General features: G+C 36.4%; 1 protein-coding gene across 1 annotated transcript; it reads right to left on the reverse strand.

Moving 5' to 3' along the window:
* Positions 1 to 23,371: 23,371 nt before the first annotated feature.
* Positions 23,372 to 84,417, reverse strand: TACR3 (tachykinin receptor 3). The gene is made up of 5 exons (XM_004269618.2): positions 83,685 to 84,417; positions 60,454 to 60,642; positions 58,553 to 58,703; positions 25,531 to 25,727; positions 23,372 to 24,108 (listed from the first exon to the last, which is right to left on the reverse strand). The coding sequence occupies exons 1-5, from the start codon at positions 84,227 to 84,229 to the stop codon at positions 23,796 to 23,798; spliced, it is 1,395 nt and encodes a 464-aa protein (XP_004269666.2). The 5' UTR covers positions 84,230 to 84,417; the 3' UTR covers positions 23,372 to 23,795.
* Positions 84,418 to 144,179: the final 59,762 nt, after the last annotated feature.

Here is a 144,179-nt window from a genome sequence, read left to right on the forward strand (position 1 = left end):
AAAAAAAGGGAGAAGACTCAGATCAATAGAAGTAGAAATGAAAAAGGGGAAGTAACAACTGACACTGCAGAAATAAAAGCATCCTAAGAGACTACTACAAGCAACTATATGCCAATAAAATGGACAATCTGGAAGAAATGGACAAATCCTTAGAAAAGCACAACCTTCCAAGACTGAACCAGGAAGAAATAGAAAATATAAACAGACCAATCACAAGCACTGAAATTGAAACTGTGATTAAAAATGTTACAACAGGGGCTTCCCTGGTGGTGCAGTGGTTGAGAGTCCGCCTGCCGATGCAGGAGACACGGGTTCGTGCCCCGGTCCAGGAGGATCCCACATGCCGCAGAGCGGCTGGGCCCGTGAGCCATGGCCGCTGAGCCTGCGCATCCGGAGCCTATGCTCCGCAACGGGAGAGGCTACAGTAGTGAGAGGCCCGCATACCGCAAAAAAACAAAAAACAAAAATGTTACAACAAACAAAATCCCATGACCAGATGGCTTCACAGGTGAATTCTATCAAACATTTAGAGAAGAGCTAACACCTATCCTTCTCAAACTCTTCCAAAACATAGCAGAGGGAGGAACACTCCTGAACTGATTCTACAAGGCCACCATCACCCTGATACCAAAACCAGGCAAAGATGTCACCAAAAAAGAAAACTACAGGCCAATATCACTGATGAACATAGATGCAAAAATCCTCAACAAAATACTAGCAAACAGAATCCAACAGCACATTAAAAGGATCATACACCATGATCAAGTGGGGTTTATCCCAGTAATGCAAGGATTCTTCAGTATAGGCAAATCAATCAATGTGATACACCATATTAACAAATTGAAGGAGAAAAACCATATCATCATCTCAATAGAAGCAGAGAAAGCTTTTGAAATATTCAACACCCATTTATGATAAAAACCCTCCAGAAAGTAGGCATAGAGGGAACTTACCTCAACATAATAAAGGCCATATATGACAAACCCACAGCCAACATCGTCCTCAATGGTGAAAAACTGAAACCATTTCCACTAAGAGTAGGAACAAGACAAGGTTGCCCACTCTTACCACTATTATTCAACATAGTTTTGGAAGTTTTAACCACAGCAACCAGAGAAGAAAAAGAAATAAAAGGAATCCAAATCAGAAAAGAAGAAGTAAAGCTGTCACTGTTTGCACTTGACATGATACTATACATAGAGAATCCTAAAGATACTACCAGAAAACTACTAGAGCTAATTAATGAATTTGGTAAAGTAGCAGGATACAAAATTAATGCACAGAAATCTCTGGCATTCCTATACACTAATGATGAAAAATCTGAAAATGAAATTAAGAAAACACTCCCATTTACCATTGCAACAAAAGAACAAAATACCTAGGAATAGACCTACCTAAGGAGAGTAAAGACCTGTATGCAGAAAACTATAAGATACTGATGAAAGAAATTAAAGGTGATACAAATAGTTGGAGAGATATACCATGTTCTTGGATTGGAAGAATCAACGTTGTGAAAATGACTATACTACCCAAAGCAATCCACAGATTCAATGCAATCCCTATCAAACTACCACTGGCATTTTTCACAGAACTAGGAAAAAAATTGCACAATTTGTATGGAAACACAAAAGACCCTGAGACACAAAATACTAGCCAAAGCAATCTTGAGAAAGAAAAACGGAGCTGGAGGAATCAGGCTGGAGGACTTCAGACTATACTACAAAGTTACAGTAATCAAGACAGTGTGGTACTGGCACAAAAAGAGAAATATAGATCAATGGAACAGGATAGAAAGCCCGGAGATAAACCCACGCACATATGGTCACCTTATCTTGATGAAGGAGGTGAAAATATACAGTGGAGAGAACAGCCTCTTCAATAAGTGGTGTGGGAAAACTGGACTGCTACATGTAAAAGAATGAAATTAGAACACTCCCTAACACCATACACAAGAATAAACTCAAAGTGGATTAAAGACCTAAATGTAAGACCAGACACTATAAAACTCTTAGAGGAAAACATAGGCAGAGCACTCTATGACATAAATCACAGCAAGATCCTTTTTGACCCACCTTCTAGAAGAATAGAAATAAAAACAAAAATAAACACATCGGACCTAATGAAACTTCAAAGCTTTTGCACAGCAAAGGAAACCATAAACAAGATGAAAAGACAACCCTCAGAATGGGAGAAAATATTTGCAAGTGAAGCAACTGACAAAGGATTTATCTCCAAAATTTACAAGCAGCTCATGCAGCTCAATATCAAAAAAACAAACAACCCAATCCAAAAATGGGCAGAAGACCTAAACAGACATTTCTCCAAAGAAGATATACAGACTGCCAACAAACACATGAAAGAATGCTCAACATCATTAATCATTAGAGAAATGCAAATCAAAACTACAGTGTGATATCATCTCACACCAGTCAGAATGGCCATCATCAAAAAATCTACAAACAGTAAATGCTGGAGAGGGTGTGGAGAAAAGGGAACTCTCATACACTGTTGGTGGGAATGTAAATTGATACAGCCACTATGGAGAACAGTATGGAGGTTCCTTAAAAAACTAGAAATAGAACTGCCATACGACCCAGCAATCCCACTACTTGGCACATACCCTGAGAAAACCATAATTCAAAGAGTCACGTACCACAATGTTCATTCCACCACATATATACCATGGAATATTACTCAGCTCTAAAACGAAACTAAATTGAGTTATTTGTAGTGAGGTGGATGGACCTAGAGTCTGTCATACAGAGTGAAGTAAGTCAGAAAGAGAAAAACAAATACTGTATGCTAGCTCATATATATGGAATCTAAAAAAAAATAATAATGTTTTTGAAGAACTTAGGGGTGTGACCGGAGTAAAGACTCAGATGTAGAGAATGGACTTGAGGACATGGGAAGGGGTAAGGGTAAGCTGGGACAAAGTAATAGAATGGCATTTACATATATACACTACCAAATGTAAAATAGATAGCTAGTGGGAAGCAACTGCATAGCACAGGGAGACCAGCTAGGTGCTTCGTGACCACCTAGAGGGGTGGGATAGGGAGGGTGGGAGGGAGATGAAAGAGGGAGGGGATATGGGGATATATGTATACGGATAACTGATTCACTTTGTTATACATAAGAAACTAACACAACAATGTAAAGCAATTACACTCCAATAAAGATGTTAAAAAAAAAAGAAAAAAAAACCCTCTTTGAGAACATTAGCTGCTTTCTGAGTCTCTTAAGACAAACAAACTAGAAAAGCCACATTTATTTTCCCTTTAACTGCCAATAAGCTTATGATATTTCTATTCTGGTCTTTCCAGTGTCCTGTGAGCTTGACAGCTCTGGGCAATGGACCCCAATTAGGACTTCATGAAACTGATTTCTGCATCCATTTAGGATGAGATTTTGACCTGTGTGGGTGTGTGTGTGAACATAAGTTTATTTCTCTTGCATAAAGAGCCAGGAGAGGAATTTTTGAGTCATACAGTGTGTTTTAACTTTATAAGAAACTCCCAACTTTTCCAGAGTGACTGTGCTTCATGCATATTCTCCTTTACTTGGATTTTTTTCTCTATACCAATCATATGCTGATAACGAGGACCTCACAAGAATAAGAGAATTATGATAATGAGGACAATGCTGTCTGCAGGATAGGATTAGAAGGGATAGCCGCTTTCCAGAGGTGGGTTCCTTGAGCTGCAAGCAGTATAGCAGTGGAAAATATATGCCCCTCATTTCCAGGTTAGTTCAGACTTCAAGCACGGACATAGCCACTGGTTTTTGGCATCCAAAAGAACTCTGCTAAATTTTCTTTTATAATAATAAGTAGCACAAGAATTATTATCAAGTTATGTACATTGGATTTTTTGTGGTGGAAGACTATATTATCTTTTAACTTAACGTCTTGAGGCCTGGTTCAAGATCCTGCAATACGCATTTAGCCATAATGAGGGTTTATCTTGGGACTTATTAACTCAAAGTACTCAAAATTCGTAATTATATATGTATGCTTCATCTATACTAGAGTTCCATTGCATGGAGCTCCTTTAACTCGAATTAATGAACATTTACATAATGCTTAACAGTTTCACCCTTCAAAATAGTCATTTTTGTTATCTCTTCTTGTAGGAAAAGTAAAATTTTGGCTCAAGGTAACTTCTGCTTGGAAGTCTAGCTGCAGGGGCCTAAGGAGGGCTAAAAGGAGGCCCTGACAAATGAGAGCTAAAGTGTCAGTTCACATTGTGCTCACATTTATTTGATCTTTAAGGGGAAAAGGATGATAATGATTTCTGCTAGATCCAACCAAGGTCATCCATGTAAGACATCAGATTATGGTCTAAGGCACAAAATCAAGGCCATCCCCATGCTTAAACACTTTACTCAAAGAAAGCAAGATTTTATGCAATTTTCTTAAAATTCTCCATGTTCATTTGGGGGTTAAACCACTTTGTTCTTGCTGTGGTGCTGCCTTCCCCTCTTCTCTCTGGCTAATTCCTTATTTACCATGTTTGATGGCAGAGCCCAAGTTAAGCTTCACGATGAAGACTTAGCTCCTCTGCAACCTGACCATGTGCTGATTCATATTGTGGTCTAACTTTGATTTCTACTTGGTGAGATTAAGATTCTATGTAGTATTGAGTACAAAATAGCTAGTCATTACATGTACGTTGAGTTCAAGAAAAAAATACCACTTCCAAGACAGTCTTCAGCCCTTCCTCCTTTGCTGAATAACATCAACTTCAAGTTGCAAGAAAACAAACAAACAAACAACAAAACAAAAGAAAAGGTTGGGGATAGGGTCTATGTCATTTCTACTTTCAAGCTTTGGTGAATGATAAGGGTATTTAAGTTTAATACCTTTCTATAATTTGACTCATTATACTTCATAAATATCCCTATTGTATCTTTGAATATCTATGATTAGTCTAGAAAAAGAACTGACTAGAAATGAGATAGTATTTGAATCTTTATTCCAACTTCAGGTTTACTATGGCCCCCTTTGGCTGCCTAGTTTTTCTCTCTGCCAAAGACTGCTGGTAAACTATTGAATACATCTTTCCCTCAATCTCTTTAGATTTACACTAAGTTAAAAAATGACAAAAAGTTATTTTCCTTAGCAATTATCTTCTCATCTTAAAATTACAACTTTTGCAGAATGAAATTATCCAGGGAAGCACAAAGTAATATGTATCAGCTCAGATCAATATGTAGGCTTATTAGTAATTTTACTAAAAGTTTTAATTTCCTAAATTAAAGTAATAACTTTTAGCTTTCTGTGAAGGAAATAATTATTGAATTAAATTCATTAAATACAAAGAAATAATTGTGTCTGCAGTTACTAAAATTTTAATTTTAAAATGTTAATCTCCATGTAGTAAAACTATAATTGACCAAATCTGCTTAAGAGGCTGTCATATAATTCTTTCTCTTTTAGTAGAAATTGCTTTAGTATATATTTAGTATAATACTGATCCTAGTGAAATGCAATAAATTAATCTGCAAAGATCATAAAGTCTTAATTCAGTTTGGAGGCATCCTCAGTTAGATGACTGATTAATTAGTATCAGCTCATTGGAGTGAGGAGTTCTGGAATTTAATGCTCTGAATTTTACATGCCTATAATTTTGTGAATTTTGAAACACCTATTTTCTCTGAAACTACTTACTCTGACTTTTATTTCAGATGTTTTTCTGGAGGATAAATTAATTGATATGTTGATAATCTTTGAATATTATTTTCTCCAATAAAACCATTCCCTTGCACTGAAGTGTGAGATTGATATTATCATTTTTCCTATTTTAGACATAGATTTCTATCAGAGTTTTCAAAATTTAATGCCCAGATCTCTCAGGAAAGAAAAATAGGAATGGTTGTATATCAGTTATGATACATTTGGCTTCAAATAACAGAGAACCTGATTAGTAGTGTCTTAAAACATAAGGATCATTTTAAGTCTCTTTAATCAGAAGCTCATACATAGATGGTCCTAAGGTTGGTTCAAAGGTGTATTTGTCTTTCTCTGTGTGACTTATTTTCACTAAGCATAATACCCTTTAGCTCCATCCACATTGTTAATGGCAGAATTTCATTCTTTTTTAAAGACTGAGTAATATTTCATTGTATAGATATATACCACATCTTCTTTATCCATCAGTGCTCAACCTGCTGATGAGCCCTCAGGTTGCTTCCATGTCTTGGCTATTGTAAATAATGCTGCTATGAACATTGGGATTCATGTATCTTTTTGAATTAGTGTTTTTGTTTTCTTTGGATATATTCCCAGGAGTAGAATTACTGGATCATATGGTAGTTCTATTTTTAGTTTTTGAGGACCCTCCATACTGTTTTCCATTGCAGCTGCACCAATTTACGTTGCCACCAACAGTATACAAGGGTTCCCTTTTCTCTACATCCTCACCAGCATTTGTTATTTGTGTTCTTTTTGATGATAGCCATTCTGACAGGTGGGAGGAGATATCTCATTGTGGGTTTGATTTGCACTTCTCTGATGATTAGTGATGTTGAGCATCTTTTCATGTGCCTGTCGGCCATCTGTATGTCTTCCTCGAAAAAATGTCTATTCAGGTCTTCTGACCACTTTTTAATGATTTGTTTTTGATATTGAGATGTATGAGCTGTTCACATATTAACCCCTTATCAGTCATATCATTTGCAAAGATTTTCTCCCTTTCCCTAGGTTGTCTTTTCATTTTGTCGGGTTTCCTTTGTGGTGCAAGAGCTTTTAAGTTTAATTAGGTTTCACTTGTTTATTTTTGCTTTTGTTTCCTTTTGTCTTAGGAGACAGATCCAAAAGAATATTGCCGTGATTTATGTTAAAGAGTGTTCTGCCTATGTTTTCCTTTAGGGGTTTTGAACAAAAGACTCAAGCCAGCATTTCATAAAAGAACAGACCTGTATGAACAATACATTTTTTAAAAGGTACTCAACTTCATTGGTCATTACTAAAATACAAATTAAAACAATAAAGGAGGGCTTCCCTGGTGGTGCAGTGGTTGAGAGTCCACCTGCCGATGCAGGGGACATGGGTTCGTGCCCTGGTCTGGGAAGATCCCACATGCTACGGAGCGGCTGGGCCCGTGAGCCATGGCCGCTGAGCCTGCACGTCCGGAGCCTGTGCTCCGCAACGGGAGAGGCCACAACAGTGATAGGCCCGCGTACCGCAAACAAACAAACAAACAAACAAACAAAAAAAACAATAAAGGACAGCTAATGTGAAAAACAGACAATCCCAAAGTGGTTGAGGACGTGGAGCGAATGGGACTTTTGTAGACTGCCAGTGAGAATATAAATGACTGCAACCACTTTTGAAAACCGTTTGGCAGTACCTACTAAAGCTGAACTTACATATGTCCTACAACTTTATGATCAAGGTACCTAGAGACAAATATAAGAATATTTCTTACATTCTTACTCTTTGTAATTACTCTTTGTAATGTCTCAACACTGGAAATACCCCAATGTTCAACCGTAGAGCAATGGAGTACTACATATACAGCATTAACCAATTTCAAATCTCATGCAGCAAAAGAAGGTCAGTGGTTGCTTTCAAATGTTACTTAAAGTCTTGAATCCACTGTTGGGTTTTATTTTTGGTGGTGAGCTATTGGACTTGAGATAGTCTTATAACATAAAATAGAACACCTTCTGTCATCATATAGTACATCATATGTTATATGTTGGAGATGGTGTGAAGGAGAATAATTTTGGGGAAAATGCTCAACATCTGACACATGTTTGGTTTAAGTGTTATATATAAAACCATAGAGACAACCATGTTTCATGATAAAATTAATTTCCTTATTAACAAATTTTGTTAAATACATATTATGATCATTTCTCAGTAATGTGAAATGCATAGCATTTGCAGCTCAGAAGAGTGAGGCAAGTTAAATTGTCTTTCAGCTTTTTAAAACTGTGTGTTAATTTGCTTCACTCTTGTGATCCCAAGCATCTATATAAATTTTCAGTGTGACACTACAGCACTATGACTTTTGTATATTTCTACACAGTTGCACTGAGGCTTAAACATAGTTTGAGAGACATGATTTAAAATAAACAAGATTACAATTCAGTCACATAAAGTGTAAAGGGAGCACTGACTCTCTTACATGCTTCTTATTTATAACTTACTTATTTTGCTATAATTTGAAGAATAGATTTTAACTAGGAGCTAAGGAAGTTATACAGTTTCTATTCAATCCTCTTTAAAAAAAACTGTCTAAAAACAACTGTCTAGTAATTGAGTAATCTGAGTGAATTAGAATTTTGTAATTCTGATTTTACTTCCTTCTTCTGTGTGTTGTCTCAAGATTTGTTAGAAGCTGACTGAAGCAGACCATGTCTGTTTCATAATGGTTTTTATTATTATGTAGGTCCTACATTAATAGGAATTGTTTAGAAACATAAAACTCCTGATATCTAATTTAATTCCCAGGAAACCCCTGGGAAACGGTTATTATTCACATTCTACAGAAGAAAACTAAGATTCAGAAGGATCACACAGCTAGTGGGATTGGAACAATGGCCTGTATTAAGCCAAACTTTATGCTTTAACAACTGCTTTCCTTTGCTTCATTTATTTGTTCTTTTAACCATTATCTATTAATTTCCCATTATGTATCAGGCAAGGCCCTGGATACTGAGATTATGGTGGCAAATAAGCCAGTCAAGGTACTTGCTCTCATCAGCTTCCAATCTGGTTCAGGAGACAGATATCAAGTAAATGAGCAAATAAATAAACAAGAAAGATATCAGATAGTAGATGTATGAAGAAAATTAAAATAAAGTGATATGGTGGAGACTGAGAGATCAGGGAATATAAGAAGAAATGTTTTAACTGAAATCTGATTGACAATAATTAGCCAGCCATGACAAGATCAGAAGGAAACTCTTTCCAGGCAGAAAGAACAACTAATTTTATTTATTTATTTATTTAGGCTGCGTTCGGTCTTCGTTGCTGCACGAAGCAGCAACGAATGGGCTTTCTCTAGTTGCGGCGAGCGGGGACTACTCTTCATTGTGGTGTGCAGGCTTCTCATTGTGGTGACTTCTATTGTTGTGGAGCAGGGGCTGTAGGCGCACTGGCTTCAGTAGTTGTGGCATCTGGGCTCAGTAGTTGTGGCTCACAAGTTCTAGGGCACAGGCTCAGTAGTTGTGGCGCACGGGCTTAGTTGCACCATGGCATGTGGGATCTTCCTGGACCAGGGCTGGAACCCGTGTCCCCTGCATTGGCAGGCGGATTCTTAACCACTGTGCCACCAGGGGAGCCCAGAATAACTAATTTAAAAGCCCCAAAGCAAGAATTCTAGGGAGAGATGAAGAATTTAGTTCTGTGGTTGAAAGAGAGTGGGTGATGCATAGTATAAGACAAGATGAATCAAGGAGGCGAGCAGAATCAAATAATTTAAGACTTTGTTAAGCCAGGAAAGAATTTATATTTTGTTTTAAGTGTGATGGAAAACTACTAGAACTTTTTTAAACTGGCTATTGTGTGAATAATGAATTTTTCATAGTAAGAGTAAAGGCTAGGAGTCCAGATAGGGGGTCACTGTGGTGATATAGGTGAGAGATAATATTAGCTAAATATAGGAGGTAATGCAGATGGAAAGAAACAGACAGTTTTGGGTTACATTTTTGAGGCAGAGTTGACAGGACTTTCAAACTGATTAAATGTGGGTAAGAGGGAAAGAAAAGAGTAGAAGATAGCTTACTGACTTAAGCAACTTGCTAGATGGTAGCACTATGTATTGAAATGTAGATCAGAAGGGGTTAGTTTCGGGGGTATTATGATGACAGCCTATTCATCCCGTGGCTGAAGGAGAGATCCTATGCCCTAAATCATAGAAGGTGGTCAAATACACAACACTGACACTAGACAGATGAGAGCGACAATTTCTTAGTCATATAGTCTCACAGCCCAGGGGAAGAGGATAGCACATGCCATGCCAGGCCTAACAGGTGTTTCAGTCGGGCACAGTGAACCAGAAGGGGCTGTGGAAGGCAGGTCTTGTAGTAACAGGAGGGTCAATTGCCCCCTGGTTCCTGCAGGAGGATATGGTTGCTTGCTTAAATAATTTCATGGGTTGGCAGCCAGGTGAATTTGTTAGCTTGAGGACCAGGTTGTGGCAGCTAGTTCAGCTGATAGGGAACTAGTCAGGTGGGTAACATTTTCCACTGGGTAGGAGCATTTCTGGCAAGAGCAGGGAGCTCACAGCTAGACCTTTTGGCCCTGTGAAACTCAAAAATGTCAAGGCAGCACTTGAAATGTTAGATCTTATAATACAGCAGGGAAGTCAAGTTCCCTTTCGTCATATTTATTTTTTTTGCGGTACGCGGGCCTCTCACTGTTGTGGCCTCTCCCGTTGTGGAGCACAGGCTCTGGACGCACAGGTTCAGTGGCCATGGCTCACGGGCCCAGCTGCTCCACAGCACGTGGGATCTTCCCGGACCGGGGCACGAACCCATGTCCCCTGCATCGGCAGGCGGACTCTCAACCAATGCGCCACCAGGGAAGCCCGTGGTCATATTATTTTTAAGATGCTTGTGTGAAGATTCCGTCAAAGTGTAGATGTCAAATTGTATATACACATCTAGAACTATGAGAGGTCAAAGTTGGAAGTAATGATTTAGGAGATACGGGTATTTAAAGTGATGGTTCTGGATGGGAGAGTATATTGATGGGGAAGAGAAGGGGGCCCAGGACTTAGTTTTGGATACATTTCCACACTGAGGGAAGGAGCGTCAAGTAGACTGGGAAGAGTAGCTGGTGAGATAGAAAGAAAACCAGGAGGCTGCAGTTTCTTGATCCAAGAGAAGCATCCCAAGAAGGAAGAGATCTCTGTGACAAACGCTCCTGAGTTGTCTTGTTTGTAGTGAGGTTATCATGTTTTAAATCCAGTGATTACTTATCGTACAAGACAACTCAGGAGCGTTTGTCACAGAGATCCGTTCCTTCTTGGAATATGACGAGGGTCTCTGTGGAGTTGTGGGAAATGGAGAGGACATTGGATATTCTTTGTTGGTCCTCATTTAGAGTTTAGTGAAACTGGTAGTGTCTACTGTTCTCTAGCCTCTAGTTATTGTTTAATGTTGACAACAGCAACAAATTCCCTGTGGAATCTAAGGCACACAGATACAGTAAATAAGCATGGAGTTTCCTTCCATAGGAAGTTAGTCTCATCTCTCTTTCAGAGATCGATGTACGAATTTGTGGGTTGGGTCTTATCTTATAAGGTAAGTATTTATCACCTGAGAAGTCACAACAGGCAGAGGTATAGCAGCCAGCACATGGTCTTGCTTTCCTTTCATGTCATACTCTCTCAATGTTTACTCTGGAGCCTTGATACCCTTCTTTTAGTTTCACAAGCAAGACAAGTTCCTGCTTCAGAGTGTTTGTATACACTTTTTTCTCTGCTTGAAAAAAGAATCTCCCATTTCTTCTGGATAATCTCAACAGGATCACCTTAGGTTTCTGTTTAAATGTCTCCTTTTCGGGAATCCTCCCGCCCCTCTCAAATGAGGTTTCTCTGCTATGCATTCTCACTGTGAATTTTTCCTTCACAACTCTTCCATGGTAATAATTAAATTGCATATCCATGTAATTATTTGAGTACTATCTCCTCCACTTGACTCTAAGTTCTATGATGTCCTAGTTTCTGTTTTGTTCTTAATGATATTTCAAGTGCTTGGCACAAGTGCTGGTATAATGTGAATGAAAAATAAGTATTTTGATTATTATCTTCTCAGTCTTAAGTGGAAATGGAAGAGATTCATTCAACAGTAAGGATAAGGACAAAACCCATTCTAAATATTTTTTTCATTTCACCCTATGCCTAGAATAGCTTTTTAAAAAATTGAAGTATAATTTACAACGTTGTGTTAGTTTCAAGTATACAGCAAAGTGACTCAGTTATCTGTATACGTCTATTCTTTTTCAAATTCTATTCCATTATATGTTATTACAAGACATTGAGTATAGTTCCCTGTGCTATGCAGTAGGTCCTTGTTGTTTATCTACTTTATATATAGTAATGTATATATGTTAATCCCAAACTCCTAATTTTAGGATAGTTTACTGGAATAATTTTATTGAAAATATTAATATGTACTGCTGAACTTCCGTGTTGAACTTCACCCTTTAAAAAATCTATTTAAAGTTTGAACTGTAATATTGAATTAAAAAATAATAATTCCAAGGAAGACTACCCTAGTTAATATAGTCCTTTATCACAGTTATTTTATCTATCTATCTCCCATCTCTCTATCTTTGTAGCTATTTTTATATTGCATCTATCTGCTAAATATTAATAACTGACAAATATAGGGAAATTTTATTGGTGATGGAATAGTGTCTCAGAATTATTTTTTTTGTTATTCCATGGACATGAGTATTAGTAATCTACTCTTGAGCAGTAGAAAAGGTTCTGAGGAAAGGCACTTTGACCCTGGGTCCATTACCTTTACTCCATACATGGTCCTTACTCCAAATTTAACTCATTCTGAGCTTGATGTCATTCCATTCTTGATCTCTGTACCTTTATTGCCTCCACCTTAAGCCCTTTATCTCTTTATTCATACCTGACTCTCATCTTTTCCTTCATTTCATCCCTGACCTTAAGTAGTTAGTCTCAGACATGGAGTAAGCACATCTGTTTTAGATATTAAATGGCAATAAAAAGAAAGCTGAATATTTTATATTAAAGTCTTCCTGAAACAAAAATGATTGTGTTAATGTTGTTGGGTTAAAATAAAATGTTATGTATCCAATAGCTCCAACAACTTGTACAAATAGTGTAAAATAATTAAAACTTTTTTCATTACTTGTATTGATTTAGGAAATACACTGTACACTGAGTTTGATCTGAAACGTTACAGACAGGAAATGCCTTGATCATTTGTAATCAGATTAGTGTCCGTTCTTATGACTTTGATGCATGGTTGGAAGAACCTAAGGAGGATGTGAGGAGGGTGCTTTGTGTGAATCTAAATTGTTGTTATAAAAGGTAACTGGCTCTGCCTGGCAGAAGTAATTTATTATTTGACATTGTCAAGCCTCAAGATAATTTTAGTGTTGCCTAATGATGTACCATTAGCTTGTTTTACTTTTAACTTTGAAAATAATTTAGCAGTTAGTGGGGAAAAATGTGGATTTTTTAGTCTCCTTGGCCCTTACACTCTGTTCTCTATGCATGACTTTTTCTTCTCTTTGGAAAAGAGATTTATCCTTTGGGATTCAGTTCAAGCCCCACTTCTCCTGTGAAAGTTATTCTCTATACATTTCTTTTTTCCTCCCAATTTTCCCTGGCAGACAGAGGTGCTCTCCCCAGTCTGTTCCCAAGGCACCTTATACATATATTCTTTAATCATTTGCTATATTGTAGTGAAATTATTTGTTCACAAATGTAACTGGGGCTCAGCATTTTGAGGGATTCAACAAGGGATTCAAACAAGGGATTCAAACAAGATAGATTCAAAGGAATAGATGCTATATTCATCAACAGTGCCTTAGTCATAGATGAGAATTGTCCAAGGAAAAACATATAGAGAAAAACTAGTAAAAGAAAATGACTATATTATAACCCTTGTCCAGATTCCATGCTCAATCAATTTCCTGAATAATTGTTTCTCCATGTAGGAAGCTAATATGCTAGTTAGCCAATATTATGATATCTTCTCCAGTTGCCTGTGAGATTTACTAATATTACTTAACTAATCTGATTTAGAGTCAACTCTGGGATACCACAGGCTTAGAATAAGAACCAGGACTGACATTTATTCCTTGGAATAACTAGACCTCAGAAGATGTCTCTCCGTCTAACTGGTGATGATCTTCTCTGAAAATACTACATGTTTTGGTGTTTGGTGGTAGTAGTTCATCTACTTCGAAACCACCAAATGCAATGTATACTACCCACACTTTAAAGATTACAATATCAGAATGTGTCAGGATTTTTTGTTTCCTAAGATTGTATCAGCATCAGAGACAGACATACATAGCCTTTACTGTACCAGGTTTATGTGGCTGGATCTCACAAACTACTAGTCAAAGGTGTAGGTAGCTTCTGGAGTCAGATTCCGTGGGCTCAAAGCTTACTTTCACCAACAACAAGCTGCGTAATTTGGGGAAGATTGCTTAAATATCTGTGTTTTAATTTCTTTACTAAATTAATAAATAAATATGGGGATAATATTCTACTTCATAAGGCTGTGTAAAAAATTAATAAGCTATGCATGATTTAAAAATACAGTCTAAGTATTTAGTAATAGAGGGTAAAGCTGATTGAAGATGATGATGACTATTATCTGCTGAAATAAATGTTAACTTTAAAACATTTTTTACTAAATTGAACACGATTTTCTCTTGCCTTCACACAAATGTTTTCTGTTGAAAACAGACAAAATAAACTACATGGCAAGGAAATCCTTATGTCCTTGGTATAATATTATGGGCTATTGTGAATGTTCTATGCCCTAATAGTCTGTATACACTCACATTTTCTGAGGGTGATCAAAATGATAAAATGAAAGATTACGGTTGTCTCAACTCTAATCTGAACAATGAAATTTCATATGATCACTGAGGGAGGGGTATTAGCAAAGCAATTATATAATGTTTAGATAATTTTTAGCTGCTTTCACCTCTATCCATACAGGGCTATCCTTAATAGTCTGCTCTTCTGTTATCATATGAGGTAGGTGGACTACATTTTATACTTGACCATGATCTTCATGGACTCTGACAGGCATAAAAGTGAAATGGTTGATTCATGTTTGCTGGAGTTCCTTTGATTCCTGAGAGAAACCACGAGGTGAAATCTAAGAGAAGTTAAGCCATAGAGAGGAAGCAGCTATCTCTTTGAACTTGAGATGGGGTGAGAGGTTTTTCAGCCTGAAGAGAACAGCTAGCATGTGTACTTTAGTTGTCATACTCAGGGTCAAAAGAACTTTCAAAGCTGTTGCTTGATTTTGGCTCACTATGAATCTGGAGCTCCAAGTCTGAAAGGAGGTTTCCCATAATCCAAGGACAAAGAAGGATACTTCCTATAAAATCCTTCTTGTATTCATACTTACAAAACCTAAAAACAAAACTTTCTGAAATATTTAAATCTTCTATATTAAAAGTTTTGTTCTTCAACAGTTAGACAAGATGTTAAAACATTTGTTAATAACCTAAGAAAGTACAGTACCTTTCAGTATGTAAGTGATTGAATTGCAGAACAGAATATTAAAGGAAAACTTCTGCATAGTTGGTGAAAAATAAGTATAATTATTAATTATTTCATATGCTTATACTCTTTTTTTTTTTTTTTTTTTTTTTTCCTGTACGCGGGCCCCTCACTGTTGTGGCCTCCCCCGTTGCGGAGCACAGGCTCCGGACGCGCAGGCTCAGCGGCCATGGCTCACGGGCCCAGCCGCTCCGCGGCATGTGGGATCTTCCCGCACCGGGGCACGAACCCGCGTCCCCCACATCGGCGGGCGGACTCTCAACCACTGCGCCACCAGGGAAGCCCTATGCTTATACTCTTAAGGAGTATTTTTACTTATTTTGTGTTTTAACATCCATAGTCAATAGTAAAGGAAGCTAACACTATCTCATTTTTCCATTTGATTCTATACATATGTTTGTGATGCATGTGTTTTCAGATGACAGCCATTAAAATCAGATACTGAAATACTCCACTGCCAGGAACACACAATACTTTTCCTCTAGAAATCCATCATTGCAAGAACCAGTGCCTGCTGTGTGCTTCTATTCTTCCCTTTTTTGAATTTAAGTTTGTAGTTATATTTATTCTGTCCCTTCTCCACCACTGTGTGTTGGATGTGGGGTGGGACAAATGGCTTGTCATTTTAGATTGTAGATCACAGTACCAGGAATAACCCCATGCAGGTCAGATGAAGAGGGCTACACACCACCTGGATATCCTGATCTTTGAGCTGGATGCAGTAACTGGGTGCCACTTCGTGAGGTCTGCAATGGGGTGTGTGGGGAGTACATTCTGTGTTGAGCACAAATAGTGCTCATAGACATTTAGTGGTCAGATGGGTCATCTGTGTCTGCCCACTATCCATATTCTATACATATCTTTCTATACATATATATTTATCTCTTTTGACAGTGCACATTCTTTCTAGTGAAAGGCCACAGGTCCTCTGGGGAAAGCCTTGAAGGGATACTTATAATGTATACTTGTGGTTGCGTTGCAAGGTTCTTCCTCAAGGGAAACTGTCTTCCTCTTTCAATGAACTATGAACATAACCGATGTTGTAATTCTGCAACCCACACAGTTAAATTTTAGGAGTAATTTTTAGTCATATCTGCTCTGTGGTTGCCTAAAATAAGAGGTTATTTTAGGGCCCTCTTATAAAACTGATGGTCTTCCAATAATTACTTGTGATAAAAGTTTAAAGGCCTAAGCTCATCATTTTCTCTGTGTATGTTTTCTAGTATATATATTATTAGAAATACTACTACCTCCCCTCCTCAGTCATTGTAGTTAATAATCCCACAATAAATAAGTACAGCTGCCATTCAACTTCCCAAAGTCTTGCCTTCAGTAGGCCTTTCATCCCAAGTAACCAAAGGTGATAATTTAATCACAATGACATTGCATGCCATTGATTATTAATGCCCAATTTTCCATTGATTGGGGGTTCAGATGGTATTCGAGATCAAAGACATAATTAAACTAAGCCAGAATCCAAGAAGCCCAGTAAGGAAAAGGTAAATCACATTAGGTATTTCAAGCAGAGGTTTTAGTTCCATAGATGTTAGAAGTCTGAAAGAGCAAAAATTAGGTCTTGATACAATGCAGAAATACATACTTGCTGTGGAATCTTGGGATACAAAAAAGTAAGGAGAGATATTGCTAGACTCTGAGAACTCAGAAGAGTGACCTCAGTGGGCTGGTGCTTGGGACTCTGTGAAAATGTCATAGACCTTCTGGTGAGGGAATGTGGTGTGGTTGGTATCTGATCATTAAAGGGGCACAGTACAGTTGCTACTGTTATCTTGGAGGGTGCATGGAAAGCTAGTGCTGGGGGTGTTGAAGAAGGTAGAGGTTTGCTGCTGCTGGAATACCACTGACCAGAATTTCTCTCCTTCTACACTCTGAGTTCCTTCTAATGACTCCCATTACAGAACCTAACAGAAAATCAGGCAATAAGGGAGTCTGGAGAGTGTATTTTACAAAATACCAGCCCTGGCATCACAGTGAAGAGTGTACACAGGGGGCGTGATGGTATGAGACAGTAGGAAAATGTCATCTGACATACTCTGGCATTGAGAAATGATGGCTTTATGAAGAACTTCAATCTCCACTATACCTTGCATCAAAACTTTTTTATTCACTCATTCATTTAATGATTATTTAATGAGCCCATTCCCTAGTAGAACTTGTACATCTATTCAGGGGAGTAGATACTAAATATAATGAATAAGTTATATGGTATTCTAAAAAATGATTAATGCTGTGAAAAAATAAAGGGCAAGATGGAAAATTGGGAGGAATAGTTTGGGGTGGGGGTAAGGATTTGCTATTTTAAATAAAGTAATCAGTATTAGCCTCACTGGGCAAAGATTTGAAGAAAATGATGGAGTTTGTCATGCAGTTATCTCGGTGGACAACATTCTAGACAAAAGAGATAGCCAGTTCCAGAGTCCTGAGGTTGTAGCATGCTTGGCATATGCTAAGAAAGAAGTCGATGTAGATGGATCCATGGATCTCAGTGAGCATGGAAGAGAAAAGCAGAAAAACTAAGAAGGGCCACATCACTAGGCCGTTGTAAGGATTTTGGCTTTTATTCTGAGTGAAATGGGAAGCCATGAGAGGGTTTTAAGCAGAGGTGAGAGATGATGTGATGTAGTTTTAAAAGAATCTCTCTGGTTGCTTTCTTGAGAATAAACTTTAAGGAGAGCATGGGGTGGAGGCTATTGCAATAATCCAGGCAGGAAATGATGGCAACTTGGACCATGTTTGTAGCAGTTGATACAGTGTGAGTCAGTAGAACATTGGATATCTTTTAAGAGCTTAGAGGATTTCCCAGTGCTTTAGATGGGTGGTGAGCTGGTGAAGATCCCTTGCTCTTTTCTCTCCTTCCTGCTTCTTCAATGAGTTGGTAGGTTAGGTTAGGGAATGATTGTATCTAAATGGGGTTGAGGGACTGAATCAAATAAGATGTCCTTGCAGCTGGTGGAAATGGAGAGTCAGTGTGGGTCATTGCTGCCACCTGACCTGGAATTGTCCCTGAGCACTCTTCCTCAGAGCATGGGGGAGGAGGCCCTGAGAGAGCAGTCAGTGATGCTGCCAAGGAAACCAGAAAGAAAAATTTCTGCTTTTCCTCCGTCATCTATTATCTTCTGAAGTTCAACATTTTTATTCTTCAACCTAAAATGGCTGCACCTTTCCTGAGAAGTGAGTTTAGTTTCACATGTCTGAAGCTACTCCTTCTCTTAATTGGCCATTTCTAACCCTTCACCCGTAAAGCTTTCCCTGCTCAGGGCCCATGGCCAGATGGCAAATTTCCAGAACATTTATGTAATCCCTGAGATCTTGTGGGGACTCTGAAAACAGCCCAGGGCTCAGGGATAGGAGACTATAGGCTCCTTATGCCCCTCAAAGAGCTTTGGATGGGGGCAGAATCATATGGGCAACAAGGGTTTCTTTAATCCCCCCATGCACACAATGATACTAATGATGTTTTTGAACATTTATGTAATGTTTGCCTCTGCCTTATTCATGCAGTAGTTTATTCAATCCTCACATTAGCACTTTGAAGAAATTATTATTTTCTCTTTTTTTATTGATGAGTTAAATGAAGCTCAGTGCAGAGAATCACTTGCCCCAGGTCCCCCAGCTAGCAGATGGTGGGGCTTGGATTTAAACTGGAGTCTGTCAGTTGTTATAGCTCTGATGCCATGGCTCTAAGATGCTCTGCTCTATACTCAGCTACATGCACTTTTCAGTCTGTGTTCCAATTAACCTGCTGCTGCTAACTACTCAGAATATTCTTCTGCAGTTTGCTACCTTTGCTCCCCATAGATGCTTTTTCCAAATAAAGGTAATTTAGGAAAGCTAGACATTTTTATGAAGAAAAATAAAGGAGGAAGCACAATATAGTTTTGAGGGATGGTTAGGTGAGTGTGTTTAGACAAGGTAGGATGTTCCATAACATATGTTTTGGAACATATGTTCCAGTAGGAAAATATTGACTGCTTTTATTTTTAATATTATTTTTAATGCTTTTAAAGGAAAATAAAAAAGAAATCAAATCTGTTACATATTACCACATATACAAAGGGTAATGAATGTATTAAATCTACTCAGTATAATTATCACAACTTGAAAATACTTTATTCACTAGCTACAAACATTATATACATTTATTTCTTATGTACACAGAATTTTTGCCAAGCTGTTTTACAACACACAGTTACTGAACTTGTTCAGAACTATTGGACATTATTCTCCATTCCTGCTTGGCCCGAAGGAAAATATTACAACCTGGCCAGTGTCATGCTTGAATTTTCTTAACTTTTGGCACACGGACAAAAATAAGTGGGAACTCAAATTGTTACTGGTAAATGTGAGAAATTGTTACAATTTTCCTGCCTTTGTATTTGATGGAGTAAATTACCAGACACTAATCAGAAGTTTTCTGATGAAATTCTGCACTAACAAAAATCAAATTCAAATTCTGAGCTAGGCAGCATTGATTTTTCACATTTATTTTGTTCTTCTGAGGTATGATACTAAGCTTCTTGGCATTCTTCTGTGTGCATTGTAGGGGTGGAGTTCACTTTGAAATGCATAGGATCTCTGTTTATAAGAGACTGGCAGGATCTGGAAAAGAACATGAATTTGGCTGCTGGGTCAGAAATGTCATTGTCATGAAGTTGGGAGATAAAAAAAATGCAGCAGCATACTGAGCTTGCTAAAAAAAATAAAAGATGTTTGATTGGATTCTATAGTAATCATGTTTGCTTTAATTTTTTTCCCATGCAGGGAATTTCAAAAACACTTTGTCCAGATGCAAAATAATGAAAATACAATGTTTATTATTTTTGTATTTAAAAACAGTATTTAAAATGATGCAAGGTTTTTTGAGTCTTTTAGAATTCTCTCAAAATAGTTTGTATTTTTCTGCTGTTGATCTAAGTACAAAAACACCTAGGATGTTTTGACCATCTGCCTGGTATTTCCAGCCACTGTTTGCCTACAAACAGTGAAAAAGATTCACAGTGAACTTGAACATCAGAGGGTAGAGTGAATTTTGGAGGCAAATTCTTCCACACCCTGACAAATATGAAAATACTGGCATAGCTTTATTTAACATGACTCCTACTAAAGCTGGTTTCCATGTGTATTATTCTACAGTTCTCAGGGTCAAAATTCAGACAAAAGGACTAAAATCTTATCTCTTTCATTTTTTCATATTGTATTCATTCATTTTATTATTATTACTTTTCAAATTTTTGAACCTAAAATATTCTGCTTCATAAGGTCTTGGTTTAAGAGTCATGAGTATTAACTAAATGATGTCAGTTTTCCCTAAAAAGTATTAAAGATACTCTCTGGAACTCAGGTATTTGCATCATGCCAGAAGGATGATACTTGGCAAGCAAAGCAACAACAACAAAAAGAATACAAACAAAACAGCTGATTGGAGCAATATTTTTCCTTAGATGTCCTGCTAAATTATACTGAGTTTCCGTAATGTGTGAAGGCAGGAGTTATGTTTTTCAGGTGTATTAAAGTATTTTTTTTAACATCGTTATTGGAGTATAATTGCTTTACAATGGTGTGTTAGTTTCTGCTGTATAACAAAGTGAATCGGCTATATGCATACATATATCCCCATATCTCCTCCCTCTTGCGTCTCCCTCCCACCCTCCCTATCCCACCCCTCTAGGTGGTCACAAACCACCGAGCTGATCTCCCTGTGCTATGCAGCTGCTTCCCACTAGCTATCTGTTTTACATTTGGTAGTGTATATATGTCAATGCTACTCTCTCACTTCATCCCAGCTTACCCTTCCGCCTGCCTGTGTCCTCAAGTCCATTCTCGACATCTGCGTCTTTATTCCTGTCCTAAAAGACAACCCTCAGAATGGGAGAAAATATTTACAAATGAAGCAACTGACAAAGGATTAATCTCCAAATTTTACAAGCAGCTCATGCAGCTCAATATCAAAAAAACCAAACAACCCAATCCAAAAATGGGCAGAAGACCTAAATAGACATTTCTCCAACGAAGATATACAGATTGCCAACAAACACATGTGAGAATGCTCAACATCACTAATCATTAGAGAAATGCAAATCAAAACTACAATGAGGTTATAACCTCACACCAATCAGAATGGCCATGTCAAAAAATCTACAAACAATAAATGCTGGAGAGGGTGTAGAGAAAAGGGAACCCTCTTGCACTGTTGGTAGGAATGTAAATTGATACAGCCACTATGGAGAACAGTATGGAGGTTCCTTAAAAAACTAAAAATAGAACTACCATACGACCCAGTATTAATGTATTTTGGTGAGGGATGATTACATTGATTTTAGGGGCCAGACTTCACATTCCTATTCTACAGCTGAATATGGTCCCATGTATCTAGAACGTTCATTAATGCTAGTCCCACAATCATTTATAAATTTAAGAAGAAGAAATGTTTGCTTTAAAATATTAGGCTTTTTCTTGACACTTTCACATTATATGATAAGCATTTACATATTTTGGAATGAACACTTGAAAACATATTCACCGATTAGGTAGTAAATGATAATACATTTGCTTATCTAAAGCATGCATACAAGCTTCACAGGCTTTATTGCACTGTTCGTGGCAACTCTGTAAAGGCCGCTACTATTTCAGCATTCCATTTTGAATTTAATTCTCTGAAGTTCTTACATACATTAAACAGACTGTATGTGTCTGCACACTTGCATGTGTGTGTATGTATGTATGTGCATCTACTTGTTTGTTGGTGTAATCAGAAGAAATTCAGCTTAAACACATAGGATGAGGGGTGTGTAGACTTTTTTAACACCTTGTAACAATTTAAATATTTCTGACTTCAGGTCCAAAACAGGGGGTAGGATTGGAAAATTTGATGTTGTTGGAGCAATAGACCGTGATATTCTCTTGAAATAATTGCTTTTATCTTGTACTTAAAAAAAAATAGGAGGTTCTGTATTGATGGAGGCATAAAAATCCAGGAAAGTGTTATAGGTAATTATTCTAGCTGGATAGCTTTAAAAATCTGACTATTTTAAAGGAGAAGTCTGTACTATACAACCACATTCTCAGGAGGTTTCTGCTTTTTTGAGCAGGAGTGACAGTATCCCTAATTCAAGAAAAGATGGTTTATAAGCACTGAGGTCTGGAAGATAAATTCTATGCTTAATGGTGTACTTTGTTTTGTTATGGATTTCAGAAATGTGTCAGTATATTTTTGCTTGTAGTAAAACAGATGCTTCTTTAGGACCATTAGCTCATTTCTTTCTGGAGGAATTTCTGAATTATATAAGCAGACAAAAGGCAGGCTCTCTCTGTGGAAAGGTGTATATGATTCTCATTCACCTGGTACTATTTCACATTTATCCAAGTCTTATCCAGCTTTCTACTCTAACAGTTGATTCAGCTTTCTACATCTTACTTGATTTACCTATAGGCACTAATATACATATAGGCAGTACATAAACTTTTTGTCCTAAGGCTTTGCATCTGAATATATTTTCTGATACTTTCCCCTAGTCCTTACTCTTTTTTCAGTGGGGGAAGGGGAGAGGATAAGGGCACTGTACAAGTATTAAGTTGACATCCATCTTAAACTTTTTCCTGGGGTTATGGAGGAGAAACACGTTTCCCTTTGGAGCTAGTAGATGTTCTTGTCCGCTGTCATAACTATGAATTACTATCTTTAATTCTTGCCTAAAAATTGGTAGTCAGGGGCTTCCCTGGTGGCGCAGTGGTTAAGAGTCCGCCTGCCAATGCAGGGGACACATGTTCGTGCCCCGGTCCGTGAAGACCCCACATGCCGCGGAGCGGCTGGGCCCGTGATCCATGGCCGCTGAACCTGCGCGTCCGGAGCCTGTGCTCCGCAATGGGAGAGGCCGCAACAGTGAGAGGCCCGCGTACCACAAAAAAAAAAAAAAAAAAAAAATTGGTAGTCAGAGATTCTTCTCTTCTCCATTAGAAAGCATCTTTAGTGTTTTGTAATCTACCTATCTTTTTTTTTTTTTTTATTTGCAAAGATTTTCATTAACTTTTACTCCTGGAGGTTAATTTTCCATCATTCTAGTGGTAAAATTAATCATATAACTTTTTTTCTGTTTTAGAGCTATAGATGAAAACATATCATTTTATATAGGTTTTGTTTTAATTCACTCACATAATTATATTTTAAAGGTTCTTTAATCTTTTGGGAAAATCATATGTCACCTTAGGGTCACAAATGTATATTGCAGTTTTTCAGTGAGAAAAATGGAACATTCTACAAGTATTTCTCAGTATATTTTTCTGTTACATATAATAATTCAGTTTTCAAAGAATAAATTTAAAGGCCATTTTACTTTTGAGGGGGCAAATATCTGAATAGTGTCTGTTACACTTATATGCTATCTTTCTCAGTTGAAACATAGTTGCCTAAAAATTGCCCTTCTATATTCAGAGAGTATGTAGGACAGGGCTGACCGACAATCAGGAGGGTGTGGGCCTATGGTGGCACCATGATGGCCTCACCCTACTCTTTCAGCTGAGGAAATGGATTTAGGAATATTCATCCACAGAAGTATAGGGTGAGCTTATGAAACTTGAAGTGGTGGAGGCAGATTTGGAATTCTGGCGGGAGCAGCCGTTGAAGCTTGGGTCTCTTGGAGGCACTCTCTTCTTCCGACTGGATTTGGTCTTATCCACATCATTGGGGTCAAACACCACTGTCATGGACTCCATCCTGGTAACAGTGTACAGGCTGCTTTGCCGAGTCGGGTGAAACCTGGTGGTCTTGAGCTCCAGCTCATCATAGCTAGAAACTTTGATGAAAGGACACCAGCGGAATGCTCTCTTGAAGCCAGCTCGAAATCTGAGGAGAAGCAGGCCATGGGAAGAAAAAGTCATGTTTTCAAGTGGAAATTTCCTTCAACTGGTGCAGAAAGCCCTACTTAATGCAGTTAAGCCAACTCAGTTTTTAAATTTAATTTTCTAGTCAAACTCTTAGAATTTATGCCACAGTACTGGTACTAGTCTTCTACGTTCTTCTTGTTTGAATTGAATCTTAATTTTCCACCAGTGAGAAGCAAGTCATCATATAGTAAAAGCACAGTATCACTAATCAATATGCCAAAGAAAGAGTGTATGTTTCTTCAATAATTTTATACATTTACATAAGTGAATTAAGTTTGCTGGGTAAGGCACTTAAAAATGACATATTTCAAAATAGCTTCTTACAGAAATAATTACACATTTATAAAGTCTCATTTAATATTAAAATTAATTGCTTATCTGGATGGTTTTTATCTAATCATATATGAAAGTGCAAAATCCTTGGCTTTGTAAACCATTACATGAAGTTGATTAAAAACAGATGTACTGCTTATGGGGAGGTTTGAATTGATATATGGCTTATGCACTTACTGAAAAAAAGTAAGAATTTAGTAGTTTTTAAGGAACTTGAGGAACAGTGTGGTAGAGGTCCAACTGGAAAGCGAGCTTAGGATTTAGGTCATGTAGTTACTTCCATGAAATTCAGTTTCTGCTTGTGCTAAACCATATAGGTTTATTAAGGAAATTATTGACCCTATGAAACTTAACCCTTCTCCTACATGTGCTGACCTTACAACTAAGGTGTTTTTTATCTGGAAACCACAGTTTACCTTTTTTTTCCAGTCTTAAATTGAACTGTGAATATTTCTACTTTTCTTTCCAACTTCACTTTAAAAAATAGTGCCCCCTCCACCAGAGGCTGCACCCTAACTCGCTGACCTCATTATGCTGGAAGGAGGATTGTCATTCTTTTCCTTAGTGTTGCTTCTGTTGCTCTCACAACACCTTCTATTTTGAAGTCTATTTACAAGACATCCTTTTTAATAGAGTCCACTCACATATGCCATCATCTCTCCGTCTGTGCATTTCTACGATGTGCCTTCATTTCTTCGAGGACTTGAGCACATTTTCAACTCTCCTCCTTTAATTAATAACAGGGCATTTCTTTTTCTTTGGCAAGTATAATTCTAAAGGGTTTGGAGAGAGAATTTGGCCTATATAAAACCCACCCAGTTAGAATCCCTAAAAGCATTGTTTTGAGGAGGTAATTGTTAAGGTGAGCTATTTCATTAAATAGGGAGGAGTCTAGAAAAATATCTAGCTCTGTGCTCCTCTCAGTGAATTTTTCAATTTTCCCTTCCTTTTGAATTTTAAATGTGTATCAGGGAGCTGGAACAGCATTATATGCTTTCACTGAAGTCAGAAGTGAAAAGGAGCTTGCATTTGGTAATCTTGTGTTTACCTCTTATTCAGACAGCAGTAGATGATGGGGTTGTACATGGTTGAGCTCATTGCCAGCCAAAAGCTAGCCAGGTAGACCTGCTGAATATATTTCCACCTATTTAGTTGTTGATAGATTGCAGTGAGGATGAAGTAAATATGATAGGGCAGCCAGCAGATGGCAAATGTCACCACGACAATAATCATCATTTTTACAACCTGGGAAGACAGAAAGAGGTCATTTTTGGCAAATATAAAAGTCATTGTATCTATTAGTTCTAATAGCCTACTGCAAATCATATTTTTCTGCCAGTACAGTTAAATACATAGCATGCCTAAGAAATAGTCAATGTATTAAAAAATGGCAAGATAATATAAGGATAGTTACCTAAGGTAAGTTTCAAGAAAGCGTGCTTGTGTCACCTAGTGAATGGGTGGCAATCACTCAAACAGAACCAAATATATTTTAATTGGCTTGAAGAAAATACGTGTTTATAAAACATCAAAAAGCCTGGGGGAGAAAGAAGCAAGAGCTAGGATTTGGCTGTGCTCGCCTGAACTGTAAAATAGTGAAGACATTATACCTAGAGCACTGACTGTTGAGTCACAGTGGAGGTACATCAGGCTGTAGTGGCTGAGTGTGTTCTGCAGTATTTATTACAGCCTGAGTATAGGTTATGACTATTTAGATTTCTTTACTCTAATACCATTCTCACTGGGAAACCGTCTGAATGTTACCTTGGTTTCTTTTCTAATCTGATATTGGCAAAGGCTTCTCTGGATAGTGAAAAAGGATATTCACATTAGTTTGAGAAAATATCACTACTTTTAAATTTGTAAGTAGGCAATTGGCTTATACAACTGGTTTATATACCAATTTCTTTGAGTTTGGTAAGCATGGGTCATTTCCTCTGTTCTAACTTTTGAACCACAATATGCTGGAAAGCTCTAGTCAAAGTAGAATGTCAATCTCTATTTCTCCTCCACTAGTCTGTAAATTCCTAAAAGACATAGAGAATGTCTTAATTATATTAACGTCCCCAGCATCTAGCACAGTCTCTAGTGTATTGCTGGAGATAGATAATTAGATATAAAATGAATGAATAATGAACGACAATGTACAATTCGTAACAGGAAGTTGAATGGGAGGATGTTTTGTGTGTCTGTAAATAAGATAAAATCTGTTCCATTGGGTCTGTAAGAAAGGTAGACTGAAAGTTATTGAACACCGTGAGCAGCTTCGCTTTCTATGTGAAAGGAAATAATAATAACAATATCCTAGGATAACCTCATTTAATATTTCTCATTACCAATCTGTCGAGTAAATTTGTTCATACTTCTTTCGGGAATTTGTAAAAAGTTTAGAATAATAAATAAAATAATTTTGAGGCTTAACCACAGTCGCAGAACACCAATCAGAGAAAGTCCTGATGTAAACAGCCTATGTAGCATCTTGAAACTATGAAAGTACATTATTTAAGTACTGGACTCATTATATGATTGCAAGTTGGGATTCAGATGAAAGTTGACAAGATTAAAAATCATGAGAGACATGATTCTAGAAATAGACAAGGCATGAAATGGATCAATGTGGAAGGCAAAGCTTTCCCAAGGGCCTAATCGCGGTTAGCATCCAGGTATTTAGTATTAGCTGATGGTAATTGGCCATCAGAGCTGAAAATCCAGGTCAGTAGCTCACAGAATGTCATCACTGGCCCCACCATGCAGTGTTTTGATTTTCTCAATGTTCTGTCAATTGCATTTTTTTCTGAATAACTGTGTTCAGAATTCTGCGTTTTATCTCTCCTATTTTTTATTCATATATTTGTAGAATACAAGTAAGGAGTCTCTTTGATTATAATTTTACATTTATACAATGTTTCACACATCTAACAACTTATTAATTGGTTTTCAATTGCACTTTAGGAAGCTGAGGCAAAGACCAAAAGATTTGATGACTGTGATTCATGGAATCTAAGTTAAAATTTTTAAAACTCAGCCGCTTAAGTCTGTTTTTTCTGCTTACAATTAATAAGATTTATTGAATGTCTATTGGGTCTAAAAAACATAATAGAGAAAAATAATGAGTAGAGAACCAATTCCTTATCCTGAAGAAGATTATAATATAATGAAAAATGCAAAAATGTAAATTAAAACTGCATAAGAATGGGGATGCAAACGTGTAAATAAATTGAAAATATTTATGAGAACTTACTAGTTTATTATAAGCAGGAATGAAACTTACTAGTTTATTATAAACAGGAATGACTCAATGCATGTTACCTGTAGACTCAGGGAAGTTTAGACTGAATGACATGGATTTGGTTGATTTTTTTCATTCTTGAATATGTGAACATCCTGTTGTTCCTTGAACATCGTACACAAGCTCCTGTCCAAGATTATTTTCCCTGGCTTCTCCCTCTCCTTCTTCCCCCAGTTATTCTCACTGGCTAGCAACCTCATCTCATTCAAACCTTTGCACAGTTGTCACTTTTTCTGTGAATCATTTTCTGACCAGCCTATTTAAAATCGCAATCTGTCTTTCCAGCACCCCAAACCCCTTAGCTTGCTCTTTACTTTCAGTTGGTTGTGTTTATTCTTTACTTTGTGTCTCCTTATGCTAGAACACAAAAAAAGCAAGAATGTTCTGGTTGTTTTCTTTACTTATGTATTTCAGGCATGTAGACTGGATTTCACACATAATTGGTGTTCAGAGTTTTGAAAAATAAGTAAATGAAACTGAATACAAAAGCTAAAAGACTTTTAGTTGGCTAAGTGATGTTCACAGTTTTACTGTGTCATGAATCACTGGTATCATTTGTCCTCCCATTTTAAAATGAACATGTGTATATAAAGCTATTTCCCTTTTCTAGGCAAACAAATTCAGGTAAAGCATATTAGTGCACAAACAGTATTACCGATATATTATTTTGAATGCGTGAAAGCATTGCATTTCGTTCTGAATAAATGTTAAGGGTAAGAAAAATATTTATGACAATGTGAACATGGTACAAGCTACTGTGTTAAATACAGAATCAGCAAATGTACATAAAAGCTTATTTAATTGCTTTTATACAGACTAACCAGTTTCCCTTTGCATGAAACTGTTTTTCAACAATAGCTGAAGAGCTGCAAAGGCTATCAGAGTCTTGTAATGTGACTTCCTACCATCAATGTGGAAGAAGTCTGGAATATGGGAAAATTAAAGTGCATGTGTAGAAACAGAGTATCAGATAACTTATAATTCACATATATATGGCCTTAAGGACCCTGTTGCAAAACATATAGAAACCTATTTGAAGATTTTTAGGAAAAATCTAAAAGAACCTAAAAGAAAGGATCTTTTATCGTGAAACAACAGCTATATTTTATTGATTTATTGCTCTCAAATACATTTTAACCATTACCTTGGGTCTCTGCTCATAAAATCTTCTGGAATGATTTCATATATCAAACTTTTAGGCCCCCAGGTTTGATGTAAATGCAAAAGTAGGCTCCTGGGTGGACAAAATTGCCTTGCTTTGTGAAATGCTGAAATCAAGAAATTGTAATCATCTTCCTCATAAAAAGGCAAGGGAAAGAGCACTTTGAAGCACAAACCTTGAGCAATGATAGATGTGCAACTGCTCAGTTCCCCTGTGTCTCATGGCTGGACAATGGTACTAGCTCAGACAGGCTACATATGCTAAGCAGGAAAGTTGGTGGACTTTCTGAAACTCCTGATATGTTTTAGGCAAGATAAGAGACTGGAATAGAGATGACTCAAATCTTTCACCATGGCTTAACAAATTTTATTGTAACTTGATACAAAGATTGATCGATGTTGGGTATTTCTTGAAGCTGAAAGACATATCCAGCTTCTGAGGCGATTGGATTTACTCTCCATGGCAACATGGATAGCTGTGGCCATCCATTGTCCTTGGCACAGGGACTTACCAGTTGAGAAAGAAGGGAGGTGGGACAAGGGAGGTAGCTCTTATAGCAACATTGCCTCTTCTTAATAGTTTAGAATCCACTTTACTCGTACATAGGCAGGATGGAAATGCACGTCATAAGTTAGTGAGAATAAGCTTTGGGCACCTTTTCTTCAGGTATCAGGGAAAAAAAATCTTTGACTTTCTATCCTGTACAGGTTAGACTGGAATGCCTGCAGCTGTTCTTATCTATCATATTAAATTAATGCAGGATGGATGATTTTGAGGTTTTAAGTTGTAAGAGAAAAAAGAATCAGTCTAGGAAATTAATTTGCCAGTCTAGGAAATATTGCCAACCTTAAAAAAATCTAGGAATTATATTCTTCAAGGGGGAAGTTATTCTTTTTAAATGTCTGAATTGGAAATGGTCAACTGTATGTGAGAAGGAACTTCTTGTTTTGATTAAAACCTCAGAGCATGTTTTGAAGAACCATCCCATGGACTATATACCCTACCACTTCTCTGTACCTTTTATCTGCACAAATGTTCTTAAATAATGATTATATCTCCTTAGGTCAAAATTACAGGCCTGCTTATTCTAACATCATACTAGCAAATTAAAATAATATCCTCAAGAGTAAGATATGGAAAAAAATTAATGACAAGCATCAAAATCTAAAGTACTACTTCTTGGACTATTTAGGTTGGGCTTTTGCTGCTTCAGTTTAAAAGAACATGCTTAAAAATTTCAGTCCCAAGGGAGAAAAAGAGAACTAAGTAGTAACACTTGTGAAAAAAGTTCAGGATAGTCCAGAAGACGAGTTGAATTTTGCCAGTAATTTCAGAATTAGATGTGATTATAGGTGTACTTTGTTAGTGTCATCCAAGAAATTTGACACTGTTGCCAACTCCAACTAGCATGACTATTCAATTAACATTAGCTTAGAGCAATGCCTGTAAGGAATTATGTCAAGGTGAAACAAATGAGAAAACCCTATGTGTATATACATGGAATGTGGAAAATATTTCGTGTGAGTGTGTGTGTGTGTGTGTGTGTGTGTGTGTGTGTGTGTGTGTGTGCAGTATTGTTTGGATTCTACTTCTTTACACTTCATTGGTCATGCTTCATTTTTAATGTAATTTCACTTTTCCACTGGAAACTTAGAATTTTAAAGTATTGTAAGATTTCAGGTTTATGATGATCTGAAGACATAAAAAGGAATGCAGCCAGCAGCCACAAAAAGGAAGACAGGAGGGCATTAGAATAAGAAGTCCATTAAGGCAAGAGGAAATAAAGTTTGATGTTATGGGATCATGGTTAAAGATAAAAACTTATGGAGGCTTGTTATGGACTCAATTATGTCCTCACCACCACATTCTTTAAAGTTTACATGCCTTTTTATTTATTAGACGTTTTTTCTAGATTTATTGAGATATAATTGGCATGTAACATTGTGCAAGTTTAAAGTGTACAAAATAATGATTTGATACATGTATCTATTGTGAGATGATTATCCCAGGTGGGTTAGTTAACACCTTCATTACATCACATAATTACCCTTTGTGTGTGTGTGTGTTGAGAACATTTAAGATCTACTCTCTTAACATCTGTGAGGCATCCCCAGTGGCTTGTGAGCTGGCTTCCTGATGGAGTCCATGATGGGTTAGTAGGATCCAAGTCCCTTTGATACGCTCAGTTTGGAGCCCTGCCTGCCGTTCTCCCAGCTGCTCTCTGTCCCCTAGTTGTGCAGATCTCCACAGTCCTCTGGATGGAGGGAGACAGAGATGGGTATCTTTGGCAGGGCCGCACACATCCGAGGAAGCCTGGCACTCCCCCGTCACATGCTCTTATTGCCCCCCCAGGGAGAAATCACAGCTGAGAAGGCCCTCTTGGCACTGAGCTGTGTCACCTTGGGGAAGAGGTGATGTGTGTAAAGTCAGTTTGTTCCTCTTACTCTTTCCACTGCATCCAATCTCAGACTTTTTTGTGCTGGAACTTCTCTGCTGGACTCCTGGACTTCCACAAAGGCTCTCTGATCCATGGGTGACTGTCTAAATCACTTTTTTCAAGGGACTCCTGGTTCACAGCTAAGCGGGGGCAGAGCTGGTTCATGGGCCACTCAGGGGTTCACAGCCAAACAGAGGTCTGTACGTCTATTATCTGTCTTCCTGTGGGCAAGACTCTCCCAGCTATGGTGCTTGTGACGGACCAAAGCCAGACGGGGCTGTAGCCAAGTCCTCAGAGGTATGAAGCTGTTTCTGGATCTGTAGCTGAGACCGTGGTAGGTGAGTCAGCCGCCAGGGTGCAGGCCATTCTTCAAAGTGACTCTCCTCATTCTTGGACTGCACTGCGGTTTCACAGTCTCCTACCTGTATCTCTCAGTTTCTACAAAGGCACTCTTCCCGTGGATAGATGCCAAATTGTTGTTGTTGAGTGGGGCTATGATGAAGGACATCTTATTTGGCCATCTTGCTGATGTCACTCCCCCAGATTAATAGATTGAAGTCCTAACCCTCAGTACCTCAGCACCTCAGCATGTGACTGTATGTGGAGACAGGGTCTTTAAAGAAGTAATTAAGTTAAAATAAGGTCATTAGTGTGGGACCTAAACCAATATGACTGGTGTTCTCAAAAGAAGAGGTGGGGCTTCCCTGGTGGCGCAGTGGTTGAGAGTCCACCTGCCGATGCAGGGGACATGGGTTCGTGCCCCGGTTCGGGAAGATCCCACATGCCACGGAGTGTCTAGGCCCGTGAGCCATGGCCGTTGAGCCTGCGCGTCCGGAGCCTGTGCTCCGCAACGGGAGAGGCCACAACAGTGAGAGGCCCACATACCGCAAAAAAAAAAAAAAAAAAAAAAAAAAAGAAGAAGTGATTAGAATACAGATACACAGAAGGAAGACCATGTGAAGATAGAGGGTTACAGCCATCTGCAACATAGCAGAGTGATCTTAGAAGAACCCAACCCTTGATGACACCTTGAACTCAGACTTCTAGCTTCCAGAATTGTGAGAAAATATTTCTGTTGTTTAAACTACAAGTCTATGGTATTTTGTTATGCAGCCTGAATAGATTAATACAGTGTTTGAAATGCTAAGGAGAGTATATTACATATGGCTTAATTCCAGCAAAGTAGGAGGTAAAATACTATACAAGTTCCCAGTGAAAATGGAGACTTCCAGAGAGGTTTTGATTGCCTGGAAATTGCTTTCAGGGAAGTAAAGGATAGACCAGGATCTCTATTTCCATCACTTGAGCCTCTCTTAGGTTATATATGGCCTTCCTCACAAGCACTGTTTTCCATGATAATTCCTTTGTAACAGAAATGACAAGCACAGAGAAAGCTTACTTGCTGGGCAAGGTGATAGATTCTTTGTGGTTGTTATACAAGTCAAAAATCCAATTGAATCTGTCACTTGAGCTTAGACTGAAGAGTGGTTCCTTTGATTAAGGCAAAAGGCCTCTTTGTTATCAAACTTAGGTATTCACTTCTGAAGGAGCAGATCTGGCTTGTTAGTATTTAGAGGAAGATAGTTAAAATAGAAAATAGCCAGAAAAAATTTCTATGGTTTATAAAACAATAGAAGCAAATTTATCTACCAGTATTTCAGCTATTCAAATAAATAAGACCAACTTCAACAAGAATCAACAAAAAACAAATTGTCACATATTATGAATATTGGGGCCAAGTCATGTTTTTGAGGCTTCTTTTATAGTAGAATAAGGAAGAATGTCAAAATATGGTTTAAAAATGTGGTTTACTTTAAAGGTATACATCTAGCTAATAACACAAAAATGTAATAAAATTATAGTACTCAGAACATATGGACAAAATATATAAATGTATCATTCATAATGAACTACAAGGTGATAGTTTGGTAATGGGACTGGAATTTGAAATTGTTTGATCAATATCTTCTGATCTTACTTATTGAGATGGCCTGGGTTGTTACACTGTAACTGGACAGCAATAGAGAGCCCACTCCTGACTTTACATTTCAAATTTCTCTCTCTTAAATTCTGGAAGGTATAGCAGTGTTTTACAATTTCTCATTCTGTGCTCTTAAGGACTTTCTTATCTTGTCCTTCAAAACTTCTATTTCCTTATCTTTCCCTTTACTACCTTTCTGAGCTAGTTTGTGATGACACAGTTTCTGTGCTACAGAAACAATGCTCAGCTTGCTGGAGTGACGCACTCAGCCAGGTAGTTCTAACAGTCATTTTGAGAATCACGAAAGGAAAGTCAAGCTGATAGTTACATTGTCGTTTGAGAGACGTATGGCCAGTGGATACATTTGAGGGCAGAAGTGGTGTATGAGTCAGTGGAGTTGTGTCCCTCTTTGATTTTAGTAAAAGGCTTAGTGCTTTTTATATTCATTTTAAAACTTTCAAATATATGAATTTATTTAAACTCCATGAAAAACCTTTGACCATATAGTTTCTCCATTTTATGGATGAGGGACTTAAAACCAAGGAGGGAGATGATTTCTTAAGATCCCAAAGGCAAGTTCAGAGCTAGGATTACTGGGCCTCTTCCTTCTTCATTAGCTAGGGATCATTTTGTATACATTCTGCTTCTCAAGACCCTGAAAAATAGCCTTTGCTTCTTTCCTCACGTAGCATTCTCAGGGGATGCTTAAGTGAAGCGTAGTCAAAGAATCTTACTCCACTAAGGGACAGCTCAAATGAGATTTATGTGATATGAGATATTTTTCTAAATCTGGAAGGGGAAAGAGTGAGAAAATAAGTTGGAATGATGGAGTGGGCCTGAGAATTTGAGGTTGGAACTTGGCTGATCTAATACTACATGAATAAGGACAGATTTATCTGTACTAAAACTATGAAATAGGGACTCAATACTTCAAATATTTGATGTGCTCATATGGTACCACTTAATTCCACGTTGTTTATTTATGTCAAACACAGTTAAAGACAAATGGAAAAAAAGCATAAATCTTTGACAATATCATATATTCATTATACCTGGTAACCATAAAGCAAGTCTGCTGAAAGGACTGTTTTAGTCTCAAATAAATAGTTACTGTTAGGGTTTAGGATCTTTTGACAGACTGAAGTGGGGGAGAGAGTCAAGAAGATTTCTGTCTTGGTTACCCTTCTGGGGAAGAGGGTGTAAAAGAGGAAAGAGCTGCAATCAACTGCCAGGTCATCTCATCCTTCTCTGTTCTAGAAGTTGCAAGGAGGAATCTGGTATCTTGAGAATGCGCCTGGCCAGGTGAAGGGCTAGGCTGACATCATTTGCCAGAACAGCAGATTTTATGCCTTGATATGTGTTTATATATCTTGTCCTTTTAGAAACACAGTGTTGTTAATAAATTGTGGTCTGAAAGGTTGAGCCAGCCAGTGTCTTTTACAATTGGCTTTTATCTTAAAGGTGTGCATACTTTAATTGTTTTTTGAAACAGCATAAATCTAGAATATTTAAGATTACTCTTTTCTATATTTCTATAGAAAATAAGATCAGTCACTGAAAATTAATTTTTTTCTCTATAGTATATGACAAACTAAGAAAACATGGTTTATAAATAAATGTTGTCCTTATTTGTAGTTACCTTGAAATAAATCTACATGATTTGCACAGGTTTACCACTGGAATGCCCTAATCCAATTTCTTTCCCCGTAAAATTTTCTCTCCATCCTTTGGGAGAGTACCTCAAGTTCACCTCTTGGAGTAGCTTCCCTCATTTCTTCATGCAGGTAGGGTTAAATACTTCCTAATTAGACTTAGCATACTATACTTATAACACAGATACATGTTACAGTCGAGCATGTTTCTGTTTTCTTCTGTCTGGATATGGGGACATGCATTATTCATCTTTGTGTCTCCAAAACTTAGCATAGTTCTTGACATTCAATAAATACCTGTTGACTGAGGATATTTTAATTTTACCAACCATTTTATGAACACTTTAATTGCAAAAAATATCATTTATCTTTGTCTTACCAGTTTTTTGCCCTATCATGCACATAATAGGATTTCAAAAATATTATTTCAGTGAATAAAACAAAAACACCTTTATATATTTCAAACCAAAATTAAAATCATTATTATTGCACTTGGCTTTTGTATTTAGCAGGATATTTGGAAAGAATAGCTATATGAACCATGTGAAGGTACAGCTTTAAGAAAGAAGTTCAATTATGTTTGCTTACTTGATCTATTATATCCTTAAATTACAATTGTTCTACAATAATGCCACTTTTCTAAAGAAACCAAGGCCCTAGGCTCTCAAGATACAGTGCTAAATTAAAAAAGAAAAAAAAAGTTGTCTATTTTCACAGAATTTACATCCTATTAAAGATGTAGTCATTATATAATAAATACACAAATACATATGAAATTACAAATTATGATGAATTCTATGGAGAAAAAGAATTATATCTAGGTTTATGGAATGCAATGGAAGTTATATTTGAGGAAGTAATATTTAAGCTGGAACCTAGAGGATGTACAGAGAGAAGAATGAAGGGCACATCATTCTATGTCCTGATAATAATGTGAGTGAAGACTGAGAATTGGGAGAAACTTTGATGTGCTAGAGCAGCTGAGAGCAAGTGTCACTGGAACGTAGTATATGAAGAGTGAAGTTTCATAGAATTAGATTGGCAGAGTAAGTGGTAGCAAGATCCTGCAGGATCTCATAGGTTATTTGGGGGGTTTGCAATTGCTTTGATCTATTTTCTTAACTATATCAGGGAACCACTGAAAAACTAGGCAGATTGCATGAGTTGATTTAGAATTTAAAAACATCATCTTGTACAGCATGGTGACTATTGTTAATAATACTGTACTGTATATTTAAAAGTTGCTAGGAGAGTAGATCTTAAAAGTTCCCATAATAAGAAAAAATTATAACTATGTGTGCTGATGGATGTTAACCAGACTTACTGTGATGATCATATAGCAATATATACAAATATTAAATCATTATGTTGTATACCTAAAACTAATATAATGTTATATTTAAAATTATATCTCAATAAAAAATCTTGGATGCTGAATGGAGAATAAAGTTGAAGAGAACAAGTGTAGATCTGGGGAAATGAGTTGGAGAGGCGGTGGTAGTGGACCTAATGACTGTTGTAATGATAGTATCTTGGAGAATTATTTCAATGGAAGTGGAGGGAAGTACAGAAATGGGAGATATTTTTCGGGAGGGACTCATTAGGGTTTAGTGATGAATTAGATGATAGTGAGAGGGAAAGGGAAGTTTAAAAATGACTCTTTTCAGAATTTAATATCTGGGTGAATGGAAGTGCCAACTACTAATATTTGGATGACTGTAGAAGAGTCTGCTTTTATGACAGACATGGAGACTTAAAGATCAGTTTTGTATATTATAATCTAAAAATACCTCAGAAATAGCCAAAACAAGGACATCAAGTATGCAGCTGATTATTTCATAAACTTAGAGCTCATAGAGGAAGTATTGTTTTGGAATATATATTTCAGAGTCAGAGATCTATAGATGATATTTAATGTCATGGAAATGAATGAATATAAAAATGAATATAGAAGATAGGAATGAATATATTCTGTACTATTGGTTCTGTTTCACTGAAGAACCCTGACTAATACTGCTATGATATCAATTATACTGCACAGCTCCCTATTGCATACTCCATATTTTTGGCCTTCCTAGAAGTAGTCCAATTTCTGAGCACGTTCATTTTTATATAAAAATATATTTGCTCTAGGGGAGAATACATTTTTTCCTGATCATCTAATCTATTCCTCATCAGTTTAGCTAATGGCATTATGGCATTGCTTCATACATTGTTAATTCATTGATTCTGAAAATATTTATTGAGCATTTTGTATATATATGCATATATATGGTACTGGCTCAAACAATTATCGAGGCCAAGAACTTCCACAATTTGCCATCTGCAAGATGGAGACCCAGGAAGGCTGGTGGAGAAAATTTATGTCACAACTTAAGCAGTCAGGCAGAGAGCAAATTCAACCTTCTGCTTTTTTTGTTGTATTTAGGCTCTCAACAGATGTAATGACGTCCACCTACATTGGGGAGAACCATCTGCTTTACTTATTCCACCAATTCAAATGCTAATCTCTTCTGGAAATATCCTCACAGACACACCCAGACATAATATTTAACCAGCTATCTGGGTATCTGATGGCCCAGTCAAGTTGACACATAAAATTAATCATTACAATAGCATAGGCTTCATTATGCCATTGAATTGAATTTTAGTATGTTACTAATAGAGAAAGATAGATACATGTCTGGATTGTTCATTGCATATTCATTGCATTCTATTTCAATGGTGGCTAAAGAAACTACTTTCATATACAAACTTATTTTTATGATGTGTGATATTATGTCAGTGTAGATTTATTTATACCCTAAGGTAAATATAAGTCAAAATACATATTCTAGAAGCTTGTGCTTTCTCCCCTTAATTTCAATAATGGTAAAAAGAAAGAATTTGCTTTTTATTGAAAGGAATAACTCAGAAAAGATAACAATATGTAGGTACATTTAGTTTTATAAGACTGTTTAAGAAAGAGGATAATAAATAGATAAGTAAGTTAATAAATAATAAAATCTCAAAGAGTAAAAGTAAGGGACAAACAGTTGCCTCCTAAGACAGAAGGGAAACTAAAATTTGTTGAGGCCCTGTTATGTGCAAGGTACTGTGCTTGCACTGTATGCATTATATGCTCATTTTAATTAATGCTATTGGTATGTATTGGAGGTGCCCAGCTAACTGTGTTTTAATTAAAGTGAAAGGTCTAGTAGGTAAGAATTTATTTTCTAACAGGGAGTGTTGTCAAGAAGTAGAAGAGGCTGATTCTGGAGGTAAAGGTAAATAGAATATCTCTCTGTACATTAAATTCTATTCAAGTGAATGACTCCATATTACTAAGCTAGACCTCTCCTCTAACCTTCTGTTATTTTTTTCCCTTGTGATCCTTAGGTGTTTTGCATATCTGTTTGTGTTTTGATATATTTCTTCACTTTTCAATGGTGACATCTTCTTTTTCAACAATTGGAGTTTTAAATTTAAAAACGATACATTTAGTCTCATGATTTTCATGCCATAATTAAGAGATCTTATCTTTTGTGTTTTAGTCCATGAAGTACAGATTATTCTAAGTGCTCTGCTTCTCTGTCTTGTTTCTAGCAGCTGGGTTCCCTAAGGTTTGTTTTTACTTCCTTTTGCCAAGTCTAGGCCCTGTCTGTCTTTGCCTGTAAAGATCAACTGAGTATTCTTTTCAGGACTGCAAATCTGACATGACAGAGAGAGCACAGTCTTCTCTCCTATTAGTCAGCTGTGTCCTCGGAAGATGGAGAAAGACAGTCTAGTCTGCCCCGTGTGGCCGTAGTGGGCGTATTAGCACTTTCACAGTCTCCGGAATAATGAGGTTGATGCATAAAACCCTGTGCTTTTCTCTCCTTGATTGTACCACCTTCTGGCTTCACACACCCTGCTGAGCTCTGCCTGCTTTCCTATCACAGTTACTGCTTCTCTCAGAAGACTTAGCATGTGGCAGATGAGAAGGTAGAACTCAGGCCACCATCTTCCCCAGATAGGTAACCTGTGTGAATATCTCAAAGACATCTCAAAATTTATGTATTAAAAAATTTCCCTCCATTCTCCACTCCCCCTCTCCACACCCCCTTCCAAGGCTGTTCTTTCTGTGAATTTCCCTATCTCTGTAAGTGGCACCACCACCCATCTAGACATTTAGAAGTCATGCTTATTTCTTTGCATCCCCTCATTTTCACTGCCCCATTCAATACCTAGGCAAATCCTGTTGGCCAAGTCACCAAAATATGTCTAAATCTTTTTGTATTGTCATCTCTATTACTATAATCTCTGAGAAAGCATCATTATCTTTCTCCTGGACTAATGCAATAACCACCTAATTGGACTTTGCTATCAAAGCTATTGTTATATTTTAATAGCTAATAATAAAATAATAATTGTCTTAATTAGCTCAGGCTGCTATAACAAAATGCCATTGACTGAGTGGCTTCAATAACACACATGCATTTTCTCACAGTTCTGGAGACTGGAAGTTTGAGTTCAGGGTACTGGCATGATTGATTTCTGGTGAAGTTCTGCTTCCTGGTGTGTAGGTGGCCACCATATGTATTTAAGGAGAGAGGGAGAGTGAGTGACCTCTCTGTTGTGTCCTCTTACAAGAACACTAATCCTATTGGATCAGGGCCCCATCCTGATGACCACATTTAACTGTAATTATCACTGTATAGACCCTATCTTCAAATACAGTCATATTAGAGGTTAGAGCTTCAACATATGAATTTAGCAGAGACACAATTCAGTCTTTAGTAATACTAAATGTAAGACATTATAATATCAAGTTCTTATTTGTCAATGTGTTTAGGTCTATTATTTTCTAGAGTTTCCCTTTGAGTTGGTAATTACCTATTGATATTTTCCAGAAAGTAACATTTTTCTTTTGATATTAGTTTTAATATTTCTATTAATATACCATAATTCATTGTTTGGCCTGGGAAGAATAATTCCCAAATTGGAAGAGGCACACAACTTATTTATGGAGTTGTTGAGAGAAATTCTTTCTCTGATATTTTAAAGTATAAGTTTTAAACTTGTTTCTATTTAGTATTGAGGCAAAGAATTTAAATGGCTTATCAAGTAGCTGATCAGTGGTGTACATTTAAGCACATAACTTTATGGAATAGTTAGAAGCGAACTTTGAAGTTCATTACACAGTAGTGTACAGCAGTGTCAAGAGCACTGGACTCAAAGACTTTGATTTAAATCTAGGCCCTGACTGTAAATAGCTATGTAACATTGGGTAAATTAAATCTTTCTGAACATCAATAGCCTTATTAGTAGAGATAAGAACACTCATCATACAAGGGATTGTGAGGATTAAATGGAAATGAGAATGCCAGGCTCATAAAATACTCAGGGCACACTGAGATATTCATTTTTACTTCATTCCCAAGATCTGACTAACTTATAAGCATATTTTAAATTATTGGTACTGAGGCCTAAGTTGGTTATGAATGTGCTTTTATAAAGTCAATGGAGGGCTACGGTGGTGGGCTTGGGGACAGTGGGTAAAATGAAAATTGGGTACTGGAGAGCCAAGGTCTTCTATCAAATTTTGTGGGAGAAGGTATGCAAACAATAGGAGTTTTAAGAACAGCTCTTTTAAAATCATAATTCCTGCTAATCTGAGTTTGTGTGTTTGTGTGATTGTGAACAGAAATAGCGATAGAGATAGAGAGATATGGCATCACTCCATGTTTTCCATTACAGCTTAAAACATAACAAGCCCAATCATTTTATAGTCACAATGGCTTTGTCACGTCTTCAACACAGCATATTTCTATAAGATAACAACATAACAGATGTTCCTTGAAAATCTTTCCTATAGGAAAAAATGAATAAGATCATTACCAGAGGAAGAAAAAGAATAAATGTTTTGTTCTTAATTTATATTTTAGTTTTATAACTGGAGAATTAAGAACTTGAAATGTATTTAATAAAATATTAATTGAACAATAAAAAGACCATAAATATTTTTACAAAGTTAAAAACTACCTAGACTCTAATGCCCATTTAACTGTTAACTATAATATTTAGAGCATAAAATTAATCCAAGGCATATAATCTCAGTATCTTTTTTTATTGGTATTTAAGATCTCAATTTGTTTGCAAAGTTCATCTGAGAAAAATAAAAATAACCTGTCTATATATTTACTCCTTTAGATGCATGAATAATTTCTGGGAAAGAGAAATATCCTTTACTCTAACAATTCCAGAAATATATTTTAAAACATCAAATTTAAGTCCTCCTCATGATATGTCAGGAAAATTGGTGGTGTTCCAGAAAATTAAGTTTTATGGGTTCATTTAGACCAGTAATGTCAGAAATTAGTGACTTGTGCTAGAGGAAACTCCTAGAGAGGTTATTGGGAGACTACTGAATTTTAAGTGAAACATTAGTATAAATTTGTGGGTCACTACAACACATGAAAGACACAACCAAAGAAAAAAGACAGGATATATTATAAAGATCTTTGTAATATCAGAAACATCAACATATTGTATAGTTTGTATATACTGTATAGAGTATATAGAGTGTATATTGTGTATAATATATACAGAGTAACTTGAGTGTGTATATGTATATCTATATCTATATCTATCTATCTATCTATCTATCTATCTATCTATCTATCTATCTATCTGTCTGTCTGTCTTTTTCCCTAAGAACAACTATAAGCTCTGGAAAAAGTATAAATTACAATAACAACTACAAAACTGTTTTATGGCACTGGAGAGTGGTCAAAATTATGCTGAAACTGGAGACTACATAACCTGGGTGAGATTCATACATATATAACTTCTCCAAATTCCTTGGCTTCCCCTGCAATGCACAAGACAAGGCTACTAGCATCTTAGGAGGTGAAAAACAGCTGAAAGGCTGTAAGAGGGGAGAGATTTTAGCAGCTACTCCTCATATAAGAGAGACAGAGTTTAAAGTTTGAGTCTCTTCAAACTAGAGTCTCAGTAGACAACTTGGGTTTTCCCACAAGGTCTAGGCCTTAAGATTAAATACTATGCCTAGGATTAAGAAATTAACCTTAAAACCAAGGGCAAAACTAAAATAGATTCATCCTAACGAAGTACCAAACCTCTGCAAATTTGAATGATCTACCAGCAACTTAACTGCCTGCTCAGAGAAAGCACAGCATTTTTCAGATGAATGGCACCCTGAGTCTTAACATCATATCTCACAGTACCCAGTATACAACTCCAAATTGTCGTACATGCAAAGAAATATAAAAATGTGACCCATAATCAAGAAAAAATGAGTCAGTAGGTTTTGCAATTAATAGGTAAGGTTTTTTATATAACTATGAAAAATATGTTAAAGTATTTACAGAAACAGATGGCTTAAAAGATGGAGAATTTCAGGAGGTATATGAAAATTGTAAAACTGTAAAATATTCAGATGGAAATCTTAGAATAATATCTGAAGTAATTTAATAAAGTATTAGATGTTTCATTTCAATTCTGACTATGTAAATATTTGATAAGTACTTGATAATGCTTGATTCATTTTGTCAGTATCTCTTATCACTTTCCAAGATTATACTCCTAGAGTAAGACATTTCTTTTGTTTCTATTACTACTAAAAGAGAAAAATACTTTTTAGGACCATTAAACTAGCAAAATCATTGAAGTGCTGAGTCCACATTAATTGCTTCTGTTTCTGGCTAGAGTCTATTTTTGCTAGCAACTCACAAAACATGAGAATTGGTGTACAATGCCTTATCAAAAATGAAAACCAGATTTGGAGAGCCAAAATGACTCATGATCTTTTAATATTAATATTTTATTTGAGTCATAAATATTAGAAGACTGTGAGTCATTTGAGTCATGGTTTAAGACAAATAAGCAAACAAAGAAATAGAAAACTTTCATTCATTTTGAAATATTCTGCCTTTCATAATAAGTATAAGCTTTCATGTGTAATAATAATTATTTTTAAAGTAACGATTCACTTGAGCCCTTCAGCTTTGCAAAGTTTGTTGGAAGAGATAGTTAAGCAAATGGATGTTTCTTATGTAAAGTTGTAAGTTGCTTGCTAGAGTTTGCTGTGTGATGTAATGGGAGCACATGGACAAACACTGAATGCAGATTGGGGGTGGAAGTTTCAAAGAGACTTTCTAGAGGAAGAAGTGCCTGTGATACAGCTTTGAAGACAAATAGGAAATATCCAGGTGAGAGGAGCAGAAAAGGAGTGGGAGAGTTGGGGGAAGAGTGTCCTAGTCACATAAATAAAATATGCAAAGTTCATACCTCACTCTAGTACTACAAATAGTTTGACTGACTGGGGATGTAGTGCATAATATAAGATATGCTGATGAAGAAAGTAAGAGAGATGGATTGAAGTGAGATTAGGGAGGGCCAGAGAAACCATTAAAGGATTTTAAGGAGAGTATTAATAAATTTAGATTTTAGAGAGATTACTTTGAAAGCAGTGTAGAATCGATTTTACTTGAATTAGATTTAATGGAGGCAGGAGGATCATTAGTTGATGAGTATATTAATCTAGGTAAGAAATTATGTAGTCTAAACAAAAGTAGAGCAGGAGCTTAGGAAAGAAAAATATATATTTATATTTGAGTGCTTTTAGAGTTAATTTGAAGGACTTTCTCATTGACTGAGTTTCAGTTGAGGAAAGAGAGATGTTACAGATTATTTCCAGTTTCTTTTGTCTGGTCACTCTGTGGATATTAGTAATATTCTATGAAATGGAAAGAAGACTTTCAAAGTCTCGACAAAGACCGTTATTTCATTTTGACACGCTTATTTTGAACTGTCTGTTATACATAGGGTTGGGACGAGAGATGATTAATAGAATTTTAATCTGGAGCTCAGAGCCTGAACCTCAGAAGAGGAGTCTAGATACGGGCATAATGTTAATGTCGATTTGGGAGTAATTTTCAAAGATGTTGATGTCAGAGTGGATGAAATTATCCAAATAAGACAGTATATGAAAGCTATAAAGATATGAAGAATGGGCCTGCAGGGTAAAGAGTAGCATTGAAGTGCTATAGGAAGAAAAGCCAGAAAAGGATACTAAAGAGGAATATCCTGCAGAGAGAAAGGAGGCAAATTCCATGGAAGGAGAGGCTTTTCAAGTGGTGAGTGATGAAAAGGTATCTACTGTGTCAATCTGATCAAGGATTGAATATATCCAATGAATTTACAACAAAGAAGGCACAGGTATCTTTGTCAAGGGTAGTTTCAGCAGAATGGTACGTTGGAAGTCACAAAGCATTAACAAGAGGAGCAAAAGATTGGTAAACAAGAGGAGAAAGCAAATGTAAACAACACAAGATGGAAGAGATGTGAATGTGCTTATATTTTGGAAGAGAATTATAGTGAAGTGAAAGAGGTCATGGTTCAGAAGAGAGATGGTTTAATTGAGGGATGACTACTTTTGAGAAGGAGGTGCCCAGGATCTAGAACACAGGTAATGTATTGATGAAAAACATAAGAAGACAGTGATCAGAGGAAGATAGCAGTAGCTGGATGAGGTGTGCAGACAGTGAGCCTAGTCAGCAGTCTGTGGCCACTTGAACCCCCATCCCCGCATTGAAGTGAATCCAAATATAATACTGCAGAAGAGCTGTGTTGTTGTGAAAACATGGAGCTCAGTTGTAAGGAACAATCAGACCTGGAAGAGACCAGTATCAACGTGACTGGGGAAGGATATTCATCAGCTTTAGGGAATCACACTTACAAAAATAAAATGAAGTGCATACTAAAGTTTTAATCAAAATGAATCGTAGGGAAAAATGATCGTTGGGAATGTTGTGAGGTCATTTGCTAGATCTACCTGCTCTCAAATTGGAATATACCTACAATTTTCTTGGATAAAGGATTCAAAATGAATAGATTAATTCTCTCTCCTACTACTTAAAGTTAATATAAATAAAGCTATAAGCTTTTTCCCGCTCAACTAATATAACTTGGTACTTTAGTTGTATGAAAAAACTGATCCATTTCAGAGAAATGAGAATCTGATCTGTACTGTTAAATCACCCAAAGACAGAGATTCTGTGACTTTCCTCTAAAATTTTAAAATACCATTAATAAATTCATGTCTGGAAAATAGTCCCTTTTGCTTATAACAAAATTTTTTGGTTTGTTATCACAGAATATAACAGAGTAGCCATTGATATGCCTTATATACATTAAGAAATTAGATCATTACAGCAAAATGTCCCTGAACTATGCCTCCCATCTCAGGCTATGAGACTTGAAGAAGGTATGGGTATACACCTTTACCTTTGAATCATGTGCTCAAAGCTGCCTAAATTCTCAGATATCTTATAGGAAAAAGATAAGAGAGCAATAGAAATGGAATTGTAAGGCCTAGGATCTCCCATTCATTGTATTACCGATGATCCTTAAGTAAATGTAAGCTGATTTATTTATTGCCTCAAAACACTGGAGTTCGTGCTCACTGTACTGAATACTTCCTAGTGAAAATATGTGGTCTGATAATGAAATGTTCCAGGAGATGCCTCATGAAATCTTATGTCCAGAAGTTAGATTGTAATGTTCCAGGTATTGTAATGATGGAGATCTGGCTTGTATTCTCAGTCAAGTGAAAGAAAAAGTGTCTTCTAGTTCTCCATGAAGCCTTGTCTAAAATTGAACACTCTCTCTTGTTCAAACTGGATTAAATGTGGCATACAAACTTATTGTCACCAGTCATTAGTTTTCAATTTCCTTGAGGCACTGTGTATGAAGGGAACTATTATCTAATACTTGATCTTCTGCTTTTTAATCAGCATGGGTAGCATTTGAAGGACCTGTTGTTTATTCTAATTATTACTGGAGTTCCTATTCCCTTGGTTTTGCAACTACTATTCTGTCCATTGTTTTCAGTTCTTTTAGGATGCTTTTTTCCTTTACAGATTTAATATGTAAGGCATGTATGTGTTCCTTTAAGGTGTCAGTGAAAATCATTCTTTTCATCTGGGCTTAGGTGGCCGTGGAAAAAGGCTTTAGGAATTTCTATTTCAGAGACTTTTTATAATTTTCATTTCAGATCATGTTGGAGAATGATGAAATAATAAGGCAGAAATAATCTGACGCTAATATCTGAGAGTCCAAAGGTAAGAACTATTTACAGTATATTATTTCACTGATCTAAATATTTCCAAATAAAAACAGGTTAAAAACAGATTTGGGAGAAATACAAATAATTTTAAAAATCCATAAGTTTGGAAATACACTGCATGAAGCACATAGAAGTACAGAGAATCATAGTCCTTTGGGGAATCTACTACTTAAGCAAAGTAGTAGAGGTGAAGGTCTCTCTGAAATCTTTTCAGAAGTGAAATAAAAATGAAAACAGTAGCAGAAAGACATCTGAAAAGACTTGGAGCAAGTAATTAGAATCACATGCATAAAGAGTTCATGTGCAACCTGGTGTGACAGAAACAACAATAACAACAACAACAACATTAGTTTTCTATTTATAATCCTCTCCTGACTTGAAGGAGAGTGAAATTGGGTCTATGGAGAATATTGTGTTTGCTGAGAAGGGTAACGGATGTAGGTGGGGATTGCAAGTTTGGAATTATTTGAATCATAGGATCTTTGCTACAGTTTGGATAATAGGAACTGTGCTGAATTTGTCTTGAAAAATAATGGGTGAATAGGCTTTCTGAGGCAGAGAAATGGATCAAGTAGAGGCTGCAAGAAGGAAAGGTGAAGAGGGAGAGAGAGACACATACAATTGCCTGGGAGCTGACTTGTAAAGAAATGCCAAAAGAGATTTATGTTCTGAGAGGCAAATTCTCCCTTTGGGCTAATGTACAAAATCCTCAGCAAAATTTACATTTGTCATTCAGGATACATGAAAATGAAAAAAAGTGATATATATGAAGTTACTTAAAATCTGGGTCATATGAATAATGGTAAATGAAAACAGTAGGCTATCGGGAACTAGCTATCATACAAAATCAAGAGTCAGAATCACTTATAGAGCACTATGTGGGGGGCAGACAGGTGTCATTCTAGGCACTTTTAAGGACTGCACTGTCCCTTGTTGCAAAGACTGTGTAAAGATGGAACAGCAAAATAATTTCAAAAGGAACTGTCTCCTTTAAGGCAGGAATGAAGAAAGAGGAGTAAAGGGGAAAGGGGAAATAGAAGGGCTCTCAAAAGCAAACAGCCAACTGGGGATGAGATAAAGGAGTAAAATGTTCAAGACGAACAAACAGAAAAACAGTTTCCTCGGTTTTCTTTCTGTTTAAGGTTAAGCCTGTTAGAATAAAGTGGAGAGGAACACTACCCTCATTAAAGAGCTGTCTCACTTGCCAGGAAACTTGCGTCTTTATAGCAGAGCAGAAATCCTCCTTGGTGCCAGGAAGCCCTTGACTGTATCAACCCCTGTGTCCTAGCTGTCAAGAAAGAGATTATTCATGTATTCTTTGCATTTTAGAAAGGATTTTTGTTTTTAGGAAAAATATTTTCAGCTGATGTTACCAGCTGAGGGCCTGGGGTAGAATGGGAGGCTCGTGGAAATATTTGCTGGGCTAGTAAATCGGTTTTGGAGATATGCACCACTTAAGCCTAAGAGTATACTCCCTGCTATCCATCATTCTCTTAACTTAACCTCTCTATTAATTATTTTCTTGACCAGGCAGTTTATATTTGATGTTGATAAAGTTAGTTTTGCAAAACACTGAAGTGTTATTTTCCTCCATGAAAGAAAGGAGGCATTTTTTTTCAGCACAGATTGATGTTAAGGGAATTTGGAATTTTACAATGAGAAGTATATACATCGAGGGGCTGTACAACTAAGGAAGAAGAGCTGAAATCTCTCTTCATGGCTATGCAAACCGCAGTTACACCTCCACTGGTGACTTCCTAAATTCAGTGCCTGTGGAACATCTGAATAGACAACAAGTGTTCCTGCAACTGAGACAGGTCTGGCTTTAGTAGCTGTGGGCTTTGTGGGCATGTACATGCAGGTGTTGTGCCAGGCCAGAGTCTGAGCTGCCTCAATAGCTCCCACAGCAGGTCCAGGTGCATGACTACTGCAGTCCTGGAACCTGACCTCAGTAGATCTGCACTGGTGGCCTGGTGAAAACAACACCTGTGAGTCACCAGGACCATCTGCCAGCATACCCAAGGTTAAGGTGGGACTGACAGCAGTGCCAACAACAGTGTACTTTATGAGCCTGCACAAAGCATGAAAAGGGGACACAACAGAGCACACTCACAGCTGAACAACCCCAGAGGAGGAATACTCAGAGGATTCTCTCCCAGTGGGAGTACTTCAATCCTGCCTACCTTGCATCACAGATCAGAAACACAGCTAAGAAGCATATCTCAGGGCCTCTACTTCAACAACTAGGGAGCACACCATACCCCTGACAGGGCAGTGACAACCACAGAGCAAAGGGGAGGCCCAGTTCAATATCCAGCTTACCCACCAGGGGGCAGAAACCAGAAGCAAGAGGAACTGTGATCCTGCAGGCTGTGGAAAAGATACCATAAACACAAAAAGTTAGACAAAATGAGTTGACAGAGAAATCAGTTGCAGATGAAGGAGCAAGATAAAAACCTACAGAACAACTAAACGAAGAGGAGATAGTCAATCAACCTGAAAAAGAATTCAGAATAATGATAGTAAAGATGATCCAAGATCTCGGAAAAAGAATGGAGGCATGGATTGAGAAGATGCAACAAATGTTTAATGAAGACCTAGAAGAACTAAAGAACAAACAAACAGAGATGAACAATGCAATAACTGAAATGAAAAATACTCTAGAAAGAATCAATAGCAGAATAACTGAAGCAGAAGAATGGATAAGTGAGCTGGAAGACAAAATGGTGGAAATCACTGCCATGGAGCAGAATAAAGAAAACAGGACAGTCTCAGAGACCTATGCGACAACATCAAACACAAGAACATTTGAATTACAGCAGTCCCAGAAGAAGAAGAGAAAGAGAAAGGGCCTGGGAAAATATTTGAAGAGATTATAGTCAAAAACTTCCCTAATGTGGAAAAGGAAATAGTCACCCAAGTCCAGGAGGCACAGAGTCCCATACAGGATAAACCCAAGAAGGAACATGCCAAGATACATATTCATCAAACTAACAAAAATTAAATGCAAAGAAAAAATATTAAAAACAACAAGGGAAAGCAACAAATCACATACAAGGGAATCCCCATAAGGTTATCAGATGACTTTTCGGCACAGACTCTGCAAGCCGGGAGGGAGTGTCATGATATGTTTAATGTAATGAAAGGGAAAAACATACAACCAAGAACACTCTACACAGCAAGGCTGTCATTCAGATTCAATGGAGAAATCAAAAGCTTTACAGACGAGCAAAAGCTAAGAGAATTCAGCACCACCAAACCAGCCCTACAACAAATGCCAAAGGAAGTTCTCTAGGCAGGGAAAAAAAAAATTCAAAGAGACCACAACTAGAAACAAGAAAATCACAAATGGGAAGGCTAACTGGTAAAGGCAAACATAGAGTAAAGGCAGGAAATCATCCATAAAAAATATAATATTAAAATCAGCAACAGTGAGAAGAGAAGTTGGAAATGGGAATTGCATTTGAAACGAAGAGACCAGCAACTTAAAACAACCTTGTATATATATAGACTGCTTTATCAAAACCTCATGGAAAACACAAACCAAAAAACTACAATAGATACACACACAAAAAAGAAAAAGCAGCCTAAACACAACACTAAAGATGGTCATCAGATCACAAGCGAAGAGAACAAAAGAGGAAAGGAAGAAAAAACACCTACAAAAACAAACCCAAAACAATTAAGAAATTAGCAATAGAACTACATATCAATAATTACCTTAAATGTAAATGGATTAAATGCTCAAACCAAAAGACTTAGACTGACTGAATGGATACAAAAACAAGGCCCTATATAGGCTGTCTACAAGAAACCCACTTCAGACCTAGGGATACATACAGACTGAAAGTGAAGAGATGGAAAAAGATATTCCATGCAAATGGAAATCAAAAGAAAGCCAGAGTAGCAATATTCATATCAGACAAAATAGACTTGAAAATAAAGACTGATACAAGAGACAAGGAAGGTCACTACATAATGATCAAGGGATCAATCCAAGAAGAAGATATGAAATTGTAAATATTTATGTATGCAGCATAGGAGCACCTCAATATATAAGGCAAATGGTAACAGCTGTAAAAGGGGAAATCAACAGTAACACAATAATAGTGGGGGACTTTAACACCCCGCTTACACCAATGGACAGATCATCCAGACAGAAAATTAATAAGGAAACATAGCCTTAAATGACACATTAGACCAAATAGACTTAAATGATATTTACAGGGCATTCCATTTGAAAGCAGCAGAATACACTTTCTTCTCAAGTGCACATGGAATATTCTCCAGGATATATCACATCTTGGGTCACAGATGAAGCCTTGATAAATTTAAGAAAATTGAAATCATATCAAGCACTTTGTCTGACCACAATGCTCTGAGTGAGGTTAGAACTCAATTACAGGAAATAATCTATAAAAAACACAAATACATGAAGGCTAACCAATATGTTATTAAATAACCAATGGGTAACTGAGGAAATCAAAGAGGAAATAAAAAAATACCTAGAGACAAATGACAATGAAAACATCGATCCTAGATCTATGCAACACAGCAAAAACCGTTCTAAGAGGGAAGTTTATAGCAATACAATCTTACCTTAAGAAACAAGAAGAATCTCAAACAAACGACCTAACCTTATACCTAAAGCTACTAGAAAAAGAAGAATGGAGAGAACCCAAAGTTAGTAGAAGGAAAGAAATCATAAAGATCAGAGCAGAAATAAATGAAATACAGACAAATAAAACAGTAGCAAAGATCAGTGAAACTGAAAGCTGGTTTTTTGAGAAGATAAACAAAATTGATAAATCTTTAGCCAGGCTCATCAAGAAAAAAAGGGAGTGGTCTCAAATCAAAATTAGAAATGAAAAAGGAGAAATTACAATGGATACCACAGAAATACAAAGATCATAAGAGACTATTATAAGCAACTATACACCGATAAATGGAGAAATGGACAAATTCCTAGAAAGGCACAACCTTCCAAGACTGAACCAGAAAGAAATAGAAAATATGAACAGACCAGTCACAAGTACTCAAATTGAAAGTGTGATTTAAAAACGTCTAACAAACAAAAGCCCAGAACCAGACGGCTGCACAGGCAAATTCTATCAAACATTTAGAGAAGAGTTAACACCTACCCTTCTGAAACTCTTCCAAATATTGCAGAGGCAGGAACACTCCCAAGCTCATTCTACAAGGCCACCATCACCCTGATACCAAAAACAGACAAAGATATCACAAAAAAAGAAAATAACAGGCTGATATCACGGATGAACATAGATGCAAAAATCCTCAACAAAATACTAGCAAACAGAATCCAACAACACAATTAAAGGATCATACACCATGATCAAGTGGGATTTATCCCAGGGATGCAAGGATTCTTCAATATACGCAAATCAATGTGATACACCACATTAACAAACTGAAGAATAAAAACCATATAATCATCTTAATAAGTGCAGAAAAAGCTTTTGACAACTTTTAACACCAATTTATGATTAAAACTCTCCAGAAAGTGGGCATAGAGGGAACCTGCATCAACATAATAAAGGCCATATGTGACAACCCTACAGTTAACATCATACCCAATGGTGAAAAGCTGAAAGATTTCCTCTAAGATCAGGAACAAGACAAGGATGTCCACTCACCACTTTTATTTGGCATAGTTTTGTAAGTCCTAGCCATGGCTATCAGAGAAGAGAAAGAAATAAAAGGAATCCAAACTAGAAAATAAGAACTAAAACTGTCACTGTTTGCAAATGACATGATACTATACATAGAAAATCTTAAAGATGCTACCAGAAAAATACTATAGCTCATCAAGGAATTTGGTAAAGTTGTAGGATACAAAATTTATACACAGAAATCTCTTGTATTACTATTACTATATACTAACAACAAAAGATCAGAAAGAGAAATTAAGGAAACAATCCCATTTACCCTCACATCAATAAGAATAAAATACCTAGAAATAAACCTACCTAAGGGGCAAAAGAACTGTACTCAGAAAACTATTAGATACTGATGAAAGAAATCAAAGATGATACAAACAGATGGAGAGATATGCCATGTTCTTGGATTGGAAGAATCAATAATGTGGAAATGACTATATTACCCAAAGCAATCTACAGATTCCACACAATCCGTATCAAATTACCAATGGCATTTTTCACAGAATTAGAACAAAAAAATTACAATTTGTTTGGAAACACAAAAGACCCTGAATAGCCAAAGCAATCTTGAAAAAGAAGAATGGAGCTGGAGGAATCAGGCTCCCTGACTTCAGACTACACTACAAAGCTACAGTAATTAAAACAGTATGATACTTGCACAAAAACAGAAATATAGATCAATGGAACAGGATAGAAAGTCCAGAGATAAACCCACACACCTATGAATACCTAATCCACGACAAAGGAGGCAAGAATATACAATTGAGAAAAGACAGTCTCTTCAATAAGTGGTGCTGGGAAAACAGGACAGCTAGGTGCAAAAAATGAAATTAGAACACTCCCTAACACCATATGCAAAAATAAACTAAAAATGGATTAAAAACCTAAATGTAAGGCTGGATACTATAAAACGCTTAGAGGAAAACATAGCCAGAACACTCCTTTACATAAATCACAGCAAGATCTTTTTTGATCCACCTCCTAAGTAGTGAAACTAAAAACAAAAATAAAATATGGGGCCTAATTAAACTTCAAATTTTTACACAACAAAGGAAACCATAAACAAGAAAGGAAACCATAAACAAGATGAAAAGACAACCCTCAGAATGGGAGAAAATATTTGCAAATGAAGTAACTGACAAGGGATTAATCTCCAAAATATACAAACAGCTCATGAAGCTCAATATCACAAAAACAAACAACCCAATCAAACAATGGGCAGAAAATCTAAGTAGACATTTCTCCAAAGAAGACATACAGATGGTCAAAAAATGTATGAAAAGATGCTCAAGATCACTCATTACTAGAGAAATACAAATCACAACTACGATGAGGTATCACCTCACACCTGTCAGAATGGCCTTCATCAAAAAATCTACAAATAATGAATGATGGAGAGGGTGTAGAGAAAAGGGAACCCTCTTGCACTGTTGGTGGGAATGTAAATTGGTACCGCCACTATGGAGAATAGTATGGAGGTTCCTCAAAAAAACTAAAAATAGAACCACCATATGACCTAGCAATCCCACTCCTGGGCATATACCCAGAGAAAACCATAATTCAAAAAGAAACATGCACCCCAATGTTTACTGTAGCACTATTTACAATAGCCATGATATGGAACAACCTGAATGTCCATCAACAGAGGAATGGATAAAGAAGATGTGGTACATATATACAATGGAATATTACTCAGCCATAAAAAGGAATGAAATAATGCCATTTGCAGTGACATGGATTGACCTAGAGATTGTCATACAGAGTGAAATAAGTCAGAAAGAGAAAGACAAATATCACATAATATGGCTTATATGTGGAATCTAAAAAAATGGTACAGATAAACTTATTTGCAAAGCAGAAATAGAGTCACAGATGTAGAAATCAAACTTATGGTTACCAAGGGGGGTGAGGGGAGTGGGATGAATTGTGAGATTGGGATTGACATACACTACTATATATAAAATGGACAACCTGCTGTAATGATAACCTACTGTATAGCACAGGAAACTCTACTCAGTGCTCTGTGGTGACCTAAATGGGAAGGGAATCTGAAAAAGAGTAGATATATGTATATATATATAACTGATTCACTTTGCTGTACAGCAGAAACTAACACAACATTGTAAAGCAGCTATACTCCAATAAAAATTTTTTTAATTAATATAATCATTATCACCAATAATTAACACCCATTTATTGATCACAAAATACATGTGTTGACATCTAGCAAACTGATATAGAAAACCCTTGTAAAAACAAAAGTATATGCATGGTGTAAATTCTTTTTACTAACATGAAATTTTTGTTTACTGGAATACTATATCAATAATCTATAATGGGGAGAGTCCTATATTATTTTACTAATGGCAGGGCTAAGAAATATTTTTATTTAACAAAATATGGAAAACTTTCAAGAACAGTTTCATTTATTCAGCAATAGATAAGTAGACCTCATTTTTGGTCCTGAGGATATAATATAATTCTGAAGACATGAACTTTGTCCTGAAGATTCAGACTAAAATCTTTCTTCTCTGTACTGGGTCTAGGGGCAGAGTATCAGGTTGGAACTCAGGAAGCCTAATTTCCAGAACTAGTTCTCCGTTTAAAGATTTTTGACCTTTAGCAAGTCATATCACATGACTGCATTTTCTTATGTATAAAATGAGAATGCAGCTGATTCACAAAACTTTATTCTTTCAATTATTTATTAATTCACCATCCAGAAATCATTATGCTACGCACTGAGGAGACAATAGTGAGTACAGCACTTCTCTTGTTCAGTAGTCTACAACAGATTTGGGAATTTACCTGTGATAAAATGCCCCACATTTCTTAGGGACATTACCAGCCATCATTTTAATTTAACCTAACCTAATTTTAAAGTACCTTATTCATTCCTCCTCTATTATTTTGTATACTCTAACAGTACTTGAACTTATTTTTAAATGAGGTTTAATTATAAACTGAAGAATTGTAAATGGATATTAAATGATATATTGTTGTTGAGATAAGTGAAATTTCAATTATTCAAACAGTCTAGTTAAGACTATTTAAGTCTACATTAAGAACTACTTAAGCAAGGTAAAAGAGCTTGAGTTTCCTGATTTGTTAAAAATGGAAGAAAATAGTTTCCACTAGGTTTACCTCCTGGGGATATTGTGAAGATTAGTACAGTCTATGTATGAGAATATACATATATATATATATATATATATATACACATACATATATATGTATACATGTATATACATGTATATACATATACATGTATATGTATATATACATATATATATATATTATATAAATACTCAGACGTAACGTATCCTTCTGAAAACTGGTCCTTTGAGCAAGTTCTCTAAAAGAACTCAACTCTAAAAACTTTTGTCCAGGATTCAAGTCCAAGTTCTGGTACATATTAATTTTGTGAGTTTGAGATTCAATTTCATTTTTATGTAAAACAAGAAAAAATCACGTAGATACTGTGAGAATTAAATAATATTCATGTGAGAGTTATTTAGAAACTGTGACTCACTGTAAAATGTAGGTCAATATTATGTTTAAAAAGATAAATGGCCAGTTTTATACCTCTTTACTATTCTACCACATGATGTTTTCTTATCTTCACAGTACTGGCATATATATTCACAGTAAAGTGCCTAAAGTAATGGGTACAATTTACTGAGAACAGTTCTATGTGCCAGGCACTTTTTGAAGTACTTAACAAGTATTGCCTCATTTAATCCCTATACAACCACATAGTATATGCATTATTATTATTTTCATTTCAGCTTATAGGGATTGTAACCTCTCTGAGGCTCAGATAGGCTATATTCCCCAAGGTATGTGCCAGAGTCAGCATTTGAACTTGGCACACTGAATAAGAGTCTCTGTTCCCAGTCATTACATTAAATTGTCTAAGAGTAACATAAAAGAATGCCATTTGTTTATCCATTCATCAACCCATTCTATATTTCTCTGAATATGTATTTTCCAATTCTCTCAAAGTTTAAATATAATCTAATTCCATAAACAAAAAATCATTTTTAACTAAACAAAATGATTTTATGAATTTTTATATGTAAAAATAAACAAGAATCACTGAGAAAATTCTGGGAAAAAAAGAGTAAATAGAGGTGAAGAGTTGCCCTATCAGATATTAAAGTACATATAAAGCTTCATTAATTTAACCAGTATGGTGATAATGCATGAACAGCCAGATAAAACAGAGTAGGAAGGAGACTGAGTCTCAAACACATTGGAGAACTTAGAATATGATAATTGTATCATTTTAAGTTAGTGTTGAAAAAGATGGGTTACTCAATAAGTGGAGGTAGATATAACAGGAAAACATCTAGAAAATAATACTGGAGTCTCATTCCACAACTTACATAAATAAACTTCAGCTACATCTAAATTTTACACAACAAACATATTATGAAACCACTAGAAGAGTTTGATTTAATCTAATCTATCCATATAAAGAGGGATTTTATAAAATCGACAATAATTGATTCTATTCTCACAAGAGTATGTTCTGAAGTATTGAGAATTGTAAGATAGTGGTCCAGGTTCATTCTTTTATATGTTGCTGTCCAGTTTTCCCAACACCATTTATTGAAGAGACTGTCCTTTCCCCATTGTATATTCTTGGCTCCTTTGTTGTAAATTTCTTGAGCATATATGTGTGGGTTCTATTCTGTTCCATTGATAAATGTGTTTGTTTTTATGCCAATACCATACTGTTTTAATTACTATAGCTCTGTAATATAGTTTGAAATCAGGAAGCATTCTGACTTCAGCTTGGTTTTTCTTTCTCAAGATTGGTTTGGCTATTCAGTGTTTGTATGTGGTTCCATACAAATTTTATAATTATTTGTTCTATTTCTGTGAAAAATACTATTAGAATTTTGATAGGAATTGCATTGAATCTATAGATGTCTTTAGATACTATGAGCATTTTAACAATATTAATTCTTCCAATCCATGAACACAAAACATCTTTCCATTTATTTGTGTCTTCTTCAATTTCTTTCATCACTGTCTCATTGTCTTCAGTGTACGGGTGTTTCACCTCCTTGGTTAAGCTTATTCCTAGATATTTTATTCTTTTTGATGCAATTGTAAGTGTTATTGTTTTCTTAATTTCTCTTTCTGATAGTTTGCTATTAGTGTATAGAAATGCAACAAATTTCTCTATGTTGATGGTGTAGCACTTGTTATTGATTTCATATGCTAAACTTAATTTTCCTTTGAGAAATCCACATTGTGTAAACTTGGTTGCAATCTTCCCTGCACCTGTAATTGCAGCATGAGAAATATTAATGGGTAATCCATAGAGGAATCTTTTCAAGTGATTGCCACGCACTAAAGGGCTGCAGATATTTCCTCCTAAAGTGCTATCTTTTCTTATTTTTCGAAAGGAATAAACACTTCCACTTCTCAAGTACTGTAGCAAACTAGAAAGGAATACACAGAAACTTTTCTAGGCTTTTCAAAATAATTCCTATCCACTGCCACTTAGGAAGAAGATTTAATCAAAGCAAGTGACATTTGCGATCAATGCAAAGCTTAGAGGTAGGCGGTACACCTGATTGCAAGTTGTATCCCCAGTGGGGTAGAAGTTAGAGAGAGGGAACGGACAGCTATTAGTCTTCTTTACACTTCACTGCTTCAATTAGAAGTATTTCATGATAATATTATTCATATCTTTTATAAATTTTAGGTGTTTTTTGACTTTGTTTTGATTTTAGTTATTTTCCTTTAAGACAATGGGGTTTTGAAATACCCAGTTGGATAAATTTTCATTATATCCTGATGAATTAAACTATTTATATAATTTCAGAAGTATAAAAAGCATGTGTGTTCTAATGGTGTTCTTTGATTTATCAGCCAAAATACAAACTTTTCTCAAAATATCTTAATGAAAAATACTTGGTAAAAAATTAGGAACTTCTATATAAAAGTGCTTACAATATTTATTTTTCTTTGTTGGGGAAATATTGTGTTATACATGACAGAAACTTAAAAAGATAATTTCATGGTTTTTGACTTTAATTTCCCTAGAAAATCTACTACTAAAATGTTGGTTTTATACCTGGATGATAATATACATTTTTTTAAACACATTTATTTATTTATTTTTGGCTGTGTTGAGTCTTCATTGCCATGTGCAGGCTTTCTATAGTTGCGACGAGTGGGGGCTACTCTTTATTGTGGTGTGCGGGCTTCTCATTGCGGTGGCTTCTCTTGTTGTGGGGCACAGGCTCAAGGTGCACGGGCTTCAGTAGTTGTGGCACACGGGCTCAGTAGCTGTGGCTCACGGGCTCTAGAGCACAGGCTCAGTAGTTGTGGCACACAGACTTAGTTGCTCCACGGCATGTGGGAGAAATGAAACTTCTGAAAGACTATATAGTACATCAGAGGCATTCTGTTCAATAAAGGACAAAGATAGCTAGAGCTGCAGAAATACAATCCACTGGGACTCCTACAGTGAAATTTCAGAAGTTTCACGTGGTATGATTAAGAATACTCTGCAAAAGGTAATAAAAAGTCTTTCTGTAAGGAAGTAACAATATCCCAGACTGATATTGTACATGGCCAGTGGCTTATAGAAGATAAAAGGAAAGTAAAATTAAAAGTTGATTAAAAAAAACAGGAAAAAAGTAGGAGTCAAGCATCAAATCATATTATATTAAAATGCCGTAACTAGGTTTTTTCCCTTCTCTTCACACAAATGCTGGATAAATTATATGAAACAGTACCTTCCTTTTAGCCTTTAGCTGCTCATGATACTTGTCACAGGTGTCCCCTGGGATCTCTCCTCCCCAGAGAGTGATTCCAACAATGGTGTATGTGATACCCATGATGAGCAAAGGGAAACAGTACACCAGTATAATAACAATAATATGGTAACTGTAAGAAATAAGAAAAATATATGCTGAAGAGTGTATTGGAATGAAATAGTAAGACTTTGAATTCATTCCATTTTAAGTCATAATTGAACATGCCAAAGATTATTCCCACATTTTCTCTAAGTCCTCATTTCACAAACCCATCACAATACTATGCTATTGTCACTTACAGTCATCCAGATGCTACCAGTTGATCTTTGTCAATCTTTACTTCGTGTATGAAAACTATAGCTGAACTGTAGTGCTCATTTAAACTACACACGTTCTCCCTTGCATAGAAGCTCAAGATGAATGCCTTTTCTCTGCTTGGTAGTCATTGAGCTAACCTAATTAAATGTATAATCGAGGAAAAGAGATGGGACATATTAAACTGATGAATTGACATATTTTCTCCTATGTAAAACTATTACATATATCCTACAACATCAGTCATATTTGAAATAAATCATTCTTCAACTAAATGAAGAAAATGTGACTAGATGCTCTGAGTCACACTGGCATTTTTCCAAAGTCATGGTACATTTGATTGCATCATTAAATTTGGTAAATAATATACAGGTGTGTTAGTCACATCAAAATTATTATACTATAAATTATAACTAAATTTTGGGATTTCATAGCTTTCAATAAAAATTATCAGGATGCAATTAGGGAGGACTAGAAGGGCAACCAATAACATAATAGCCAAATTAGAATTTGTATAAACTTTTGGGTGGCTTCTACTATCTTATGAAGGCTTTAAAGTAATTAAAGAGCTTGGCATGCTAGTCTTCTCAATCCCAGGGTTTTTTTGTTTTTTGTTTTGGTAAAGGGAATCTTAAATCTTCTTGATTTCTGTACCCTGATAGCTTATTAAGTATTAACTAAGTCAATGGGGAATTAAGTCAACAAATAATTTAATTTTATTATTTTGATTAAATTAATTTTGTTATCATACAACCTAAGAATTACTAATAGTATATAATGGATAGATGCAGTCCTCAGTTTAATAACTGCTGCCTGCTTTTCCTTTAATGAGTACTTCTTAATGTTTTTCTTTAAAAATCTGCACTCTGAGTAGAGCAGAGTTTGATAAAATGGCTGCTTTAAAAGATGATCACTGTATTTGCATCATTTGTTATTTTTAAAGGAAAAAATAGTTCACTAAATAAGAATTTTTTGAAATAAAATTTAAATGGTCAGCATAAAAACCAAAATGCAAACAATTGAACAATTATGTTTTTTTCATTTGCTTTTCTTAAGGTGGGTTCAAATTATGAAATACCAGATTCTATCATATAGCACTCCTATTTCCTTTCTAACCTAGTGCTTAAGTTTCTTTAATGCTAAAACAAAGGAACACAACCTAGAACCTACTAAGACTTCCTTTCCCTTCAGCCAGGCTTCTTAAAAGAGCAATCTGCACCTTTGGGTTTCAGTTCCTCCCTTCTGGCTCATTTCTCAGTGGATAACAACCTGGCTTTCCTTTGCACTTTCATTTCCAGTGATCTTATCAGTTCCTCCAGAAACTCTCCAGAGCTACCCCACATAGAGGTCTTCACATTTTTCCAGTTAGAAACCTTTGTAACTTATACAAACGAATTGACTATATCATATTGTAGTATAGTATTTTTACGTGTCTCTTTCCCAAGTAATGTGTGAGCCCTTGAGGGAAATGTCTATGGCTTATCTATGTAATAGTTGCTCCCAACCTGTAGTTCATTACGTGTTCAACACATTTAGTTGAAAATTGTAATAGAGTGTTAACTTACGTGAAATGTTGTTTGGGACCTTCTGGCCATTGCACATAGCAAAGAGTACGGCCCGGCATGACTTTGGTTTTGGAGTAAAGACACTGAGGGAAGGCAAGTAGAAATGCTACAATCCAAATGCCTCCAATGACAATCTTGGTTGCAGTGGCAGACAGTCTGGGCTTCAAGGGATCAATAATGGCCATATACCTATATGAAAACAAGCAAAACCATTTTGTTGGCTATCTTGTTAATGGAGTTTAAAATGAGTTTCAGAGGAGTTTCCAGGGCCAGGGTTATCTCTCTTCTGGTAAACAAACTGAAAAAGACTTTGCTTGTATAAAGGCAGCATAGAATAATTATGGCATAGTATTAGGAATCAGGGAGATCAAGGTTCAAACCCTATCCTGTCACTTATTTAACTTTTTGAACTCCATTATTTTTAAAATAGAAACAAGAACCCCCCTCTCTTGTGGTGAAGTAACGATCAATAGAAATAATGTAAGTGAAAGGTATTGATTATCTGCTGCTGTGCCTAACACATTATCAGAACTCATATGTCTGCTGGATGGAATTGGAAAGCTGCGTATTAAGTGCTTAAAAATATGAATTCTGTACCCCAAGACCTCCATTTTTCTTATGTATGTTTAACTTTTTAAAAAGAAAATTCAAGACAACTAATATGGATAATGTCTACATGATTGACAAAATGAGGAATCCCTCAGAAGGATATTGTCAACATAGCCATTTAAAAGCATCCAGAGGCAAGTTCAGGGTTTAGATAAGGATGAATAAATCAAGTTTGACTGAGGCTATGCTTTCCTATTACCGCTAAAATTGAATTCATACTGTATCATATAAATCTCCATAGTATTTATCTATGTAACTATATATAACATAATTGTTATAGGAAAATATATTTAAGGCTCTAAAAATATTTACATATGATTTTTAGAGTGCAACTTTTTTTTTTTTTTTTTTGCGGTACGCGGGCCTCTCACTGTTGGGGCCTCTCCCGTTGCGGAGCACAGGCTCCGGACGCGCAGGCTCAGCGGCCATGGCTCACGGGCCCAGCTGCTGTGGGATCCTCCCGGATCGCGGCACGAACCCGTGTCCCCTGCATCGGAAGGTGGACTCTCAACCACTGCGCCACCAGGGAAGCCCTAGAGTGCAACTTTTTGAGAAATTAGAAACTGTTTGAATATGGTAACAGAAGTCAAGCTTTATGCACTTGGTAAAATAGTAAGAATATGTCTGGGAGAATTAAATTCCAGTTTTAAATTGGATAAAATGGCTAATTGCCAAATTATGCCTAATACTCAGAGTAGAAAATAACATACACCAAATGAATTATATTTTGGCATTTCTATCAATAAAACACATTCTTATTTAATTGTATTATTTTTACTATCGGCCATTTTGTGTTTCTCAAATATATTTTTATGTATGAAAAATTTTCAAAGGTAATATTTTTATCAAAGAATGAGTATTACTTAAACCAAAAACATTTAATCTTATGAATGTAACTATTTCAAAATAAGGGTAATTCATTAACTTGTTTACTGCTCTTTGCTTTTGTAACTATTAGGCAGAATTAGATCTTCAGTAGATATATTGGAACTTATCTACCTACTATTCATAACGTTAACTTTAGTTGTAATTTACTTAAAGAAAGTACTCTTGATTTATTATGTATGACAGCTATTAGGCAAAAGTGAATGTTAGATATGAAAAAAGTAATCATGAAATGGTACCTTGGTTTAGGGAAATAAAGTGAATCATACAAAGAAAATAAAATACACATGTTTGAAACTGAAAACTGTTTAAAATTCACCTCTCATGCTTATGTTGGTAATAGCAACATATATTGATTGCTAAGCATGACCAGACAACTTATTGCACACAATATATATACATATATATACATTTAGTATTCAGAAAAATTCAATAAATCAACTAATATTATCCTATTTTACAGAAAAGAAAGCTGAGGCTTAAAGATTAAGTAAAGTATTTAAAAATGTCCCAAATGGTAGGAATTGGAATTCTAAACCAGTTCTGCCAATCCTCAAAGTCTACGTAGGTACAGATTATGGCTTTGAATATAACCACTCGTTTAAGGAATTGTGGGAGAGAAAGAAAAATATATAAGGTAGATGACTTGAAGAGAATCAGAAGTCACATCTTGTCTCTAAATTCAAAAGCATTTATGTGCAATATTAAAGATGAAAGTCAAATATATAAAGGCAATAATTGTGATTGGTCATTTCTGTTCCCATTGCGATGGACTATAAATCACCATAGCATTTCTCTCATTACATTGAACTGTTGCTTTATGGTGTTTCCAGAGTCAGACACAGTACTTATCAATAAATTTTGTTGTACTGAACTGACTATTTCTCAATCTTATCATAATCTTTGCTTTTTCGCTTGCCTGGAAATTTATGAATGCTATTTGAATATTTTGACAGCTGATTTTTTGAGACTGTAATGAGAAGTTGAGTGATGTGAGCAAGTTTAGAGTCTTGTACAGCTACTACAGCATGGACAATTCAAAATAAACTACAAATTTCTTATTGATTTTTTTGTCAATTAGTTTAATGTTAGAGAAATTATTTCCTGACAGGTAGAATATTGTTTTAGTTGGACTGTATGGAAACAGTCAATTTATGTTCTCACTAACTAACACTTTAGTGAAAGTAGACATTTTGAAACTTCAAGCTGACATTTTTGTCATTTCTGGTCTGATCTATTATTCATTCATTCAGCCAACATTTCTTGGATGTCTACTGTAGTATCCCAGATACTGTAGTAATACAACAATGAGAAAAAATGACCTTCACAGAACTCACAGTCTAGTGAAGTAGATAGATACTAATCAAATAATCTCACCAATAAACATAAAATTACAAATATAATAAGTGTTACAAAGGCAATGTTTATGGCTGTGTGAGTGCATTTACTGGGGAAAACATTTAGATTGTGAATCAGTCTTCCCTAAGAAAAGCATTCTGGGTTGAAACTTGAAAGGGTGACTAGGCAAGGTAGCAGAAGGGTGAGCGTTGCAAAGATTTCTGGGGGAACAAACAACATGTGAAAAACTCCTATGTTAATGGTGGGTTTTTATGGGTTGAATTGTGTCCCCCTAAAAAAGGTACATTGAAGTCCTAACACCCAATATCACAGAAGGTGACCTTATGTGGAAATAGAGTTTTATATAGGTAATCAAGTTAAAATGAGGTCATTATGATGGGCCCTAATTCAATATAAGGTGTAAAGGAGAACTTTGGAAACAGAGAACCACACAGAGATTGCCACATGAAGATGGAGGATTGAGTGATGTATCTACAAGCCATGGAATGTCAAAGACAGCCAGCAATCCACGAGAAGTTAGGAAGGGGCAAGGCAGAATTTCCTCATAGGTTTCAGAGGGAGCATGGCCCTTGCCAACACCTTGATTTCAGACTTCTAGCTTCTAGAAATGTGAGACATAAATTTCTGTTGTTACTCAGTTTGTGCCAGTTTGTTACAGTAGCCCTAGGAAACCAATTTGATGGGTAAGCGTGGGTGCATTGTGCACTTGAGGAACTAAGGGCTAATGTAATTGAAATGCTGAAAGTGAAGGGGGAAAGTGATTTGAAACGAAGTTGTAGTTCAGGTTATAGAATTTTGTCCTCTGGAAAGTAATTGAGGTGATTCAATCAGGAGGGGAGAGTAATCAGATTTTAGTCTGGAGAATGGATTGAAGGAGGGAAAGAATGGAAGGAAGAAGATAAGTTACCTCATTATTGTTTTGGTTTGGATGAGAAATGATTGCTGCTTGGAATAGAGTATTACCACTGGAAATTGAACTACATTAATGATTGAGGAAAATAAAGAAATGTTGAAATATTGTAGAAAGGGAGAGCCAGTTGACCAAAGAGGTAGGTAGAACTTCCAGGCACTGCTGAAGACCAATTTGAAATTGGTGATTAGGAATTCACTGTGGCATCAACGTTTCCTATTCTGTGACTCTCTCCTGGAATAATAATTTTCTCAACAGTAAGCATGAAGAAAATGGATCCTTAGGGTCAAATAAATACCCTCTGGACCTTGAGAAGAAATTATCAAACCCAGGATACAATCTCTCTCAAATGAGTGTCAGTACTTTATTCTTCCTTTAAAGAAATATATACCTTTGATATGATCACACTCGATTTTCCTAGGTGTTTGTCTGAGCTTCTCATTACCATTTTTCCCCACCAAATAGATTCTCAAATACGTTAGAGTCTCCTTACTCTGACTGTTTCACAAAGAATAGCTAAGATTGGATTCTTTACTCTTCCAATTAGCATAACACCTAAACAAGTTTTAAAGTCACTTTTTGTTGTCTTTCATAGAGGAAGAAATTCGCAGAAATATCCATCAGAAGCTCACATTATAATGCCATCTTTTATTAGTTTTCCTTTTCACTCTAATACAGGACCAATGTCCTTTACCATGTACTTCTTTTCCTGACATAATTGAAGGTGTCTTTTTTATCAAAAAGATGATGTCTTTTGCAAAACAGAATTTTTTGACATAACTTTACTGCTCTCAGTAACTAAGCCTTTCCATTTTGTAATCGTTCTTGGTATATGGTATAATTTTTCCTTTTGGCAGAATTTTTATTAAGCTCTGTTTCTGGATCTTTACATGCTTATATACATTTAAAATTTTTGGTATGAAGAGAGAGTACAGTCTTCAGATGTTTATTTGATTATATTAAGTAATATTTGCCTGAAATAATATAGATTTTACTGTTTTCCAGTTTGCTTCTGGCCATAGTAGACATTGTTTTAGTCTGTAAATTCAGGATCCTATAATCTGAAGTGAGGAGATGAAGCCCTAGGAAGGAGCACTTGGTAAGAGATATGTATACAGCTGGAGACTTAGCCAATTTGCAGCAATCCTGAAAGGCAAGAGTGGTAGATATATCCCAAAGGCACTCTCCTTCTTCCCATCCCCTCCAGAGGTCTCACATTAGAAAAAGCCAAGAAGAGACCCAAGAGTGAGGGACCCTATTGATACAGTCAGTCTACAGAAGTAGTCAGCCTGGTGGGGAGGGGCAGAAAAAAGAGTGGAATAGATAGTGAGTAGATATGAATTGAAAAATGGACATTATCTAGCTCAGATAATAATTTCATGTTTTTCACATGCTAGTTTCCTTGCTGAAGTGATTTTTCTTTTGCTTCATATGTTATTCTAAAGTTGTATGACTGGAAAACTTCTAACCATCCTTTAATTTCCACTCAGATTACAGACTGATCACTGTAGATTCTTTCCCTCTCTCTGTGCAGAGTTAGTTTTTACCTCCTCAGTGCTGCAACAGCATTATGCTCATAATGATTTTAGCTCATTGGAGGTATGATTTATTCTTCTCTGTGTTCTGTAGTACCTAACAAAGTATCTATAGTAGTCAACATCATTGTTGAATAGTGACTGCAAATAGTTGTTGAATATTTGGACAGATGGATGGGTGAATAATTGTTTACAAATAAAAACTTAAGCGTGTACACAATTTTTAAAAGGAATAGTTTTCTTAACTTTGCTAAATGGGAATAAACATGGCATAGAGTATGATTATGAGGTTAAAATGACATTACATAACACAATGTATTCAAGGAGACTTAGGTAATATCAGGCACAGTAGACACTCAACCTAAATCACTCTAAAACTATATTGAATAAAATGAAATTAACACTTGAGAATTTAAAAAATGTTGCTGTGGTAAGCTCGAGACAAAAATAAACAAAGATAACTTATTTAATGTGGTTCTTAGCTAGTTGTGATCAGAGTAGAAAGAAAAATAAGTTCACACCAAAATTCTGATCTAAGGATTAAAAAATAACAAAACTTTTTAAAATATTGTTATAACTTTTCAACAGAAACTGTTCCATCAGGGTAGTGCATTATAGGTTATTTCTCTTTCAAATCTCTCCTTTTAGAAGAATTTCTTGTATGGAGAGTACTAAGGTCTTCTATGTAACATCAGTCAGGGCAACTAGTGCTCAGTGGTTCAATGATTAAATAGAAATGTTGCATGTTATACTTGGAGACTCTGTAAGTTCTTTGGGTGCACTAGGAATTAATTTCCTTCAATTTTGTTTAATATGGCCTATACCATATTAAACTCCTTTTTGAAGTGGCCTGTGGCAGTTCCACTCTGTTATCCTTAAACTCAGAAAGATGATGTTGTCCATCAAGGAAAAGGAGTACCCAATCTGCAGGTATTTAAGTTGTGATGATGTAAATGCTTATTTAACTGTGCAAATGGAAGAAAGAAGGTATAGATAACCTCTAAACTGGGATAATAATAAATTATTGGATATATACTTAGATAATAAATATATTCATAGCATCTAGGATAATGACTGCACATATTTGGCACCTGATGCATATTTATTGTATGACTAAATTAATGAATGAATGGAGGTGATTTTTAAAATTGTTTTTCTGTCATTTTCTATCATTGAATAATTTGTGCTCAAATTACCTTAATAAGGTATCATAAAAATATAATTAAAGAGAAAAATCAGATATGAAAAAAAACAGCAAACAACAGCAACAATAACAACTACAAAAAAAAGAAAGAAAGAAAAGAAAGAAAAGGCATCCAGATTCAACAGGAATACTGTCTTTATTACTGACAGAAGTAATACTGTTTTTATTAGCAGATGAAATGATCTTCCTAAGGAATCCACAAAACCCCAAACCCATTAGAATTAGTAAGTTCAGCAAGGTCACAGAATACAAGTTCAATGAATTGTATTTCTATATACTAGTTATGAACAATCTAAAAATGAACTTCAAAAAAGTCTATTCCGTAGCACCAAAAAGAATAATTTAATAAACATAGGAAGAAATTTAATAAAAGAATTGAGACATACATTGAAAGCTACAGCGCATTGTTGAAACAAATTAAAGAAGACCTCAATAAATGGAGAGACAGTCCATGATCATGGATTGGAAGACTCAATATTGTTAAGCTGACAATGCTTTCCAAATTGACTGAAAAATTCAACAGAATCCTTATAAAACTTCCTATTCTAATTCCAGAATTTAAAAAACTGATCTTAAAAATAATTTGGAAGTACAGACCTTCTAGAATAGTCAAAAAATTTGAATAATAAAAACAAAGTTGAAGGACTTATACTTTCCATATTTCAAAATTTATTACAGGGCTACAGTAATCGAGACAGTGTAGTACTGGCATAAAAATAGACATGTAGATCAGTGAAGCAAAAATATCAAGAGTCTGGAAATAAACACTTACATTTATGTTCAATTGATTTTTGACAACTGTGCCAAGGCAATTTAATGGGGGTAAATTGTATTTTTTCAACAAACAGTGCTAGGACAATTAGATATCCACATACAAAAAGATAAATTATATGGTTATCTCACACCACACATAAAAATAATCTCCAAATGTATCACATATAAATGTGAGATCTAAAACTATAAAACTATCATAAAAGAAACATAAAAATGAATTTTCACAACCTTGGGATAGCTAATGAATTTTTAGAACTGACTACAAAAGCACAAACAATAAAAGAGAAAAATGATATGCTGTACTTCATGAAAATTAAAACTTTTTGCTTTTCAAATATGCAAGGAAGAAAGTAAAATGACAAACCACAGACAAGGAGGAAATATTTGCAAATAATATGTCCAGTAAAGGAATTGTGTTCAAAATACACAATAACTCTCACTATTTAATAAGAAGACATATAACCCAATTAAAAACAGAGAAAACAATTTCAAGTCTATGCAAAAGACTATATGTGATATAAAATGATTCCATTTATATCAACTTCCAGAAAAGTCAAATCTGTAGCAGGAGAAAATAGCTTAGTGGTTGTCTAGGGCTGCACATAGAATGGGGAGTGACTACAAAATTGGAAGTGAGGTTTCTTTTTGAGGTAATGGAAATATTCTAAAATTAAATTGTGTTGATGGTTACATAACTAAAAACTTACTAAAAATCATTAAATCATATACCTAAAATGAGTATATTTTATGGTATATAAATTATAACTCAATAAAGCTGTTAAAAATAAAATCTTAATAGTAAGAAAACAAACAATCCAATTTAAAAATGGGCAAATGGCTTGAATAGGCACTTCATCAAAGAAGATGCATTAATGACAAATATGCACATGAAACTTGTCTAATATAAATATCCATTAATGAAATGTGAATTAAAAGCACATCAAAATGCACATTAAAATGGCTAAAATTAAAACAAAAATACTAACAATACCAATTGCTGATGAAGATCTGGAACAAGTAGAACATTCATACACTGTTGGTATGAATACAACATGGTATAGCCACTGTGGAAAGCAGTTCCACAATTTCTTATAAAGTTAAATATACATTTACCAAATGACCCAGTAATCCCACTCCTACTCATTTACTCTACAGAAAGGAAAACTTGTTTTCACACAAAAATCTTTAATGGATGTTTATGATCTATGAATAGATCATAATTGTTCAAAACTAGAAACAACCTAAATACCCTGCAAAGGGTGGATGAACAAATAAACTTTGGTGCCTCCATACAAAGAATACCCTCAGCAATAAAAAACGAGCAAACTTTTGATACACTCAGCAACTTAGATCTCAGAGATGTTATGGTGAGTGAAAATAGCCAGTCTCAAAGTTCACATATTGTATGATTATATTAATATGATATTTTCCCCAAAAGACAAGACTACAGTGGAGCAAGATAAATCAGTGCTTCCCAGGTTTTAGGGCAGAGAGTGGGTATGAATACAAAGGTATAGCATGAGGGAGTTTGTTTGTAGTAATGAAATTGTTTTGTGTCCTGATGGTGGTGACTGTTGCATGAATAGATTCATGCATTAAAAATCCTAAATCTGTACATTAATTAAAGTCAATTTTAGTACATGTTAATTTAAAAATTAAATAAAGTTATGTAATTAAAATTTACATTTCCACACATCATGGGATCAAATTTGTGACTTCTAATCATATTAGACATTCTTGGTGTTAAAATGTTTGTGTGAAAGGGGTTACCATGTAAACACTAACCAAAGAAAAGATTGTCTAGAGACTGTCATATAGAGTGAAGTAAGTCAGAAAGAGAAAAACAACTATTGTATATTAACGCATATATGTGGAATCTAGAAAAATGGTACAGATGAACTGGTTTGCAAGGCAGAAATAGAGACACAGATGTAGAGAACAAATATATGGACACCAAGAGTGGAAAGCTGGGGGTGGGTGATGGGATGAATTGGGAGATTGGGATTGACATATATATATACTAATATGTATAAAATAGATAACTAATAAGAACCTGCTGTATAAAAATAAAATTCAAAAAACATCACAAAAATTAGGCTTTAAGGCATGAGGTGTTACTAAATGTAAAGAGGGACATTTCATAATGACAAAAGGGATAAATTCATAGGAAGGCATAACAGTCCTAGATTTGTATAAATATTGCTTCAAGATATACAAAGCAAAATGGACAAAACTAAAATGAGAGATACATTCCCAATCATAGTTGGGCCATCACACTTTTCTCAATAACTGATAGAAGAAGACAAAACAACAACAAAAACAACTAGTAAAGACAAAAAAAGATTTGAACGTAACAAATGTGATGTAATTATAAAGGATCATTCATTATGTCAACAATTCTTTCCATTTTTTTTGAAACGTATATGTTGCTTGTAGTTTTTCATTCTTTTTTTGTTTTTACTGAATGAACCCTTTAGAATGTTCTCTGCTAAAAATCAGCAAATGGAAAAATTAACAAATTAAACATATCCAAATAGAAGATGAATGGAAATTACTACGCAAAGGTAATGAAACTCAGGATGAGTTGTATGGAACAGGTTACAGCAAAGGCAGAACGATTGTCCAGGTTTCTACAAGTAAATTAATAACAGAATAAAAGAGTAATGAGGAAGCATATGAGCATTTAGATCTTTCTACAAAGTAAAATTGTGGTAGAATAATTTTGTCCTGCTTTATAGAATGTTACATTTTCCCCTTAGATTATTAAATACACATTTTGGAAATATAGCAGAGGCCCCTCACAATCCTGTGAGTTACTTCCAGGAACTGGACCATGATCCCACTAGATATATCAGAGAAACACCCCCTCATGCTTCTAGCAGGATGAAGGGGAAAAGGACTTTTTAAACACATCAGAGACTATTCTTCTTAACACAGATGTTTCTCTCCCTTTAGATGGGACAGATGTTTAGAGTAGGTTAGAGTTGACTATTTCCCTTCTCCCAAGTGGAAGGCTGATGCAGCTGGACTGGAGTATATCCTCCCCTCAGGACAGTTAGACTCCAATAATACCCCAGCAGATTAAACTCTGGCCAACTAGTTTCCTCTGAGGGCAGTCCTTGTTAAGAAGAAGTAAAAAGCAAACTTATGGTTATCAGGGGGGAAAGAGCAGGGGAGGGATAAATTGGGAGATTGGGATTGATATATGTACACTATACTATATGTAAAACAGATAACTAATAAGGACTTACTGTATAGCACAGGGAACTCTACTCAATACTCTGTAATGACCTATATAGAAAAAGAATCTAAAAAAGAGTGGATATATGTATATGTATAACTGATTCACTTTGCTGTACACCTGAAACTAACACAACATTGTAAATCAACTTTACTCCAATAAAAATTTTTAAAAAAAATAAAGGGAGGGAAAAAAATGAGAAACACTTGTGAAGTTCACAGAACAGAGGCATAGGCTCACTAAATGACTGAGACCTAATTATAGGACTCTAGAATGCTTCCCCTTCCTCCGTACCTCACCACCACATTACTAACAGTCTATTTAGAGCAGTTCCTTTTATCCAGAGCATCATGTCCAGCTATCAAAAGACAAAAAAAAAAACCCAAAAACAAAACCTGAAGAGATGAAGCAAGCATGAGAACCAGGCATAGAAGGGATGTTGGAATTATCATACTGGGAATTTAAAACAACTGGATTAATATCATAAGGGCTCTAACTGATAAAGCAGACAGCATGTAAGAATAGCTGGGCGATGTAAGCAGAGAGATGGAAATCCTAAGAAAGAAAGAACCAAAAGAAGTGCTAGAGTTGAAAAACACTGCAACAGAAATGAAGAATGCCTTTGATGGGTTTATTAGTAGACTGAGCATGGCTGAAGAAAGAACCTCTGAGCTAGAGTATATATAAGTAGAATTCATAAAAACTGAAAAGCAAAGAAAACAAAGACTGAAAAAACAGAAGAGAATATCCAAGGACTGTGGGACAACTACAAAAGATTTAACATATGCATAAGGTTCCCAAAAGGTTCCAAAAACCTTAACAGACACCTCACCAAAGAAGATATGCAGATAGTAAATAAGCATACAAAAAGATGCTCCACATCATATATCACCAGGTAAATGCAAATTAAAACAACAATGAGATACCACTACACACCTATAGAATGGTGAATATCCATAACACCAGATGCTGGAAAGGATGTGAAGCAACAGAAACTCTCATACATTGCTAGTGGGAATGCAAAATGGTTCAGCCACTTTGGAAGACAGTTTGGCTGCTTCTTAAAAAACTAAACATACTATTACCGTATGATCCAGCAGCAGTTGTGCTCCTTGGTATTTACCAAATAGAGTTGAAGATTCATGTCCACAAAACAAAACAAAACAAAATAAACAAAACAAAAACCCACAAAAAACCAAAACAACAACAAAAATCAAACAAAACCCTGCACATGGATGTTTACTGCAGCTTCATTCATAATTACCCAAAACTTGAAAGCAACCAGGATGTCCTTCATTAGATGAATGAATAAATAAACTATGGTATTGGTTTGGCCAAAAAGTTCGTTTGGTTTAAAGTTAAAATAAAAGACACATTTTTCATTTTCATGTGTAACTTTATTGAACAACGTATTCATTAACCAAACGAACCTTTTGGCCAACCCAATACATCAGATGATGAAATATTCACTGCTAAAAAGAAATCTAGTATCAAGCGATGAAAAAACATTAACAAATCTTAAATCCATATTACTAAGTGAAAGAAGTCAATCTGAAAAGGCTACATACTGTTTGATGCTAACTATGTGATTATGGAAAAGACAAAACTATGGACACAATAAAAAGATCAGTATTTGCTAGGGGTTCAAGGGAATAGGGTTGAATAGGCAAAGCACAGAGAATTTTCAGGGGAGTGAAAATACTCTGGAGGAGACAATAATAATGGTTACATGTCATTACACATTTGCCTAAATGCATCGGATGTACAACACCAAGAGTGAAGCCTAATGTAAACTATGGACTTTGGGTGATTATGATGAGCCAGTTAGGTTCATCAGTGGTAAAAAATGTACCGCTCTGGTGGGAGATGTTGATAACAGGGAGGCTATGCAAGTGTGGGGGGCAGAGGATATATAGGAAATCTCTGTACCTTCCCTCAATTTTGCTGTTAACCAAAAATTGCTCTAAAAATAAAGTCTTAGAAAAAAATATAAAGGTATCATGAGTAGTTTGAATAGTGTTTACTTTATTCTTTCATATAACATATACAGAGCCAACATGTTTTCTATACCTTGGAAGAGTGTTATACTCCTTTGTGAGTTTGAATCAGCTTCCAACATTTTATCCTTGAACTTTGAAAGTGGTGAAGTATCTGAGATTTTTTTTTTTCTTCATATGAAGATTTTTGCCAGTTCTCTTCCTCTGGGACATCTTCAACATTTGTCATTATCATCTTCCTCATTCATGTTGATAAATTCACCTTCACTAATTTCCTCTGGCTGCATATTTAGAGTCTCTTGTAAAGTGACTGTCAACATTCTCTTATTCAGCTATTCTTCTTCATCTTCACCTATACTGGATTTGAATTTCACTTTCAGTGTTATCACTTTTTATTTCTTCCTCTTTGTTGGCAAGTCCTTCTCTTGATTAGCCATTTTTCTAAGGTGTCATTTGAGTTTATCATTGAAAGACAATGAGGCACTGCAACTATGTGCTTTGCTGTCTGTGCATGAACTGACTAAGATAATCAGTGACCAATCAGTAACAGATTTTGAAAAATAGGAATATGATTGGTCACTGATTATGAAGTACATCTGTTATTTGTGGAGTGATTCATGAGAGCTGAAGAGCTAGCAGATAATTTTTTACATTATGCAAGTACTCACAGTTAATGTGACATGGTAAGAAAAACTTGAGCCATGCTGTTGAGGGGACTGGTGTTATATAAATAAATCATCTTGGTAACTGAAATTTGTGCAAAGCAAGGATTGCGTGTATTGAATTGTGCATGCATAGAATTGGTTATGTGTGTGTGTGTTCTTTGGCATATGTGTTCTATTTTTGAGCTGCTAAAACTTTAAAATGGTGTCCTTTTATATGTTTCTAAGGAGACCTTATTCAGTTTCATTCTTGTTCATTAAAGATAGTCTCATCAATGGTTTTGTGACTGGTCAATAGGGATTGTCAGTAATTTCTTACATAGGAAAGCATTGTACTCTATTATTTAAAAAATATTATTATACTAGTTTGTTTGTGAAATACCACAGCCTTCAACATGAAATTTAGCTTATGTAAATCTTTGTTGAAGAGATACTGAAAATATTTTTATTTTAGGAGTAAAACATTTTAAGTTAATGAAAACATGATGTAAGTTTAAGAGTTTTGAATTTATTTTATACCACGTAGTTAACTTAATGGGGAAAACGGCCTTCATATATTTATTTAATTTGAAGGTATAAAAATCAATACATATGGCACTGTGACGTCTTTTAAATTCAGTAAGTTTATTCATCTAAGAATTCTGAATTGTGATTAATAGTACTTATTCAACATAAACACTCAATTTGTGAGTTTTTAATTTCTTCAAAATTGTTTCCTATGCTCATTTGAAAATCTCCTAATCATTTTCTTTATAGATGATACAGTTTAGTATGATAATCACATATTAGGTTGTATAGAATATTTTAAATGTTTTTATTTAAATAGTAACTACTCATAGCCAATTTATTAGGAGATATTTTCTATACTTCTATAAAATAAGGAACTTAAAAAATGCTTCTACATTTCTGTGTTTTACTGCTCTAACACTATAAATGTGCTTTCCCCTGCTATGTGTTCCCAGTTACCATAGACTCTATCTATTCTTCATTTACTCAGTTGAGACACAGGTCTAGCCTTGTCCTCATGGAACTTAGAATCCAGTAGGGCAGACATACAAAAAACAATAAACATTGCAGATGAGCTAATTATATAGTATATTAGAAGGTGATACATGTGGTAAAGAAAAATTTAAAGCAACTTCAAATAGAGTAGTCAGGGTCCAGAAGTAGTACAGGTAATGAACAATATGTCTGGAGTAAGAGTGTTTCACACAGAGTGTAAGATCCTGAGGTGGAAACACGCTTAGTATATTGATGTAACAGAGGAAAGCAGTGATGGTGGAGCAGAGCAGTGGAGTGTAAGTAGTAGGATATAAGGTTGGAAAGTAACAAAGAACCAGTTACTATAAATTCTTATAGACCGTTGTAGGAACTTTGATTTCTACCCTGAGAGAACTGAGGTGCCATTGGAGGATTTGTAGAGGGGATATATTATCTGACACATTACAGGATCTCTCTGATTGTTGCATTGAGAACAAACCAAAGGGGAACAAAAGCAGGGGTAGGGAAACCAGTTAGGTGAGAAATGATATTGACTTGGACTAGAGAGGCAACGATAGACATCTTAAGGAGTGATTAGATTCTACATATATTTTGAAAGTAAAAGTGATTAGATTTTCTGATTGATTGGACATAGAGTATGAAAGAAGAGATGAGTGAGAATACTTCCAAGAGTTCTGACCTAGGGTTCAGATTTTTGACCTCAGAAGATTGTAGGAGGAGTAAGTTTCAGAGGAAAATCAGGAACTTTGTTTGGAGCATGTAAATTCTGAGATGCTTATTAAACTTTCAGATGTTGAAGTTCAATAGATTATTGGATTTAGGACTCTGGTGGACTACAACTGAGGAATTCAAGTGAAAATATTAATTACAGTTTCATTAGGATATGGGACATGTTTGTCTTGTTTATTCCAGTGTGCCCCATATCTATACAATGTTAATACTTAGAAGGTACTTAAGAAATAGCTATTGAGTGAATGACTACAAATATAGTGATTTGTGTGCTGGTAAATGTTTAACCACAAGCACTCTAAGGAAAAAAAAACCACAGAAACAAAACAAAACTCATGACTTCTAGCATTTGAAAATTTCTGTGGTGTAAATACTCCTACCATGATTTCAAGCTACCAAAGTAACATCACTAAATGCAGAGTTGAGAAGAAATGTGCGCAATTGATTCCCTCTAACAAGTATCAATCAGCTCCAGAGCACAATTGAGCCCTTTGTTGCTTAGTGATAAAATCAGATACACATTTTCCTTACTTACAGGCATGCGTAAAAGAAAAATTTAAATAACCTTGATACTTGGGCAGATTTGAAGGTAAAAAAAGTCATAGATAATAATACAAACTCAAAATGGGGGACTTCTTAAGCAAATATTTAAAAACTTTTGTCATATACCAGACTAAATAATAGAAATACTGAGCTAATTTATCCCTGTATCTTTAGGCAGTCTTCTAAATTACTCCACATAGGTGTGATATCTTTACATAATTCCTGGGGAAAAGATTTCACAGTTTACAAAATAATCCATTGTAATGTTAAGGTACTCTTTTGCCAGAGATGTCTTCATGATTTCTAAATTAGCCTAGAAAGTGTGTTAAAAATGTTTCCATAAAACATCTATCACTAAAAATCTATACAAAGTTTAATCAAGTTGTTCTCTCCTTGAGTCTAAACTCTTTAGCGTGTATCTCAGAGTCATTATTAGGTCCTTAAACAGTATTTATTTATTTAATTAATATTTAAAAATTTTTATAGTGATAAAATATACCAAACATAAAATTTACCATTGTAACTATTTTTAAGTGTACAGTTCAGTGGTACATTCACATTATTGTGCAACCATCACCACCATCCGTCTTCAGAACTTTAATTAATTAGCAATGTATTTTGTTTCATGTAAAAGCAGTACATTTTATTGTAGATAATTAGAAAAGGAAAAGTATAAAGGAAAACAAAATTACCCCAAATCTCAGCATTCAGAGAAAATCAAATCTATATCTACCTTATTGCACATACAGAATTATATCAGACTGTTAAATCCATAGTCTAAAAATTCATCGTGTGTTAGAGATCCTGCTGAGTCTAAAGTGGGATTCAGACTCTGACTATGTCTAATGAAGTGGTGGGGCTTCAAACCCCAGTTGTATATTTTGCACCATTTATCCAACATACCAGTGAGCAAGTCTCAGTAAGAATGGTGTATTCTCAAAGCAATGAGGCATAGGGAAGTAGGGAAACAATTCCTCATCCTGGACATGTGGTTTAGAGCTGAGCCCCAGGGAGAGAGAGTTGCAAGTAGGAGATGAAGGAACACTGGTCTTTAAGAATTTGTTAATGGAGCAAAGATTAGGGACAAGATAATTCCTCCAAATTCTATTTGGAACACAAATAGACATCACAAAAACTTCAGGCAGAGGGCAGTTTGTAATTTATGACTTCTGCAGATTTGGATGCAATATGCCCAAAACAACTGGAGAAAGGCATGGCTTCTTCCAGAGACACTATTATGTTCTGTACCAAAGTGCTGACATTGCTGTTTCTTTCTTTCTGTCTCTCTCTCTGGCCAGGGTATGGTGAGGAGAATGGAAGTGCTAAGGAGGACTACTGATGAAATCTCATCAGACTTTCCTAATTGGAGACTAGCAAGAAATAATTGGAGACTAGCAAGAAATGGTTTATAAGCAAAGGTTATAAAAAGATTAAAAAATTTTGGATATGCATGTTAATGTTAGCACATTTATATACATGTGCCTAGAGACTTGAAAGAACTGATGTTATATTCAAATGTAATTTTAAAATTTCTACATAGAATTTCATTTTTAGATGCCTCATCATTCATTTCTTTTTGTTGAGCTTTTTAGTTGTTTTCAGGTCTTTGAATTTTGATTTGAAAAATATCTTTGAACATGTTGGAAAATTGCACCCTGAAAGATTTTTGACAATATATACCCAACTGTTAGATTAAACCATATGAAATATTAATTGACATTTTAAACTATTAAAAACTGGCAATTACATATGGTTCAATCTAAAATCATGTGTTAAAATGCCATGTTTACTACAACTTAGCAATCTCTGCCGATTTTAATGGAAAAAAGTTATATCTCATCACTTTAATTTTTATTTGATTACTTTTATGATTCTTTTATTCAGGAATCTGGATTGTGTGCTTACCATGTGCAAAACAGTATGATAGGCATAAGGATACAATAAAGACTAAGAACAGAGGGAACTTGTCTTTATGATGTTTATAAGTTTATTAGAGGAAATTATTAATCAAGTATTCTTAATTTAATATATAAAAATGCTATGTCTAACATGTGCTAAGAGAATCTACAAAGTGACATTTAATTTAAATTGGGAGGCTTATGGAACGTTTCCCTGTGAAATGAGATTCAAGCTGTTATCTAAATGAGGAGTATGTTCAACTAATGAGGAATGGGCAGAAGGGAATTTGAGACAGAAGGAAAACTGTGTTTAAGGGCTTTGTGGCAAAAAGATAGCATCACACATTTAGGGACTTGAAAGAGGATCAGAGTGGCTAGAACAAAGATTAGGAAGTTGAGGTATAGTATGAGTTGAAGTTGGACAGGTCAAGGAACCAGGCTATCCAAGGTATTATTATCTGGATTAAGAATATTCTTCTTCTCATAACAGCAATGGGAAAACATTGTAGCATTAAGTAGGCGTGCAGAAACATCTTCTTATATATACTAAGGTGGATTAAGATTGGATGTGGGGAGACCAATTAAGAGGTGTTTTTAGTAGTCCAAGAAAGATATGATAGTAGCTTGGACTAGGGAAGTGGGGGTAGAGTCAGAAAGAAGGTAATAGATTGGGAGCTATTTGAACAACTGAATGGATGCTTGTACTGTTTATTGAAATGGGGAACACTGGAAGAGGAAGAGGTTTGGAGGTAAGATAATGGGTTTGGAGGAGTTTGAGGAGCTTTTCAGACCCCAAGTAGAAATGTCAGGTACACGAGCAGAGCTCAAAGACGGTTTAGAGGATTTTAAGCTGGTGATCCATTTACTTTTTGAGTTTTAAAACATATGTATGTATTATTTCTATCTTATATGTGTACTTACTGTAATTTAAACAAAGTAAAAATGTTATAGAGTAAGATAAACATCTATATCTTCATAACATATAATGTCCAAGATTTATAATTTGTTCAATAAATTTTAATGACCCTGTATGGTAAATTTAAAATGACATGAAAATGTGGCACTATTTTAGTAATTAAAAAATATATCTTTATTTATTCATGTACGTAATGTAATATGTGAGATATACATATCACAAAAAATGAAGGGAGAGTTGAAATGTGAACATGAAGATCATAGATAGGCTATATTTGGGGTGTAGGACAATTACAGGTAAATTTAACTTTCTAATATTTCTATTTTTAATTGTTTTCACTGTGCATGTATGATCCTTATAATGCATGAGGGGAAAATAAGTTTCAGTAAGAGACTGGTATAGAGGATGGATCAGGATCAGAGACTGGGGACTGGAATGAGAATGATTTGTAGAGCTTTTGCCATATGTTACAACTTTGAATTATCTGATTCTCAAGCTATATCCAAAGTTCAGGTGGAAAAAAATACTTTTGGAGGAAATACATTTTATCCTTTTTTGTAGTTTTTTCAATGCAACAAACCAGACCATCTGGAAACTGTGCTCAGATAGAGGTTTTACCCTGAGAATATCATTCACTGAGTTCTGCTTTGGCATATGTCTTTGGCCTACTCAGAGGAATGCTAAGCAAACACCTATGGGAAATCTTCTTTTGCATTTATGACACTGTGGTTGAGGACACTGTCCTCTTAATTACCCATACAAAGAATTTCTTGAAACTCAAATATCAGAAATTCCTAAGCCCTTAAGGAATGTGTATATATTGTTTATACAGGCAGTGTAAACAAATTTACTGATTTTATTTCCTTTTTTGTTTGTTCACTAAGAGGCTCAGAGACATATTTGAAGCTTAACTTTCATAAATGATTGGGACTCTTTGACCTGAATGTCCATGTTATAACTTCACTCCCATCTTGTTTCTATTTTCTCCCTTTCTATTTTTTCCAGTTTTAATTTTTCATTCATTTATATTTGTCTACTTTATTGTATGGATTGTTATGTGTCTTCTATAATTCAAAGGAAAACCAATTAGATAATAGAAAAAATGGAAACTGTTCATTCAAAAGTGAAAAATGAAGCTGTGGGTTTGAATGAGATCACTTAGAAATAGAGAATAAAGTAAGGACAAAATCAGGTCCAGGATTTGGTATTGTGGAACCTATGCATTTAATTACTACATAGAGGCAGAGAATTAGAAATAATTCTAATTATTGAGAATTAATAATGCCATGGAAGAGAGGCTGAGGGGGTAGGAGGTGATCAGGACAGTGGAAGCCAAGAGGCAATAGCCACCTGTGAGGAATACTACTAAAAGGTCAAGGAAGTCGAGGATTAACATGCTCACTGGATTTCTCAATAAGGCTCTTTGGGTAGAGTGTTGGGAAAAGAGTTCAGATTTGAATGTCTTGAGAAGCAAATAACAGGTGAAAAATGGAGATACAGAATATAAGCAATCCATAATTTAATGTTTGTCAGACACTTTTATTTCTTCTTTTGTGAATTGTTTGTTACTTTTGTTCTTTTTATATTAGAGATATATATTTTTATTAGTGTGTAAGAATATGTTATATATTCAGCATTTTTTATACTGTGTCTGTTAAATATGATATAAACTCCTTTTTCTCCCAGTGTTGTTAATGTAACGTTGATATCAACTGGAGTTCTGCTAGTTATCTAAGAGACACTTCTGATTTCACCTTACTTTGTGATAATTTTATGTTTCAGTCATTCAATTAATACACATTTATTGCTTTCATTATGTACTCAGGATTAATTTTATAAGAATTTTCACTTGAATTTGAATTTGTTTGATAGTTTTAATCGAACTTTCACAGCACACTACAGCAGTAATTTTAGTGACTGCAAATGGGATATTTTAAAATCCTTGAATAATAACTACGAATTGTAAAAGGAGCTAAAGATTCATAAAAAATTTTCTAAAAGTAATCTTTTCCAAAGCATAGTTTTAGTTACTGTTTTGCAAAGAATACAAATGTAAACCAGTGTACCTTGGGCTAAGCTCATGCAGTTTATCATCTGGGCTAAATAATGAGTCAAGTCTTATTGTAATAAAGAATATAACTGCATGGGCAGTGGCTCTCCCTAAAGTAGAGAGGAATGAGGAGATTGGCTCAGGCACTAGAATTAAAGACTGATAAAGATGTTTTTTAAAAAAATTTACCGAAGTATTTATAACCATAATATTTAAAGCAATGGTAAAATTTACCACAATACATTTAGATAATTTGTTACCACATTCAGGCCTTATGATTTTTTATGACTATATATTTTTATCTGTCCATAATAAGCTTCAAAAGAAATAGAGGTTCTATGAATACTTTGCATAACAGCTTTATGAGAAGCAAAATTTTTAAAGTATAGCATATAAGATAACTTTTTATCTATTTGGCTAAAAATATAACTTACTTCAGTTAGATTAAATATTTATTTTACTAATTATTTATGTCAGGTGTCCCTGGGTTTGAAGAATATAAAGTATTTTTTGCTGTGTTTGTTAATGCTTTTGAATTATTAAATAAAACATATTAAATTACTTCCTTAAGGTTTCCAGGTAAAAAACAGTGACTGTCACTTAAAAAATTCTTTAAATATTTTAATCAATACTGGACCCTATGCCCTGAAATTGTCCCTTACCATATGTTAATAAACCTTCCTAGAGTTTCTAACTTAACTTCAAAAATGTGCTTAGAAAATGGAAGAAAATATTTTCTATTTTCTAATATCCCTGTATGTCAAGTGGGATATGCCATACATTTTTAAAAATATAATATTTCTATTATAAACTGTTCTATTAATTTTCTAACACCTGCATTCTCAATTAAAACATAGGTAATATATATGTAAGATGTGTTATATATAAAGTAGAGCGAGATTAGAGGCAATTTCACTTGTTAATTTTATTAATTAATTTTATTTAATTAATTTTATTTCTTTTTGTACTCACCTCTGTCCCTACAAAAATGAAGGGGTGAGATACTTGTGGAAAATCAGAGATAAAGGGGAAAGGAAGATTGGCAGTTTCAGAGGCTTTTTTTTTTTTTTTTCCCCGATACGCGGGCCTCTCACTGTTGTGGCCTCTCCTGTTGCGGAGCACAGGCTCCTGACGCGCAGATTCAGCGGCCATGGCTCACGGGTCTAGCCGCTCCGCTGCATGTGGGATCTTCCCGGACCGGGGCACAAACTCGTATCCCCTGCATCGGCAGGCGGACTCTCAACCACTGCGCCACCAGGAAAGGCCTCAGAGGCTTTTAAACTGTGGTTTTATGCTTACTTATCCTAGTTAGTGGCAACTAACCACTGCTCCTTCAATTTAACCCCCTGGGCGTGGCATTTGAAAATTGTTTCTAAAGCTTTATTTCATCAAGACCTCTATGATCACTATTTCAAAATAGTAAACACAGAGGATGGACTTACGGAAAAAAAAAGTAGTTTTTTCTTATTTTTTTCTCATAATCGTGGCTTAATGTAGTAAGAATTAATATTAAGCCTCATTTTACTTTGAACAAGTTCGTTAATATAGAAAAAAAGTGTTTTTTTTTTAATTTTCACAGATGAGGACATTGTTACTTGAAGTTAAAGTGACTTCAACCCCCTCCCCCGGCCTCCATGCATCCCCCTTGCAAGCTGCCAATCATAAAATGAAGACTAAAATCAACTGGTGTGTTTCTTTTTTAGCATAACATTGAATTAAAATGTAACTATCAGTGACAGGTAGAGGTTTACCATTGTGTTAACACAGTATGCATAGTCCATAATGTTCAATATGAGAAAGAAAAAAAACACACAGAAATTTCATAAACTGGAACCCGAGGACAACTGTTGGAGGTCTCTCCAGCTTCTTAAAATTGCTTGAGAATCTCAGAATCCCCACTGTAGATGGGGGGACATTCTAAAAGATTATCTTCAACAGTTATAAAGCGGTGTGCCTCATTTCTTCTTCTTCTTCTTCTTTTTTTTTTTTTTTTTTGCGCTACGCGGGCCTCTCACTATTGTGGCCTCTCCGTTGCGGAGCACAGGTTCCGGACGCTCAGGCTCAGTGGCCATGGCTCACGGGCCCAGCCGCTCTGCGGCATGTGGGATCTTCCCGGACCGGAGCACGAACCCGTGTCCCCTACATCGGCAGGCGGACTCTCAACCACTGCGCCAGCAGGGAAGCCTGGTGTGCCTCATTTCTTAACCACTTATTCTTTGGGCTTTTTGTTGCCCATCATCTGAATGATTTGGATGCCATCTTCCAGACACAGGGTTTACCCATCTCATGGCCTTCACAGATTACTGAAAGTGAAATCTACCTGAAACACTGTGGAAACTGCTAGCTGACGGCAATCATTTGGAGGGAGCTTATTGCCTCTGATGGATCCTCCATAACTGGGAGACCAAACCAGTGTTGGCCTTGGGTCAAGGATGGGTAAGGGGATGGACCAGCAAACCAGAGGGAGGAGAAGGGTGACTTATCATTCATTTCTCTGACAGAATAACGACTGACAGAAGGAAAGCCAAAAAGTACATTTTACAGATAACATAATTTTTGTGGCAATTGCTTGAAGCCATCTGAGAAAATGTGCGAGTACTAAGCGTTTCTAGCTGAGTTTGCCCTACTTGGAATGACAGATTTTCCCCATCTCTCTCATTCACCTTCTTCAGTCCTTCTAGATGCCCTTAATGGGGATCAGGGGGATTAGGGTGGGAGTGGGGAGGCCATAGAAGCAGAAACCAGTTCAGCCATTAGAAGACTACAAATGGGTTAGTGACCTCCTTTCTTCAAGAACTTTTAACTGGTCCCTTTCCTTTTATCAAACCCATTTTGTCACCATTTCCTTTGTAACCTTATCCCACCTCCCAGCTCCTCTCTCCCTCCCCCTCTTCCTCCCTCCCGGTCTTCTCCTCACCTGTCCACTGCAATGGCCGTCATAGAGTAGATGCTGGCGAACACCGCTGTGATAGGAAAGAAGTTCTGGAAGCGACAGTAGTTGGCGCCGAAGTACCACTCGCTGTGAAGCGCATAGATGAAGTTGACCAAGGTGTTGAAGGCGGCCATGGAGGCGTCGGAGAAAGCCAAGTTCACGAGGAAGTAGTTGGTGACGGTCCGCATGCGCTTGTGGGCCAGGATGATCCAGATGACGATGAGATTCCCGAAGACCGCCACGGCCACCACCACGCCGTACGCTAGGGACCAGAGCGCAATGCGCCAAGACGGCTGCACGAACTGGTTGGTGAGGTTGGCCCGGAACTGCGAAGGCGCCGCGGAGGCCGCGGCCAGTCCCAGCGTGGAGGAGGAAGCGGAAAGATTGCCGGCTTGGGCTAGCAGTTGCAGCCACTCGGGGTCAGCCTCTGCCGTGGCTGCCCCAGCCTCGAGCGCGGCACTCGGGTTCCCGGCGTCCGCACCCGCTGTTCCCTCGTCCGTCCAGTTCGCGGCTACGGGGAGCGAGGCCATAGCGATGGGTCGGCAACCCGGTTCCCCTCACTCAACCACTGCCCGCCCGGGCAGTCTCCCTCGAAGTTCTTCTCTGCTTCCCGGTAGCTTGCTGCTCAGTGGACCTCAGCCCCGCCCGAAAGCGGGGTAGAAAGGTACCCACAGCCCTTTCTGGTTAAGGTATGCTTTGAACCTGCAGGTGATGGGGAGAAGGGAGGCACTTTCCCCGAGGAGTCTGTGAACCTAGCAGGCAGGCAGGATGAGACAGTTCGAAAAAGAGATGCTAAGGGCTGTCGCCCGCGGAGAACTCCGGGGTCGCCCCTGCGCGAGTTCCCGGGCACCGGCTGGAGCGCTGAGGATCGGGGGCTGCTGCGAGCTTTATAGTTTGTTATAGTGCCCTGCTTCCGTGACGTTGTGCGGAACTGACGAGCCCCTTCTTGGAATAAGATTGCCCTCCTTTCCTCCACCCCCGCCCTTTGGGTTTCATTCATTCGCTACTCGGCGGGTTGATACACTGAAGGAAGGGCTGCACTTTCTCATACGTAAAATCATTACAAGATTGTTTTTCGTCTTTTAACTTCAAGGTAGTTTGCTGAGGTCCCTGCTTTCAGACATTTACTGTGGACTATTCTTTTCTAAACCAGTTTAACCATTCACCCGTAAAGCAAAGGCACGGTCCCCGGAGATTTTTCAGCTAGGGCTAGAGCATGTGTGGGTGCAGCCTACTGCGGACTGTGGGCACCGAGAGCCGCGCGCTTTGTTAGGTGCCACTGGTTTTTGGAATTTCACTCAACTTTCTGCTGGTGTGTTTCTATTCTCCCTTCTCAGATCCCGTTTCTTCTCGCTCCCCCTTCCCAAATCCACCCATTTCCCCTCTTCTAATCTCTATCACCAGAAATCCGACCCCTTCTCTCCCCCAGGCAGAGAGAGACTATGGTTTTTCCTGGAGGATTCTGCTCAGGTTGGAATGCCATAAAACAATGAGGGTAAATCAGAGATTCCAAGATGTAGATTTTCTTGAAACACAAGGACAAGACTTGAATTTCTTCATTGCTCTGGGATGAAAGTATCCTGTAAGCAATCTAAATACATACACATGGCTATACGGTTTTGGACATTTGGAGCCTTAGTTTTCAGGGCCTGACCATGAGGACAAACTGATGAGGATGCAAGAATAACCTTAATTTCCTGGGCAGAGAGGCAGGCCTGACTTCTGAGCTTTGTGTGAGAGCAGGTGAGCTGGAGTGTTCTGTGGAGTGCAAGCTGGAGCCTATGCTTAGGTGGATCTCACAGACAATTTATCAAGATGTTCTGGGGGGCTTCCCTGGTGGCACAGTGGTTGAGAGTCCGCCTGCCGATGCAGGGGACACGAATTCGTGCCCCGGTCTGGGAAGATCCCACATGCCGCGGAGCGGCTAGACCCGTGAGCCATGGCCGCTGAGCCTGCGCGTCCGGAGCCTGTGCTCCGCATCTGGAGAGGCCACAACAATGAGAGGCCCGCATACCACAAAAAAAAAAAAAAGCTGTTCTGGGGCCAGACTGTCTTTTATTAGTCTCTTGAGGGGCAGGTGAGAAGAGATTTAGGGTTACATGTATTTTAGCAATCCCCCCAAAACACTTGAACTCTTCCCCCCCCCACTTGAACTCTTTGAGCTTTGATTTCCTCACTTGAAAATGAAGATGTTTTTAAAAATCTAATTTTCAGGGTAATGATGGCAATGAGTAGTTTCAACAGCCTTTCGACAATACCAGACAGGAGGGAGACCTCAATAAATGTTAGTGCCCTTCTCTCTTGTTACAATGTGCATTTCATCTAAACATTTTCAGGTAAGATGTATTGGAGAGCAAGTTTTATTTGCTTCAAGAGAAAGTAGCTTGTGATTTCTGAACACTGTATTCTTTAGTTTCCCAGTTAAGTACCTATTCTTTAAAAACCCAGATTATTGCATAAGTGGACTTAGGGTGATTGGTAATGAATAATAGTTTCCTTCTTATAGTTCTTATGACAAAAAGGTAGTGTACATAAGTAAGTTTCAGGCAACCTGATAATAATTCTGTGGACACAACCCTACTTCAAAATAAATGCATGCTGAAAATGATAATTATCAAAGGTTATTATTTGCTATTTCTTCCCAGAAAGACCTGCAAAAACATGTGATAAATCATAAGTTAACAGACTCCACACTTCCTGCTTATTCTAAATTAAATCATTTTCTTTTGAAAGGCAAATTACTTCTTTCTGTTAATTCACCATCTTGGGGAATTACTTGAGTTACAAGTGAAAGCCTCTTTCTTCCCTAATGAAATCAATGGATAATTGTTAAAAAAAATTCCTTTGTATGAAACACACCATTTATCAAGATTAGGAAATGGGTCATGATGTGGTTTGGTAATTATGCATATTTTGATCAAATATTTACAGTTGTAAACTTAGTGGTGTGGAAATCTATTCAGTTTACACTGCTGTTTTACTTATCCATACAGAGCATTATAAGTTGTGATTTTGTCCTCATTGGACTTAAACATGAGTAGAAGATATGACAAAAATTGATTGGTGATAGAATTAGAAGAAGTTACAATGAAAGGCGTTTAAACAGTTGTTTTCTTTCAGAGGAAGAGAGGGATCCAGCTCATGGCTTTCCTTTTAGATCTGCCTTACGTAGAGAGACTTTCCCTGTGTCCCAGTAGAGTAGTTACTGTTTATGCGTTGCTTCAGTCATTCCTTCAATGTGTATTGCGTGTACTTCCTTCCAAATCTGTACCAAATACTAGGGATGTAGCAATGAGACAGCCAGATACAAACCCTGTCCTCATGGAGCCTGTAGTCCAGTAGTGTTTTTGACATTAAAGCAAGTGTTAAGGGTAGTAGAATAGGAAGATGCAGAGAAAAATGGGAGTACGTAACTAAGTAGGAGGATGTGTGTCTACTGGATTCTGTTAACTTCGCTTAAAACATAAAATGAAGTGCCAGAAAGATAGACTCAGCAGAAACTTATGCCTTGAAAAACGGGAAGGTTTAGGAGATAATGGTTAAGGAGGAAGTTTCCCAACTAAGAGAATTTGGCGAATAATCTGGCCATAGTAGCTCCAGAATCTGAATCTTGCTCTTATCTGAGCCTACTCTTCTTCTTTCCTAATTCTTTCTCACCCTCTTTCACTTACCGTAAGAACTCCAAAAGCCTTAGCCTTGGACCACTGAGGAAAGGAGCAGGGAGGCTGAGAAAATGTTAACCCACTAGAAGGTAACTTAGAGAGAATCCTGTACTCCCACATTTAAAACCTGGGATTGTGTGTGAGTATGCACCTATGGAAATGTGTGAGGATCCTGGAAAATAAGCCAAGCATGGTATCCTAGGAGACATTAATAGGTTTTAGATAATAGTGTGTAAATCTTGGTTTCACTGAATAATTGTAATACAAATTATGATCATTTATGTGAGTGCTTGCAGTTTATTCCTAATGACCAAGAAATGTTTGCCTATTTTATTATGCATAATAGATTACATTTCTTCCAAATGTTATTTACTCTCCATATTTTTGCTTAGAATACATACTGGTGATGTGCGCCAGTAATTTACTACAATTTATATTAATAGATTGGATGCTGGTCATATATTAATTATTTTTTCCTCTTTTACAACTCAGGAAACGATCTGGCATATTTCATGCTTGTATTTTTATTTTAACAGGCCTCCTAAAAATAAACATATCAGGGTAGAATTTCAGGTAGTGTTGCTGGCTAGTGAAAGAGTTATTTTCAGAAAGAAAAAGTCAAATTTCCACATTTCTGTCTCTGACAATAATCTTCCATGTGACAGTTCTCCCACACTTTTAGCTTCAGTATGTTCATTGTTTCCCACTATGTTGAGATATTTTTTTCTTTTTACCAATGTTAGATCCTGATAGTCCACTCTTTGCTGCTTGCTTTATTTTTTACCTTTATTATTTCATCGTACCTGCTTTGCAGTTACACTGGGTCATTTCCACCCTCTGAGTTATGGACTCCAACAATCAGGCTGCTGAGTATTGCTGACAATCAACAATCGATCATCTCCACTTAATTGTGTAGACAGCTACTTAGCAATTCTCGCTGTCTACCAGACCCTCTTTCCATGTGGGCCTGTGATCGGTTCTCAGCTGTTCTGCAATTCTCTTTCTTCTCCATCTTCCTCTCTATGCTCAGCAAATGATGTTATTTACAGTTTATCTGATAAAAGTAAGACCACCAGCCAAGAACTTCACATTTCTGTGCATTTCATCCATCTTCAAGTCATTTATTATTATCTCTGTGAAAGATCCTTGCTGGGTACAGTAATATCGGTTGTAGGCTTTTCCCTTTCATCACTTTAATTATCCTGCCATTCCCTTCTGGCTTGCAGAGTTTCTGCTGAAAGATCAGCTGTTAACCTTATGGGGATTCCCTTGTATGTTATTTGTTGCTTTTCCCTTGCTGCTTTTAATAGTTTTTCTTTGTATTTAATTTTTGATCGTTTGAATAATGTGTGTCTTGGCATGTTTCTCCTTCAATTTATCCTGTATGGGACTCTGTGCTTCCTGAACTTGATTGACTATTTCCTTTTCCATATTAGAGAAGTTTCCAACTGTAATCTCTTCATATATTTTCTCAGACCCTTTATTTTTCTCTTCTTCTTCTGAGACCCCTATAATTCGAATGTTGGTGCATTTAATGTTGTCCCAGTGGTCTCTGAGACAGTTTTCAATTCTTTTCAATCCTTTTTCTTTATTCTGCTCTGCGGTAGTTATTGCCACTATTTCATCTTCCAGGTCACTTATCCTTTCTTCCGCCTCTGTTATTCTGCTATTGATTCCTTCTAGAGAATTTTTACTTCCATTTATTGTGGTGTTCATCGTTGTTTGTTTGCTCTCTAGTTCTTCTAGGTCCTTGTTAAATGTTTCCTGTATTTTCTCCATTCTATTTTCAGGATTTTGGATCATCTTTACTATTATTACTCTGAATTCTTTTTCAGGTAGGCTGCCTATTTCCTCTTCATTTGTTTGGTCTGGTGGGATTTTATCTTGCTCCTTCATCTGCTGTGTGTTTCTCTGTCTTCTCATTTTGCTTAACTTACTGTGTTTGGGGTCTCCTTTTCATAGGCTGCAGGTTCGTAGTTCCCATTGTTTTTGGTGTCTGCCCCCAGTGGGTATGGTTGGTTCATTGGTTGTGTAGGCTTCCTGGTGGAGGGGACTGGTGCCTGTGTTCTGGTGGATGAGGCTGGATCTTGTTTTTCTGGTAGGCAGGACCAAGTCCGGTAGTGTGTTTTGGTGTGTCTGTGAACTTATTATGATTTTAGGCTGCTTCTCTGTTAACGGGTGGGTTTGTGTTCCTGTCTTGCTAGTTGTTTGCCATGGGGTTTCCAACACTGGAGCTTGCTGGTCGTTGAGTGGAGCTGGGTCTTAGCATTGAGACAGAGATCTCTGGGAGAGCTCTCAGCAATTGACATTATGAGGGGCCCGGAGGTCTCTGGTGGACCAATGTCCTCAACTCGGCTTTCCCACCTCAGAGTCTCAGGCCTGACCCCTGCCCAGAGCAGCAAGACCCTGTTAGCCACATGGCTCAGAAGAGAAGGGGGTGGGGGGGAAAGGAAGAACGAAAAAAATTAAAATAAAATAAAGTTATTAAAATAAAAAATTGAAAATATTATTAATTTTAAAAAGAGTAATAGAAAAAGGAGAGAGCAACCAAACCAATAAACAAATCCACCAATGATAACAAGCACTGAAAAGTATACTAAAAAAAATGGAGAGACAGAACCCTAAGACAAATGGTAAAAGCTAACTATACAGAAAACGTCACTCAAAGAAGCATACATATACACTCACAAAAAGAGAAAAAGGAAGAAAAAAATAAAATATATATATATAAAGAAAGGAAGGGAGCAAGCAAATCAATAAACAAATCTACCAGTGAGAATAAGCTCTAAATACTAAACTAATATAAACATAAAGCCAGGAACAAATTAGATGCAGAAAATAAACCCCAAGTGTACAGATGCTCCCAAAGTCCACCGCCTCAATTTTGGGATGATTAGTTGTCTACTCAGGTATTCCACAGATGCAGGTTACATCGAGTTGATTGTGGAGATTTAATCCGCTGCTCCTGAGAGAAATTTCCCTTTCTCTTTGTTCGCACAGCTCCTGGGTTTCAGCTTTAGATTTGGCCCCGCCTCTGCGTGTAGGTCACTTGGGGGCGTCTGTTCTTCGCTCAGACAGCATGGGGTTAAAGGAGCAGCTGGTTCGGGGGCTCTGGCTCACTCAGGCGGGGGGGACGGAGGGGTATGGAATTCAGGGCGAGCCTGCGGCTGCAGAGAACGACGTGACGTTGCAACAGCCTGAGGCACTCCGTGTGTTCTCCCGGGGAAGTTATCCCTGGATCCCGGGACCCTGGCAGTGGCGGGCTGCACAGACTCCTAGGAGGTGAGGTGTGGATAGTGACCTGTGCTTGCACACAGGCTTCTTTGTGGCTGCAGCAGCAGCCTTAGCGTCCCATGCCTGTCTCTGCTGTCCACGCTGATAGCCACGGCTCGCGCCCATTTCTGGAGCTCATTTAGTCAGTGTTCTTGAGTCCCCTCTCCTTGCATCCCCGAAACAATGGTCTCTTGACTCTTAGGCAGTTCCAAACTTTTTCCCGGACTCCCTCCCGGCTAGCTGTGGCGCACTGGCCTCCTTCAGGCTGTGTTCACTCAGCCAACCCCAGTCCTCTCCCTGGGGTCTGATCTCCGAAGCCTGAATCTCAGCTCTCAGCCACCCTCTGACCCTGGCGCATGAGCAGACAAGCCTCTCAGGCTGGTGAGTGCTGGTCAGCGCTGATCCTCTGTGCAGGAATCTCTCCACTTTGCCCTCTGCACCCCTGTTGCTGCGCTCTCCTCCATGGCTCCAAAGCTTCCCCCCCGCGCCACCTCCCCTGTCTCCGCCAGTGGGTTTTCCTAGTGTGTGGAAACTTTTCCTCCTTCACAGCTCCCTCCAAGAGGTGCGGGTCCTGTCCCTATTCTTTATCTCTGTTTTTCCTTTTTTCTTTTACCCTACCCAGGTACGTGGGGAGTTTCTTCCCTTTTGGGAAGTCTGAGGTCTTCTGCCAGTGTTCAGTAGGTGTTCTGTAGGAATTGTTCCACATGTTAGATGTATTTTTTGATGTATTTGTGGGGAGGAAGGTGATCTCCACATCTTACTCCTCTGCCATCTTGAAGGTCCCTCTCATATTTTTCTTCCTTTCCACATTGTATTCTTTGGCAGTTCTCACTATGTGCAGCCCATAATTATGAATTGGAGTTATGCTTCACCTCCTTGAGGGCAGAATAGCTACATAAATTATTTGGAATTCTTCTCCATGGGGTATTTTTCTTATCACCCATGTATTTATTTATTAAATTATTTATTTATATCAGTATTGAGTCATGGATATTTATTTTATACTTTGGGTTATAATTTAGTACCACTTCATCTTTATTTTTTGCTCAAATTATTCCAGCTTTGGCCATTGAGCTCTTTTAGTTGGCTTCTCTGTCCCTTTGAATTACCACTGTTGTGTTATTATTATTATTTTTCAGCGTTTTCTTACTTTCTGGCACTATAAGATGGTCTAGCGTCATCAGGTATATTTCCTGCCCCACCTTAAGAATCAGACATTTATCTGAGGAGCCCTGTTTCTTTTGACTGGAGAATGGTATTAGAAACTAAAATCTGGGCTCTGAATGTGTTTATTGCTACTGGGCTATTCTTGCTTCTAGACCCTCTTAGAGGACAGAGGAAGCAAGTATATGTGTAAATACTAGCCTTTGTATATACCCACTTTGACAAATATTTCTATGTGTATCCATCTTTCTCCCTATTAGTCTAAATATGTATTAGTATTAATGTCTCTAACTCTAATCTAGTACTGCATGGATCTTTCTAGCCTTCTCTTTGCTTGTCTATAATGTTCCATTCCAACTGTGATAAACCTGGAATTCACCATCAGACATTAATTTACTTAATTGTTCAATTCCATTATATTTGTATAGTGATTTCAGAATTGCTAACTTGTCTGTGAGAAAACAATTAGAGTACAGGTGCTATGTGTACTTTCTTTTACCTTTAAACAATTTCCAGTCATTTCCAAAGTTGCTTAGCTCAGAGCTTTCTCTTCCACCCTCATAAATGAGGTTATTTAATACATTTTTTAATACAGTTAGATTCTTTTGTCACAGTCTGCATTCCATTGTGGGATTCTCCCAAACTTGTAAATGATTTTAAAATTTAATTTGCATACATTAAGATTTATTCTGTGGTTGTACATAATCATGGGTTTAGACAAATGCAAAGAGTAACGTTATCCAGTATTACAGTATTACGTATAATAGCTTAACCACTCTAAATATCCTTCTTCCACAAAACCCTGAAAACCACTGCAACCACTGATCTGTTTATCAAATTTGTAGTTTACCTTTTCCAGAATATCATAAAAATGAAATCCCATGGCACTTTCAGGCTGAATTCCTTCACTTAGCAACATACATTTAAATTCATCCATGTTTTTGTGAGGCATGATATATTCACTTATTCCTTTTTATCATTGAATAATATTCCATTGTGTGGATGTCTCACAGTTTGTTTATCCATTTTCCTGTGGATGGACATCTTGATTTCTTCCAGTATTTGGTGATTATGAGTAAAGCTGCTATAAACATTTATATTCTGGCTTTCATGTGGATATGAGTTTTCAAATCAGTTGTGGAAGTACCTAGGATTGCCATTGCTGGATCATGGTAAGAGTATGTTTAGCATTGTAAAAAATTCCCAAACTGTCTCTCAAAATGGCTGTACCATTTCACATTCCCACCAGCAAGGAATGAAAGTTCTTATTGCTCTGCATCCTTGCCAACTATTTTTAGCTTTTCGTATTGTAGTTATTCTAACATATATGTAATGCTTTATTTTTGGCGGGGGGGGGGGGCGGATCTGGAATCTGAGTAGCTAAGTCACGTGGTTGCTGCATGCCTGTGTGACTGATCTCCAAAAAGAACTCAAGACATCAAGGCTTGAATGAGATTCCCTTGTTGGCATCACTCCTCATGTGTTCTCACATATTTCTGGGAGAATTAAGTGTAGCCCTGCATGAATCCCTGGGGGAGGACACCTGGAAGCATGTGCCTCTTTTCTTCAGGGCTTTGCTCCATGTATCTTTTCATTTGCTGATTGTTATCTGTATTCTTTCACTGTAATAAACTTACTGTGAGTATAACAGCTTTTCCTGAGTCCTGAGAGTCCTTCTAGGGAATCATGGAGCTTGAGGGTCGTCATGAGGACTCTTTCACAAGCCCTTAGCATTAATCGTAATATTTTGATTTCTGATAACTTCAACATATGTGTAATATTTGAGTCTAGTTCAGATGATTGTGTTGTCTTTTCTGATTGTGTGTTTTCACCTTTTTGCATGCCTTATGATTTTTTGTTGAGAGCTGTACATGTTGTATTGAGTAATAGGAAATAAAATAAATAGGCCTTTAGTGTGAAGATTTATGCTCATCTGTCTTGTAGTCGGACTGTGTTTAATGTTTGTTGTAGCTATAGGTACCACAGTCTTCAAATTCCTCTAATGTCCTCATTTTTGTCTTCTCTCCTGTCCTAGAGGCTTCTCTATGTATTGCTCCTCAGAGAGAGTCAGCTTTGCAGCTCTTTCAGTTGTAATTACTATTACTATAGTGGAGCCCTTTTACAGGGATGGTAAGGTGTCGGGGAGGGAAAACTTTCTATAATCCTTTGATTATTTCTCAGTCTTTTAGTGGGACTTTGCCTCCAGCTGTGGTCTTCACAGTGTTCTTGATCCTCTTCCAGTTTATAGTTTCTTTTTTTTTAAACTTTGTCGCCTATTCCCTTCCTGTCTAAAGAATTCCTAATTTATATCCTTAAAGCCCTGTCCCCTGTCAATTATAGTTTTTCCCTGTAGTTGAGACAGGAAGGTAGTAAGGGCTGGAGCAGGCAGGATTCCCTTTATTGAGCTGAAATAGGATTTCAGAATTGTGCTTCAAAGTTCTTTCACCTGGAGAGACAGCTTCTGTCTGGAGAAGGTTTGGGGAGTGTTTCACAGTGGTCACTCTTCTCCTCACTCTGACAGAACCACAACAGGATCTTTCCTGTAGCCGTGCAATGAATACCTGGTAGGATTCTTGGAGGGGAAGCCCATGAAAGTGCGTGTTCCTCTAAAACTATAGCCCTACTCTTATGCTAGTCCATCCTCAGTCTCCAGCAATTCTTACCATACGTATCTTCAGCGTTATAGCTCTGTATGCTTCTGCTCCAGATAAGCAAATCTTGGTTGTCGTATCTCTCTGTATACACATCTCTTTCCACATTTCAGGGTGGCATTTGCCCTATGACCTCAATTCTCTGATAGGTCTAAACAAAGTTATCAAATTTCTGCTTGTGCAACTATTTCTCATTATAAGGATGGGAGTGAAGACTTCCAAGATCTTTGCATGTCAGAGCTGAAACTTGAAGTCTACTGATAAATTTTTAGAACATCTATTTCATATATTTCTGCCATGCTTTTGTGTACTGTCAAATTAATGATTCTTGCTATGTATTATTTTTAAAGGAATGCATATCTAGCAATATTAAAGTATTTCATAGTGTATTCAATAAACATTGTCATGCTTTAAAATGATTAAGTGAAATTAAAATAGATCATATTTTATACAGGATTATTAAAAATCTAGAAGTGTCTTCTAGAAAGTTTATGTTGAATTGTGTAAACTTGAAATAGAAACAAAAAAGGCACTGTGTGTTTTAGTACTTTGTTATACTTGCAAGGCAGGAAAAGGAATGGACAGGGTTGCTTGGTGAGAAATATAACTAGAGTTTTCAAATGTGGGTAGTCCAAAGGGAGCAAATGCAGTTTTTTTATTTGGATAGCATTTTGACAATACTATGCCAGATGGAAGACTGCAAGATGTAATTGCACACAGTAGCAAGAAGGTTAAGAGCAATGCAGGACTCACCATATAAACAAAAATTGTAATGGTCAAGGGAAAATGATACCAAATCTTGGTGGATAAAGCCCAGCCTGCTGAAGATCCACTGCTCCAAAAATGGTCTATTGAGGGTGCCCACTCTTGCCACTATTATTCAACATAGTTTTGGAAGTCCTAGCCACAGCAATCAGAGAAGAAAAAGAAATAAAAGGAATCAAATTGGAAAAGAAGTAAAAGTGTCATTGTTGGCAGATGACATGATACTACACATTGAAAATCCTAAAGATGCCACCAGAAAACTACTAGAACTAATCAATAAATTTAGTAAAGTTACAGGATACAAAATTTATACACAGAAATCTCTTGCATTCCTATACACTAACAACAGAATATCAGAAAGAGAAATTAGAAAACAATCCCATTCACCACTGCAACAAAAAGAATAAAATACCTAGGAATAAACCTACCTAAGGAGGCAAAAGACCTGTATACGAAAAACTATAAGACACTGATGAAAGAAATCAAAGATGACACAAATAGATGGAGAGATATACCATGTTCTTGGATTGGAAGAATCAATATTATGAAAATGATGATACTACCCAAAGAAATCTACAGATTCAATGCAATCCCTATCAAATTACCAATGGCACTTTTCACAGAACTAGAACAAAAAATTTTGTAATTTGTATGGAAACACAAAAGACCATGATTAGCCAAAGCAATCTTGAGAAAGAAAAAGAGCTGAAGGAGTCAGGCTCCGTGACCTCAGACTATATGACAAAGCTACAGTAATCAAGACAGTATGGTAGAACTTCCCTGGTGGTGCAGTGGTTAAGAATCCACCTGCCAATGCAGGGGACACAGGTTCGATCCCTGGTCTGGGAAGATCCCACATGCCGCAGAGCAACTAAGCCCATGCACCACAACTACTGAAGCCTGCACGCCTAGAGCCCATGCTCCACAACAAGAGAAGCCACTGCAATAAGGAGCCCATGCACTTCAACGAAGAGTAGCCCCCACTCACCACAACTAGAGAAAGCCTGTATGCAGCAACAAAGACCCAACGCAGCCAAAAAAGACAGTATGGTACTGGCTCAAAAACAGAAATATAGATCAATGGAACAGGATAGAAAGTCCAGAGGTAAACCTACACATATATGGTCACCTTATCTTTGATAAAGGAGGCAAGAATATACAATGGAGAAAAGACAGCCTCTTCAATAAGTGGTGCTGGGAAAACTGGACAGCTACATGGAAAAGAATGAAATTAGAACACTCCCTAAAACTGTACACAAAAATAAACTCAAAATGGATTTAAGACCGAAATGTAAGGCCAGACACTATAAAACTCTTAGAGGAAAACATAGGCAGAACACTCTATGACGTAAATCACAGCAAGATCCTTTTTGACCCACCTCCTAGAGAAATGGAAATAAAAACAAAAATAAACAAATGGGACCTAATGAAACTTAAAAGCTCTGGCACAGCAAAGGAAATTGTAAACAAGATGAAAAGACAACCCTCAAAATGGGAGAAAATATATGCAAACGAAGCAACTGACAAAGGACTAATCTCCAAAGTATACAAGCAGCTCATGCAGCTCAATATCAAAAAACAAAGAATCCAATACAAAAATGGGCAGAAGACCTAAATAGACATTTCTCCAAAGAAGATATTCAGACTGCCAACAAACACATGTAAGGATGCTCAACATCACTAATCATTAGAGAAATGCAAATAAAAACTACAATGAGGTATCACCTCACACTGGTCAGAATGGCCATTATCAAAAACTCTACAAACACTAAATGCTGGAGAAAAGGAAACCCTCTTGCACTGTTGGTGGGAATGTAAATTGATACAGCCACTATGGAGAACAGTATGGAGATTCCTTAAAAAACTAAAAATAGAACTACCATATGACCCATCAATCCCACTACTGTGCGTATACTCAGAGAAAACCATAATTCAAATAGACACCTGCACCGCAATGTTCATTGCAGCACTATTTACAATAGCCAGGACATGGAAGCAACCTAAATGTTCATCAACAGAGGAATGGATAAAGAAGATGTGGTACATATATAAAATGAACTATTACTCAGCCATAAAAAGAAAGAAATTGGGTCATTTGTAGAAATGTGGATGGACCTAGAGACTGTCATGCGGAGTGAAGTAAGTCAGAAAGAGAAAAACAAATATCATATAATAATGCATATATGTGGAATCTAGAAAAATGGTGTAGATAGATGATCTTATTTACAAAGCAGAAATAGAGACACAGGTGCAGAGAAAAAATGTATGGATACCAAGGTGGTTTGGGAGATGGGGATTGACATCTATACACTATTGATATTATGCATAAAATAGATAACTAATGAGAACCTGCTGTATAGCACAGGGAACCCTACTCAATGCTCTGTGGTGACCTAAATGGGAAGGAAATCCTAAAAAGAGGGGATATATGTATACATATAGGTGATTCACTTTGCTGTACAGTAGAAACTAACACAACACTGTAAAGTAACTATACTCCAATAAAAATTTAAAAACAAAAAACAACAAAAAAATGGCCTATTGGCTAAGCCATCTTATCTGTGGCTCAGTGCGCTTTATAATTCTTAGATGTGTTTCACAAGCAGACATATCTGTTCAATAAAGAAATATCATTTTGTAATGTAAGGCATTTTGATTTTTTAAATTTGATATAATTTCAGTTTCATTTTTATATTTGAAACTTTACTACTATCTACTAATTAATAATATCCTTAGCCACTAGATTTAGTATATTCAGAATATTTCAGGCAACAATTTTCTGTATTATAAATTGATTTTTTGAAAGTAAATTCATCTTTTCTAGTTTTTCAGAGAAAGAATGCTATTTCTAGCAACTGATGTTCAGAAAATATCTTATGTAAAGTGAGTCCTTTGTTTTGAATCAGACTGGCTGGCAGGATTTTTTTTCTCTTACCTTCCAAGTTATTTAAACATACTCAAAAAGTATTGTTCAAAAGGTATTTAACATGAAATGGAACAATCCATTCGTTGATATTCTTTCAGTGAGGAGTCTTTATAGTTGCTATCTTTATTTCTTTAACCTGGGATTTTGTGACAACCTGAGGATTTTGTTCTTTTCCATAATTAAACAAAATTTTTATTAGCTATATTAGGAAAATTGTTATTATATTAATAGCTATGTTTTAGCCTATTTTAGAAGTTCTTACTCTCATATTTGTCATTGTCAGTAATACTAAAGTTTCCTTCCTCTTTTAAATACTAGCTCTAATAAGAAATCACGAACTATAACTGGTTCTAAATGGAAAATGGAGACCAGCTGGGCATTAATATGTACTTTTTTTCTGAAGTTTATAGGAGTTGTTAAAGGATACCACATATATTTCAAGGTCCAATTCAGGGCCAGTCTCTTCCATAAGGTTATTTGCTCCTAGAGTAGTTTTCACTGATACCTACACTTCCTAAAATTCATTCAGACTCATAGTGTATTTCCAAAATTTGGCAATTAATTTATTTGCTCTTTAATATGATCTATATTATTCATATATTGTAATGCTATATCTTTGTGACAGATGACATTTTACAAAGATGGCTACACTAATATTTCCCATCCTGTGTGTTCTTTGACAATTTGATCTTGACACCCTTCTCATCCTCTTTCCTTGAATTCTAAGTGGGCTTTTGAGTCAATTATAATGAATAGAATGCAGTGGAAGTAATACTGCACGACTACAAAGGCTATGTCAGAAGAGGTGATGAACTTGCCACTGGGACATTCGCTTTTGGAGCCCTGAAATGCTATTTAAGAAGTTGGATTACTCTGAAGCAGCCATGTTATGAGGCCTTATGAAGAGGTCATGGGGAAGTCTCAGCTGAGGTCCCACAAGACAGCCAGAATCCACTGCCAGACATATGAGTAAATAAATTTTTGGTTGATTCCAGCCTCAGGCTGTTGCTACAGATTGTCAGATTTGAAGTCTGATTGAGCCATGATTGCAAGTTGTTGGAGCTGCTGAATTAGAAGGTCATGCACAAAGGTGTGGAGCGCTCCTTCCTTTTGTGGTGAAGAGCCCAGACTGTTCCCACACAGGATAACACCCAGCCATCTTACTTACCTTTTACTCTCTTCTTCAAGTTACTAAGAAGATTCTGGTAAATTTTAAAGATTCAGACCAAGACCTAGAAGGGAGAGAAGTTCCTTAAATCCCCTACTTAAGCCATTATGCTAGCTCATCTCTACATTATTCCTAAAATCAGAGTTTGATACTCAAATCCAAGTGGACTAGACTGTGTTTTGTTTTCTTTTGTCATTCATTTTCCTGTGCTTTCAACTCTCCTGAATCCTTCCCTCTCTTGAGGGAAGGAGTATGAGTGCCAGAATTTAACTGGCCTTTGTGGGTCCATTCGTCCAATATTACTTACTAATTCTAATTTTCTAGAGTAGGCAGAGATGGTCCATTAACTTCTAAGAGAACTCACAAACTACTGGTTAATTAGTTGAACATCAGCCACCAAAGTGTATTACTTGGAAAACAATTGGTAATAATAATAGGAATGACAAAAATAATAGCATCTGGAATTTATTCAGAATTTTATATGTGCTGGCCCCTTTCTAAACCCTCTGCCTGTGTTCTATCTTTTAATAGTTCCGTCACACTTGTGAGGTAGATATTAGATAATATTTCAGAGGGTATATTTCTATCTCGGACATGAGAAAGCTAAGGAGCAATAATTTGTTCTAGGTCACACAGCTAGTAAGCAATGGCTCCAGAATAAACCCAGGTATCTGACTGGAAGAAAGTACTTCCTCAACCTACATTTTGCTGAACCTGGAAGTAAATTGCTTGGGAAGGTTGGATTTTTGTTGTTGTCAAGGATTATTCATATATTTAAAGACATTCATGGTTACTAGAGTCTTATCCTATTGGAAGACTAAATTTGAGAGTAAGAAAATACTTTCACTTATGAAGTGTTTTCATTATTGAAAACTCAGATTTAAAAATTTTTAGCATAAAGCATATAAAGTCCTTTAGTATAAAGGACTTTACTGAATAAAGGAGTTTACCCAGACATAAACATAAAACCATTTTGTTTAGTGTAAGTCCAATTTTTTGATCCTTTAGTTTATATCTTTTGGTCTGTGATGTTTCACTTCACAGGTGTTAGTACCTTTGATTGACCTAGCAAAAGGATTTTTGTCAAGCTCAGCATGAAGATAATATTTATTCATATATTCCAACTATAGAGTTGAGCAAATTTAGACACAGAACATAGAATGGAGTTACTTGGAGGCAAGAGATAACTATATAAAATACATACTCATCCACCGCAATAAACTAGTTAGCCCTGATTAAATATCTTATCGATTAAGCTGAGATGCCAAATAAAAAGATATCACAAGATTATATATTCTGGGGCTTCCCTGGTGGCACAGTGGTTTAGAGTCCGCCTGCCAATGCAGTGGACATGGGTTCGTGCCCTGGTCCGGGAAGATCCCACATGCCGCAGAGCGGCTAGGCCCGTGAGCCATGGCCTCCCGGAGCCTGTGCTCCGCAACGGGAGAGGCCACAACAGTGAGAGGCCCGTGTACCGGAAAAAAAAAAAAAAAAAGATTATATATTCTGGTTCTTTTTTCAACTGTAAATATTGCTGCATGCCACAATATATTGACCACTGATCACAGAGGCTGCTTTTTGTCATTTGTCCCACAAACTAATTTAAAATTGTCACTGAGCATTAAGTAATGTCATGTCAGAGACTTTGAGAGACTGTTTTTTCTGTACTACATGGAAACACTTGCAAGTTTTCTCTGTATTTTTTTGACTATTTGTAGTCCTAGTAGACTTATTTGTTAATGCATAACATGGTTTTGAGGAAAATTTGAGAAATGATTACTGCATATACAATTAAAAGGAGAACTGTTATTAGTAGAATGCTTTGATTATAAATAACATTAATTCAAGGACTTAATAGATACCTAAAGAAATAAAAATTTGAAATTACATGTAAAAATGTTCAAAGGCAAAATTTCAAAATAATGATATTGATATAGTACTTTTTCATAATAAAAACCAGGGTGCACAATTGTATATTTTTGATAGAGTGATAAATTGTCTTACATTTACTTCATTTTAAAGGCTCTACATATGTAAGAGATTTTGTACAATTCATAAACTGAAAGATATTGTTAATTTAAGTACCTACCAGAGATGTAATAAGTGAAGAGACTGGTGATCAACAGTTGTGAAGTTTCAACAAGAACATTTGCCTGAATAACCAATTTTAAATTGGCTTCTCTGCTCCCATTTTCTCTAGAACTCATAATAGGGCTATTATTTGCACTTTAAGTTTAAAGTAAGAGATGAGACAGAAATGATTGCACCCCTCGTTGTGTGTGAGAACTGTCTTACTTTTAAAGTGGGAAGCTTTATTCCAGCTCCATTTGGAAAGTTAGACTAGAAAAGCATTTCGTGTCAGTCTTCCCCAGTCTTTCCTCCTCCAATGACGCAGATTTACTGTACTTCCTTACTGCTCTCTGAACTCTCATTTTCTCTCCACTTGCATTATTCTTTTTCTCTTCTCTGTTTATTCACTCCACTTGTCCTCATTATATACATCTTTATCTTTGAAAATAATTCATTATAATAAAACAATTCAAGCATTATTTTATATGTACTACTATAAAAAGAGAGAAAATAATTATTCTTTAGTATTGCATATGGAATAATAGCATGAACACAAAGCATTGCTGTTAATCGTTAGAGGTAGCTGGTGGGGATAAAAAAGAAGCTCAGGGAAGTGAAAGGATATTGAATTGTAGATTGTATTTGGCTCTCTGGCGTAACACAATATTGGTCTATTGATAATAGTGAATAAGCAAAATAATAAGTTAGTATATTGATTATAGTAAATCAAAATTTGAAGAACTTAAAATTTTAATGAATTCCAGTTAATGCTTTATTTGATGCTGCTAATTTAGGATTTTTTTCCCTTATTTCCAATTAATATGACGTTATTGGCATAATTACTCTTTTCTTACAGATGTTGAATACAATTTAAATAACCACAGTGTTCTGACAGCGGTAGTTCTCCAAGTCTTTCTGATTGTCGAAACAGGCAGCAAGTTTTTATTGTTCCCAGAATAGCCAGAATATTCTAAAGGTAATGATGAGGAAATCAGGTTTGTTTAATCTGGTGTGAGTCTCACAATGTATTAGTTTATTGAAGCATTGCATCCATTCAGGTAGTATTCATTAGATGTCTCATGTGGTGTGGTAGAGATGCAGTGCATGGCATAGCAATGCCTACCCTCTTGAAACAAGAATGATGAACATCCAGCAGGCAGTCACAATTGGGAGGATTATCACAGGGTTACATGTAAGGTTGAGTTACATGTAAGGTTGGGGAATAGTCTATGACTTCTACAGAGGGCCTAAAACAAATTTCATGATGTCACAATTCTTGGCAAAGATTCTAGGAAAATTTTTTTCTAAAACTTTTAAACAAAAAGCAGGATATTTTAAACTTTAAGTTATGTAAATGCTACAAAGCAGTGATAGAATTACAAATAAAACATGAATTGACATTACCATATACTTAGCATAACATTATAATGCACAACAAAGGAAGAAATTGTTTCTAAAAGATATTTCATAAGTTTTATAAACTGTTTTCAGTTGATTTTATAATTGTTCCTATTGCAAAGGCTGTTTTCTACAAGAAAAGTTTCAATTTGTGTTTCATTCCAAGAATTTTACTTTGATTTAATATGATGAAATTCATAAATTATGCTTTATAATATTTTACATATGATAATTTTGGGGGGAAGGGTTGTGTGGGAGAAGATAGGTACATAGATTTAGTTTCTAATTTGTTTTTAAAGCACCATTATTCTAAGAATTGCCTCATGGTATATTAATGTCCCTTGACATTTGTGAACAAAAAGTGGTTTTATGATAATGGAAGTCACTGATAGCTGCTTATCCAATATCCAATATGCCTATATTCTTTACTCACAGAAGCCCAGTTTTGATTGCAACAACAAGAGCCAGAAATCATATTTTAGCCTCCCTTCAGCTAGGATAAGTTGTCAGTTCTGGTCAATGCAATTTCAGTGGGAATCTTTCTGGTGACTTCTGAAAGCCCTTTGGCATTTCCTTCTTCTTCCTGCCTGAAATTCAGATGAGAGGGTGAGCGCTGACTGCCATCTTGGTAATATGAGGTAATTATGAGAGTGGTGGAGCAGAAGTTAGAACAAATCTAAGACAGTGATGCTTTGTAAACCTACTAAAGCCACTATACATGGGATTTCTTGTTTGTGAAACATATTGGCTAAAGCCGCTGTAGTTGAGTCTCTTTTAAATGCAGCTGAACTCATGCAATGACCAAATAAGCAAAGAGTTTTATTAGTATAAAGTCTATGTTAAGTTCTGGTAGTTCTCAGAAAGTTTATTGGCCAAAGAATTCTTTAATTCACAGAATAATTATTAGTGTTTCAGTAGATAACAGTGAAACCAATTTGTAATATTATGACATTATCATGATTTTTTTTTAAATTTAAATTTCCATTTTCTTTCTACCATACTGTATCACCTCTAGGAAAATCATTGTATAATAATACACAGAACTTTTATTACTATTGTATTATGCTGTGCTTAAAATATTAAGGTTAACTAAGTGAAAAATTAAATTCAAATATGATGGGTTAGAAATATTAGCTACTGAGAGTGTACAGTTTTAGTATAGTTCTCAAGAAAGAACTTTACTGCTATTAACCTCAAGGAAGAATCAGACAAAAGGGAATTTTTTTTTTACCAATAAGAAGTGGTGGTTGAGTAATTAATTCAATATACATTAACTGATTGTGTATATATATATATATATATATATATATATGTATAATTTTTGTATATATAAAACTCTTGTATATATACAACTCTGTGTGTTGTACCTATAATATGGATAGTAAAATACTTTATTGGGACACATAGACCCAATAAAAATTGCAAGTCACCAGGAGAAATACTGTAATGGGAGTGTGCACTGGGTAGTTAAGGAGCAAAGAAGATGGGAAATTACTAACTCTTGGGGAAGGTCTTCTTAGAAAGGTAAAACTGGAGCTGAAGTTTGAAAGTGACTAGAATTTAGCTGGATAAATAATGAAAAAAAAATGTTATTCCCAGCATGATAAACACAATGAGTGCAAAACCACAGACACAAGAGAATATTATTGGAGCACGAAGTATGAGCTGGATAGTTTGATCTGAGATTATGTAAACTAGGGTTAGATCCACGAAGGGCTTTGTATCTCATACTAAGAACTTTGCCCTTTATACTAAAAGCATTGGGAAACCATTGAGGAGGAACTTAAGAGGTGGAGTGATGCTATTAAATGTATGTTTTTCATAATTTTAGGAAGGTAATAGTTGAAGTAGAGGTAGCTGAGCTGTAGGGAGTGCTAGAAGGAAGTTGGAGGGAGAAAAAGTAGTTGGGAAATTTTCTTCAAATCATCTATTTAACACATACAAATAATATTATCAGTTAATTTGGATTCTACAAATCCTAATGAACAAACAGTGAGATCACAGGGATGTGTCAAGAAGAAAAATAATATTTTTATAATCCATATAAAATGTTATATATAGCACAGGGAACTCTACTCAATACTCTGTAATGGCCTATATGGGAAAAGAATCTAAAAAAAATGGCTATGTGTATATATATAACTGATTCACTTTGCTGTACACCTGAAACTAACACAACATTGTAAATCAACTATCCTCCAATAAAAATTAAAAAAAATATTATGGAATGGAACACTTAAAGGAAACCATGAATTCTTTAAAACTGGTGAAGAAAAATGGTCTGTCACATTTGTGGTTTCATCCACTGAAGATTTTTTGAGTTTTCCTTCCTTAAGTATCCTTGAAATGAAGAGAGGGTATTAAAATATTCACCTTCAGTTTATGATGTGTCTATAATCCATGATATGCTTGTGGTGTCTTTGAAGTCTGTGATATGGTAAATGGTGGCTGAATTCAGATTATTCATTTGATTTTTTTTCACCAAATTCCAAATGGTTTCAACTAGGTTAATATGAGTACTACCTCTGTGCCATTATTTCAATATTTTACTTGTATGAGCAGTTATTAAATGAGAAGTTATTAAATGAGCAAAGGGGCATAGTAAATTCTATGTTCTCAGGGGCCTCATTTACATCTGAAAATATTAGTTTAAAAACTAAGAAAAATAAGTTGTATTGATTTACATTAAACATTAAATAGGCCTATGTTTCCTATGAGTGGATTATCAATGCAGAGGCCAACTATAATATTGATTTTTGTAAGTAAAATAGAACACAGCAGAGAAAATGATTATACAGAATATTCAACCTTATTTATACAGAGTTATACCAATGCTTCCTGCAATAGGAAAATGACATCTATTTTGATGAAGATAATGCCACTAGGTATAGGTGCTTTTGGAATAAACTACTTGGAAGATTGAAATCAAGGAGAAGCATATGTAGTCAATATTCTTCAATATAAGAAAAATAAGGGACATATTTTCAGTTTTTCTGGTTTTTGCAAGATAATATGTATTGCATTGTAGCCAAGTGCTGGCTACTGGAGAGAGTAGTATTATCATTGTTAAAGCAATGTTCCCAACTGCTTCCAACTAGGAATATGTTAGTAAAAGACAAAGACCTTAGATACATTGAAAATTGCTGCACTGTGTTTTCTGGGCTCTTGAAATCTTCACAGGTCACCTCAGCTAACAGAGGTCTCTTCATCTTCAGAATTCCTATTAGATATGTTGTTTATAATAAATTCACTCATTTATTTAACAAAAGTTATCAAGGTTATACTATGTACTGAAAGACAAAGGTATTTATGATCACCACTATTATTTTACTGTATTTTTCTGAAATTTTAATAATTTAAAAATGATTTAATTTCCAACACTTCTAATATTTTGAACAACTTTTAATTGATATATGTGAAGACAATCAGGCGTACAGGAATTAATACTCCCTGAGTAAGGATATTTGTTTGTTTGTTTATTTACTACATTAACGCAATGAATAAAAATCGCATGATCATCTCAATAGATGAAGAAAAAGCATTTAGCAAAATTCAACACTCATTAATGATAACTCTCAACAAATTTGGCATAAAGGGAACATATCTCAATAAAATCAAATCCATTTATGACAAACTCACAAAGAACATCATACTCAATGGTGAAAAGCTGAAAGACTTTGCTCTAAAATCAGAAACAAGACAAGGATACCCACTCTCACCACTTCTAGTTAACATAGTATTGGAAGTCCAGCCACAGTAATCAGAGAAGAAATAGAAATTTAAAAAGTCTGATAGGTGAATAATATTATATCCTTGTTTTTAATTTGTGTCTTCCTGATAAATACTAAAGTTGAAATTCTTATTTTTATTAACCAGTTGTACTTCTACTATTAATTACCTGGCTCATAACCCTTATGTATTTATCTATTGATCTTTATGCATTTATCTATTGAGGCATTTATCTTTTAGTTTATATTTGTAGGAGCTTTTTGTAGATATGAATATTAATTTATGTGGCAAATATTTTCCCACGTGTTCATTTGTCCGTTAACTTTTTGCTATCTTTGTGGTAAAGAAGGTTTTAGTGTTTTGGTAGCCAAATTTGACAATCTTTCCTCTGATGATATTGAATTTTGTCCTGGGAAGAAGTTTTCTTCCTTAAGGTATTTTCCTTGAATGTTTTTATAGATTGTGTGTGTGTGTGTGTGTGTGTGTGTGTGTATTTAACGTGCATTTGTAGTTTGTCTAGAATGTGATAAATGCTTTGAGATAGAAATCTAATATTTTTTTTCCAAACGGACAGACATTTTTTCCACAACCATTTGTAAAATAGTGTCAAATTTCATCTACAAAAAAATAAATGCCCTATTTCTCTTATGTTAAATTCTCACATTAACAGAAATCAGTATCTGTATTCACCATTCTGGTCCATTGATCCCATAAGTATTCCTATACCAAAACCATATGTATATGTTTTTAATAACCTGGTAATTACTTTACTGCCCTATTATTTTTAACTTTCTAAATTAGCTCTTCTTGAACAATTCTCTCTTTTTCAAACTAACTTTAGAATTCATTTTCAAGTTCCATGAGGAGTCCTTTGAGGTTTGTTTGGAATTCTTTTGAATTCATAGACTGTGTTTTGAGGAAATAATATATTTACAATATCAAATTTGTCCATAGAGAAACATGAGAAATCTCTACATTTATTTGTGACTTCTTTTTTATCTTTAAATAAAACTTCATGGTTTTATTTTGGGGGGAATGTTATTTGATCTTAACACATTTAGTAAGTTTATTACTTGTATTTCTATAATTTTATTTTTATGGATTCAGAAAGACAAAAGGAAAACTTTCTGTTTTAGTTAACTAGCTTGAATCAGAAAGACTATTATATATATTTAGCTGTTAAAAAAATGGGATAAAAATATTCACCTTCACAGGACTTTTAAATGATTGAGATGATATATGAAAACACTTTTACCTACCTGAAAGATTAAGTAAGTATAAGGTGATTTAACTATGAGGGTTTGAAGGACCAGGACTAGACTTTGGGTGTATGGAAATGTTAAGCACTTGGTAGTATATATATTAATACATGCAATGTAAATTAATTTATATGATATGTATCACTTTAATTTTGATTGTCCAAACTTCTCTGAAGGACAGATTCTATCTGACTTTTAATTATTTCTCTCTTCATTTCCCGTATTAAAGATAATAACTAGGAGTCCAAAAGTTCTAAATATTATGTTAACCCTAAAATAAATAATAAGTGTGAATTTATACTATTTGCTTGTCAGGAAAGTCAACTTTATCGGTTAGAAATATGGCCTGAACTAACAGAAAGACACAAACAATAATTCCTGTTATATTTTTCTCACATGGAAGAAATTTAGGCTGAGTACTTGCTAATGTTGAACTCTCTACCAGATAATTCCATAAGAAGACCTAGATCATCTCCATCTTTATGCTCTACCATTCTTATATGATGATCTCTATTCATGACCATTAGATCTATAGACTTTGTGTTCTCATTGAAGGCAAAAAAAAAAGTGCAACCTCCCCAAATAAATCAAGCAAAAAGTCAAGTAGCATCTATATGCATTTATCAGGAAAGTAACAGCCTTCTCACTGGAATCCTTCCTCGTGCAAGACTATGTCACATAGACAACCCTTAGTTTGAAAGGAGACTAAAAAATGAGATTGAGCTTTGCCAGCCTCATGGTAGAGACAGGCAATGATAAAGAGGTTTAAAGGTCTCATAATGTGGTTTATGATCAACCACTCTACGTTTCCAGCCAAGTAAATCTGAGAGGAAATGAGCTATAAAAATAAGATGTTCATTGACTTATGATTTATTATTACAAATGATATTTATTTTCATTATTTTAAATGTACCCTTGTTCTTAGTAGGTCAAATGACTACTCACAGAGAGCTTTATGACATTTTTCAAAGAATCACAGATAAATAAAACTTTTGTAAAAGGTAGAGGCAACATGGGCCATCACGAATCACATATTAGTACACAATTTCCATAATTTGTTCTTCTCTCAGGTATGACTCATCATTGAAGCTGGGAAATATTTTTTATCTATTAAGAGTAAACTGAATTATATGAAGGATGAAATAAAAAGCACACACATAAATAGATTTTAATGGATAGTTATGAGAGCATTCTAATACTGAGAAACAAGGGAAACTGGAACAAATACTCAGAGTGTCTACTATTTGACAGGCAGTATCCTAGGCACAGTGGATAAACTCTTTAGCAGTAGAGACATGCTCCCTGCTCCTCTATAGCTTATTATTCAGTAGAACAAATAGGTGAGTAGCTCGGTTTTAGAAATGTACACCCATGATTAATAATCAAGACCAAATAGTAATGTAAGCATTATTAATCCCCCTCTTTTTTTTTTTTTGCGGTACGCGGGCCTCTCACTGTTGTGGCCTCTCCCGTTGCGGAGCACAGGCTCCGGACGCGCAGGCTCAGCGGCCATGGCTCACAGGGCTAGCCGCTCCGCGGCATGTGGGATCTTCCCGGACTGGGGCACTAAGCCGTGTCCCCTGCATCGGCAGGCAGACTCTCAACCACTGCGCCACCAGGGAAGCCTCCCCTCTTTTTTTAAAGAAAAAAAAAATGAGGCTTAGGATTAAAAGTGACTTAGATGATACCATAGAATTTGGAAAGGATCAAATATTAGTTAGATAAACCTGAACATAAATTCATTACCTTCCTGTACATTAGCAACCAGTACTGAGTTTATATTACACTAAAATTTAGTTATTTATATTTTACACCAGTAAAGAGTTTTTAGTGTTCACTCCACCAATAACAATAGAATACACATTCTTTTAAAGTGTGTACAGAATCTTTTTTAAGATGATAGACTATATTTGAAGCCATAACACAAGTTTCAATAAATTTAAAAGAATTCAAGTCATATAGAGTTGTTCTCTGCTCAAATGGGATTAAAACAGAAGTCAATAACTGAAAGATATCTGAAAAATCCTAACATATTTATAATTAAATAAGACCATTAAATAATTCATGATTCCATAAAAGAATCAAACAAGAAATTAGAAAATATTTCCAACTAAATAGAAATGAAGATACAGCATATAAAATTATTTGGGATGCAGCTAAAAGAACACTTAGAAATTGGTATCACAGAATGTCGTTAACTAGAAAATAAGTTCCCAGATACCTGAACTCAGCTTCCACCACAAAAAATCTTTAGAAGAACACGAACAAAAACCCCAAACTAAGCATGAGAAATGTTAGACTGAAAAACCAGTGAAATAAAAAGAAAAATCTAGTAGAGAAAGCCCAAATAACCAAAAGCTGGCTCTTTGAGAATATCAGTAAAATTGGTAAACCTCCAGCCTAAATGACTTGGGAAAAAGTGACATGACAAAAGTTATCCATGTTAGGAATTAAGGAGGTATCAACACTACAATATGTGCAGATATTAAAAAGGAAAATAAGTGAATATTATAGACAACCTTATGCCAAAAAATTCTACTACCCAACTGAGGTGGGCAAATCCTTGAAAAACACAAGCTACTAAATCTCACTCAATATGAAACAGATTATCACAATAGCACTATATTAAATGAATTGGATTCCCACAAAGAAAACTCCAGGTCCAAATGACTTTACTGGTGAATTCTACTTAACAGTTAAGGAATAAATATTACCAATTTTATGCAAATTATTCTAGAATATTGAAGGGAAACAAATACACTCCAATTTATTTTATGAGGCCTGTGTTACGCTGTTACCAAAGCCATACAATAACATTACAAGAAAATAAACTATAGACCAATAACCCTCAAAAAAGTAAGTGAGGTATTTTGTAGCAAAATTTGAGCAAATGGAATCCAACAGTACATCAAAAGGCTAAAACATTAATTGCCAAATGGTAGTTATCACAGAAGTTCAAGATTGGTTCGACATTCATAAATCAATAAATGTAGTTAACCATATTAACCAACTGAAGAAGAAAAACCAGATGATCATCTTAATAGATACATAAAAAACATTTGACAACACCCTATATCCACTCCTCATATAAACATCTTAGCCACTTCCCCAATTTGACAAAGGGAATCTACAAAAAAGATATAGATTACCTCATACTTAATGGTAAAAACCTGAACACTCTTCTTTTAAAATCAGAATCAAAGCACACAGATCCACTTTTATTGCTTCTATTTGATGTTATGCTGGAGGTTCCAACACAAGGAAAAGAAATAAAAGGCATTGAAACTGGAAAGCAAAAAGACATGATGGCCTATACAGGAAATTTAGTGAAATATATTTTTTAAAAGCTACTAGAATTAAACAAGTTTTGCAAGGAAACTGTATACAAAATAAATATATAAAACAATGACATATCTATATACTAGTAATCAAAAATCAGAACTCAAGATTAAAAATGTTGAAATAGAATCAAGTATAGAAACACTTCCAGAATATCAAAGTAAGGACTTCTGAAAATCCTCTCTTCAAAAAAAAGCAATGATAACTGGCAAATTTGTTAAAATCAACTTTTTTAGAGCTCTGGAAATTAATTAAAGGCTTACAAAATGCAAGGACCATTTATTCAAGAAAAATGACTGAATTTCATAAAGAACCTTTCTATCTTCTTTGGGAATGGCAGGGAGGGGGAAGGGAATGTCAAGACATTTTGTTATGTTGCTAAAGACTCTGGGATTACAGAATACATAACAGGAGCATTCATAAATGAGTGAAACAGTGCCTTTCAATAAGATATTAACTTACGTGTAATAGGATGCCTTCCTAAAAGATAATTTCAGATTTTATCCTTATCTTTTATAGGGTATGACTACACAAGCTTGAATGTAAGATATTATTAGTAAGGCTAAATTATATTTACATAAATGACAAAATAATTGTTTAAAATTTAAAAATTATTAACCACATCAGTTGTTTTGTTTATATAAGCTGTGACTCATATTTGTTGATATAATAATTGTTTTAGGTAGCTAAGATACTTAAACATCAAGTTATTATTTCACTTGTATTAGCCACATAGATACCTATTTTGTCCTCAAGCAAGTTAAATATTTACTGAAAAATAATATCCTTTATAAAACAGGTAGATATTTAACTGATATATTGCAGTTTTACCATTTAAAACTTTTTTTATTCCATGGTTAGTCTAGCTAGACACTAAAAATTAAGCCAAATTATTTGATATCATAAAAAGCAGCCTAATTTGAATAATGCTATTTGCAGCAACATGGATGGACCTAGAGACTACCATACTAAGTGAAGTCAGACAGAGAAAGACAAATATCATATGATATCACTTATATGTGGAATCTAAGAAAATGATGCAAATGAACTTATCTGCAAAGCAGAAATAGACTCAGGGATGTAGAAAACAAACTTACGGTTACCAAAGGGGAAAGGAGGGGGGAAGGATAAATTAGGAATTTGGGATTAACAGATACACACTACTATATATAAAAGAGATAAACAACGACTTACTGTATAGCACAGGGAACTATATTCAATAATTTATAATAACCTATAAGGGAAAAGAATCTGAAAAGAACATATATATGTGTGTATATATATATAAAACAGAATCACTTTGCTATACACCTGAAACTAACACAATGTTGTAAATCAACTACAATTTTTAAAAAAGTATACAGAACATAGTAAATGCCAAATAAATGTTAGTTATCAAAAAGAAAAAAAAAAAGCAGCCTGATTTGGAGACTCTGAACCTAACAATTATTATTATTTTTATTTTAAAATAGCTCCCTATAGGTTTGTATTTCAGATCAGCTATTTGAACTTCTGAATGACATAAGCAAAATAGAGTCTTGATTATGTTTGCTCTCTGAAGTTCTTATTGCTACAATCTAAAAAGCTGGAGAAGGATGGTCTCAGTATATTGAATTTGTAACACATTACATTCTAGGAGCTATGAACTTGGAATTAAAACTCAACTTGACATTTCTAAACTTTATTAAATTTACTATCAGTTGGAACATTCTTAGAACAGAACATTTTCATTGAGTCTATGGCAAACTATTTTAGTTTGGCATTTAGGACTCAATTACTTTGGAAGGCCATTTGCCCACAGAAGTTGACTGATTCATTCATATTCTGTAGCCAAAGATATCAAAGCTTTTAAAAATATGAACTCCATTCTCACTCCTGTTGTTTATTAAATGCTCTTTATCATTAAACTTATATTTCTGAAAAAATAACTTCCTTTGAGATTACTTTTACTCTAGAAATATAGCAAATTCTAATGAACTTAATTAAATTAAATTAGTGACACCATAAGAACTCGATTTTAGTGCCTACTAAGCCTTAGGAAGTATTCAAGCGTCCTTAGTGAAATAATTACCCACTTGGTTCCGTGTGCTCTATCAATAACTTGATTAGTTATATAGTTATTTCCATGGCAAGAATTTGGACTAATAAAAGGAAGGATTGGAAAGGCCTAGAGAATGTATGGATAGGAACTGTTTTCTACATCTCAGATCTTTGAACAAGTTACTGCCCTTCCGAGCATTACAGTACTTTAATTTCAATTTTCTGTGAAAGCAGTCCAAAATTTTTATGATGACTCTTCTTCAAAAATAAATGACATCATCACATAAACCAAACTTTATGAAGAAATATAATTGATGTCTAAACTGAAAATTAAACCAGAATAGATATTTTCTCTTTCCTTTGATGTGCAGCCAATCTTGTTTTTCATAAAACTCTCTTCGATTACTTTACCTTCCAGTTTCATCTAACATGCCACCTATTAAAATAATCTCTTATCCTTGTCACTGCCATACAAAAATCTCTGCACTGACTCCCTGCAAATCAGATTTACCTCTCCTCTTTAGGTTTCTACCTCCTTGATAACACTTTATATTTTCACTACTCTTCACGCTGTTGCTCATGAAAGGAAAATTTTTTTATGTCTTATCAAGAAAATAATCTTTTGTTACATTTACATAGTCTATATCAGATTTTTAAACTTTTCTTGTGCTATGGACCGCTGAAAGTTTGGAAAGCCTATATCCTTCCTGAAAATATATATTTTTTTGAATTAAGAATTTATTTTTTACAAGCAGTTTTAGGTAAGCAACAAAATTGAGGGGAAGGTATAGAGATTTACCTATATCCCTTACCCCTACACTTGTATAGCCTCCCCCATTATCATTACCCTCCACCAGAGTGGTACATTTGTTAGAATTGATGAACCTGCAGTGACACATCCTAATTACCCGAAGTCAGTAGTTTACATTAGGGTTCACTCTTGGTGTTATACATTCTATGGGTTTGGATATATGTATAATGACATGTATCCATTATTATGGTATCATACTGAGTAATTTCACTGCTCTAAAAATCCTCTGTGCTCTACCTATTCATCCCTTTCCCACACCCTACCCCCAGACAACCACAGATTTTTTTTTTTTTTACTGTTTTGCCTTTTCCAAAATATCATATAGTTGGAATCAGACAGTATGTAGCCTTTTCACATTGGCTTCTTTCACTTAGTAATATGCATTTAAGGTTAGTCCATGTCTTTTCATGACTTATTAGCTCATTTCTTTTTAGCACTGAATAATATTCCATTGGCTGGATGGACCACAGTTTATTTATCCATTCGCCCACTGAAAGGCATCTTAGTGGCTTCCAGGTTTTTTAGCAATTATGAATAAAACTGCTATAAACATCTGAGTGCAGTGTAGACATAAGTTTTCAACTTTTTTGGGGGAAGTACTAAGGAGTACAATTGCTGGAGCATACTGTAAGACTATGTTTAGTTTTGTTTGAAATAGTCAAACTGTCTTCCAAGGTGGCTGTACTGTTTTGCATTTCCACCAGCAATGTGTGAGACTTTCTTTTGCTCTACATCCTCACCAGCATTTGGTGCTGTCAGTGTTCCAGATTTTGACCATCCTTATAGTTGTGTGGTATCTCATTGCTGTTTTAATTTGCATTTCCCTGATGACATATGATGTGGAGCATCTTTTAATATGCTTATTTGCCATTCATATATCTTCTTTGGTAAGGTGTCTGTTAATGTCTTGGCCCATTTTTTAACTGGGTTGTTTCTTATTTTTGAGTTTTAATTTTTTTTTGTATATTTTGGATAACAGTTCTTTATCAGATGTGACTTTTGCAAATATTTTTTCACAGTCTGTGGTTTGTCTTCTACTTCTCTTGATATTGTCTCTATGTATTCTGCTATTGTTGGATGAAGTAGTTTATAGATGTCAATTTTATCTAGTTGATTGATGATGTTATTGAGTTCAACTACATCTTTACTGATTTTGTGCCTGCTGGAGCTGTGCATTTCAGAGAGAGAGAGAGAGGTGTTGAAGTCTCCAGCTATGATAGTAGCTATATCTATTTCTCTTTGTATTTTTATTAGTTTTGGCCTCACATAGTTTGATACTCTTTCGTTAGGTGCATACGTGCTAAGATTGTTATGTCCTTTGGAGGATTGATCCATTTATCTTTTTTTTTTTTTTGCGGTATGCGGGCCTCTCACTGTTGTGGCCTCTCCCGTTGCGGAGCACAGGCTCCGGATGCGCAGGCTCAGCGGCCATGGCTCACGGGCCCAGCCGCTCCGCGGCATGTGGGATCTTCCCGGACTGGGGCACGAACCCGTGTCCCCTGCATCGGCAGGCAGACTCTCAACCACTGCGCCACAAGGGAAGCCCCATTTATCATTTTTTATTATGTAATGCCCGTTTTTATCCCTGATACCTTTCCCTGCATTGAAGTCTGCTCTATTTGAAATTAATATTGCTCTACCTACTTTGTTTTGATTAGCATTAGGTGTATTTTCCTCCATCCATTTACTTGAGATCTGTATGTGTCTATATATTTAAAGTGAGTTTCTTATAGTTGGTTCTTGTTTTTTAATTCAATTCTGACAATCTCTGTCTTTAATTGGTGTACTTAGGTCATTGACAGCTATGTTAATAATCTGTATTTATTTCTGTTTTCTATTTGTTGCCCTTGTTCTTTGGTTCTATTTTTGTCTTTCATGTCTTTTCTGCTTTTCTTAGTTTTAGTTGAGCATTTTATATGATTCCATTTTCTCTCCTTGCTTAGCATATCAGTTGTATTTCCTTTTTTACCTTTTTTTTTGTGGTTGGCCTTGAATTTGCAATATATATTTACAGCTAATCCATGCCAAATTTTGAATAACACTAAACACTTCACAGGTAGTTTGAGTACCTTATAATAACAAAATAGTCCCAATTCCTCCCTCTTATACCTTGTATCCTTAATGTCATCCATTTCATTTATACACACACACACACACACACACACACACACACACACACACTATGTGTATGTATGCATATATGCATACAAATTGAATACATTGGTGGTATCATTATTTTGAACAAATTGTTGTCTCTTTTTTTTTTTTTTTTTTTTTTTTTTTTTTTGCGGTACACGGACCTCTCACTGTTGTGGCCTCTCCCGTTGCGGAGCACAGGCGCCGGACGTGCAGGCTCAGTGGCCATGGCTCACGGGCCTAGCCGCTCCACGGCATGCAGGATCCTCCCGGACTGGGGCACAAACCCGTGTCCCCTGCATCAGCAGGCGGACTCTCAACCACTGCGCCACCAGGGAAGCCCCAAATTGTTGTCTTTTAGATTAATTAAGAATAAGAAAAAAGTTTTTATTTTACTTTTACTTAATCCTTCTTCAACCTCTTCCTTTCTTTATATAAATCCAAGTTTCTCACCTATATTATTTTCCTACTCTCTAAAGAACTTCTTTTAACATTTCTTGCAAGGCAGGTCTACTGGTAACAAATTTCCTCAATTTTTACTTGTTTGAGAAAGTCTATTTCTTCTTCAATCTTGAAGGATAACTTTGCAGGGTACAAAATTCTAAATTGGTACATTTTTTTCCACCCTCAACACTGATATTTTTTCATTCCATTCTCTTGCTGCTTGCATCATTTCTGAGAAGTGGGATGTAATTCTTATCTTTGTTCCTTTACAGGCAAGGAGCTTTTCCCCTCTAGCTTCTTTCAAGATTGTTTCTTTGTGTCTGATCTTCTGTAGTTTGAAAATGATAAGACTACATAGTTTTTTTTTTTTTAAGGGAAGTGTGAAGCCCTGTTCATACTTCTAAATCTATTTAAGCCTTAAACAACATTCTTATGAAGCACTTGATGCCAAAAGAGAATACTCATCTAAGTGACCTCACTTTATACTTATTATTTATTTATTTATTTATATATTAGGCCACGTGGCTTGCAGGATCTTTGTTCCCCACCCCATGTCCCCTGCAGTGGAAGCATGGAGTCCTAACCACTGGACTGCCATGGAATTCCCAAGCCTAGGTTTAATTTTGACATTTATCTGCTTGGTGTTCTCTGAGCTTCCTGGACCTGTGGTTTGGTGTCTGACATTAATTTGGGGAAATTCTCAGTCATTATTATTTCAAACGATTCTTCTGCTACTTCCTCTCCTCAGGTATTCCCATATGTGTATATAACCCGTTTGGAAGTTGTCTTGCAGTCCTTGGATAGACTGCTGTGTTTTTAAAATATTTGTTCTCTTTGCTTTTCAGCTTTTGAGGATTCTATTGATATATCCTCCAGCTCAGAGGTTCTTTCCTTAGCTGTGTGTAGTTTATTAATAAGCCCATCAAAGTCATTCTTCATTTCTGTTATAGTATTTTGAATTTCTAGCATTTATTTTTGGTTCTTTTTTAAGGTTTTCCACCTCTCTGCTTACATTGCCCATATGTTCTTGCATGCTGTCTATTTATCCATTAGAGCCCTTAGCATATTAATCATAGTTGTTTTGAATTCCCAAACTGATATTTTCAACATCCCTGCCATGTCTGCTTCTTATGCCTCTTCTATACCTTCAAATTGATTTTTTTTTTTGCCTTTTGGTATGCCTTGTAATTTTTCTTGATAGCCAGACATGATGTACTGGGTAAACCAAACTGCTGTAGTTAGGCTGTTAGTGATGTGGTGGTGAAGTGTTGGGGAGGGGAAGCTTTCTCTATTGCTATGATTAGGTCTTAGTCCTTTATTGAGCCTATACCTCTTGACTGTGAACTTCACAAGTTTTTCCTCCTCTTATTTTCTTCCCCCTTAAGAGGAACAGGAGGGCTAAAATAAGCTGGAGTTGAGAGTTTTCTTTCTCCCATGTAGAAGGCTGGAGGTGGCAAGAGTTGGGTATTTTTCCTCTCCTAGATTAGTTGGGTTAGTTAGATTCCCCACTTTTTTACATCATTTGGACCAAAGATACAACAGTACTTTAATTTGCTCATAGAATCAAATCAAGTCTTTTTAAAACCTCCTCTCCAGAAATTTAATCCCACATGTACTTCCCCCATTCCTAGCCTGTGACTTAATCCCTTGCTTTACCTGAGAAGACTGACTTTGCCTTACTTGAACTCTTTTTATTTGAGAAGACAGCAAAGTCTTTTCAGAAAGATGAAGCACGGTTGTAGTGTTAAGTGTTTGGGGACAGGAAATCAGTGTCCTGAGTTTGGACACTTTAGATAGATTACTAACCCTCTGAATTTCAGTTTCCTTTTCTATAAAATGAGATTAAAATTGTATTTTACCTTATACAATTGATGTCAATAGTGAGATAGGCTTGTAAAGTGCTTGACAAGAACTGGGCACTAAATGTTAATAGCATGTTATGTTAACAGTAATCATAATGATGCAAGTAGTATGATAATCTCCTTCCAATTTATTCAACACACCACTTGTAGATTAATTTTCCTTTGGTACATGTTCTGTCACCCATTCAGTGATTCACAGATGTTTTATCTCACAGGCACTTCATGAGTCATTGCTCTAGACGCTGGGAACACAGAAATGAATAAGATAGAATTCTTCTGTTGAGTGGATTACAATATATCCCTCATTTTTTTTTTTTACCATCTTTATTGGGGTATAATTACTTTACAATGGTGTGTTAGTTAATGCTTTATAACAAAGTGAATCAGTTATACATATACATATGTTCCCATATCTCTTCCCTCTTGCGTCTCCCTCCCTCCCACCCTCCCTATCCCACCCCTCCAGGCTGTCACAAAGCACCGAGCCAATATCCCTGTGCCATGCGGCTGCTTCCCACTAGCTATCTACCTTACTACGTTTGTTAGTGTGTATATGTCCATGACTCTCTCTCGCCCCATCACAGCTCACCCTTCCCCCTCCCCATAACCTCAAGTCCGTTCTCTAGGAGGTCTGCGTCTTTATTCCTGCCTTACCCCTAGGTTCTTCATGACATTTTTTTTTCTTAAATTCCATATATATGTGTTAGCATACTGTATTTGTCTTTTTCTTTCTGACTTACTTCACTGTGTATGACAGACTCTAGGTCTATCCACCTCATTACAAATAGCTCAATTTCGTTTCTTTTTATGGCTGAGTAATATTCCATTGTATATATGTGCCACATCTTCTTTATCCATTCATCTGATGATGGGCACTTAGGTTGTTTCCATCTCCGGGCTATTGTAAATAGAGCTGCGATGAACATTTTGGTACATGACTCTTTTTGAATTTCGGTTTTCTCAGGGTATATGCCCAGTAGTGGGATTGCTGGGTCATATGGTAGTTCTATTTGTAGTTTTTTAAGGAACCTCCATACTGTTCTCCATAGTGGCTGAACCAATTCACATTCCCACCAGCAGTGCAAGAGGGTTCCCTTTTCTCCACACCCTCTCCAGCATTTATTGTTTCTAGATTTTTTGATGATGGCCATTCTGACTGGTGTGAGATGATTTCTCATTGTAGTTTTGATTTGCATTTCTCTAATGATTAATGATGTTGAGCATTCTTTCATGTGTTTGTTGGCAGTCTGTATATCTTCTTTGGAGAAATGTCTATTTAGGTCTTCTGCCCATTTTTGGATTGGGTTGTTTGTTTTCTTGTTATTGAGCTGCATGAGCTGCTTGTAAATTTTGGAGATTAATCCTTTGTCGGTTGCTTCATTTGCAAATATTTTCTCCCATTCTGAGGGTTGTCTTTTGGTCTTGTTTATGGTTTCCTTTGCTGTGCAAAAGCTTTGAAGTTTCATTAGGTCCCATTTGTTTATTTTTGTTTTTATTTCCATTACTCTAGGGGGTGGGTCAGAAAGAATCTTGCTGTGATTTATGTCATAGAGTGTTCTGCCTATGTTTTCCTCTAAGAGTTTGATAGTTTCTGGCCTTATATTTAGGTCTTTAATCCATTTTGAGCTTATTTTTGTGTATGGTGTTAGGGAGTGTTCTAATTTCATTCTTTTACATGTACCTGTCCAGTTTTCCCAGCACCACTTATTGAAGAGGCTGTCCTTTTTCCACTGTACATTCCTGCCACCTTTATCAAAGATAAGGTGTCCATATGTGCATGGGTTTATCTCTGGGCTTTCTATCCTGTTCCATTGATCTATCTTTCTGTTTTTGTGCCAGTACCATACCGTCTTGATAACTGTAGCTTTGTAGTATAGTCTGAAGTCAGGGAGCCTGATTCCTCCAGTTCCTTTTTTTGTTCTCAAGATTGCTTTGGCTATTCGGGGTCTTTTGTGTTTCCATACAAATTGCGAAATTTTTTGTTCTAGTTCTGTGAAAAATGCCAGTGGTAGTTTGATAGGGATTGCATTGAATCTGTAGATTGCTTTGGGTAGTAGAGTCATTTTCACAATGTTGATTCTTCCAATCTAAGAACATGGTATATGTCTCCATCTATTTGTATCATCTTTAATTTCTTTCATCAGTGTCTTATAGTTTTCTGCATACAGGTCTTTTGTCTCCTTAGGTAGGTTTATTCCTAGATATTTTATTCTTTTTTGTTGCAATGGTAAATGGGAGTGTTTTCTTGATTTCACTTTCAGATTTTTCATCATTAGTATATAGGAATGCCAGAGATTTCTGTGCATTAATTTTGTATCCTGCTACTTTACCAAATTCATTGATTAGCTCTAGTAGTTTTCTGGTAGCATATTTAGGATTCTCTATGTATAGGATCATGTCATCTGCAAACAGTGACAGCTTTACTTCTTCTTTTCCGATTTGGATTCCTTTTATTTCCTTCTCTTCTCTGATTGCTGTGGCTAAAACTTCCAAAACAATGTTGAATAAGAGTGGTGAGAGTGGGCACCCTTGTCTTGTTCCTGATCTTAGTGGAAATGCTTTCAGTTTTTCACCATTGAGGATGATGTTTGCTGTGGGCTTGTCATATATGGCCTTTATTATGTTGAGGAAAGTTCCCTCTATGCCTACTTTCTGCAGGGTTTTTATCATAAATGGGTGTTGAATTTTGTCAAAAGCTTTCTCTGCATCTATTGAGATGATCATATGGTTTTTCTCCTTCAATTTGTTAATATGGTTTATCACATTGATAGATTTGCGTATATTGAAGAATCCTTGCATTCCTGGAATAAACCCCACTTGATCATGGTGTATGATCCTTTTAATGTGCTGTTGGATTCTGTTTGCTAGTATTTTGTTGAGGATTTTTGCATCTATGTTCATCAGTGATATTGGTCTGTAGTTTTCTTTCTTTGTGACATCCTTGCCTGGTTTTGGTATCAAGGTGATGGTGGCCTCGTAGAATGAGTTTGGGAGTGTTCCTCCCTCTGCTATATTTTGGAAGAGTTTGAGAAGGATAGGTGTTAGCTCTTCTCTAAATGTTTGATAGAATTCACCTGTGAAGCCATCTGGTCCTGGGCTTTTCTTTGTTGGAAGATTTTTAATCACAGTTTCAATTTCAGTGCTTGTGATTGGTCTGTTCATATTTTCTATTTCTTCCTGATTCAGTATTGGCAGGTTGTGCATTTCTAAGAATTTGTCCATTTCTTCCAGATTGTCCATTTTATTGGCATAGAGTTGCTTGTAGTAATCTCTCATGATCTCTTTTATTTCTGCAGTGTCAGTTGTTACCTCTCCTTTTTCATTTCTAATTCTATTGATTTGAGTCTTCTCCCTTTTTTTCTTGATGAGTCTGGCTAGTGGTTTATCTATTTTGTTTATCTTCTCAAAGAACCAGCTTTTAGTTTTATTGATCTTTGCTATTGTTTCCTTCATTTCTTTTTCATTTATTTCTGATCTGATTTTTATGATTTCTTTCCTTCTGCTCGCTTTGGGGTTTATTTGTTCTTCTTTCTCTAATTGCTTGAGGTGCAAGGTTAGGTTGTTTATTCTAGATGTTTCCTGCTTCTTAAGGTGGGCTTGTATTGCTATAAACTTCCCCCTTAGAACTGCTTTTGCTGCATCCCACAGGTTTTGGGTCGTTGTGTCTCCATTGTCATTTGTTTCTAGGTATTTTTTGATTTCCTCTTTGATTTCTTCAGTGATCACTTCATTATTAAGTAGTGTATTGTTTAGCCTCCATGTGTTTGTATTTTTTACAGATCTTTTCCTGTAATTGATATCTAGTCTCATGGCATTGTGGTCAGAAAAGATACTTGATACAATTTCAATTTTCTTAAATTTGCCAAGGCTTGATTTGTGACCCAAGATATGATCTATCCTGGAGAATGTTCCATGAGCACTTGAGAAAAATGTGTATTCTGTTGTTTTTGGATGGAGTGTCCTATAAATATCAATTAAGTCCATCTTGTTTAATGTATCATTTAAAGCTTGTGTTTCCTTATTTATTTTCATTTTGGATGATCTGTCCTTGGGTGAAAGTGGGGTGTTTAAGTCCCCTACTATGAATGTGTTACTGTCGATTTCCCCTTTTATGGCTGTTAGTATTTGCCTTATGTATTGAGGTGCTCCTATGTTGGGTGCATAAATATTTACAATTGTTATATCTTCTTCTTGGATCAATCCCTTGATCATTATGTAGTGTCCTTCTTTGTCTCTTTTAATAGTCTTTATTTTAAAGTCTATTTTGTCTGATATGAGAATTGCTACTCCAGCTTTCTTTTGGTTTCCATTTGCATGGAATATCTTTTTCCATCCCCTTACTTTTAGTCTGTATGTGTCTCTAGGTCTGAAGTGGGTCTCTTGTAGACAGCATATATAAGGGTCTTGTTTTTGTATCCATTCAGCTAATCTGTGTCTTTTGGTGGGAGCATTTAGTCCATTTACATTTAAGGTAATTATCGATATGTATGTTCCTATTCCCATTTTCTATATTGTTTTGGGTTCGTTATTATAGGTCTTTTCCTTCTCTTGTGTTTCTTGCCTAGAGAAGATCCTTTAGCATTTGTTGTAAAGCTGGTTTGGTGGTGCTGAACTCTCTCAGCTTTTGCTTGTCTGTAAAGGTTTTAATTTCTCCATCAAATCTGAATGAGATCCTTGCTGGGTAGAGTAGTCTTGGCTGCAGGTTTTTCTCCTTCATCACTTTCAGTATGTCCTGCCACTCCCTTCTGGCTTGTAGGGTTTCTGCTGAGAGATCAGCTGTTAACCTTATGGGGATTCCCTTATGTGTTATTTGTTGTTTTTCCCTTGCTGCTTTTAATATGCTTTCTTTGTATTTAATTTTTGACAGTTTGATTAATATGTGTCTTGGCATATTTCTCCTTGTATTTATCCTGTATGGGACTCTCTGTGCTTCCTGGACTTGATTAACTATTTCCTTTCCCATATTAGGGAAGTTTTCAACTATAATCTCTTCAAATATTTTCTCATTCCCTTTCTTTTTCTCTTCTTCTTCTGGAACCCCTATAATTCGAATGTTTTTGCGTTTAATGTTGTCCCAGAAGTCTCTGAGACTGTCCTCAATTCTTTTCATTCTTTTTTCTTTATTCTGCTCTGCAGTAGTTATTTCCACTATTTTATCTTCCAGGTCACTTATCCGTTCTTCTGCCTCGGTTATTCTGCTATTGATCCCATCTAGAGTATTTTTAATTTCATTTATTGTGTTGTTCATCGTTGCTTGTTTCATCTTTAGTTCTTCTAGGTCCTTGTTAACTGATTCTTGCATTTTGTCCATTCTATTGTACATTCTATCTCCAAGATTTCGGATCAACCTTACTATCATTATTCTGAATTCTTTTTCAGGTAGACTGCCTATTTCCTCTTCATTTGTTAGGTCTGGTGCATTTTTATCTTGCTCCTTTATCTGCTGTGTGTTTTTCTGTTTTCTCATTTTGCTTATCTTACTGTGTTTGGGGTCTCCTTTTTGCAGGCTGCAGGTTCGTAGTTCCTCCTGTTTTTGATGTCTGTCTCCAGTGGCTAAGGTTGGTTCAGTGGGTTGTGTAGGCTTCCTGGTGGAGGGGACTAGTGCCTGTGTTGTGGTGGATGAGGCTGGATCTTGTCTCTCTAGTGGGCAGGTTCACGTCTGGTGGTGTGTTTTGGGGTGTCTGTGGCCTTATTATGATTTTAGGCAGCCTCTCTGCTAATGGGTGGGCTTGTGTTCCTGTTTTTCTAGTTGTTTGGCACAGGTTGTCCAGCACTGTGGCTTGCTGGTCGTTGAGTGTAGCTGGGTGCTGGTGTTAAGATGGAGGTCTCTGGGAGATTTTCGCTGTTTGATATTATGTGGAGCTGGGAGGTCTCTTGTGGACCAGTGTCCTGAAGTTGGCTCTCCTACCTCAGAGGCAGAGCCCTGACTCCTGGCTGGAGCACCAAGAGCCTTTCATCTACACGGCTCAGAATAAAAGGGAGAAAAAGTAGAGGGAATTAGTAGAAGTATGAGGAAAGAAAGAAGGAAAGGAGGGAAGGAAGGAGGGAAGGAAGGAAGGAAGAAAGAAAGAAAGAAAGAAGCAAAGAAGGAAAGAAGGCAAGAAGGAACGAAAGGAGGGAGGGAGGGAGGGAGGAAGGAAGGAAGGAGGGAAAGAAGGAAAAACAGAAAGAAGATACAGTAAAAATAAAATAAAGTATAATAAAGTTATTGAATTAAAAAATTCTTAATTAGAAAAAAAAAAAGAAAAAAAAGAAAAAAAAAAAGGGACGGATAGAACCTTAGGACAAATGTTGGAAGCAAAGCTATACAGACAAAGTCTTACACAGAAGCGTACACATACACCCTCACAAAAAGAGGTAAAGGGGGAAAAATCATAAATCTTGCTGTCAGAGACCACCTCCTCAATTTGGGATGATTCGTTGTCTAAAGGAGGGAAGGAAGGAGGGAAGGAAGGAAGGAAGGAAGAAAGAAGCAAAGAAGGAAAGAAGGCAAGAAGGAACGAAAGGAGGGAGGGAGGGAGGGAGGAAGGAAGGAAGGAGGGAAAGAAGGAAAAACAGAAAGAAAGAAGTTACAGTAAAAATAAAATAAAGTATAATAAAGTTATTGAATTAAAAAATTCTTAATTAGAAAAAAAAAAAAAGGGACGGATAGAACCTTAGGACAAATGTTGGAAGCAAAGCTAGACAAAGTCTTACACAGAAGCGTACACATACACCCTCACAAAAAGAGGTAAAGGGGGAAAAATCATAAATCTTGCTGTCAGAGACCACCTCCTCAATTTGGGATGATTCGTTGTCTAAACGAGAGAAGGAAGGAAGGAAAGAAAGAAAGAAAGAAAGAAAGGGCGAAGGTAAAGTATAATAACGTTCTTAAAATTAAAATTGATTATTAAGAAAAAAATTTTAAGAAAAAACCATGGACAGATAGAACCCTAGGACAAATGGTGGAAGCAAGACTATACAGACAAGATCTCACACAGAAGCGTACACATACACATTCACAAAAAGAGGAATAGGGAAAAAAATCATAGATCTTGCTCCCAAAGTCCACCTCCTTAATTTGGGATGATTGGCTGTCTATTCATGTATTCCACAGATGCAGGGTACATAAGTTGATTATGGAGCTTTAATCCGCTGCTTCTGAGGCTGCTGGGAGAGATTTCCCTTTCTCTTCTTTGTTCTCACAGCTCACAGGGGCTCAGCTTTGGATTTGGCCCTGCCTCTGCGTGTAGGTCGCTGGAGGGCGTCTGTTTTTTGCTCAGACAGGACGGGGTTAAAGGAGCCGCTGAATCGGGGTTTCTGGCGTACTGAGGCCGGCGGGGAGGGAGGGGCACGGAATGCGGGGCGGGCCTGCGGCGGCAAAGTCCGGCGTGACCCTGCACCAGCCCGAGGCCCGCCGTGCGCTCTCCCGGGGAAGTCGTCCCCGGATCCCGGGAACCCTGCAGTGGCGGGCTGCACAGGCTCCGCGGAAGAGGGGCGTGGAGAGCGACCTGCGCTCGCACACAGGCCCCTTGGTGGCGGCAGCAGCAGCCCCAACGTCTCCCGCCCGCCTCTGGGGTCCGCGCCTCCAGCCGCGGCTTGCGCCCGTCTCTGTGGTCCACGCCCTCAGCCGCGGCTCGCGCCCGTCTCTGGGGTCCGAGCTTTCAGCCGCGGCTCGCGCCCGTCTCTGGGGTCCGCGCTTTCAGCCGCGGCTCGCGCCCGTCTCTGGGGTTCGCGCTTTTAGCCGCGGCTCGCGCCCGTCTCTGGAGTTCCTTTAAGCAGCGTTCTTAAACCCCTCTCCTCACGCACCAGAAAACAAAGAGGGAAGAAAAAGTCTCTTGCCTCTTCGGCAGGTGCAGGCTTTTCCCCGGACTCCCTCCCGGCTAGCTGTGGTGCACTAACCCCTTCAGGCTATGTTCAAGCCGCCAACCCCAGTCCTCTCCCTGCGCTCGGTCCGAAACCGAAACCCGAGCCTCAGAGCCTCAGCTCGCAGCCCCGCCCGTCCCGGCGGGTGAGCAGACAAGCCTCTCGGGCTGGTGAGTGCCGGTCGGCACCGATCCTCTGTGCGGGAATCTCCCCGCTTTGCCCTCCGCACCCGTTGCTGTGCACTCCTCCGCGGCTTCGAAGCTCCCCCCTCCGCCTCCCGCAGTCTCCGCCCGCGAAGGGGCTTCCTAGTGTGTGGAAACTTTTCCTCCTTCACAGCTCCCTCCCACTGGTGCAGGTGCCGTCCCTATTCTTTTGTCTCTGTTTATTCTTTTTTCCTTTTGCCCTACCCAGGTACGTGGGGAGTTTCTTGCCTTTTGGGAGGTCTGAGGTCTTCTGCCAGCCTTCAGTAGGTGTTCTGTAGGAGTTGTTCCACGTGTAGATGTATTTCTGGTGTATCTGTGGAGAGGAAGGTGATCTCCGCGTCTTACTCTTCCGCCATCTTCCTCTGTCCCTATATCCCTCATTTTAAGAAACTTTCACTAACCCCTAATTGCCTTCGAAACCGATTCTAAAGGTCTCGTATTTAAGGCTATCCACTATATGCCGATTAACTGACAATTTGACCTCATCTTTTACCACTGCTCCTCTGGACAATAAAATTGAGTTACTTATACCTCAAATGACCTTAAAGCTTTCCCATCTTTAAAGTATCTGCTTTTCATGTGCTCTTTCATCTCTGCCTTAAGATCTACAACCATTCTTCAAGTACTATTTTATCCTTTATTGAACCCTGTAACTAAATACAAACTTTCATTTCTCTGAAACCATACCCCCCACAGCATCACTGCACATTTCTGATGGCACTTGCCTTACTTAGTCTTCTGACTTAATTATGTAAATACTAGTATTTGTTTTCTGCCTTCCAACTCACATCAGCCATTATTATAAACTCGAGAGCTATAACTGTACCTTTTATATTTTGCCTTTCAGCACCTAACAAAATGACCTAACAAAATAATAGGATAGTACTTTATCATTTGCATAAAAACAAATACATTCAGTTACTGCATTAACATCATATTAAAAGCAAATATTTCTCTCTTTTGATATGCGCCTATGGAAAAAAAGGGGTAATTTTCTTCCTACATAAAGTATCCTATTCTTTTTTTTTTTTCATTTTCGCCAAGAAGTTTATTGAACAACTTATTAACCCTTTTGTTTCACTACCTTCTGCCATTTTTCAGGCAACTTCATAATTACATCTTCCCAAAACTTTTTATCTTTTTGAGCAAAGAACTTTCCCAGGTGACTTTTACAGTCTTCCAGGGAATTGAAATTTTTTCCATTAAGAGAATTTTGTAAAGACCAAAATAAATGGAAATCCGAAGGTTCAATGTCTGTTGAATACAGCGGATGAATCAGAACTTCCCAGCCAAGCTGTAACAGTTTTTGCCTGGTCATCAAAGAAACATGGGGTCTTGCATTAACCTGATGGAAGATTATGCATTTTCTGTTGACTAATTCTGGATGCTTTTCGTTGAGTGCTGCTTTCAGTTGGTCTAGTTGGGAGCAGTACTTGTTGGAATTAATCATTTGCTTTTCTGGAAGGAGCTCATAATAGAGGACTCCCTTCCAGTCCCACCACCATATACACAACATCACCTTCTTTGGATGAAGACCGGCCTTTGGTGTGGTTGGTGCTAGTTCATTTCACTTGCCCCACGTAAAGTATCCTATTCTTGATGGATGGTAAAGACCACTACTTGCCAACTAATATCCATTCTTCTTTTCTTCCTCAATAACATAATTTCTAGCTGAGTACATGACTGTCCAACTAAAGGCTAGATTTCTCAGTCTCCCTTGTTGCTAGGTGTGCTGCTATAACTGCATTCAGGCTAAAGAGGTGTGAACAAAAGTGATGTGTATGACTTCCAGTGCAAGAGAAAGTGGGCACTGTCCCTTGTCCCTGCTCCTTTTTCACTGGTTGAAATGTGGTTGTGCTGAAGCCTCCTGGGAGCATGTAGATGGGAGTGATGAAATAAAATGCATATTTTAAGTCAAGACAAGAAAAATTTAAACATAAAATTTTCCTCTGCCCATTTGGGTCTCCTCTCCCCAGTAGTGTGCATTATACATCTGCATTATGCATTAACCAGACCTTCCCAATTGCAGGATACCTGTGCAACCATAAAGATCAATTTTTCTTCTGACGCCAGCCATGTAACTCCTTAGAAGGTAACATTCCTTTCTCAATCCTGTAAGGGGTCACAGTGACCCACCACTTGCCTTGTATGTGCAGATATCTTTGGTGAACTTTATGCACAATTCCAATATATCATTTCCCTTAAAGATAGTGATTGGTACAGAACAGACTGGACCAGATGACCTGAGGATATACTGGGCCACACCTAATGGAAGTTCTTAGCTTAAATACTTACTTATAACCTTATTAATGTTACTAGCTATATTACTTGTATTCTGCCTATTTTATAAGATTATTGTTTTTTGAATTACCAAATGTGTGACTGAGCATCCTATAAAAATAATGATGACTAGGTGACTTGAAACAATTGACCAAATATATAGTTCTATAATATCGACGATTGTAATAGTGTAACTCTAGATATGGGAAGAGGGAACCAGTTTCTGGATCATAACAGACTAGTAAAACAGGCAGTCCAGAGGATTTTGGCTACTGTTAACAGGGCCTGATCCAGTAACAGCACTCTGGTGGCCTATCAATGAAATCCTCGCCTGATCTGGGAATGAGGATCCCTAGTACCATAAGATAAATTGGTCACAAAATTCCTCCCAACCCTTGGTCGAAAATAAGACCGGAAGGGAGGGGATTATAAAATAAAGAATGTTGCCCACCATCTGATTCTATAAGAATTAAGTCATTAGTCGCTGCAGTCACTGACCTATAATACACTCTGAAAGGAATTCAGGGCAAAGATCGGGATGCGGCGCTGTGCTCTGGGAAAACTGGCAGAACTGGCCCGTTAGATATTTTCAGGAGAAAATTTTATGAACCCAGTTTCTTGTATCTTCCCATACTTATAAAAGCACTAAAACCATTAACTAAGATATTTGTCCCTTGGGAATAGCAGAAACCTTCTACCAAGGTATGTGTTTGATTGCACGTACCCCTTTGCCAAAGTCACATACATACTTGCCTCCCCTCCTTACCTCTTCAGAACAGTCCTCAGAGCTTTCTGAAAGACTGTTTTCCAGGTGATAATCCTCAGGTTGGCTCTAATAAAATTTTCCATTTCTTTCTTAGATTGACTAGTGATTCCTTTTTTTCAATAGGAGCAATACCAAGGGTTAATGGGAGCAAGATAGAAAGACCCTGCGTGTCTGATCTCAGGCAGTTAGCAAACCAGCTTTGACTTCTTATGCCCAGACTGTTAGGTGAAAGCAAAATTAACTCCTACTTTGAAGAATTTTCTGTTGTTGTGGTTGTCTGTTATAGCAGCCGAACCTCTATCATAAATAAAATGACTCGTTAATAACCTTATTTTTAATCTTATATAGTTGCTGTATGTTGTTTTGAAGAGTAGAGGTAGCTTTAGATAAATATGCCAGAATTTAATTAATTTAATTAATTAAATTTAATTAAATTTAAATTAAATTTAAAATTAATTTAATTTAAGATTAAATGAGTAGTGCATTTTAACTTTTATGTATTTAAAAAAAGAAAATATTTTCAATACAGAAAGAGATCAGAACAAAAGTATAAAATATATATATATACTATATAAAATATGGGGAAAACTTTTCTTTTAACCTTAAGTGAAAATATGTTCACATGTCCCAGATATCCAAGACAGATGTTACCACATTTCTTAGGTTATATCTACTTAAAGTAGAATAATAGAAGTTATTATTAATAGTCAGGAAATTAAGGTCATTCTTAGTGAAAATGCTTAGGTTTTAAATCAAGTCAAATTATGTCACTTTATACATAGCAAACATTAATGTATTATACTTAATATGAAAATGACAAGGCAGTGTTGGGGAAGAGGAATTTCCTCCTCTATCCCTTTTGCAGTCTTTTGGCTGGACTAATAACAAAATTGACACAATACAGAATAACAGAAAAAAAAGAGAAAAAAATTTGTGTGCACAGAAGTCTCATAGAAATAGGACCCAAGAAGTGGCCAAAGCAGGCAGCTTTTATACTTTTCAGACAAAAAAACAATTTTTGAGGAATTGACAGGACTAAGAAACTTAGGTTTGGGGTGCTCAATTAGTGAAGAATCTAATAAGAGTTTGGGCTTGGGATAGTAAATTAAAGAAGTAACAAGGTTTGCTTGTATAGGCTTCTTGGCCCCAAATTCTCTGTCTCTGGCAATAAGAGTGTCCTTCTGTCTCCAGAGGCAGGCAGTACACCTTTCACCTGAGAGGTTTATTTCCTGCTTTCAGGGAGACATGGAGGTGGGTCAGAGTGTCCCTCTTGCATTGGCTGTTTCTTAAGTAACTTTAATTCAAAATAATCAATATGCCATTGAGACATATTTTGGGGTGGTCTGCCCTGGGCCCCAACAGCAGCATAGTTTGTGGCTTTTCAGTCCTATGGCTGACCATCAAATTCCTTTATGGAACTTCTGTGACATCTTCCTGTGATCTCCTGCAGACTGGTTTATTCAAAATTTCTGAGGATGTCTCTGGGATCCTGAGTCTCACTTGTATTTTATAAATTCCCAGGGGTTTTTGATGATCAGCAAGTTGAACACTATCGCTGTGAAACAGAGTTCTAGTGCTCCAGACTAAGAGCTAAAATAAAAGTAAAAGACAGTCTTAAGGGACTTGTGATTTAATGCGAAGAGATAAGACAAAGACTAAGAAGTAATGAAAATAATAAACCATTCTCAATATTTACAGTATTGTTCTATACAGCAATTTCATTGCTAAAATGATTCTCTACTTGTGCAGTTTTATAGACCTCTTTGGAATTGTTCTTGTTTGATTTCTCAGTGCATAATTTCTGTTTATTTTTGGCTTCAATTACTAACCTCTTTAAGCAAAAGCTTCTTTGAAATTTCAGGTTAAAAAAACGTGTGTAGCAGATGTATACTTTCAAGGCAAAAGGATACAATTATTAATTATCCTATAGCTATTCTCAACAATCAGGTATAACCCATTTATATTACTCTAATGAAAAAATGTCAGCATAGATATCATTTAATTATGTAGCTTTGTCAAAAATATGAATGATACAAAAGAAAAGCACTTATTAAACATGGTGCTGCAGGAATATTTTTACCTCTAAAACCACCAGTTTTATGGCATGATTTGTTAATTACTTAAGGAATATTTGTGGGGAAAACACAGCAATATCCCTTTGGTTAAATTAGTGATGGATTAACTCAATTGACTTACTGCCTTAAATCCTTTTTAGGAAATGGGAAATTACAAATTAATAAAAAAATGAAAGCACATAGTAGGTGTTCAACATTTGTTTCAAATATATTTGAACTGAATAGAATCAGAGCAAATATTAAACTTCTGAAGGAAAATTATTTAACTACCAAGAGTGTTTATCCCATTAGATTTGGAAGTTTGCTAAAAACAGGGACAATAATTGTCCAGATTCCTACTACAACCCATTTTGCAATGTGACTGATCAAAGAATACACTGTAGGGAAGCAAAATTTGTGACCCCAAAATGTGTCTCTTTGACATAAGGATTAATTTAGACTGATGAATTTTAAGAAACAGAAGACTAAGGAAGATTTTCTTGTTGCCTCTCCCTTAACTGCCTAAAAGAATTTAGATAAAGGGGATGTTCCCAGAATAGGGCTACCACCAGAGAAATCTGAAAAGAATATGGGCTGGCTGTGGTGGAGGCAACTCAGCAGGGCCGAGAGATCAGAGTCCCCTCTGTGTTGAATCGTCTCTGCAGGGCCCAGCAAACGACTGTGTACCAAACATTTGCTTTTCCTTCTCTTTGTAAATTGCCTTCCTCCCCTTTGAAATCCCAAACCACTACCCCCAGCATCCTCTTTTGTCTGAAGCTGACATTTAAGGTAAGGATTTTATTCACTTTGGAGAGCTACTTAGTTTTCCTGAGTCTCTCTCAGGTATACATGTTATTAAAGTTTTATCTGAGTTTCTCCTGTTAATCTATGTCAATATAATTAGACCATCCAGAAGAACCTAGGATAGAGGAAAATTTCTTACTTTCCAGCAACCCCAAAATAGAGTTGTTTGCCATTTTATCGCTCATATATTATAACTGCAGAAAAATTCATATGCAAGACCAAAGATAAAGACTTTGACCATTCATTCTAACTACTTAAACTCATTAACAAATTATACTTCAATATGCTTTGAAGCAGTAATTAAAAACAGCTGAGTTCCCAGGTCAATGGTATTTTATTTAGATCAGTAATTGCGTACTCTGATGGAATGAAGGTTTCTTCTTTCTTCAGGGCAATCATTTGGAATATAGGACTCCCAGTAAATCTTTTCTCTTTCTGTCAAATCCAGATGATTTATATGCAGTAGAAATGAGAATCAACTAAACACCAAAGACCACAGAGATTTAATTAGCTATCAGCCAGAGACTTTTGCTCCTCCTAGGGCCACTATTAAGACCAAAATTAGATTAGCGTGACAAAAGTAAACACATTCTTCTTTATCAGCAAATTTGAGTAAAAGTTCTATGTATTCACCAAGTGAAATTTTGAACTCAGTACAAAGGGCTTTACAACTTCAGCATACTCTCTTACAGTACTTGCAATTTTCCTCTACTTTGGAGTAATTTGAATGACAAATATGGCTGGGAAGAAAATCCTAAAATATTGAGACTTGCGGCTTACTCAGTGATTTTCTATGGGCAAGCAAATGTATATATGACTTTAGCACATTCTATGGCCAGCCAACTACCTGGCAGCATCAATTTTAACAAATTATTTTGTACTGAAAAAGCACGTTGTTAAACCAGGAGTGCACTGGGACATACTAACATTTTTCATTTCATGTTATGGGGAGTAACACTAATTTTCCCTTTATCCTACTAGGTTCTTAGCTGAAACATGCCCCCCAATAATAAAAAGACGGATTAACAGGAGAAAAACAGAGATTTAATAACATGTATACGTCCTGTATCAATGAGAGAGACCCAAGAAAACTGAGTAACTCCCCAAAATGGCCCAAGCCACCACCTTAAATATCATCTCTAGCTAAAGTAAAAAAAAAGGTCTTGGTAAGGGAGGGAAGCCAGTTATGGGAAGTTATCAGGCAAAGCACAGTATCGAGGGTAAGGTTGTTTTGCAGGTTTAAGTCAGTTGCTGTCTCCACTGATATGAATTTCTAAAGATTTAGTTATCCTCCTCTTCCTGGTACAGAGAGGAAGACACCCTTACAAATGGAGATTTCCCTTATAAAGGTAAATGTCCCTTACCAAAGGTTAACTTCTACTCAGTTTTCAGAGATTCTCCTATGTCTGACGTTTCTTAGAAATAACCAGCTTAAGATAATCCTTATGCAAAGAAGTGTATTTTAGGGTGGCAAATTCTGTTCCACTTCAGTGCCTATAGCCTCTACTCAAGGATTGTTTTTCTTCCTGCACCAATAAAGGCACAGGAGATTTTAAAAAATCCACCTCACCTCCATTTTCACTAGTCTTACTAATGACACAGTGTCTTACTAGCAGATAGGTAGTTTTTCTTTATTAGAAGTTTTCCCTTCCTAGCATAGTTTTCCCTTCCTAGTGTAAAAAATTAATAAACAGAAACTCTAATTAAATAGAGTTGGGAGACCAGAAAGGGGAGCTGTCATGCCCTGCTATGATAGCAGAGCCCAACAGGAAGAAGAATGACTCTTCTTTCCTGGCAAGTGCTCAGCCTATGAAAAGCCATGGACTCTGTTTGCTATAGCCCTTCCAACTTCCTTTTCCTCTCTATAAAAGTATTCCCCTTCCCCTGCCACTGGGAGGGATTTTCAGGTGGCTTGCCATGATTGCAGACCTTAAATTGCAATTTTCTGCTGATTCCAAATAAACTCATCTTTGCTGGAGAAATATTTGGCAGTCTATTTCAGGTCAACGCTAGAAAGGACACAGACTAAGAATGGATTGAAAAAAAATTGCTGTCTCAAATCTTCTTAGTTTATGTAGCAAGCTATGTTATACCTACAGACTCAGGGAAATTGCTAGTAGCTTATTTAATCTTCAGAGCTGGAAATAGATCATATTTTTGACCAATTTTTTTCAGAGCCTGGTCATTTGCAAAATGTGTTCTTTTTTTTTTTTTTTTTTCTGAAGTGGTATTCTGACCTTCAATTAGCATTTAAGTCATACATGATTATTACAACTTAAATTCATGTAAAGATCAGAAAGCACAGTCCAGCAGAAAAAGATCTATCCAATACATTAATGTGTGCCACATCTAAGTCAGGTGGAAGAAAAGAACCTATAAACAAACACTGGACTTCAACTTGAAGTGAATTATTGGGTAGAGGAGTAGGACAGATTGTCCCTAAAGGCATACAAGCAGGCTTGTATGCTTTGTAATATCATTTGTGCTGTTCAAGAAGAAAAGAGCTGAGAACCACACATCTGCCAACCCTATACCTGACACTGCAAGTTAGAATAGAGAAAAGTAAGTAAATGTGGTTGAACCAATGCCAGGAGCAGAAGGAAGAAGCTAGAGTTGATTAATTGATATGCCATCCCAGAAGGCAGTAGTCTCATTTTCTCAAACTTCTTTCCTCTGGTTTGTACTATTATTGTTTATCTTACTGAATGAGAAATTTAAAAATGGAGCAAAGCAATTGTCTTTCCTGGTAAAAAACAAAATTCAACTGAGTAAATTTGAAGATCTAGTTGGCTTTATTCAACAATTCATGAATCAGGCAATATCCCATCTACAAGTAGAAGGGAGCTCCCAGGAGCTGTGCAAAATGAAAGGCTTTAGGGCTTCCCTGGTGGTGCAGTGGTTAAGAATCTGCCTGCCAATGCAGGGGCCACGGGCTTGAGCCCTGGTCCGGGAGGATCCCACGTGTCACAGAGCAACTAAGCCTGTGCACCACAGCTACTGAGCCTGCACTCTAGAGCCCAGGCACCACAACTGCTGAGCCCGCGTGCCACAACTACTGAAGCCTGCACGCCTAGAGCCCATGCTCCACAACAAGAGAAGCCACCACAATGAGAAGACCGCGCACCACAACAAAGAGTAGCCCCTGCTCGCTGCAACTAGAGAAAGCCTGTGTGCAGCAACAAAGACCCAACGCAACCAAAAATAAATAAATAAATAAATTTATTTTTAAAAAAGACTTTATAGGCAGGAGGTTGGGACAAAGAAATTAAATGTGTGGATTATTTCAGGCAAGGCTACCTTCCCTTCGGGGAAGGCAGAGGGTTTTATCAGGTAGATTACCTCACTAGTGTTGATCAGGAAATTCCAGACCAATTGGTTTAAAATTCCCCTTCTGGGAGAGGCTGAAACTGCAGTTAGGTTAGTTATTAAGTCGTGGTGGGGCTTAACACAAATTACTCCATTTTGGGCTTGTTTCTTTTCAACATTCCTAATGCTTATGAGGTTAATGGAGAGAATATATTGTAATTTATTGCTGTAAATGGACATATTTTAGAGAAGTAAAATCAAGGCTGGCATCTCATTTCTTAAAAAGGCTAAAATTCATGCTAACATATTTTCAAGTAACATTTATAAAGTGGATTTTAGGACTCTGTGTTCCAAGGAATCATTGTTTTTTTCCCCCAAACTTAGGTTTTTGTTTTTTTTAAGGAAATTGACTGTAAGTATGAATTTATGAATTAATAAATTTAATTTTCTGATAGAGTAGTATAAAGTTGATGACATTCAACTTTTATCTGATATCATTATCAGAAAATTTCTAATATTGAAGCTGTTAAAGGGAAACCACAAGTCCAAAATGGCATCACTTGTGCTAAATCCCAAGATACCAAACCTGGATTTAATACCTGACCTAACTACAGTTTAAACTTTTCCAGGAATGTAACCTTAACTGGCTAGTCTGGAATTATCTGTTCAGCATCAATGAGATAATCTGTCACACAGGCCCTCTCCAGCCCCCAAAGGAAGAAGAGGCAATGTCCTCTGCCGTTCCCTTCCCTTCCCTTGAAACACGGTGGCCTGTCCTGAAACAATTTTTTTTTTTTTTGGTAATAACTTCCTTGTCCCACCTTCCTCTTATAAAAACCCTCCATTTTGTACAACTCCTCATAGCGTCTTTCTATTTACTAGATAGGATGCTGCCCAATTCATGAGTCATTGGATAAAGCCAATTAGATCTTTACTCAGTTGAATTTTGTTTTTTTAACAAGCAAAATATTAGGTATAGAAATGGTGAAGACAAAACCTTAGATAACATATGGAAAAGAAGGGGGAAGTGATCAAGATGGTGGAGTCGGAGGAAGCTGAGCTCACGTTCCGTCAGTAACACATCAAAAATACATCTATATGTGGAGCGACTCTCGTGAAAACAAACTGGAAACTGGCAGAAAGACTCTTCTACATCCAATCCTATAAAGATCCACATGGAGTTGGGTGGAAAGGGCAGAGAATGAATCAGGTTGGGACCATGCCCCTAGCAGCTTGCTTACTTCAGATCCAGCTCTACAGACAAAGCCACTGGGCACGTGTAGATTGCATAGGGACGCTCCCAAACAAGGACACAACTTCAAGACAGGGATAGGTAGCTGTTTCACCTAATTTCATAGAGTCAGAGAAAGTTAAACAAAATGAGAAGACAGAAGAATATGTTTCAAATGAAAGAAAAAGGGAAAAACCCTGAAAAATCAACTAATGAAACAGAGATAAATAATTTACCAGATGAAGGGTTCAAAGCATTAGTAATAAGAATGCTAAGGGAACTTGGGAAAAGAATAGATGAACACAGAATTTTTAACAAAGTACTGGAAAATATAAAGAAGAGCCAGATAGAGCTGAAGAATACAATAACTGAAATGACAAACATACTTGAAGGAATTAACAGCAGACAAGGTGACATAGAAGAACACATACATGATCTGGAAGATAAAATAATGGAGACTGCCCAATGAGAAAAACGAAAAGAAAAACAAATTTTAAAAACTGAGGACAGTTAGGTCCAGTCCCTGGTGGTCTAGTGGTTAGGACTCCACACTTTCACTACCGAGGGCCTGGGTTCAATCCCTGGTCAGGGAAATAAGATCCTGCAAGCCATGCAGCACAGGAAAGGAAGGAAGGAAGGAAGGAAGGAAGGAAGGAGAAAGAAAGAAAGAAAGAAAAAAGTCAAAAAATGAGGACAGTTTAGTGTACCTGTGAGACAACATCAGGCAATACTAATATTCACATTATAGGAGGTCTCAAAAGGAGAAGGAAGAGAGAAAGGGTAGAAAATATATGTGATGAAATTATGGCTGAAAACTTCCCAAAGCTAAAGAAAAAAAAACAGATTCCCAGGTACAGGAAGCAAAGATTTGGCAAACTATACTGTCTAAGCTTCGAAGTTCTTATGTTGCCTACCCCATGGAGATGGTAAAGTGATTGAAAGAGAATGTATGTGAAGCTCAAAACATCATCATATTTTATACAATAAATGGTGGCTGCTATTGTTAGTGGTGATGATATTAAGGTGTGAATTTATATTTACTCAATGTATTCATTTTTGATCTTTATAGAGCTGTGAGATAACTTCTATGTGTATTATTATTGCGCACACACAAACGCATACCTCGTGTGCAGATGGTATTTGAGTATTACAGTGAATATTCTTGGGTGAGCAATACTAGATATGTTTTCTTCTCTATATACTATCTTTTTCTACTCTTTTAGCAAGATTTATTTCTCCCTGAATGTGGTCTGTATTTAATCTATACAATGTGTATGATTCACCAAAAAAAAAAAATTAAGAAATGGTTGACATGTTTACATTCTTTTACTCTTGCTTTCATTTCTTTGCAACTAATCTTAACAGCTACAGCAGTCAGATTACATTTTACTTCTTACTTCCACACACCCTTTATTTCCCCACTATGCATTTTTACTTAGAAGAAAATAAAATTAACCAATAATGTAGAAATTATACAGTATTGAGAAGAGACGAGTTGGAGCCAAAATGATAATCTTGGTTTAACAATAGAGACAGATGCTTCTACCGTATCGGGAAATTTCTTCTCCCAAAAAGAATTTCTATACTTCTTAAAATATTCATCAGAGAAGTTGTAATATTACCATAGTAAACTAAATCAAAAATGTTATTAAATTTTCCGCTACACTTGTCTTAAATTATAAAATAAATGTTATCTTCAGATAAATGTTATAACCTTCAGAAACCATCAGTCAGGATTAATGGAGTGAAAAAACTGAGACAAAAGTCAAAGTCAGGTTAATAGTTATGAAAGGAATTAGGCTTTAAAATAGTTATTGAGAGCTTTCAATGTTACTGCAACTGTTCTGTGATCTCTTGTGTATGTTCTCTCCTTCATTTGCCCACACTTTCCTTAAAAGTATGGTTACCAGGGGGGAAGGGTTGGGGAGAGGGATAGATTGAGAGTTTGGGATTGACATGTATACATTGCTATATTTAAAATAGATAACCAGCAAGGACCTACTGTATAGCACAGGGGACGCTGCTCAATATTCTGTAATAACCTAAATGGGAAAAGAATTTGAAGAAGAACAGATACATGTATATGTATAACTGAATCACTTGGCTGTACACCTGAAACTAACACACCATTGTTAATCAACTCTACTCCCATATAAAATAAAATTTTTAAAAAATTTGCCAACAACAACATTCATCTTTTAGGTTCAGATGGAACTCAGACTGAAGGTACAATAATGCTGTTGTCTACCAGGAAACAGCCATTTGTAAAGGCATTACTGAAGATTCTTTTGATAGTTCCGTTGTAAAGGATGAACCTGTTACCTTAAACAGGTTTTGCATTTCAGGATTCCTGCAGTTGAGGGGAGCACTGAGGGTCAGGTGGAGCTTGGTTCAAAGGTGTGAAATATTAACTTATAACTAATTCAAAAAAATGGAAAAATTTCAAAGTAAGTATTGTACAATATAAGTATGGATGGTTTATTTTTTAATTAATTAATTAATTAATTTATTTTTGGTGCATTGGGTCTTCATTGCTGCTTGCGGACTTTCTCTAGTTGCAGTGAGAGGGCGCTACTCTTCATTGCAGTGTGCGGACTTCTCATTGCTGTGGCTCCTCTTGTTGCAGAGCATGGGCTCTACGTGTGCGGGCTTCAGTAGTTGTGGCACGTGGGCTCAGTAGTTGTGGCTCGTGGGCTCTAGAGCGCAGGCTCAGTAGTTGTGGCACACAGGCTTAGTTGCTCCGTGGCATGTGGGATCTTCCCAGACCAGGGCTCGAACCCATGTCCCCTGAATTGGCAGGCGGATTCTTAACCACTGCGCCACCAGGGAAGTCCCAGCTAGTCTAAATTTATGTCAATTTCTGACTTCCATTGGAATATGAACACTTATGTCTGTTAGATATGTCTTGAAGTTACTTAAATTAAATCTACATAATTGAAAAAAATGTAATACCAGAAACATTCATACCTAGATTAACTAAAATTTAGGGTTCATTGTTTAATGATTAAATGGATTAAAGAATACTGATTATTTTGCAATTGACTAAAATCAGTATGTACATCTTTTTTAGCAGTTTTCCCCTTGATAGTATTTTCAAAAATCAACCAAATCAATATGTGTCTTAGGTAGTTTTCAATTTATGTGATTTCCCCTCCACCATTTTTAGTATCTTCTGAACCAATTTGTCCACAATTATTTTCAGTTTCTCTGAAAAACTAGTATAAATAAACCTAGATTTTTAAACAAAATTAAACTGTAATGGTAGATAGTAGTGATATGGAATTTTTCCAATATGCTTTCGCCCTTCAATAGGCTTTTCACAACCCATCCCATTGCTAATCTCGAGAAAGGCCATTTCTTAAGTTCAGGGACAAAAGTGGACATTTCCGCCATGATGAGAAAATGTAAGAGCTTTGAAGACCCCTTATCTCTAAGATGAAGGCACTGAGGCTAAAGATCAGACAGTGGGGTTTACATTTTCTTTCTTTATAAATGTATGCAGTTTCTGTATTCCCAGCATGCATTTGGACATAAATCACCTTAATTTCATAATATTTTCTTCTTTATTTATACCTGTTTATGTTGTTTGTATGATGTATTTACTGTCAAATGTGTTTCATACTTTGTGGCAGATTGTATTTTCCAAAAAAGGTGCACACTGTTTCTCATTCCACATGTTCTTGCATTTTTACCTCAACATTTCTTTCAAGGAGAGGTTGGATGTATGCCCCGTCTCTTTGAATCTCGATGGCCTTGTGACTATAGTGACGTGATACCATGTGGCTTTTGGTGTTAGGTCGTAAGAAGTGATGCAACTTCTAGTGGCTTAGGATGCTTGCTCCTATGCCATTAAGATTGAGGTGGTTTGTTTCACAGGAATAGATAACTTGAACTAATCTCCAAAATTGTATACTTTCTTTAGGATGCCTTTCATCTGCTTATTCAAGTATTTAAGTGAAACAGTTACATCGAACCAGACCTCGTAACACAGATTGAATTCCCTTCTTTTTCACTGTCTTGGTGGGATTGTTTTTCATCAATTTTTCAAGGACTAGTCATCATGGCCGTATATACTGGAAAGAGAAATTAAAGTTTGCAAGTGACTACATAATTTGACATTGTTATAAATTTACTTTACATAACCAAAATTGGGCCAAAACTAAGTCAAATATTTTTTCTTATTTATGATATAATAATTTTGAAGGTCTAATAAGAGCATCTCAACTCTAGCTGCTTAGAATTTTATTTGTAAGCAGATAAATAGCTGCACATTTTTCTTTGCACCTTGCTAGGTATGCCAATAAGAATTATTATATATAGAATCTTCTTTACACTGCTTACACACTCTCCCAAAGCAAGGCTATGTACCACTTCACACACTTCTGGGCTCACTCACTTTTATTCATGGGCCCTGGGGTGACCTTCATAATATCTGACTGTTTTGATAGGTAGAAACCATGATGTTTGCCTTCTGAGACAGAAGTCATCTGAATATAGGTCTTCTTGTATCTGAGGCTACAAGTACTACTTACCCTAATTGCTTTAATAACTATTAACTTGACCTTGACTTTTGTCTCTGTTTGTTCCCTGCATTAATCCTGAGGTTTCTGACTGGCTGCTTCTTTATCCCCAACTTATGCCAATTCCAATTCCTAAGCTTCTTCAATGCCAGGACCATTATTTGTTTCCTGCTTTGCTTTGAATCTTTGGTCCTGATCTCTTACCATACAGCACTAACATAAACCAGACAGGAAGTCCAGTTAGTGATGAAGCAAGAAAATTAAGTACTGTCATTGTAAATATGTCACCTCAGTTAATCATTTTGTAAAAGACAAGTTAAAAGATGTAGTTTTTTTTCCCAGTATCACAGATTTCCAATTCATGTTATCATTTGGGCATAAGCACAAAATGAAAATAAAAGACTAATTAGGCAAATAAAATAAATCAGTGCAGCTGCTTTACACAGTCCGGCACATGAAAGTGAAATTTGCCAACATTAGAAAAACTCAGATGTCAGAATGCAGTGACATCCCTGCCCTAGCACCACTGTATCGTTTCTATCATGATCTTCCTGTTCTCCAGTGACTGTTTCGTCTTTCTTAAATTGAGAAGGGACAACAACCTTCATGCAATAAATCATTAACATTTAGAAATAGGAATTCAGTATATTATAATAAAACAAGACTGGAACATAACTTTGTGATGTTAGCTGGATACCTTACCTCTGAGTCCTCATCTGTGAAATGGACATAATAATGGTTTCCTATCTCATAGGGTGTTTATAAGAATTCAATCATACAACTCATACAGAATGCTCAGAGCAGTCCCTGGCATGTTGATAAGTTCTCAATAGTTTTGACTTCTGTTATTTCAGTGCAGTAAAACAAAGCACTTTGAATATGAACCATTTGATCAGAAGTGTATCAACCTCTTTTTCCCACTGTGAGCACTGTACCACAGCCAGGAAGGGCTGGGGTCTGATTAGCTATTTTATTGGTGCCATTTATTGGGACTTAAACCCAGTTCTTTCTGTTCTCTTAATGGATTGGGTCACTTCTTGTTTTTTGTCACCTGCACTGGCTCCTGAAACTACATGCTGTCTTCCTATCAGCTTTGCACCTAAGCTCCTGACTTCGGGATGTGTACTTTCTTTCTAACCAGCACCACAAAATATAACTTTTTTTCTTTCATGTGTTCATTGTAGAGAACGAGGAAAACACAGGAAAGTTCAGAATAGAAAATTTAGAGCATAGATATTATTGGCACTTTGATTTTTCTCCCTTGTAGTCTCTTTTTCTCCTCACAAGTGTATATTAAAGCAATTTGCTGAAAATACTATATATACTATTATATATGATGATAGTATGTTCTTTTTTTTTGAATCCTACTTGGTTCCCTCTGTTCTTTTTTATTTTAACGTTTATTTATTTGGTTGCACCAAGTCTTATTTGCGGCTCCAGGGTTCCTTAGTTGTGGCTTGCTGGCTCCTTAATTGCGGCAAGTGGGCTCCTTAGCTGTGGCATGCAAACTCTAGTTGCGGCACACATGTGAGATCTAGTTCCCTGGCCAGGGATCGAACCTGGGCCCCCTGCATTGGGATCGCAGAGTCTTATCCACTGTGCCACCAGGGAAGTCCCGATGATAGTATGTTCTGATCTACTTCCACCAAACTTTTCTGGGAAAACTTGTCCACCAGTGTGAAGACCCAAATGAGCTATGGTTGATCCCTGAAGGGAATATTCCATCCTATTCCCTCACCTCACTCTGAGAAAATCCCAGATACCACATTGTAAGTGAATTCTTTCTTGTAACAGAGAGGGGAATGGTAGATGATGTGCTCACTGGAAATGCCCTATATTATCGACAATGATGCAGTAAATGTCTAACAAACACATAGACAGCCAGCACTGGGATAAAGCCTACTGTGGGTTGGGGAGTTTGGAGCGTTAAGTTCCTACTAGTAACTGCTGGAGCAGTTAAACTAACCTAATGGCTCGGTATCAACTCTGCGAATGAATGCCTGATAGGACACTCTAGGGAAGCCAGAAGCTTCAGCCTTGAGATCAGAGGAGAGTAAGCTAACAGTTTTTTATTTTTTTTAAATATGATCTAGTGTTTGATGGAGTCTGAATGAAATTGAGAAAGTTCTTGATTTCCTGTAATTTGTCCCTAGTGATGCTCTAGAGGGCCTTTCCTGACTTTGTCAGAATCAACAGCCTAATTCACATATTAGGAAAACCTCACACAGGGCCATGCATGCCCTGACCTAAGCATTGGCACAGTAGAGACCTCACTTTAAAAGGACGGATCCGTGTCTCACAGACTCAAAATAAAAAATAGACAATCTGTTTTTGTCAGTGGGATAGAAAAACTGTTTTGTAAGGTATGCTTATGAGAAAATTGGAGCAGTCAGATACAGTGCTGAACACTATATGGAAATTACCAAAAATAAATAAATGATAATCTATTTTGAAGTTAAAAGTGATAATCACTAGATTTCTGATCCCATTTACTCATTGGACAGCAGTGTTTTCCAAAGCCCATTCGAATGGCAGCTCTGATATAATAACATTCAAACTTCTAAGTTAATTGTTTTCTTTTTCTCTATGTGGATGCTAACAGGGCTCTGCTGCCTTTAAATAGTATGGAGGATGGAAAGAATAAAGCTCACACTGATTCAAACCTCTTATGCACCAGACACCAGAGGCATAAGAACCTCTATAGTTATGGTCTAACTTTAAGGAGTAAGATTTTAACTTACCTTTATTTTGATATTTTATTTACAATAATAGTA

The sequence above is a fragment of the Orcinus orca genome, chromosome 4 (genome assembly GCF_937001465.1).
Source record: "Orcinus orca chromosome 4, mOrcOrc1.1, whole genome shotgun sequence".
Taxonomy (NCBI): Eukaryota; Metazoa; Chordata; class Mammalia; order Artiodactyla; family Delphinidae; genus Orcinus; species Orcinus orca.

What these genes read in the sequence shown, in the direction of transcription:
- TACR3 (XM_004269618.2), bottom strand. Translation starts at nt 84,229, where the DNA reads ATGGCCTCGCTCCCCGTAGCCGCGAACTGGACGGACGAGGGAACAGCG. An exon ending in AGCTAAAGGCTAAAAGGAAG is followed by an intron (nt 25,728 to 58,552) that starts GTACTGTTTCAT and finishes CTGTCTTCCCAG; the next exon opens with GTTGTAAAAATGATGATTAT. An exon ending in TACTGCTGTCTGAATAAGAG is followed by an intron (nt 24,109 to 25,530) that starts GTAAACACAAGA and finishes GCTTCTCCTCAG; the next exon opens with ATTTCGAGCTGGCTTCAAGA.